Raw genomic sequence first — 144,179 nt, forward strand, 5'->3', positions numbered from 1 at the left:
GGTCACACGTCGCTACTTTTGCAGCGCTGCAGTACAAAAAACTGCGCAACTCTTGTACTGCGACGTGTGAACAATGGTGCAACCCAAAAATTAGCGGCTGCCGAACCTGCTGCCCGCTACTTTTCCATGCTGCGCGCAGCTTAAAAGTAGCGATGTGTGAACAGGGTTCTCAGGGTTGCAGCCGCAGCATTTTTGATATCGGTTTTGTTGAAACTTTTGCTGCGGTTGCAACCAGTGTTACCACCCATATGTGCCAATGATACTTTTATTGTTTGGATATATTTTAATGTTAAATGTGATGAAAATAAATTATTTGTAACAGTTATTAAATACACAACACAGTCTGAGCATAATTGCTGAGGATATAATTCATTTTTTAAATTTTCCGTAGCGTAGTTCCAAACAGGAGGGTTGCCAACATTGATTACGTGTATATACTGTTGGTGATCATTTAAGTATATAGGCGTTTTTAAAAGCTTTATAGTAAAAATAATGTAAATTTCTGAATACTAGATACGACAGAAAAGCAAATAATAGATAAGGAAGCTTTCGCATGAGTTTCTTAATAATGCGAACATAACCACAAAATGTATATTGAGAAGTCAACACGGAGATGGAAACCTGCAGCATGACTGCGGCTGCAAAAGTAGTGCCTTGTGTGTGAACAGACTCGCAACCTCCAGTTGCAACTTTTGCAGCACTCGGGTTGCGCAGCACGAAAAGTAGCGTGCAGCACGCTACTTTTGGCTTACGTGTGAACACGACACACAACTTTTGCAGCTGCAGTACAGAAGTTGCACTGCAAAAGTAGCGATGTGTGACCGTACCTTAAGGCACTAGGCTGGACAACGCTATAGTATAATGTGATCCAGCGTTTGAGGTGAAGCGATACCAACCTTATTTCAAATAATGTGCGCATTCCAGTTTTTCTTTGCTAAAGTCCGGAAAAAATATGTGCATAGTATTTGCCTATACAAGGCCTGTCTAAAAAGATCCGACCTTTAGCCAGAAAAAATATTTCAAATACCTGCCGGGGTTGGGACCCTAATCCCCTTCAAAGTAGGCTCCTTGTGCTTGCACACACTTAGCCCACCGATCCTTCCACTGCTGGAAACACCTCTGGAAGTCTTCTTTTGGAATGGTGTTCAGCTCCGTCGTCGCATTCCGCATTATCTCTTCTCTACTCTCAAAACGGGATCCTTTCAGTGGTGTCTTCAATTTTGGAAACAACCAGAAGTCGCAAGGAACCAGGTCTGGAGAGTAGGGAGGTTGGCGAACGGTTGTAATTCCATGTTTGGCCAAGAAAGTGTGGATCAATTGGGATGAATGTGCGGGGGCGTTGTCGTGATGCAAGTGCCAGTTGTTCGCCGTCCACATGTCTGGTCTTTTGCGCCGAACTGCATCACGGAGTCGCCGGAGAACATCGTGATAGTACTCCTTTGTCACTGTTTGTCCTTCCGGTGCGTATTCGTGATGCACAATTCCACGGACATCAAAGAAAACAGTCAGTATCACCTTGATTTTGCTTCGCACCTGCCGCGCTTTCTTCGGCCTTGGAGACTCGGGATGCTTCCGTTGCGACGACTGTCTTTTTGTTTCTGGGTCGTACCCGTACACCCATGACTCATCTCCAGTTATCACGGTGTTCAGAAACCCACGATCAGTGTTGGCGGTGTCCAGAAGGTCCTGTGCAACGTCACGACGGAGGTCTTTTTGTTCCAGGGACAACAACTTGGGCACGAATTTCGCAGCCACTCGGTTCATGTTCAAATCATCACGCAAAATTGCATGTGCAGAATCTTTACTCACTCCAACCTCTTCGGCAATCTCCTGCATGGTCAAACGACGATCTGCCATCACCAAATTTCGCACCCTCTCAACAACAGCTGCACTCCAAGCAGTTTGGGGCCTGTCACAATGCTGCTCACTCTCCGCTGATGTGCGGCCATCTTTGAATCGGTTGAACCACTCCTTAATTTGTGTTACACCCATCGCATCTTCCCCAAACACCTGCTGAATCTTACGAATTGTTTGACTTTGAGAATCACCAAGCTTTTGACAAAATTTGATGCAGTATCTTTGCTCAATTCGTTCAGTCATCTTGCGAGGAAACTAAATCCGACAAACATTTAGAACAGCACCTTACTTGGCGACCACCAGCCAGTGACTGGCACAAGTGAATGCGGTGAAAAAATTCAAGCATGCGCATTACGGTTTCTCCTTCCACCGTGCACAGCCTTAGAATCACTACTTTGCGCGGGAAAATTTAAGGTCGGATACATTTTAGACAGGCCTCGTATATTGCATTACTGATTCATTCCAAGAAAACTTATTTCTTTTAATGTTTTGTTCACTACTTCTGTTTGGAAAACTGTGACTCTGGTGTGATATATAACATTTTCCTTTTATTTTTTTTAGGTTGGCAGCTGGAAGACCTCCACTAATGCCACTTTACACTTCTTGGACTGATTGTTGGTCAAATTTGTCCCATGCAGGCCAGATTAAGCGTGGTTCAAGCTTGTTGTTTCGTTACTACACAGGACCTCAAGTTATTATTCAAGGTCGACCCGTTGTTGTTTCTGAGAATGGCTTCTATCATAGTTCCAATTAGATGAATTCTGGTAATGGAGAAGGGTGTATGTATGAAATCATGTATTTTTAATATTGGGATTATACTGTGTGTCTTGTAGTATGAAGACATGTATAGATTTCTTTCACATATACCAGGAAAGTATTCTAATGTTAGCGTAGATATAGTAGTTTGGTATAAATTGTTTACTTATGCAAATATTGTCCAGATGCATCTCAGCATATTCTTGGATATGGATTCAGCTGTGTTGGATGTGTTGTTTCAGGTTGTTCAGTTGTGGCATTGTGGGCAGACACGCAGCATACTTGATAAATTCCCATAAAAAGAAATCTTAGAGTGTTAAATCTGGTGATCATGGAGGTCAGGACTCCATTGGCAAATCCTCATTTCCAGCATAGCTGATTCATTGTCCTGGTATGGTGTCATTCAGTTTTGTGCAAACATCCTGATGGAAATCTGGAGGAGCACCAAACTGTTGAAAGATCATATCAGGAAGATCTTCTTTCAGCTGAGGCATAAGCCACACATTTTGTATCTGCTCATTGTGTAAAATACATTCGCTTTGTTTAGTTACTTGTATGCTGCACAATGATTTGCAGGTTTTCCATACCTCAGATTCTGACATTGTGACTGACTTTTCTGCTGAAATGGAAGGCGGTCTGTTAGCAAATCCATCCCCTTCTGACCAGTCATGCATTGCAGTGAAAAGTCATGGGATTTTGGTTTGTCATCATGTTTTAATGTGTTCTTGCAGAACAGACTTTTTCATACGATATGGCATACCGTGGGTTGTGCCACTTGAAATTCTACCCTAGCCCCTGTCAAAATTCTTGGACTCATTTCGTATATGGTTCAGATCTCTCCCCTTGAAGTCTGTGGCCAGCCTGGACTTTTCCCAATGCATATTGAAGCACTGGTTACGAGGAAATGACAGCCCCAGTTTCTTCAACCTTTGTTAAAATGCACCTAACATAGCGTTAATTAACTGTAAGTTAAAAGTATGAATTGCTGTTAAAAATATTGCGTTTCTTCAACTTTACATTTCACATTTTGGTTAAATGGTTAAATGGCATTTAAAAGAAAACCTACAAATTAAACCAAACCCTTTAACTCTATTAAATATAGAATATAATCTAAATTTAACAGAAGAAATACTAAAATCAGAAGTAAACACTGAAATACTAAAACAATTGTCTTTAGAGACAATTAATATTAGGTACCCTCCACAAAACTGGCTTCATTTATACACTGACGGAGCCTTGATCTCCAGAGAACAAGGTGCCGGTGCAGGTGTTACGTGCTGTCTCTTCTCACTTTATAGATCTCTTGGATATGGAACAACAAGTTTTGATGGAGAAATCATTGCAATAAGTGGAAGTCTCAGGAATCTTCTATGCCACATCAATAAATTAAAAAATGCAGTTATATTGTCAGACTCCAAAGCAGCTATTCTATCAATAGTCTCTAAACACACACTTTCATCTCAAACAGCACAAATAACTAAAATGCTCTCTCAATTAATATCACTCAATAAAAGAATTGTATTCCAATGGATACCATCCCATTGTGGAATCCTGAGAAACGAGAATGCGGATGCTTTAGCAAAAAATGGCAGCACTGCTACTTACAGACCTGTTACTAAATCTACGTATTACTCTGTGAAAAGATTTATTAAACCTACATACTTAGACTTCAACAAACAAAATTTGATAACACAATCCCAAGGGAAAAAATGGAACTCTCTGCATCACAATCCACAGTTAATTCCTGATTTACCACGAAAATCGTCTGTAGCTGCATTTAGATTGGCAACAGGCCATGATTGTTTGGCCAAACACCTGCATAGAATTGGAATATATCAGTCCCCTAACTGCCCATTGTGCAACTCAAACCAAGAAATGGATTCGGAACACCTCAAAATCTGTGCTTCAGTGGCTAGCTATGATAATATCTTTGAAAAATATTGGAGTGCAAGAGGTCAAATGACTTTATTGTCAAACGCCTGGCATTAGAAAACAAAAACAATATTTCACATTTTAACATTCTGTTTGTTAACTCTCTGTTAGGACCAGAGATTCTAGAGTTTAACCATAACATATAACCAACTATAGGCTCACTTCTGTTTTCTGAACTCTGACAATTGCGATTCTCGCTTGTTTCCGTTGTTTGATTCAGAGAGGATAGAAGTCTTTCTATTCTCTCAGGTTTGATTTCTGCTTCTTTCCTCGTCTGTATCACAATAGCGTGGAGTGCCGTATTGGTATTGCTGTTATGAAATGGAAAACACTGGAACAAATAGAAATCATGGGACTAATGTCTCTTTGTTCTAGAGAAGTCTTCTGCTAGAAATTATTTCGCAGTATAAACCAATTAATGAGAATAAACAAACGAACGGATCTAAGTTGAAAGCGAAAAGTGAGGCTTGGCAGAAAATAGCCTATACTTTTGTATGAACTTCTGGTCTGTCAAATCACAGAAATCATCCCCTCTGTTTATGTATTCATGGATATCATTTTCTAAATAACGCAGATATATAAGTTCAGCATCTAACGCATCAGCCATATTGGATACTTCTATGCTAACAGAGAGTTAAATGATTTAACTGCATGAAATTGGGCAGTTAAATTAACATAGGTTTTAACAGCCTATTACTGCTAACAGTAGTTGAAGAAATGCTTCAATTGTTAAGTTTACAGTTAAAATTGAATAACACACGGTTATAATTTAACAAAGGTTGAAGAAACCGGGCCATAGACTAAAATAACTAGTACCCTAGATCATATATGTAACAGATATGTCGGGCTTTGAGGTTAACAGCTTTTGTCAGGTTTACTACGCTGCCATCTAGTTGTTACATAAGGAGTCACGTCATAATTCCCATTTGAATTGCATTGGCGACTGTGCTGCCATCTCGTGTTCGTTTATGGCAGACGGGTGGCGATCCTGGCGGTTTTTCTCTTCAAAGTGCTGCCGATTTTAACGTAACGAGGAGCTATCTGTTACATATATGATCTAGGCTAGTACTAACATATATGTTATATACCAAGCATTATAATCATTTAATTAGACATATAATTATTATTTACAATACATTTCATTATAATATTTTCTAAATATTATAATGGTGAGGCACAAATATTTGTCTGTTGGGTTGAACCCGAACCACACTGAAACTCGGCATTGAAAATTTCTTCTTCTTCATTATTCCCCATAATGAAATAATTGGCAAACCATGCCTTTTTGCCATATGTGATAGTTTTATTTGAAGATGAACTTCGACATCCTGTATTATTTTCATTTTCCATCCAATAGTTAATTTCTTTCACTTGTCGCTATTGTACGATTAATAATGCATAAACAGCATAAACTAGCAAAATAAACCTGGAAACAGGATCCACACAACTCAAGAGAACAAAGCAACCACTCTGTGAAAGCAGTGCTAAGCAAGACCATAAAGAATAATGCCACTGCTTAACACTGCATTACTGTAGACTGAAATGCACTATCGAATATGTCAGTACTATTGATTATTGAACGTCTATTCGATATTTCGGGCTTCATTGTCACAAAATCTACTTGAAAAGTATTCCTTAAAAGCAGGATTTTTCTTAAACCGATTTGCTCAAAAGCAAGACTTAAATACATTATCCTTATGGTAATTTGAGACTCGACAGATTATTCCTTAAAAACAGAGAACATTAAAATGGGGTTTTACTGTACTTTACAACATGCAATGCAATTTATACACAGTTCACACTATGTTCAAAACCAAGCTCTCAGACTCATTACTGGTGGAATCAATACAACGCCAATAGATTCTATGAGATTCCTCACTAATATTAACAGCATCAAAATGACAATAGAAGAAAAAGCACTGATTCAATATGAAAAACTTATCCGATTACCAGGTAACAATTGGCATTCATACAGTCCTCTTTGTAGATTGAAAACTCAAAAAAGTTTCATATCCATGGTTCAAGAATTAAAACAGAAAATCAATATCCCGAATTTAAAAGAAAACTTACAAATTAAACCAAACCCTTTAACTCTATTAAATATAGAATATAATCTAAATTTAACAGAAGAAATACTGAAATCAGAAGTAAACACTGAAATACTGAAACAATTGTCTTTAGAGACAATTAATATTAGGTACCCTCCACAAAACTGGCTTCATTTATACACCGATGGATCCTTGATCTCCAGAGAACAAGGTGCTGGTGCAGGTGTTACGTGCTGTCTCTTCTCACTTTATAGATCACTTGGATATGGAACAACAAGTTTTGATGGTGAAATCATTGCAATAAGTGAAAGTCTCAGGAATCTTCTATGCCACATCAATAAATTTAGGAATCCAGTTATATTGTCAGACTCCAAAGCAGCTATTCTATCAATCGTCTCTAAACACACACCTTCATCTCAAACAGCAGAAATAACTGAGATGCTCTCTCAATTATTATCACTCAATAAAAGAATTGTATTCTAATGGATACCATACCATTGTGGAATCCTGGGAAACGAGAATGCGGATGCTTTAGCAAAGAAGGGCAGCACTGCTACTTACAGACCTGTTACTAAATCTACGTATTACTCTGTGAAGAGATTTATTAAATCTACATACTTAGACTTCAACAAACAAAATTTGATAACTCAATCCCAAGGGAAAAAATGGAACTCTCTGCATCAAAATCCACAGTTAATTCCCGATTTACCACGCAAATCGTCTGTAGCTGCATTTAGATTGGCAACAGGCCATGATTGTTTGGCCAAACACCTGCATAGAATTGGAATATGTCAGTCCCCTAACTGCCCATTGTGCAACTCAAACCAAGAAATGGATTCGGAACACCTCAAAATCTGTGCTTCAGTGGCTAGCTATGATAATATCTTTGAAAAATATTGGAGTGCAAGAGGTCAAATGACTTTATTGTCAAATGCCTGGCATTAGAAAACAACAACAACATATAGTTCACACTTGGACAAATTTGAACTGAAATTTTCACTCCTGTTTACGCAAAATATTTTTTTCTGCTTCAATATTGCCATCTTACACACACAGGTTACTAGGGAAGCTGAGGCTGATTGAAGATAATTTTTACAATATTAAATACATATTGTATTTTGAAGTTTATTTCTCCTTTAACCTTATGCTTATGTTAAACACGTACAAGCTAATATAATTATGCATTATGCATTTACATTGTGAAGGAACTATTTTTTTTTACTTAAATATAATTATTATAATTAATCTTACCTTGAAGTTTATTTACGAATCTTAAGACAGATTAATGAAAATAATGTATTGTTCTCCATACCATACACTGCCTTTCCACTACTTAAAATGTAAACTGTGTTCACTACTAAAGTATTTATAGAAAAAAAAAGAGAATCCAAACTGCATTCCCTATTCATGTCCCTCTCTGTACTGTCCTATGAAAAATGTCACTAAAAGTACAGTTCTGTGACTACTACATGTAAACCGGTGAGAGACAAGTGCTTACTTCAGAGCATATAATGGTAAGTTAAGGAGTTAGGTACAGCTTACAGCAGTGAAATTTTGGAAATATTCAACATTTTTTTCCCTCCTTTACTGTATCTTGTACAATAATGAAAATTAATATGTGTAAAACACTGCCCTTCTGCTATATGGAAAAATATTTTTACGATTTAAAATATTTATTTTTCAAAATTCAAAATGGTGGCAGTTCACTGTGAAGTGATGAAGCGTTTTCCTCATAACTCAAAAACTATCCAACATTCTGTGATGAAATTTTTTGTGGTTATTTATGCATGTCATATCTACAATATGATGCAAAATTACTTCTCTACGTTTTGTAGATTACCTAATAAAAAATAAATTTATTTAAGAAATGGTCAAATATCAGAATTTTTTTTCTAACACAAAATAAAAAAAAAATTATTATTTATTAAGGAATATAGTTGAAAGAGCATGATATTGTAAACGTGAGTTTCAGCAATAAAATAAAAGAGAGAACATGTGAAGTTAAAAAGTTTATGAGTTACGAGCCAAACACTTCATCACTGCACAGTGAACTGCCACCATTTTGAATTTAAAAAAAAAAAAAAAAATACTTACTTACAAATGGCTTTTAAGGAACCCGGAGGTTCATTGCTGCCCTCACATAAGCCCGCCATCGGTCCCTATCCTGTGCAAGATTAATCCAATCTCTATCATCATATCCCACCTCCCTCAAATCCATTTTAATATTATCCTCCCATCTACGTCTCGGCCTCCCTGAAGGTCTTTTTCCCTCTGGTCTCCCAACTAACACTCTATATGCATTTCTGGATTCGCCCATACGTGCTACATGCCCTGCCCATCGCAAACGTCTGGATTTAATGTTCCTAATTATGTCAGGTGAAGAATACAATGCGTGCAGTTCTGCATTGTGTAACTTTCTCCATTTTCCTGTAACTTCATCCCGCTTAGCCCCAAATATTTTCCTAAGCACCTTATTCTCAACCACCCTTAACATATGTTCCTCTCTCAGAGTGAGAGTCCAAGTTTCACAACCATACAGAAGAACCGGTAATGTAACTGTTTTATAAATTCTAACTTTCAGATTTTTGGGCAGCAGACTGGATGATAAGAGCTTCTCAACCGAATAATAACACGCATTTCCCATATTTATTCTGCGTTTAATTTCCTCCCGAGTGTCATTTATATTTGTTACTGTTGCTCCAAGATATTTTAATTTTTCCACCTCTTCGAAGGATAAATCTCCAATTTTTATATTTCCATTTCGTACAATATTCTGGTCACGAGACATAATTCCGTGTTTTCCCTAATCGTTTGTGTATTTTCTCCTAACATATTCACGTCATCTGCATAGACAAGAAGCTGATGTAACCCGTTCAATTCCAAACCCTGTCTGTTATCCTGAACTTTCCTTATGGCATATTCTAGAGCGAAGTTAAAAAGTAAAGGTGATAGTGCATCTCCCTGCTTTAGCCCGCAGTGAATTGGAAAAGCATCAGATAGAAACTGACCTATACGGACTCTGCTGTATGTTTCACTCAGACACATTTTAATTAATCGAACTAGTTTCTTGGGAATACCAAATTCAATAAGAATATCATATGCCTTTTTGTAATCTATGAATAACTGATGTACTGTACCCTTATACTCCCATTTTTTCTCCGTTATCTGTCGAATACAAGAAGTCTGGTCAATAGTCGATCTATTATGCCGAAAACCGCACTGATGATCCCCAATAATTTCATCTACGTACGGAGTTAATCTTCTCAAAAGAATATTGGACAAAATTTTGTATGACGTCAACAAAAGTGATATTCCTCGAAAGTTACCACAGTTGGTTTTGTCCCCCTTTTTAAAAATAGGTACAATTATGGACTCCTTCCATTGTTCTGGTACAATTTCCTTTTCCCAAATAGCAAGTACAAGTTTATAAATTTCGCTATATAATGCACTTCCACCCTCTTGTATTAATTCTGCTGGAATTTGATCGATACCTGGAGACTTGTACTTTTTCAGATTTTCTATCGCAATTTCGACTTCTGAGAGCGTGGGTTCGGGTATAAATGGCTCAGCAGTTTGTATTTCAATTTCGTCCCGATCATTTCTATTTGGCCTATGTACATTTAGTAGTTACGCAAAATAGTTTTTCCGTCTGTTTAGGATTGATGGAGAGTCTGCAAGCAAGTCACCATTCTCATCCTTGATCACGTTTATCCTTGGCTGATATCCGTTCTTAAATTCCTTTATACCCTTATATAAATCTCTAATAAAAAAATATATATATATTTTTTATCGTAAAAATATTTTTTTCATATAGCAGAAGGACAGTGTTTTACACCTAACAATTTTCATTATTGTACAAGACACAGTAATGAAGGAAAAAAATGTTGAATATTTCCAAAAATGTTACTACTGTAAGCTGTACTTAACCCTTTAAGTAATATGATATATAAAGGTTTTAGATGTTGCAAGAAAGAGAAGAAAAAAACAGACATTAATTATGCAGGTAACAGGACAGCGTCAACATAGAGTGACAGAGTGTGGTGCCCCTCTCAGTTACAAGTAACACAAGTTCTGAGCAGAAATGAAAATGGTAAACAGTAAGTAATATGACGCAGATTCACCTACAGAATAGAAAGCATGAGAAATTAGGAACTTCCTTAATTCGGCCCTAAATAATCTTGTGTTTTGAGTTTCATCTTTTATATCCATAGGGAGGCTATTAAAAATTGTTACTGCCATATACCGCACTCCTTTTTGATAGCACAACAGACTTAGCGATGGAGTATGAAAGTCATTTTTTGACGTGTATTTATGCTATGAACTGTTGAATTAGTTACAAAGTTTTCACGAATACATACGAGGGAGATTATTAATGAAAAAATGTACTGACAAGTCATGGACATTATTCGTAGTTTTTTTTAAATAGTCTTGCACGATTCCCTAGATTTGGCACCTATTATTATTCTAATTATTCTTTTTTGTAGTAGGAACATACTATTGCTATCTGTAGAATTTCCCTAGAATATTATTCCAAAACTCATTACCGAGTGGAAATATGCAAAGTATATTGTTTACTAAATAATTTCGAGGGAAAAATTGTTCCAGGGCCTGGTATCGAACCCGGGACCTTTGATTAAACTTACAAATGCTCCACCAACTGAGCTACCCAGGAACTCTACCAGACACCAATCCAGTTTTTCCGTCTATATCCACAGACCTCAAAGTGGGCTGACAACCATCAAGCAACCAACATTGAGTGCACACAAACTCTGTGTGACTTAAATTGTGGTTTTCTGTCAACAAACAGTGACGTGTATTATGCATATCGAGTTTTCAGGTATAACTCCCTGTAAAGTTGATTTGAGGTCTGTGGATATAGAGGGAAAAATTGGATTGATGTCTGGTAGAGTCCCTGGATAGCTCAGTTGGTGGAGTGTTGGTATGTTTAACCAAAGGTCCCGGATTCGATACCCAGCCCTAGAACAATTTTTCCTTCGAAATCATTCAAACCAACTTTACAGGGAGTTATATCTGAAAGCTAAATTTGTATATTGGTTACTATCTCTTGCATAGACCTAATAACAAAAAATGCTGAATTTAGTTTGGGGATAATTTCTTTAATATGATTTTTCCAATTTAACAATGTCATATTGCAGCCAGACCTATAGAGAAAGATGAATGATACAGGGCCGTATTCATATACATTCTTAGCGTGGACTTCCGGTGGATGATTAGCGAACTAACGTTTTTCATATTCATAAACCAGTGTTAGCAATATGATATGATATGAATCCTGTACAAGTAATCAGTCGATAGCTGGGGCTAGTTTAGGACGCTCTTAGCGCGGACTAGCGAAATGTCCATGAATAGCACCCTAAGTGTTTAAATCCTATCAGAAATAAATCAACTTCCAAAGAGAGTAAAGAATGAAGGTAACTTACTGTATAATACCTATACTTGTTTTTATGAAAGATGGGACATGACAGTTAAGCGGCCGAGCTTGGAACTGCAGTACCATGTTGCCAAAATGGATTACTAGCTGCCAGCTGATGGAAGCTAGCAATTTTCGTTAAGATGGCTGATGTTAAAACATTCATTGACAATTGACGCGAAGGTAAGAAAACAATACAAAAATCGACAGAGAATCAAAGACGAAACGTACCAATGCTAACATTGTGTGCACAATAAATGTTTCCAAGAGAGCTATTAAGCACTCGCCATGTGGGACCTGTAAGTTTGGCAACTCAATTGTTGTTACCATAGCAACAGGCCTACCACGCTATGTGATATTCAGTTGTTTTTCCAATCGCAACGCTCCTGTCATGTCCCATCTTTAAAAAAAACAAGTATAATACATACTGTAGTATTATCATTCAATACAACCTGATAGGAGAAACCAGGCGGCGTTAATGACGACCTTGAACATAGGTTGGACAGAGTCTTGAAAAAATGAGTAAGGAATTTTAAAAATAATTTTATAGAAATGAGCAAAAATAGTATTTTTCCAATTTGTTTGAAATCCTGGGACAGATATAACTCAATCCAGGATACAGTACACACCATTAAAATCCAGAATAATTCTGGGAAATCCAGGACATCTGGCAACCCTGGTTGACCATTGTTTCGTGTATGATTTATGGTCCTATTGACACCACATGGATTGTATGCACTCATATTGCAGATCATGTCTTTGCAAGGTATCGTCGTCATGGTTGTGTGTTGTAGGTATTACCAACCGCACCACAGCTATTGTCCAATCAACCAATCTGACCCTTTTGATGCTGTGATGATCACTGGCAAGGTTAAAATTTAAGTATGCTCCCACAACATCAACAGACACTAAGCATTTGTCACAGCAGACCACATTATTTTTTTTTTGTGCTGGAAGGTAACATTTTTCCTATTTTGTTACACATTTCCAACAAAACATTCGCTGCTGCATTGAAATAGGTAAAGTTGCCTCGTTTAATTATTGGGCAGCGGCTTTAAGGTTTGTAGGTCTTTATTGCATGCACTGATAATAAAATGAAAATGCGACGTTGTCACGTCTTGTTTGTTGCTGCTATATATTAATATAACATGGATATGGGCTAGGCTTAATTGCTCAAAGCATGAGTTAATTTGAAGATTATTTATATTATTTATTTTAAATTAATTATTTAAAGAAATAATTAAATGTTTCTCCATAAGGAAAACCGGAAAGTTTGACTTTTTGTAATAATTCTTTTATTGTTAAGGATTGGCCCTTATTGTAAGAACTATATATTTCACGGCGAATGTAATCACACGTAAAACCATCTACTTTATTAAATTTTGTGACTTTGTGTCCACGCTTTTTAGGTGTCTTAGGTCCCTTTTTTACAATTTTACTTACAGTATTTCTGTTTAATTTAAGAATTTTAGATGTCTCCGAAATTTTTCCTTGACCTAAATTGTTTTTCAGAACATACATGTGAGCATTGCACACAAACGTTTGACACTCTTACATAATTTTGGTCTAGCTTTTGAATTTGAATTGTTATTTAACTCTGATATATTATTATTATTATTATTATTATTATTATTATTATTATTACTACCATCGTCGTTATTGACGTTCATGGGTATCGGTTCCGACACTTCACTCGCTTCCCACGGCCTCCACATTTTTATTATACACTGAACTGTAATATAATTAATTTTCACTGTAAACTAGAACAAGACACACTGCTAAAATTTGCAACTCTGGTTTATACACTCCGCGTAGAGTATTGGAGCGGCCTTCAAAAGACTTTACGACGACAATGGAGCGGCCTTCAAAAGACTTGACAACGACAATGGACAGCAACATAATTAAAATTATTGAAACTACAAAGCTTCCGTCCTCTTTGACACCGCTAGCCTACTAATTGAACGTGGCTACTTTAAGTCCAGGATTCTTGTGAAAAATTTTTCTAGTTTCTCACGCACTTTTTCTCCAACTGGTTCGGATAGTGAGCTGAAAGGTTAAATTGCTCATAAACTAGTCTCCCTGCAATTTCCAGAGGACTAATCACAGCAGTCAAGAATGTAAAACGTGATCTGAATGTAGACCACCTTAAGAAGATTATTAACACAGGAGATGCGAGTTGCCGCATCTTCCAAAGAGGAAATAATGTCTGCCATTTCATCAAGACGAAGCAAGTTGATTTTCATAGTTATAAAGAAAGCAGAAAAAAATTGTATTACAATACCACTATCTTAAAATAAAATACGCTGAAATAAATCTTAACATTCATTTAGACATTTTTAGGCTCTATAAAATTACATCTATTACTTATAATAATCTATGAAATGTGTTAATACAACTTAATATGAGTTCAGGGTTTTTTTTATACCTAAAATTCTATATCTACGAGTTGTCATAAATTTTTTAGAGCATTTTAGTGTCCAATTACAAATACTGCTGAAATAATGTGGAACATAGCATCTCATAATAAGCTCACAATAATCAGGGGGGCTCTTTACAACTCATGCGAGCCCCCTCCCCTTGTTTTTTTCTTTTTAACATTTACATTTGTGTCCACACCTGTGGAGTAACGGTGAGCACGTCTGGCTGCGAAACCAGGTGGCCCGGGTTCGAATCCCGGTCGGGCCAAGTTACCTGGTTGATGTTTTTTCCGGGGTTTTCCCTCAACCCAATACGAGCAAATGCTGGGTAACTTTCGGTGCTGGACCCTGGACTCATTTCACCGGCATTATCACCATTTCATTCAGACGCTAAATAACCTAGATGTTGATACAGCGTCGTAAAATAACTCAAAATATAAAAATAAATTTACATGAGCCCTATGATAAAATAGCTTGCAACGAAAATGAATTAAACACATTTTCTTATTTAACCATTTATTCTACATTCTGCTAAAGCAATCGAGTGAAGAAAACTGAATTTAGAGAGCTGCTTGTTGGAGACGTTCTACAGCCTAATAATGATTTCCGAAATTTTGTGAAGGATAATAGGAAAGAACAATGTCTTTTTTGTCTTTAACTGTAGTCGAATTGCATCACCATTAGCAACATAGAAGCTGAAAGAGGCTTTAATGTAATGAATGATATTGCCACTTGTGAAAGAAATAAGCTTAAATTCTGCTACTTGTACAATTTAATGACTAGCTATTAAATATATTGTCGGTAAACCAACGAAAGTATGGGACGAGGTCCCATTTGTGCTGTCCTGGTTGAGAAATCATCGCCTCACTACTGACATTCGAGTTACTCTGCAGCTGAACCCATCTGTGAACGAAATAACAGTTTGGAACCTATTTTAAGGGTAAGAAATTATTATTATAATGAAATCATTGTTTCCCCTTTACCCTGTTCTGTATCTCTCCTCTGGCCTTTTTTTTTTTTTTTTTTTGGCGAATCCATTGTTAAATTATTACCACTCTGACCATAATATTTAAATCCTTAATTTTATCGGAACACACTCGCTAGACAAGGTAATATAGTAGAAACCTGCCAATCCAAACCGAAATTCCGAAATGAAAGAAGTTCTCAAATTTATGAACTTAAGGGAAGTAAAGAAGGAAATATTCAATATTTGGCAATGAAAAAATGGTTTTACCACAGTCTAGTATATATAGTCGCGAAGCTCAATACGTAGTAAATATACAAACATTAGATAGTTGCTCACCACTAGGATCGCTAATATCGCCTCATTACAGGCAATGCAAAATAGAACTGTCATAGTCTAGTGTTTCTAGTACCCTCAAAACTCAAGCTTCGTGACTGTATATAGTAGACTGTGGTTTTACTATGTTTAAGGGATCAAATCCCAATACTGTTTTTTAAAAAATGACATTACAGTAGTCGACAAAAACATATTTGTCTTTTGACCTTGCATTGCAAATGCTTTGCGGGGGTGGGGGGAAACAACTTTACTACTACAGTGGCTTAGTGCTAGATCATTGGGGATATCTTTTAATGGTATTCACCCCCCCCCCAAAATATTGTAGTAATTTTGTATTGTAACTGGCGTACTACGGACGACGACAGTCTGAGGAGGGATAGTGTGTTTTCGGAATGGAGAGTGGAAGGGCACTCTAGTGGGACTCATCAGAACCTTAAGCTATATGGCTGAATCGACAGATGGCACCATATAGCTGAGTCAATGTATTTACAGAAGCGTGGCCGTTCGGACTTAAAAAAAACAATTAACTTCAGAGAAGCGCTCAGTAAGTTAATGTTGTATGATCGAAATGTCTACGCAACTAAACCAAAGTTCAGGGTTCCCTCAAAAGCAGGAGGACACATATTAAAAAGGACCTAAATTATCAACATTTCTTCATTTTAATTTTTTATATTGCAGTCAGTTATAAGATCAAATCTGGATTTTTTTTGGGGGGGGGGGGGTTAATCTTACTCATGCTGCAATTTGTAAGTCATCCGTATATCCCCTCGCCCGAAACGAAAATCTTCACGCGAAACATTTCAGTTAACTTCTTGTGCTGAAATTATTTTTTGAAACGACTGTACTTATGTGTGTGCAGAACAACTGCGGTTGGCGTAAATAAATAAATATTAAGAGAACACATCATTTAATACTTTCGGCTGAATAGTTAAATTTTGCATGAAGATTTTATTTCATATTGCATTGTCAATTTAAATCGAGCGCAATATTACAATGTTCATTTGTTTAAATTATTTTGTTTTGTGGGTTAGGTGAATGCTTTGCATCATGGGACACTGGATTTGCAACGCCATTAAGTTTAGAGAGGTGTTACATGTTTGAGAGATAATAGTTACCTATCTGTCATTATTATAAAATAAAATATTGCAATATGTGTTTAGTGGAATTATTGAATCTTTGAAAGTGTTATGTGCAGTATTCTGTGTATAGGCAAAGCAATACAGTAGAAGAAAACACCAGACGTTACCACTATTAGGCCTACAGTAACAAGGAGCGAAAAGGTACAATACTCTGGTTTTTAGCAATGTTTTCCTTCGAATATTCACAGGTTTGTTTTCTGGGCAAAGCTGATTCACATTTTCTGTGTATTAATATAATATTATTATGCCGCACTGCAGAGTGGAAATGTGATCTTTTTTTATTATGTTAGGGCCTAGAAACTTTCTGAACTTCTTTGTGTGACATTTTGAACGTTTTATACATTTTTAATCGTATAATTGTTTTTCTTCGATGTGTTTACATAACATCGAAGATAACTGTTATTAACGTGGCTGTTTTTATTTCGGATGATAGGTGTGGTTATTTTTAGTGTGACTCCCTACTATGTTGGTAAATGGAGCACCCTAAATGAGTGCGCTTAAAGACCCAGATGCTGATAGCGGTCTTAAATGTAGGAAATTTACTTTAGAAGGAGTTCATTGTCACAAAATCAGTTTTACTGCATGCAATATATTATATAAAATTACTGTAAGTGTAAGAAAAGCTTTCAATTTAGTCTAGTAATTATTTTGTAAATTTAATTCTTGACTTTCATCTGATCCACAAACTGGTTTGAACTGTTAATTAGAATTGAATTTATTAACACTTCATTGGTAAATATCTTCCCTATAATTTTTGTTAATTCATCTTTCATAGGAACAGAAATTTTGGTTTTAGAGGCAATGTTTACATGCTATTCACAAGATTATCTACAAATTTTGTATGAATTAGGCACGTGGGCTCGTGTTATTTGATATTATTTACTTCATAATGAAACTACAGACCTAATTAGGTTAATGTACAGGTTACAAAATTACATAGACGCTTACTTTTCGTTAATTTGAACTGACTGCATGATCTATTTAACTTCAAATTACGGATGTGACCAACTTTTTATCCTACGACAATAGTAGGCCTATTTATTTTCTTATTATCAGACAAATGTTTACGCTTTTAGCTTCGTTGTACGTGAAATAGCATTAGTACAAGTAGGTAAGTTAAGTCAGCGCTAACCTTATCTCTAACCCTATATTGCATAACCTAAACTGGAGTGCGTCATATTGCATGCGTTGTTTAATATGAACGACTTATTAAGAACTTCGTTAGCGAAAGAAAAGCATAAGATTTAGTATTATTATTACAGTATAAGATCTGTTTTGGATTTTGGTGAAAAGATCAGTTTTCGGCATCATAATTTAAAGAACGTAGGATAATTCGGTAGAAAATATTGGTCACTATGACGGACCCTGAGGATCGGGGACAGGTTAGGTTTGGTTTGTTTAGGTTTATGGTGTGCCTTGCATATTACATGTTTTTCGTAGGCATACCATAAACCAGAACAAATCAAACTTAACCTGTTACTGATCTTCGATGATGTCCGCCATATTAACAAACGTTTTCTACCGCATAACCGAAAAAAGCTTAATACGCCGTGTGAATGTCCGCCCATAGGCTGCGTCTAAACTTTTTTCTTTTAAACTACTTGACGATTGAATTTAGTTAACATTCATTGAGGCAATCGTATTCCTACAGTGTAAGAGTTTTTATTTTAACGAAGTTCTTGAGATTTTCGTATATAAGTATAGTGATGTTCACGTAAAGTTAATTCCTAAAAGCTAATGTAGCTGTCTTTTCAATTTTACCAACTGTTACCAGATATCACTAAAGCAGATAAAATTACAATGCTATATACTGAAAAAAACAATAATAAATCTTATTCATTTATGATTGATGTAATATTAAAATGCATTTTCATGAACTTATAACATTTAGGAAGATGTAGAACCCTAGAAAAAGAACCTCAAAAATACTGAAGTGCAAGAGGGCTAATGGCCTTGTTGCCAAACGTCTAGACATTTTAACTACAACATACGAGGGGCTTAGAACAAAAAACAGGTAAGTGACATTATTAAAAAAATGAGGTAAGTGCGTGTTGTGATAGCCCAAAAGGATGTTTCTTTGGGATAAAATCAGGTAAATGATCGCACTGTGCAGTGCTGCTATATGGGCATCATTTCACCAAACTAGTTTATAATATTTCATTGCATGTAGAACTTTAACTGTAATTTCCTCAAAACTAGGTTTATGTCACTTACCTGCTTTTTGTTCTAAGCCCCTCATACGTGATGAATTTTTCTGGCAGCATGAAATTCATTGGTTTGACTACATGAGACCTAACATGAAAATTTATTTTGTTTGACATCAACTGATCAGTACGAAATCCGAAAACAGAATATCATTTTAAAATGTGTATTGTTTACTTATTTAGCTTTAAAAATATTTTAAATTAATAATAATAATAATAATAATAATAATAACAATAATAAAAGCCGTAAATCCCCAGTGGGGCAAGGCCTCCTGCTTGGGCAGGGGTGGCTCAAGTCTTGACCATCAGAAGAGCCGACCTGATGGTCTATTTACATTCCTAGTTCTTTGTCCACAATTTCGCTAGCACTGGTTGTTGTTGCTCCCACTCAAAGTTGGTTGACTGCGTCCTTCCACCGTGTTCTTTGGCGTCCTATTCTGGTCCACAGTCCTCCTAGCTGCAACTTGAACTCGTCCTCCCATCTGGTCCTCGGTCGTCCACGGTTTCTCCAGCCAATTCTTGGATCCCACAGTGTCGCCGTGTGTGCCCATCTGGTAGGTTGCATTCTTATCACGTGTCCTCCCCAGCGCCATTTCATCCTTTTAGTGAGTGTCACCACGTCCTCTACGCCGCTTCGTCGCTGTACTTCTTCGTTTCTGATTCTGTCTTTCAGGCTTATTCCGAGTATTTTCCTTTCCATTCTTCTTTGGCATCTTCCTAATTTTAATGCCTGTTTCTTGGTGAGTGACCAGGATTGCACCCCATATAGAAGTACAGGTGCAATGCAGCTGTTGAAGATCTGCCTCTTGTTCTGCAATTTCTGGCTCTTGTCCATTAGGATGAAGGACAGACTCCAAAACTTTCTCCATGCCGATGCTATTCGTCTATCAATTTCTTTGTCCATGCTGTTCTGAAATGATATAGTCTGGCCAAGGTAAATGTATTGTGTGACAAATTCGATGTTCGCATTGTTGACTATCATCTGCCCTTCTGCGTCATTTGTCAGTACTTTGGTTTTGCTGGTGTTGATTTTTAGGCCTACTGCCATCCTTTCTTCGCACAATTCGTTCAGCATCTCTTCCAATCGTTTCCTGGATCTGGCAAACAGAACCACATCATCGGCGAAGTGTAGATTGGTCAGTTTTCTTCTGTCGATAGATATGCCGTGCTTGCGACCCCAAGGTAACTTGCGAAAGACCTCCTCCAATACACAATTAAAGTTCTTCGGTGACAAGGGATCTCCTTGTCTTACCCCTCGCTGTATGTTGAATGGTGTTCCTTCTGTATCCAGTTTCACTTTTGTTGTGTTTCTTTGGTACAGCACGCCAAGCAGTCTATTATATTTGATTGGAACACCCTGATTCTTAAGTGCTTTCAAAACACTAATATGTTCTATCGAATCGAAAGCTTTTGCATAATCCACAAAGGCTATATACAATTTTAAATTGTGTTCCTCGACTTTTTCCATGATCTGCGTCAATGTCTGAATGTGGTCCGCTGTTGAAAATCCGGAACAAAATCCAGCTTGCTCCAGAGGTTGATTTTCTTCCAGCGTTCTTGTGATCCTGCGCAGTTAATTAATTACGAGGGTTGAAATATAAGTCATGGCAATTATTTTTTTTTTTATTTTTTATTTTTTTTGGTGAGAATTCGAGCATGGGTGGAAAATGTGAAATGTACAGATGAAAGGATAAGGAATGGACGAAATGTATGGACATTTAACAACACGCCAACATTTTGCTCCTCGTATTTATTATGGTCGTTGCCATAACATTACAGGATTCCTGTACCCTTTCTAAAGGATTCAAATTAGTCACCTGCAACGTTCACAACACACTGCCAACGATATGGGAGGCGTCAAATACCATCTGCTTCACCATTTTCCTCACTATGTGTGAATCTGGTCATCTGTTGTTGTACAGCATTGGCAATCTCCATTCGTGTCCCAAACTGTCTACCACGTAATGGTTTCCTTACCCTCCGTATGAGGTCAAAATCACATGGAGAAAAGTCCGGAGAGTATTGTGGAGTCCACACCTGTAGAGTAACGGTCAGCGCGTCTGGCGGCGAAACCAGGTGGCCCAGGTTCGAATCCCGGTCGGGGCAAGTTACCTGGTTGAGGTTTTTTCCGGGGTTTTCCCTCAACCCAATACGAGCAAATGCTGGGTAACTCTCGGTTCTGGACCCCGGACTCATTTCACCGGCATTATCACCTTCATATCATTCAAATGCTAAATAACCCAATAAAATAAAAATAAAGAGTATTGTGGATGCTCCAATTCTTTCCATCTCCAGCACTACAGGAGCCAATCTACAAACTATTTTTTATGTGTCATATCGGTCCACACACTCACTTGTCCTGCCTGTTGCCGATCGCTGGTTGCTTTACGTCCTCACTGAAACGCTGCTACCCACCTTGCGACTGTCCGATATGGAAGCGCATTATTCCCGACAGCTTCCACCAATTTTCTGCGGCATTCCTCCCACAGAGAATGGCTGTTTTGATATACGAGCATTGTTCAACAAAGGTTACATCCATCCTGCATAACGCTACACTGACAACTGATTTAACATTACTCTCTGTTTTACAGTGCGTCTAGAGATAGAGTGAACAGTATCTGGCAGTCGCGTCTGGCCGCGAAACCAGGTGGCTCGGGTTCGAATCCCGGTTGGGGCAAGTTACCTGGTTGAAGTTTTTTCCACGGTTTTCCCTCAACCCAATACAAGCAAATGCTGGGTAACTTTCGGTGCTGGACCCCGGACTCATTTCACCGGCATTATCACCTTCATATCATTCAGACGCTAAATAACCTAGATGTTGATACAGCTACACTGACAACTGATTTAACATTACTCTCTGTTTTACAGTGCATCTAGAGATAGAGTGAACAGTATCTGGCAGTCGCGTCTGGCCGCGAAACCAGGTGGCTCGGGTTCGAACCCCGGTCGGGGCAAGTTACCTGGTTGAGGTTTTTTCCACAGTTTTCCCTCAACCCAATACAAGCAAATGCTGGGTAACTTTCGGTGCTGGACCCCGGACTCATGTCACTGGTATTATCACCATTTCATTCAGACGCTAAATAACCTAGATGTTGAAACAGTGTCGTAAAATAACCCAATAAAAAAAATTAATCTGGCAGTAGATACGGCAACTCTCGCCCAGTCCAAGGCTGCCGCTGCAGTCCACTCTATCTCTAGATGCACTGTATTATAGATAAGCACAGAGCCATCTTGTGTTGTGTACACACACTATGACTGCACGGATTTCGTGCGACATGTGACTTTTGTGATACCAACCCTTATCTTTGAAAAAAAAAAATACTTCCCATGACTTATGCCCCAACCCTTATATTTAGTAATTAATAGTCATATTCAAATTTCAAATAAAAGTCGCAAGTAACTTTCGTTTTACGAATGTTGGCATCCTGAAAGGCAAACGATGCTGTCAACATAACAGAAAGTAACTTACAGTTGTAGAGTTGGCGTCCACGCCTGTGGAGTAATGGTTAGCACGTCTAGCCGCGAAACCAGGTGGCCCGGGTTCGATTCCCGGTTGGGGCAAGTTACCTGGTTGAGGTTTTTTTCTGGGGTTTTCCCTCAACCCAATATGAGTAAATGCTGGATAACTTTCGGTGTTGGACCCCGGACTCATTTCACCGGCATTATCACCTTCATCTCATTCAGACGCTAAATAACCAAAGCTGTTGATAAAGCGTCGTAAAATAACCTACTAAAATAAATAAAATAGGGTTGGCAAAAGAAAATCCAACCTGACAACTAGAAAATCAGTGTAATTCACTAGCGTAATTATTATGTAGTACGGTAATAGGGAGAAAATGGTTAGGTTTTACCCTTGGAGTATAAAGTAAGAAAACCCAGGCTCTAGAGTTAAATAGGTCTACTATTCTTATGCAAGCAGTTTTGAATGATCATCTTTGTTCTTAATATTATATTTTGTGTGTCTTAAGACATGTAGCCTGTTACTTGTGTGATCCTAAACTCAATCTTTTATTGGGCATTTCTCCAGAAAAGCTACACCCAAAAAGACACAGTTTTCTTTCACTTCACTGGCTGCTGTGAGATGGAAATTGTTCCGGGACTGGGTATCAATCCCGGAACCATTGGCTGAATGCACCAACACTCTACCGACTGAGCTACCCAGGAACTTCATCCGACACTGTCTCAGTTTTTCCCCTTTATGTCCACATAACTCGAGTGGGTTGACAAAATGCCAGAAACCCACATCGAGTGCACACAAACTCTTTGTGTCTTGAAATTGTGGTTTTCTGTTAACATACTGTATCTACAGTGACATATTATGCAAATCTAGCTTTCAGGTAAAGCTCTCTGTGAAGCAGACTTGAATAATTTCAAGGGAAAAATTGTTCCGGGGTTAAATATCGATCCCGGGACCTTTGGCTGAACAATTTTTGTGTTGAAAGTATTTGTGGCTGTACACTAAAACCACGTGTATACATTACTGTATACATCTCACAGAAGCCAGTGAAGCTAAAGAAAATTGTGCCTTCTTCGGTGTAGCTTTTCTGGAGAATTACCTTCTTTTCTTATAGATACTGTTATCTAGATCCCAGCCAAGAACAATACTAATGTATCACTATGCACGTGATAAACAGAAAAGATCAAGTACACATTAATGTATAGGTACATATTTATTTGTATATTTTGGCGTATTTGTTGTTTCAACATCTAATACCTATGAAATGATCTTGATGTGTCATCTGTTTGTCCGTGTATGTGTGTACGTTTCTGGCCATCAGTCATTGTTCTCCAAACTACAAAATTTGTATTCTGTATATACGAATAACTGGCCACCTTACCCCATGGCTTAGTTGCCGCATGAGTGAAGCATTATTGATGTCACTTGAACAGCAACAATTTATATTCAAAAGGAAATAATTATTGAAATCTTCAGTCAAGTTATGTTTTATTCAAACGATGATACTGCAGTTTAAGATTGTCCTAATGCAGTATTTTTACATGTCTGTACTAATCAGAAGTTAAAATTTGTAAACCCTTTTCTTTCCCCATTGCCCTTCTCACGTCCCTGTTCCTCACCCTCGACGTAAGAGGAAATTTTAAGTAACTTCCATGGACTTTTTACATGCTTGCGTGCAGAAAGCTTAACAATACAGTAGAACCTCTATTATCCGTGGTAATGAATGGGGTGGGCTGAACGGTTACTAGAAAAAATCGGATAATCTTTACCATAAATTTTTTTCGCAAATTTAGTGAATAATACTTACACTTCGGTAATTTCCTCTATGGCCTTTGTATTTAACAAGCTAGTATAGTCCGACCATTGGATCTGTGCCCCCGTAAGATATGCGAACTGAACCTTAATTCCTTTTCAGCCTTGGCAATTCATTTCTCTCCCTGTATTCCTATTTCTCTCTTTTCTATCCCTCTCTCTTTCTCTCCCCCACTACTCACAATTTTGAGCCTTCTTGCTGGACAGTTTACTTACACTTGCAGTCCAGTGTTGTCAACTCAACATGAATACTGTAGTACGGAGTGGTGAAAGAAATATTATTAAGCAAGTAATAGCATTTTGCATAAGTCAATCAGAGCCATTAGACCTACTTAAATTAAATTATGGATAAGTAATAATTAACCTTACAGTATTATAAGCAATATTCAAGAGACATGATACTGTTTGACAGAAGTTTGGCAATATCCCTATTCAGCAAGGTTCGTGGCCTGCTGTTTGACGTAGTGGGAGAGAAACTGGTGGAATGGGGTGAGTAGAGGCGTTAACTTTTCCAAGAACGACGACAGCGGTGAAGGGGCATAGATTCGATGGTCCGACAGTAGTGGAGTCCACACCTGTGGAGTAATGGTCAGCGCGTCTGGCTGCGAAACCAGGTGACCCGGGTTCGAATCCCGGTCGGGACAAGTTACCTGGTTGAGGTTTTTTCCGGGGTTTTCCCTCAGCTCAAAACGAGCAAATTCTGGGTAACTTTCGGTGCTGGACCCCGGACTCATTTCAACGGCATTATCACCTTCATTTCATTCAGACGCTAAATAACCTAGATATTGATACAGCGTCGTAAAATGACCCAATAAAATAAAAAAAATAAACAATAGTGGATCACAAGTTCACTAATTTCAATCTCATTGTTAACGACGGGTTTTTAAGGGGTAAAGAAAATCTTTGTAATGGCTGACTGTGGAAAGATATAGTAGAGGTCTCGTGTTGTAGATTTACATACTTTATAGACTCCAAACTCATATCCTGTTGCGAGATGAGCCACAGTTCCTCTTCCCCCCAAATCACTCAGTTATTTACACTTTTTTTTTTCCGATACTTGGCACAACAAGATTTCTTTTGACATCTGTAGAAGACATATTATGTAGAAGTTATACAGTACCCAATTCGATCAGTAGACCATACTGTGTAAAGAAAAAGGCTTGTAATAACACTCTCAAGGAAAAAAAAAATAATATGCTAATACAATATACAGTAGGCTACTTCATATATTTGTGTAGCAAAAAAAAAAAAAAAAGCGACAGAAAAAGAGACAGATAATCCACCAATCGGTTAATAGGATGACGGATAATCAGGGTTCTGCTGTAGTAGTAGAGTGCATTGAACTATTTCCAAGTAAAATATACCTTCGTCACTTTCTTTTTAGCGTACTGGATCACTGTGATCGAGTGAAGGTCAGTTTCCTTAACATAGTAAAATATTAAGCAGAGGAAAAGCAGCAACTATGGTTTGTCTATAAGATTACTGGAAACAAAACAAAACAAAATTTTTTTAAATCCTGTAGAAACCAATATGAGTCAGTGGAAATGATTTTTAGTACACCGCTCCTCCTCCCCCCCCCAGAGACCTGTTAGATAAAATGCGAAAAAAAAAAAAAAAAGCAGGCTAACAAAGAAAATTGCATATTTTGTTTCATTACTTACTTACTGGCTTTTAAGGAACCCGGAGGTTCATTGCCGCCCTCACATAAGCCTGCCATTGGTCCCTATCCTGAGCAAGGTTAATCCAGTCTCTACCATCATATCCCACCTCCCTCAAATCCATTTTAATATTATCTTCCCACCTATGTCTCGGCCTCCCCAAAGGTCTTTTTCCCTCCGGCCTCCCAAATAACACTCTATATGCATTTCTGGATTCGCCCATACGTGCTACATGTCCTGCCCTTCTCAAACGTCTGGATTTTATGGTCCTAATTATGTCAGGTGAAGAATACAATGCGTGCAGTTCTGCATTGTGTAACTTTCACCATTCTCCTGTAACTTCATCCCTCTTAGCCCCAAATATTTTCCTGAGAAGCTTATTCTCAAACACCCTTAATCTCTGTTCCTCTCTCAAAGTGAGAGTCCAAGTTTCACAACCATACAGAACAACTGGTAATATAACTGTTTTATAAATTCTAACTTTCAGATTTTTTGACAGAAGACTAGATGACAGAAGCTTCTCAACCGACTAATAACACACATTTCCCATATTTATTCTGCGTTTAATTTCCTCCCGAGTGTCATTTATATTTGTTACTGTTGCTCCAAGATATTTGAATTTTTCCACCTCTTCGAAAGATAAATCTCCAATTTTTATATTTCCATTTCGTACAATATTCTGGTCATGAGACATAATCATATACTTAGTCTTTTCGGGATTTACTTCCAAACCGATCGCTTTCCTTGCTTCAACTAGAATTTCCGCGTTTTCCCTAATCGTTTGTGGATTTTCTCCTAGCATATGTTTTGTTCATTATGTCATAAAATTAAGTACCGTGTTAAAGGACATCGTTTTGAAGAAAAATGACATTTCATCAACATCCGCCCTCTAGTAATGACTATAGTTGAAGAAGACTAATCGAAGTTGTACTGTATATGAATGAAGTATTCATTAGCCACAATTTGCAGAAATTCCAGCCAAGTTAACTAACTGATGCTAACTAAGGTATAATAGGCTGATACTGCATGACTCAGTCAAGAAGCATATGATTCAGTGCAATATTTTATCGCCTTGTTATTACTCTCATGGTAGCATTATATACAGGGTGAACCATAAGTAATGTCATTAATTTCAGGGGGTTATTCTTTGAGATATTTCAAACAAAAACTTTTCGATAATCCATTTTGAATCTTGCATACACTATTTTTAACACTTGAATATAAGTAATTGATTAACTAGCGGACTTGTGTTAATTATGTAAGTCTGTGCTGCTTACAGCTGTTTCGGTGCTTCATCACACCATCCTCAGAGCCTACCAGATCTCGGCGTCATCTCGAACTTCTCTGCCTGTTGTGTGGGTGCGTTTGATTGTTGAAAAGTGGAGTCAAATAGTGTGTGTGTACTGAAATTGATCTGTGTGTTGAGAATTTGATTGGGGTGTGTTTTAGTGTGTTTCATGGTCTAGTGGTCAGAGCTTCTGGCTATAGTTCTTGAGGTCCCGGCTTCGATTCCCGGTTAGAGCACAGGAATTTTTCCTTAAAGGGGATTATTCCTGTGTTCGTCCATGGTCTGGAATTTAGGTTAAGTTTAGATTTAAGACCTCTCCTGGCACCACATTATCATAATCATCCTATCACATCATCGGGGTAATGTAACTCCGCCTTCCAGGCGCCCCAACCTCAGAAGTGGGTTACAACTAAGCCACGGCCAGGAGAGAAGACCAGAAATGTCGAAAAGACAACCTGGTGGCATTGGATTAAAAAAAAAAAAAAACATATTATTTTTAAAGACGTTCAATATAGTAATAATTATAAATTGGAAACTTACCAGTGCAATTTCACCTAAATTGCACTGTTAATTATTGTTTTTAAATATTTGCAAAAATTAAGTAAACTCTACAACCCCACTAAAGTTACTGCATTCGTAATGCAAGTAACATTAAGGAAGCCGTGAAAAAAATCAACAAGATTCCAGACTCATCATAGACTGGGGGAAAAAAAAAAGACAGACGTATATCATGGCCTGCTGGAGTATAGTAAACACAGAAAACATTTTATAGCAACAATGTTGAAGATAGATGTATTTGTTTTCCAAAGTTGCCATCATTGAACAGAAACCAAGATGGAGATTTCGTTGCAACTAATTAGAAATTCGTCTTTCAGGTATGTAATAAACGATCTTCACATAAAATAATGTACGATACACGAGCGGTATGTTTGTTTTCATGTTCTCGGAAATTAAAAAAGCTCAACTACGTTTCGCTTTTTCAATCTTTTCCTCGAACATGAAAACTTCAACATACCGCTCTTGTAACGCATATTACTATTGTAAGTATGAAACATTTCATAGCGTGTTTTAGGAAAGCCATTGATTTAGTTTCCATTATGCTCACAATATGTCAGTCAATATAAGATAGTAGTGTATTATGATTTTTTTAATTGAATTGAATTTAATGGAGGGGGGCACTATGGCCCAGCACTGCGACCTGTTAAGATCTATTGCGCTGATCCTCTGGCGACGCATTCCCAAACCCACACTGGCCAACCACACTAAGGTTCTCTGTGTACCCAGGTTTCGAGCAGGCAACCCTACTTGTCCCTAGGTCAACACCCTCCAGGCATCGCCAGCCAGTGTTCGGGGAATGCTACGGAATGATAACGAAATGAAGAAATGGTGATGGAATGATGTAAATGCCTAATTTGGGGAAAAACGGGAGAATCCTGAGAAAAACCCCAACTGCGACCTTGTCCGCCACAAGTGTCACTATGATTTTTTCAATGGAAAAAAATCCCAGACCTGACCGGGAATCGAACCCGGGCCATCAGCGTGACAGTCTGAAGGTCTGGCCATTCAGCCACTGCAGAGGGTGGTGTATTATGATAATAGATAATTGAAAGAAATTTTAGTTTTGTCCTTTAAATATGCAAAACTTGAATAAATGTAACATTTTAAAATTCCTTTAAGAATGAAAAGTTACATTTCTTCCGATCAAATTTTTGCACATTTAAAGGACATTTAAAGTTCTTACAATCTTTAAATTAACACGATACACTGTTCTCCTAAATTGACTGAGCATATTGGGAATTAAATCATTTGCTTTCCCAAAACACGCTATGAAATGTTTGATATAAAACAATTTTTATCTCGAAAAAGAAGCAAAAATGAGCAAAATGATATTAAACTTTTTTGTTTGAAATATCTCAAAGAATAATCCCCTCAAATGAATGACATTACGTACGGTTCACTCAGTATATTCCATTATACAGGATGTTTCAGAAATACTTTGACAAACCTTGGGGACATGTTCCTCACACCAAAACAAGAAACAAGTTCCTATAAACATATGTCCGAAAATCCTTAGTTTTTTAGTTATTAATGAAAGATGTTAAATGTTATGTTTTATTTAACGACGCTCGCAACTGCAGAGGTTATATCAGCGTCGCCGGATGTGCCGGAATTTTGTCCCGCAGGAGTTCTTTTACATGCCAGTAAATCTACTGACATGAGCCTGTCGCATTTAAGCACACTTAAATGCCATCAACCTGGCCCGGGATCGAACCCGCAACCTTGGGCATAGAAGGCCAGCGCTATACCAACTCGCCAACCAGGTCGACTTAATGAAAGAACAATGAAACAATTGATAAAGCATATCAACAATTCCATGGCCTGCACGTTCCCCCGACCTTTATCCTGTGGATTTTTATCTGTGGGGCCATCTAAAACAATTGGTTTATGTAGCAGGCATTACTAATGCAGAGACACTTCATCAATGTGTCATGGAACCTGCGGAACCGTGCGAGACCGTGTGGGAATATTTGAAAGGATGCGACAGTCTATGATTCGACGACTGCATGCATGTGTGGAAGCAAGAGGAGAGCATTTTGAACATTTGTTATGAGTTTCTGAATTGATTAAAGTTGCAACACTTGCTACCAAGCTGACAATATCTAACATGTTTCATTATGTTCTTTCAGTAATAACTAAAAAACTAAGGATTTTCAGACATATGTTTATATGAACTTTTTCCTTGTTTTGATGTGAGGAACATACCCCCAAGGTTTGTCAAAGTATTTCTGAAACATCCTGTATAGTCGCCCTCGATAGCGTAGTTGGTATAGCGCTGGCCTTCTATGCTCGAGATTGCGGATTTGATCTGGCCAAGGTCGATGGCATTTAAGTGTGTTTAAATGCGACAGGCTCATGTCAGTAGATTTACAGGCATGTAAAAGAACTCCTGCGGGACAAAATTTCGGCACAGCGGCGACACTGATATAACCTCTGCAGTTGCGAGCGTCGTGAAATAATAATAATAATCCATTATATAGAAACTGTAGCACAATATTGGAATTTATGTTTTCTTAAATATTGATAGATGGAAAAAAAAAAAAAAGCAAGATGGCTACTTGAAAATATCTGTAATTGGCTAATTCACATTGCTATCTCGAAAATACTATTATTTTTTATAGTGCCGTATTTATCCGAATATAAGACGAGAATTTTGTTTTTCCAATCTTGCATTTGAAAAATGGGAGTTGATTTTAGATTTGCGTATTAAGGGTATATGCAGGTGAACAACCACAAATATCAGAAAATGCAGGCTCTAAATTTCTAAAATTTTATAGGAAAATGAACTCACAATTAGACAAAAATTACACGGTACCACAACAAAACTTACTAGAATTTAAATATCTTATAAAGGTATAAAAAAGTTTGCTATTAATATTTTTCAAACCAGTTTTATCAAGGTATGAAAAAAAAAATCTACAGTTACATCGTTTGGTAACCATAACATTGTTATAGTCTCTCTGACATCTTTAATATTTTTCCTGCATGTAATAAACACTTATTTCTGAAAAGTAGACTGCACTCAGACATGTAGAGTTGTTTATTTTAATACAATTAATTTTTCTGTTTTCAAAGAAATGGTCATTTTTGTAGTCTACCTTTTTCATAAATGCATGTTAAATCAGTGTGCAATATTTCATAATTCTATCTCTAATGTCTGTGGAGTTATGAAATAATGTTTGTGAAAATTTTCAAATTTTGGAAAATTTAATTTAAAGTAAAAAGTGAATTCTAAAAGATATTATTAGTAATTTTTTTTTATACTTCTATCAGATATTTAAGTTCTAATAAGTCTTGTTGTGGTACCTTGTAATTTTTGTCCAATTGTGTGGTCTTTTCCTTACAAAATTTTATAAATTTAAAGCCTGCATTTTCTGATAATATTTGTGGTTGTTCATGTACATATAGCCTTAAGAAAAATACACCTACTTACCCTCTTGCTATTCTACCTTGTAAGTGTAGAGGTTTTTGGAGGAAACACCACTGTATTCTATCCAAAGGTAACTTTCTCGCTTGTCCCCAGTTCATCCCATGTTACTCTTCTTCCTTGAGGTCCTTGAAATTACACAAGCTGCTTATTTTTTATGTTGTACAGTACAATAAATAATGCCACAGGCGCAGTTTCTCCTGTGGCCTGTTTGTTTAAAATATTATTCATTTGCGTGATTTATGAGAAAAAACTTTTCCACATGTTTACCATACTTCAGTTTTAATCCTATAAAGCCATTTAGCTAGTTCGTGTACAAGTGTTTTGAGGAACTTGAAATTGGATTACTCCTGCACTAGAGTTCTCTAATTGTTTTTCTGTGAATTTGTATTGTATGATTTCAGATATCAGTAGACCTATTACAACACAATCAGGATGTTTTGGAAATTTAATCATGGTCCATCACCTCACATTGAGACACTTCTTAACAAGGAGGTAAGTAGTCTGTAATTAATTTCAGTTTTTATTATATGACATAAATTCTGTAGTGCTAGAAACGAAAATATCTCTTTGTAGTAACTTTGGACAACTGAATTCATGTAATTCTCTTTGAAGCCCAATGTTTCTCATAGGGTAGCTTATGATTGTTAATACATTTTGCTAATGTTTTATTTATTTTATATGTGTGAATAAAACATAATTCTAATGTCGTCACTTTTATTGATCAGCCATTCTAAAAAGTTTGTCATATATTGTGTGTAACTGGATTGTGGTGGACCCCAAAAAATATATTTTACAGTTATGCTACCATTTACGTGACACTTGGGAGAAGTGTTTGATATACAAGACATAAACATTTGGAAGTGTTATTTAAATACCATTTTCAGTTTAACCGCAAATTACCCTAACTTATTTCGGAACAACTGGATAATATGCATGGTAGAGCAATGTAGATAGTCGAATTACTTGCCACTAGTCACCGGGCCGTACCGAGTTGTGTCAGACAAAAGACAATTGAAATGGTGGTAGTAAAATTCGCTACTATATTCTTCAATAAATCACTCTTATTAGTCAAGTGCAAGGTTTATGCAGTACAACGACGATGTTTTGAATGCACTAAAAGAAAATGCATATGTAGTAAGATGTTAAAGTAGGTTATGACAACGAAATAAAGGGGGAAAAAAAAGGTGTGTTTCATGGAATATCATTTAAATCATGGAAAGTAAATTTCTGGTTAATGTTCGCAAAGCGTTTACGTAATTATGACTGCTTTGCAATTTTATTTGTGACCTAGAGAAAATACCTAATCTTTTACGAAAAAAAACTTTTAGGGGCCATGAAATTATTCACCGCTTTAATTATATTATTGTTTATCAATATTACGAAACAAAAACTGTCATAAAGGCCATGACCGACTGGAAACATTGATACCGAAAAGATAAACCCATTTGGCCATGATGAAACAAAAGAACATGCAAGAGAGATTTTAGTTCAAGATAAAATGGACACACAATTTTGATGACCATACTGTTAGTAATTGGAGATCTCATGTAAAATCTGTCTTAATCTTCTATGTAGAAATGTCGTCCAAACAAATTGGTGGTCCAGGGAAAAAATCATTGAAATAGATGAGAGTAACAGTGGTGCTATCTCTCAGTAATGTTCAGAACGAAGGAGGTAGAGAGAAAAAGAAACAAATTTCTTCTTCTAACGACACCACAGACCAAAGTCATGTTCTTATGTTGGCAACATTGTGTATTTAGTTAAATTTGGTCGTAACCATAACAACACAGTTCAAAGCTACCATGCTAATTCTCCATTTTAGCGCTTATTTCACATGAAACACTCTGTAAATTCTTACATATTTTTGCTCCTCTCTAAATTCTGAATCCAAAGATGTATAACATGCCCAGATTTGAAGTGATAGTCTTTTGTTTAATTCAACAAACTGCAATAGTTGTTGCGAGAAATGTAGACATTCTCAGACAAAGTGAGAGGGGAGTAGGAGAAGAGACAAGCTTGCTTCCATAGGGTATTTCAGCAAAGGTCATAGCTATTCTTCTCTGCTGATGGAAGTCACTAGACCAAGGCCATTTGTCAACAGAACATGCATCATTTTTTTTTTTGTATGCTCTTGAATGCATTTAAAAGTAATTGACTATATAACCCTAGCACCCAAACAACTAAACGTGATTGATCACCGTATTTGTGATTTGATTAATAGAAATGGATCTCTAGGCTGACGAGACAAATGACTGTAGACTTCACTCATATTATCTGAGAAGTTTTACATACAGAAGAAAAGGCCTTGAATAATGCTGCAGCCCAAAAATTGTTTCCAACAATTTTCTCGTGAAATATATTTCAAATTGTAAATTAAAGGGATAAGAAGGATAAAGTCCTAAGCCACAAAGACAAAATTTTACGTTGTCTATGTGGATGACGTGACTATGTTATGAGAAAATCCATTAACTATTAGGGAAAACACGGGAATTTTATTTGAAGCAAGTAAAGAGATAGGTTTGGAAGTAAATCCCGAAAAGACAAAGTATATGATTATGTCTTGTGAATAGAACATTGTACGAAATGGAAATATATAAATTGGAAATTTATCCTTTGAAGAGGTGGAAAAATTCAAATATCTTGGATCGACAGTAACAAATATAAATTACACTCAGTAGGAAATTAAACTCTGCCTGCTGTTATTTGGTTGAGAAGCTTTTGTTATCCAATGTACTCTCAAAAAAGCTGAAAGTTAAAATTTATAAAACAATTATATTACCGGTTGTTCTGTATGGTTGTGAAGCTTGGACTCTCACTTCGAGAGAGAAACAGAGGTTAAGGGTGTTTGAGAATAAGGTGCTTAGGAAAATATTTGGGGCAAAGAGGGATGAAGTTACAGGAGAATGGAGAAAGTTACACAATGCAGAACTGCATGCATTGCTTTTTTCACCCGACATAATTAGGAACATTAAATCGAGATGTTTGAGATGGGCAGGGCATGTAGCACGTATGGGTGAATCCAAGAATGCATATAGTGTGTTAGTTGGGAGACCTAAGGGAAAAAGACCTTTTGGGAGGTCGAGACGTAGATGGGAGGATAATATTAAAATGGATTTGAAGGAGGTGGGATATGATGGTAGGAACTGGATTAATTTTGCTCAGGATAGAGACCAAGGGCGGGCTTATGTGAGGGCGGCAATGAACTTTCGGGTTTCTTAAGAACCACTTGTAAGTAAGTAAGTTAGAAAGGTTTATATTTTCTGTTCTGTAAATTAGGTTTCTTATTCATGTGACATCCCAGTGGAAACAAATTCCTGTTCATAGTTAGGCCTTTTTTTTTTTATTATTATCACATTGTTTCTGCACTTTTCAAGTTACAGGAAATACTCCTTGTGTTAATACAGTATTGTATTTGAGATTCATCTGTAGGTGTTACACAAATAATATTACAATTAGAAAATTTACTTTGTTTTAGGATGTTACACTCCATGAGATTATGGATGAGGAAGATGTTCTACAAGAGTGTAAAGTACAAAACAAGAAGTTAATAGAATAGTGAGTATTCAGTGAAACAAGGGAACATAAAAAGTATTCGTATAATCTCTCATTACTTGACAATAATCGCTCTTCCTTTTTCCGTAATTGAAGCAGTTGTTGGACATGCTATTTCACAATTATTACCGAGTAATTCTTTTGTGAACTTTCTAGTTTATAATGGGCTTATTGGAAAAAGTAACTTCAAACATTTTATTGTATGAGTGTTCATTTTGAGCTGTCTTAGTAGGGATTAGCTGCTAATACCTCCCTTGGGAAGTAAATATCATCAGTAATATTAAATCCTGGGTAAACACCTCAATCGTCTTGGCATCCTTCCATCAGCATCCTGCATTTTGTGCCATCAGCAGGAAGACATGGATAGACAACATCTTGCAAAATGCCCTGCTCTGAAATCCTCCACAGAAGTCGACCGCTACTGGGAAGCCAGAGCCCGAATGTTTTTAATTACTTAATCCGTAGTTTTGTTCACCACTTTCTTGTTTTTCCCTCAGTCAGTGATAGTAAATATCATGTACTAGCCATTAGACAAATACATAAATATTAAATCCAAAATCAGAAACCATCATATCATCATAATGTTAAGGTTCACGTTATCTGCTTTTGAATAGCCACTTCACTTGTTACAGTAATGCAAGGATCTCGATTATTTCCGGGAGAAATACAATATTAATCACATTTCAATTACAGGTCTCCTCTTTTGTGCTAGAGGTGCCATAATAAAATTTTTCTTTCAATTGTAAGGAAAACATAAACTTGAGAAATCTCTTGAGGCAAAGATAGTGTAATCAAGTATTCTGTGGTGATAGTAAGAAATCTTTTGTATGATACACAGCATTTAATTTTAAGGAATTTAATTATATTTTCTGTTCAATGTTCATCTTTTACTTTTCTTTTTTAACCTCATCAAACCATTGTATGAATTTCGATGATGTTTGGGTAAAGTGAGATAAGTCGTAAAAATGAGATCTGAGATAAATTAAAATTAAACTTCGACACCTTATTGCAAATATCTTTGTACACAAACAAAACACATCAAATGATAGTATTATTTTGTTTTTAGCACATTCACATGTAGAGTTAAAATTGTGTATCCATCTGGAGAACAAAACTCCAGTAGCACAAAAAATTACTTAACCCCCTTTACCCGAACATCAATCAAATTGTAGTTTTTATTATTTTGTGTCTAAGAGCAAAACCAATTGGGGTCGGATGTATAAAATAATGTTCCTTAAAGGTTAATGGCTGGTTTCTCCAAGTATTGTTACAACACTTAACGACTGTTAAACTCTCAACAGTTTGTTAAATACAGTTTTTTTCATGTCTTCAGCACTAGTTTGGCTTAACAGATTGTTAACTGTTTGTTAACTTTAAATGTAGGATTTCAGGCAGTTAACTCATTTAACAAACAGTTAAACCAGTTAAACATGGCCGATGACACCACAGCTGTTGAGACAAAAGTTGTGAAAATAATATGTTATATCTCTTTTAAAGGAATGTTTAGAGTAAGACTGGTAATATATCATTTAAAAGGTATTTTGGAATATTAATATAGGGAAGATAATATGGGCCATATTCATAGACATTTTTAGCGTGGGCTTTCGGTGGATTATCAGCGTTTTTTGTATTCATAAACCAGTGTTAGTGATAGGATATGATTTGAATTCTGTACTAGTAACCAGTGGATAGCCGGGGCTAGCTTAGAACGCTCGTAGCGCGTGCTGCGAAATGTCTATGAATACGGCCCTATAAGTCAACTGATTATTTATTATATTGATGCTTATTTCAATGCTGGGCTGTTATCCATTTAATATTTAGAAAATGTGCGATCTCAACGTGGCAAGAAAGTGAAGTCAGATTTCAATATTCTACAAACAGAAATAGGCCACTTGCTTCAATTCACCAGCTACTATTAATTCTAGATTCTATGCTACTGGCTCTTTTCTACTGTAGCCGATGTCAATAGTGCTTCAAAATACACAGTGAATAAATAAAATGGTTCAGCAGTAATTGCTTCTTTAAGACGAAATTACATGTAATTTCTACATGGACCTGCAGCAGAGAGAATGATTAGAGAATTTTATATGATACGGAATTCTCCTCATTTTGTGTACAGTTGACTACACACATTCCTGTAATTATTGTCACCCGGTAGTCATAATGCTGAGATTTTTCTAAACAGAAATTCATATTTAGCATTACAACTATAACCTTACTTATAATAGTTATTATTCGATAGTAGTCAATACAACTTTCATTTATGAACTCTGTACTACATGGATCATGGCCTACTATAACAGATTATGATTTTATACATGTTTCATGACTTGCTGTACAGTACAGAATTTAAAAAATAATTTCAGCCAATAAGAAATTGCCTTAGGCCCATAACACACTTGCAGAGTTTTTGCGCGAGTTCTCGCTATCACAGATCACACCTCGCTTTGATCATCTATGTACTGCCTTCATGCAGAAAGCATTTTTCTGATTATAGTAATGACTCGTTGGGGGAAATATTATAGGTTATGTATTTACGTATATTGTCGTACTTAAATATATAACCTGTAAGTATATTGTCGTACTTTACAAATTATGTACGAACGTTATGTTGAATCTGAGTATTCAGATGATGAGGAAATGGAGTTATATGAACATATTTTATTAATGAAAAGAAAAAGTAGGCCTAAAATTAAAGCCAGAAATATCTGAAAATCACATTGTATCTTACGAAAATAAGGGCGAGTTTTGGACGCTGGTTTCGATTTGAATGATAATACGTTTAGGCATTATTTCAGGTTCAATGGACCTCAGTTTTTTGCCATTCATGATATGATAGAGGATTCTTTGCTATGTGCTGATTAAAATTATGTAAATTGTTAAGACATATACATAGATACATTATTTCAAATGTTTAATTAATACTATTAAATCTCATAAAAATAAAACATAGCTCTATTTATTTTCAGATAATCTGATATTTGTCTCCAGATTTCTTCTTGAAGTTTCGTGTTTTTATAGTTTTCATCCCGTGTAACATATAAACAGGCCTACAGATGGCATTGTACAAGTTCGATAAGTTTCTGACTGCAATTATCAGCCATCTTTCCTCATTTTCAAATAAAAACAATACAAGTCATTGCCACCTGTGCTATCTTTTTCTACATTCAATCGTCATAAAGAGTATAAATGTCAAACATCTTTGATAAATGTGTCAAGAAAATTCACTGAGCTACTGATTCCAGTGAGAAACTCGCGCGAGGTTTTTGCCTTGAGCGAGAATCTCTTCCAGTGTGTGGACGTCTATTTGAATCCATGTTATCGAAACTCTGCAAGTGTGTTACGGGCCTTACATATGTAAAATCATTACCAACTGCTGTGGAGTAGTTAGAATAGTATTAATGACAGTTAAAGTTAAGTGTTGTTTATTTTAAATGAAATTATGTTGAAGACATGGAAAACATATTAACAAAACGTTAAAAATAAACTACCTGTTAATTTAACATTTGGTAAGGCAAATTAAACATTACTTGGAGAAACTGGCCATGAGACTCTTAATATAGTCGTGAAAATATTAAATGAGCATGTACATTAAACTTTTTTTTCCTCTATGAATAGTTCAGAAGTGAATAGTGGGTCGATGCAAGGTCTGCATATCTGAAATTCATTATGAATAAAATGAGTATCAAATGGATCCAAAAATGTTTGTTTTTTGTTGTAGTTTGGTGCGACCTGATGTGATGGAAGAACTAGTTACATTAACAACAGTTGAGCCATCTGGAGAAGTGGATGAGAGGGCGCGTTACAAATATCCTAATATCGCATGTGAACTGCTGACCTGCGATGTTCCGGCTCTGAATGAACGCCTGGCCGGTGACGAAGCACTGCTGGGAAAGTTGTATGCTTTCCTGGAGTCAGATAAACCACTCAACCCTCTCCTGGCATCGTTCTTTAGCAAAACAATTGGGGTTCTTGTCGCACGCAAGAGTGAGCAGGTTAGTTGGAAAGAACTACTGCATTGTAGTCTTTTCATAGCTTAGAGTGTCGTTTGTTAACCTGTATTGTTGCCATAGTAGTTTCGTTAGGTGTTTGTTTTGTTGTCTTATTGGAAGTGTTGTGGAGGCTTGGCTACGAGATTGTAAATTAACTAACTAATAATAATAATAATAATATTGTAAATTAACTAATAATAATAATAATAATAATAATAATAATAATAATAATGATGATGATGATGATGATGATGATAACAATGATAATAATGAGTGCTGTAGTTGGAAACAAATTTTAGGGGGTACTGTTGAAATCTCCTTGTTCAGACTAGGCTCTGTATGGACTTGTACTGCACTTCTTTCCCATCTTCATCATGAAGATCTCCTTCCAGATCGCAGCCACAATTGCACATAAGGCAAGAAATGAAATGCTGACACTGGTGGCCCAATACTTTTTAGGAACAAAAGTCTAGGAACTCTTTTACTGGAAGAGTATTCCTTTTCTTAGTGCAGATATCGTTCATTACAGTAATGCCCATTCACATTCTTTAGTTGAAATTGGAATAGAATCTATAATATGTAACTGGACTCTAGATTAATGAATGCACGAAAAGTAACAATAGTTCCCTCCTCTAGCAAACTGCTAACATTACATCTGTGCGAGTTTTAAAATTAGAGAATCATTGCAGCAGAATTCTTGAGGCGCCACATAATAAAATTAGTGTTATGCAAAGGCATCTACACAAGTTTTGAAATTAGCGAATCAGTGTAGCAGATTTCTTGAGGCTCCATGCCATAAAGTTAGTGTTAATTACTTATAGAAATATAGAAATACATGGTAGCATGCAAGCTTGCAATTAACAAATCACGACTAAAGATTATTATTTTTTTGGTCCTACAGAATATATCTGTTATGGTAACAATTAATATTAGAGGAGAAAAATTCACTCCGGCACCGGGGATCGAACCCGGATCTTGATTCTACGTACCAAGCACTCTCACCATTGAGATACGCTGAAGTCCAATCCACAGCACTGGATCGAACTCCCCTCCTCCAGTGTTTTTCCCTTTGTGGCCTGACTCCAAGTTGGGCATGTATGTTGACATTTTATTAAGTCAACTGCCATTATACAAGGAACACTCAGGTGAGTGACTTGGTGACCAGGATTCCACAGTAATGTGCACAGTAATCTGTACAGAAATATGCACTGTTGCTAGAAGAATTTACTGAAGATTATTTTTCTCCTCTAATATTAATTATTACCATAACAGATATATTCTGTAGGACCAAAAAAAAATCTTTAGTAAATTCTTCTAGTAACAGTGCATATTTCTGTACAGATTATTGTGCACATTACTATGGAATCCCGGCCACCAAGTCACTCACCTGAGTGCACTCCTTGTATAATGGCAGTTGACTTAATATAAAAATATCAATATACATTCCCAACTTGGAATCAGGCCACAAAGGGAAAAACACTGGAGGAGGGGAGTTTGATCCGGTGCTTTGGATTGGACTTCAGTATAGCTCAATGGTGAGAGTGCTTGTTGGTATGTAGAACCAAGAACCTGGGTTTGATCTCCAGCATCGGAGCGAATTTTTCTCCTCTAATATTAATTAAATCACAACTAGCCTACTCGTGACGTGCCAGACCATGGTTTTCGATAAAACGAGTGGACAAGCATTTAAGCAAAGGATATGAGATCCCAGCTGCTACTTTTATTCAGATATCAAAATCAAAATGTTTTTGAAATAGCTAATATCCTCCATTTCAAAGTATATTAAAGACTATTTAAACATAGTTAATATATTTTAGAGTCTATATTTTTTTCCGGTATGGTAACAGCGAGTTTTTATTTTAGACGGTTCAACGTACTGCCCTGTACCAGCCCAACTACAGCACTAGATAGTAATAATTAGAGATTGGAATTTTTTTTGTAGAGTTCATGACTGTGATCATGAAACTTCTACGGAAGTGACATCATGAATGATGCCAACACCAGAAATAGAAATATATCACATGACATTACTCATTTCAGTGGAAATAATATATTCTGGAAACTTTTTGAACCGTGTATGTATATAATCTATCGATGGCCCAGAACCAGACTGTTCCAAGTCCATTTTACTATTTTTTTTTTTTTTTTCAGAAGAGCTATTTTAAGCTCATGACATTCTAAGCTTCATGAAACAATTTGGAATAGCTTCATAGTAACCTTACCGAGAGGAATATTTATAACTTTGTTCGATTCATGTATGCAGACAAGAACTGGAACACGATGAAACACAGATTTCTTTCTTATAAAAAGTTGGATTTAGAACAGTCTGGTTCTCAGCCATCGCTATGTATGCTCCTCAGTAGAAGAAATGTGTGGTGTTGTGTATTGAAGGCTCACTAACAATAAAACCTTAGAAATTTAAGTGTGTAATGCATTTGAAATGTAATTCAACAAATATAATGTACAGTGTCTTAAATATTGACTATGCTGGTATTTCTGCTTTGTTCCATCCAGAAGTTGCAACGAAAACTGCATAAGTTGTTTAATTTAGTAATTAAATAATCACTATTTGTATTATACTTGCTTATGTCTAAGAACCAAATGGTCCAGGCTTCGATTCTCAATAAAAGAAATAAAAATAATCTCCTTTATATAGGGAATAGAGGTGTCTTGTCTTGTGCAGTTACGAACATTGGTATTGGAACATATTGGCTTCATTGTCAAAATGTCCTGCATTGTGTGAATGACTTGTTTATGCACGATATTTCCAAGACATTGAGATTTAATGATCGGTATATTGAAGGCAGATCATTGTGATAATTGTGTATGCAACTTCTATCACCCTAGTCGTCGAAAATTTCTTAAACATTTTATATAATAAATTATTAAAAATAAAGAAGCTAATATCATAAAATATTGAATAGAATATGACGATTATCTCTAGTCATAATTTTTTTATCACATTCACGTACATATTTAAAATAATTTTTTTGCCGTTTCTGTAAAAGGTATGTGTATTTATGAAGCCTTGACTAAAAGTGAGAGAGAGTTGTACTCTCGAACAACATAAATTGTGCCAGTACAATGGAGTTCCACAGTCTTTTAGGTGGGACTTCAACATGCAGGGCAAACATGTTTTATGCAGCTGGGTTTCTCTGATATTTCTCCATGCATGTCAAATTCCATGTGTCTTGTGGGAATATGTCTCATAATTGTTAAGATTGCTAGTGTTTATACAGGAAGTGGGAGATGTGTACATAATATATATTTTTTTCCATCTACTTCACATTTGGAAGTAATTTATAGATATCTTTTCGAAGATATGTTATGCATGGTAGTTTTATAATTGTTCATTGGGAAAGCTTATGGTTGTGGAGTTGTTTTGATGTACTCTGATTGAATTCCTCAGTAAAAAAACGTTATTCTTATGTTTTTGTCTATGCAGAGTAACCTAAGGTTACCAGACTCCTGACAGTCCCCAAGTTTTGCTTTCTGTCCCCAGACAAAATACATCCCCAGAATGTCTCCAGATTATTTTTTCCAGATATTTTATTTTATTAATATAGTTTAATGATCTTTGCACATTGGTGTGATAAATTTTGCTAATGCAACTTTGTATATACATTTATTCCACCATCAATCAAGCAACTTTTGGGTAACTTTAGAAGTGGCTCTTATATCACAACAGAATTCTTAGTGTCTCTCGTGAATTTTAAGAAAATGATGTTGAATATCTCACTGCCTGGGTTATTCATTCACAAAATAAGATATCTACGAAATTTATACTGCTGAGCCTTTCTTTACAAAGAGAAAAATTTGAAGAGACAATTATTTTTCTTCTAATTTAGATGGCCTTGACCTGGATGAAAATAATGTATTTGATGAAATTTCTTGTTTGAAGAAATATATGATTTCAGAGAAAATGGCAAAATGGAGAGGAGGGAGGGGAGACAGATAGGGAGGGCAGGGGAGAGAGTGAGTGTGAGTGTGTATGTGTGTGTGAGAGAGAGAGAGAGGGACTGTGTTTGTGTGTGTGTGTTCGAAAGAGAGAGAGAGAGAGAGTGTGTGTGTGCGTGTGCGCGTGTGTCGGCAAACTGGAATGTAGAAAATGCTATTCCTTGCTTAAAATGAGTGGACTGTGCACAACTTCAGAAGTTTATTGAACTATCTCATGTGTCCTGGAAGTAATGCTTCAGTGGAGAGAGAATCATCAATGGACATGATATGAACATCCCAAAAATCCAGAATGAGTTTGGAAATTGTTAATGCCAGGTTTGCTATGTTAACCAACTTTAAATTGTGTAAAAACATCAGTGAATGGCATACTAACAGATATGATAAAGGTATTTTTATACGTCAATACTTGTCTCCAGAAATTATGAAAAAAATCTGGTAACCTTAGAGTAACCACATAGTTCATTGTTGAAATAATTGTTTTTTATACATTGCACTCGAACAGTATAATTATGACTTCTTTTTTTACAATAATCTCATACATAATGACTTTCATACTCCATCGGCAAGTCTATCGTGCTATCAAAAAGGAGTGCGTTATATGGCAGTAAAAATTTTTAATAGCCTCCCTATCGATAGAAAAAATGAAACTCAAAACATAAAATTATTTAGGGCCAAATTGAAGAAGTACCTAATTTCTCACGCCTTCTATTCTGTAGGTGAATTCATGACATTCAATAACGCTTCATGAAATTGATACTAAAACTTTGTGTTGTACTAGTAGACTATATTGTAAATCTCGTCTGTATATATTTCATCTAGACTGTGACTATAAATTAAGATTTTATAATAGTATTAAGTTTTTTGACTTGTTCCATATTCTAGCTGTAAGCATGTATGAATGGAATGTTAATAAATACAGTACAATACAATACACCTAAAGTTAACATTTTTACGTGGGTAATTAAAGAATTTCATTATTTATGAATAGCAGTAATAGCTTTTACGAATTAGAGTGATACTCTTTCTCAAAATGCTATTACTATATTATATGTATAAGATTAGTGTTACCTTATCCTGGTAATCAGCTGCCCACCTTTGGAACTGGAATATCATAATACCATCCCATTCAGGTCGTGTGAGATTTTTGGTGGATGGAGTGGCATATTTTTTACTAGATACTCTGACTTACTTTGCCATTTCGTTAAACCATTGCTTCATTATTGCAGTCATAATGTGATTAAACTCTTGAACAGTTCCTGAATTAAGGGAATTTTAAAATAAGTAACTACAGAGGTGTGAAAATTATTAGAATAATCTTAATTTTAAAGGTTTTTTAATAGTTCCTTCACAAATATTCATTGCATTGATGAATATTGGTGTATATTACTATACTGATGTAGGATATATTTACTACTAACAATGCCGGAAAGGATTGTTGTACATTGGTATTTTTCTTATTTTACAATTGTTATGGGAATTCAGAAATTATTATATTATGTTGGCGGAATTGGAAACATAAAAAATTAATTAAGAAATGCTTTAAACAAATTGTTCTTTGCGTTTACATTGTTGTGAAGTTCAAATGAACGTATACATCTGTTTTGTGCATATAATTTTTTATGTTTCCAATTCCGCCAACATAATATAATAATTTCCGAATTCCCATAACAATTGTAAAATAAGAAAAATACCAATGTACAACAGTGCTTTCCGGCATTGTTAGTAGTAAATATATCCTACATCAGTATAGTAATATATACCAATATTCATCAATTCAATTAATATTTGTGAAGGAACTATTAAAAAACCTTTAAAATTAAGATTATTCTAATAATTTTCACACCTCTGTACTTTACCTATTTTTTTTTAATATATTTCGTCTCTTCCCACTCTTCTCTCAGTTGCTCTCTGTTTTCTACTGTCTTCTCATTTTAACCTTTATCATTTTTTCTTTCTATATTCCCTTTCTCTCCCACCCATTTCTGTTCCTTTCTCCTTTTTCCTTCTCATCACTTTCCCTACATTTTCCTTTTTTCTCTCCTTTCTTCGCACGCCCCTCCTCTCCTTTCCTATTCTATCCTCTCTTCTCCTCTCCTCTCTGAATGTGATACAAAACATGCGTTTGCTTTGTTGCACAGAAGCATTAAAGGGTAGATGTCAATCAAAATGGTAAAAAATCGCAAAGAAATGTTATTGCTTCATTTAATAGTAAATATGTAGTTGCAAGAATCTTACCAAAAAAAAAAATTTGATGGCCAAATTTGGCCCTGATTATGGATATGTACAATTTGAAGGCATGTGAGGAACTTTAAGGTACTGAAAACACATTTTTCATTACTTATGCACCATTTTCTCATGAACCATTTGAGGAAATTTTATTAAACTTTGCATCCTAGATTTTATTGAATAGATTCATTTTATCTTGCAAAAGAATTGTGAAATATGTTCTCTTTTATTTTCTACTTTATAAAGAAGACTGATTTGTAATCCAAATTCATTTTATCAAAATTTAAAATTTAATAAAATAAATAAAAGGAGAGGAATATGGAAAAGTCTCTGCATAAAATGTTATATTTGTGTTCTCTTATTAAGCAGAAAAAAGTCAGATTGTTTAATTAGCCAATTCGCGTAAAAAAAGTATATGTTTATAGTAATGCGAATTTTTTTAATCAATCTTCTTAATGTATCCAGCTGTTTGCTGACAACATGAAGTCCACTGTAGTCTATTCAGTTTCCCTCGTGGGTACTTACCTTGTCGTGGTGAGGGGGCTTAAACTTGTTGTTTAAGCTATCAAGTAACAAAGAGGTACCCACAGAAGCTGCATTAACACCAATGCAGTCCCACTATATTTTTCACTGCGAATTTTTTTTTAAATTAAAAAAAATAATAAAAACTTTATTCATAAAAAATATGAAGAAAAAAAAAAGAGAAGATATTAATGTTTTGCTGATACTTGGCATTTTGACTTATGTCCCCCATTAAAAGCACGGGTACAGGATTTTGTTTAGTATCATGCCGACTTTTTACTAAGTTTTTTTTCGGGCAACCATTGTTCTAGTTCAAGAACTTTTTTTCCAAGGTATGTGGAGTGAAGTAGTATGACATTTTACGCCCATAATTAAATTTTCCACACTTGTTAATTCAGGATTTTATACAGGAAGTTTAAATTTATTGACGTCTTTATTAAATGTTTGTTTTAACGCCTATATTATAAATTTAAAAGCTTGTGGTAAAAAACTGACATAATTTATAAAGCAAAATGTTGTGAAATAGTATGGTAACATTTCACTCCTTTTCCACTTCCTTGAAGGATGATCATCCTTGTTGGTCGAGTGGTTGCCAGGCTTGTTACCGGATGCAGGGTGATGGCTTTTAAGAGGCGGTTATGTTCCTTAGCATGGTTTCGTTTGGAAGTGAAGAAATACCAAAAATCTCATTATTCTCGGCTACAGACTCCTGCATATAACCTTAAAAGGCTTTACAGGGCTGCAGTGAATTACAGACTTGCAGTGTTGCCTAGTAGCCATGCTTCATGCTAAAAAGATGAACAATCGGCTCTTCTTTTCTCCCTCCCTTTTCCCCTATCTCTCTTGTAGGAAAAAATGATTTGGCTACATTACAGTGCTCAACGGCTTTCATCGTGTACAGGAGATTTGTAGCAAATTAAGAAATCTTGAATCAGGAATGGAATGAAAAATGGGTTGGGAATGCAAAAGGTTCCTTTGCACTTCAGATACAGTCACACATCCCTACTTTTGCTGTGCAACGTTTCTGCTTCAGATGTAAACATTGTGCGTAACATTCACAGGAGCCGTCCACGCCTGTGGAGTAATGGTTAGCGCATCTAGCCGCGAAACCAGGTGGCCCGGGTTCGATTCCCGGTTGGGACAAGTTACCTGGTTGAGGTTTTTTTCCGGGGTTTTCCCTCAACCCAATATGAGCAAATGCTGGGTAACTTTCGGTGTTGGGTCCCGGACTCATTTCACCGCATTATCACCTTCATCTCATTTAGATGCTAAATAACCTGAGATGTTGATAAAGCGTCGTGAAATAACCTACTAAAATAAAATTCACAGGAGCCAGAAGTAGCATGCAGTGTGCTGCTTTTTGTGCTGCATAACCCAAGAGCTGCAGAAGTTGCGATAGGAGTTTCGTTTCTGTTCACACACAACACACTGTTTTTTGAGCTGCATCATTGCATCTCTGTGTTGATTCTTCAGTGTATTTTGTGATAACCAATAACTAGAAACTGTTTTTTGGTAATAGTAATACACACGAAATTTTCCACAATTACTTTCTATGTTGCATTTACCGTTCTACATACCAAAAATGCTATATTTAAGCAAAACAAACTTACAGTGTGGTAGATAATCATGTGAAGTTTCATTTCTGTGAGTGAAATTGTTTCTGAGCTATTAACAAAAATTTGCATATTTCAAAATGAAATGTAGCTCACTTCTTCGGTATAATGTTTGAAATTTTTTTTGCAAGACCAGTGGCATATTTAGAAAAACATAACGCATTAGTTTTCCTATATCTTTACTACAAAAGGGGGAAACATGTTTATTATCATTGCATACTAAAAATAGAAATTTTCCATTGCCACTATAAATATTTCATTTTTTATTTATAAAAGTATTCATTTATGGTAATCATAAAAACCCATGCACTGTTTTGTTAACCACAGTATATATCACATGCAGTAAAAATTTAATGTTCCTATCATCAAAATTGTAAGCCCCTTTACACTTCGAATCTGACGAAATGTGCTGGAAAACAAAGTGTGAGAAAACAGTTTGTAAAATTTGCATGGAATTGAAGTTCAAGGGTGTAGCCATTTATAGTGTAATTTTTATGCTTTCGAGCATTGCAATGTACTGAAACTTGTCCAACATATAAATAAGAGATTACCAATTCATTTTGTACAAGAAAACGAAAATTCGATTTTTGATTGAAAATTACTAAAATTTCACCTATCACCCCCTTTACTACTATAGCAAAATGGTAATATCTTTTCGATCCTTTTTATGCAAGCAAATTTGGACAGTCAACTTCTTTCCCGTAACTTGGCAACCGTTTAAATTACAATTTGTTTTAGATCTTAACTTACAAAATTGGTTATCCCAAATACGTAATATTTTTTTGTGAGATGTAAGTATTAATCCATTTTTAACAAAGCTTAAGATTTTATGTAATCATAGTTTTGCTGAGGAAACAAGTGTGAGTTACATATTCTTATTAAACTGTGCAACTTTCTCATCTCGAAAACTTTCAGTAGATTGGTGGCAGATTTTGAAAATTAATGCAGTAATATAATTATGTGTAGTTTTTGGTTGTGATTTCTCTGACATTAACAAAAAGCATTGCATGGCTTAAATAAATGCTGCATTAATGTTTACTGTTAGTTCTGTTTCTCTCTGTTTTCTTGCAGAAAATGGTACTGTGGTGTATTTCTTGATGGATGGTTATTTTTATTTTCTGTTGACATTTCGTTTCATGGCAATACAGAGAAGCCCAGATGTGGAATATATTCTAGATATTATTATTAATAAGGAACTGTATCACATTTGGAACAGATGTTATATAAAATATTTTTTCTCTCTCTCTCTCTCTTCCTTCTCCCTCTATCCCCAGAACTGGTATTCCTATCAGTTCACTTGTTTGCAGGTTTTGGAGTTTTTAAAATCTAAGGAAAACTGTATCAGTTTATTGCTGAAGCACTTGGGTACTTCTGCCATAATGGATTTAATGCTGAAGCTCATCACACATGTTGAAGGCGTGGAAATGAAGCAGAATATTCTGAACGTAAGTACAGGTAGTATATAGAAAGAAGTTTCACGATGTTTCAGTTTAATTTATTATTTATTTTATTTATTTAACCTGGTAGAGATAAGGCCATCAGGCCTTCTCTTCCCCTCTACAAGGGGATTACAACTACAAGTATGTGATTTATTGCAAAGTATGAGTTTTGTGAACAAAAAAATTTTTTTAGTACCAAAAGTAAACATTTCATTCATGTTGTTGTTGTTGTTGTTATCTAATGCCGGGCTTTGGCAATGAAGCCATTAGCGTTCTTGCTCTCCAATATTTCTCTGTGGTGGATCCATCAGGTAGAACTTCACAGGTTATGAGATGATCTTCAGTCATTTCTTCTTTGTTGCATAGAGGGCAAGTTGGATTTGTGTAAATTCCTATTTTATTCAAGTGTTTGGCCAAATAATCGTGTTCTGTAAGCAGTCTGAATTTTGCTACTGCAGATTTACGTGGGATTTCTGGAATAATTTCTGTTTTTTTTTATTAAAATGCTCCATTTTTTATCTTTGGCTTTGGTACATAGTGCTTGGTTTTGCTTGATTTTATATTTATTTTTAATTAGTCTTTTGATGGATGTAAAAGGTAGGCTTGTATTTGTATTCTGAATTAAATTGGATCCTTTTTTTGGCAAGAAAGTCAGCAGTTTCATTTCCAGCAATTCCGCAATGTGCAGGTATCCATTGCAATTGAATTCTTTTCTGTAGTTTTTGAAGTTGTTGGATCATTGTTGCAAGGGACAGTGAAGTGCATTCCATAACCTCTCCTATCCAAAACCCAACCTCAACCTGCTCGTGGTGCAACTTGCTTTTACAGATGAAGCTCTGGGGACCGAGTATTGGCGGTATAACCACACCATCAGAAATAGAGGAAATGCTATTTCATCTCTTACGCGGGCCTACCACGGCCTAGAAATGTTCCACAAGTGGTGCTTGTGAGAAAGGTCTGTGGACTCCAAAACTCCTCCCGGCCAGGTCCAATGGACCCATTAACCTACGACAGGTGTGGCCCTCCAGTCATACTGGGGGTTTACGTGAGTGAGTGATGTAACCACCATTACAAACAAAAAATTGGTGCCCACTTAAAAAACGGTTACACTTATGCTAATTAACCTAATGGCAACATTTCATTCATTGATATATGTTTTCTAACACAAAACCAGATTGTATTTGTTACTATCAATCAAGTATAGTGTGTTCTCTATCATCTGGTGAGTAATAACATATTTTAATTTCCATGATTTATTAGAATCTCTAGTTTTGGGAGCCATATCTGTTTAAATGTGCAACCTCTTGTACCTTTGAACACAAAAATCATCTTGTACCATGGAACATGTTCTAAGGTACACGATACTAGCGGTTTTTGTTTTTGTTTTATTTTAAGATCATGTCACCTATATCACAGACACACTCATTGCTAAAACTCCATGGAAATGGGTGATTCCAGAACATAGCATACAAATTCCAGGAAATCATCCCAAAAATGATCCTCCATACATTCTTAAGTTAGATGCCATGGAACTACTCTGCAGCACATATAAGGATCATCTTCAGATTTATACAGATGAGTCTCTAAATCCTAATAATGGGACATCAGGAGCAGGGTATTATATTCCAAAATATCAAGAAAGTTATTTCATACCATGTTCATCCTCCTCCAGTCTTGACATTGAATTGCTAGCTATTGATGCTGCTCTTCGGTGTGTTACTCAAATTTCTGAAAAATCTATTTGCATACTTACTGATTCCAAGGGGGCTATATTTAATATGTATAGTTAAATATGTACCAAATCTATACGCACATAGAATTATTCCAATTCAGAAACAACTAAGTAAACTAAAAAAATTCCAAAAAGAAATAACATTTCAATGGGTACCTAGTCATTGTGGTATACCTGGAAATGAGAAAGTCGATAATATTGCAAAACATACAACATATTTGCAACCAAGACCTCTTCAAGTGATATCTCTATCCAGTGCTTTTGCTTCAGTAAAGTCTCATTTTACAAACCTATGGATCAACAATTGGCTCTCTTCTGACAAAGGAAAAATTTTACAGTCTGTACAAAAGAAACCAAATGACCTGAAAATGTACAAAAACTTGCCCAGACATGTTCAAACATTTTTAACAAGGGCCAGAACAGGTCACATTGTCACACACAATTGTACCTACACCCATTTCACATTTCTGACAATCCTACTTGTATGTGGTATAATAATCAGGATGAAGATCTGGAACACATTCTTCTATACTGTCCATCCATAAACCACAAAAGAAGTAAATTAAAATCATCAGTAACAGTTGCAGAAGATACAGCCCTGCAGTATATATTGACTACATCCCAACTCTGGCTACTAGCGACAGGCATCTATAATGAACACCAATCAAAATACACCTCATTTCTCGTGAAAAACAACAACTGAATAGACTACAGTGGACTGTAGTGGACATTATGTTGTCAGCAAACAGCTGGATACATTAAGAAGATTGATTGATAAGATCATGTCACAAAGTAAATCTAGAGTTAAGAGTCCCCCAATTGATCCGGGTGCATTAAAGAAAGCTGTTGAAGCAGCTATTGCTCCCCCAGGAAATCAAATCTCAATCAGAGAAGCCTGCTCTGATTTATGATGGCAAATACATTTTAAATACGATTGTCAGTTTTTACAGCTATATTCCCACCTATATTCCATGTGTTCCAACTTACAAGAGGGTATGTTCCAAGGTACATGAACCTGTTGTACCTTTGAACATATTACATATCGTCTTCATTTTATTTTTTCCATCCTTAATAGATATGTAAAACACGAAAATATATGCAGGAAGTTGTAAAGGAATATTCAATAATTATTTCAAGCATTTTTTTTTTCATTAAAAACGATTCATTTTCCAAAATTAAAAACAATAAAATGTGAAAAATGTTTAAAAGTGCAACAGTCTCCCCTGAGTATTAAACATATAAAAGAAGTTTTATTGTATATACAAATTTGTAGGAATAACTGGAAAGATCAGAATGGATCAGGAAAGAATAAAAAAAATTAATCTTGCACTGTACTTCAAGAGAACTCTGAAATTTAGGAAGAAGGCTTACGAAAATATGGGTGGCGACTGTAACAGACTAGAGAGACCTAATACTTGAACGTTATTGGTAATGGTTTTAAGTATGTGGCAGTGTAAGTGATAATTGGACGTCATCCAAGTGATAATAAATGCAAATTAATTTGTTTTGCAGTGGCTGGACAGTCAGAGAGTGGTTCAGTGTCTCGTTGCATTGCTGGATCCTGCTGTCGACCCTGAACGTCACTGTAATGCAGCTCAGCTTCTATGCGACGTTATTAAAATGTCGAGGGAAAATCAGCATACGTCTGCAGAACGAACAGATCCGGATCCAATACTCAACACACTCGAGTCGTAAGTGCAGAAATTTCTTAATGGAAGTCTGCATAATTTAGTAATTTTATGTAAGTAGATTGTGATAGCAAATATGTAACTAAATTTTTGTTTCTTTTGTTGTGGCAGACCTGAAACTGTGAAACAACTTTTGGATCACATATTGGGAAAAGAGAAGAGCGAGTCATCAATAGTTGGCGGAATTTCTGTGTTGTTAACTCTGCTCGACTTCAGTAAACCAAGGTAAATTTACACTTCCAAGCAAATATTCTTCCTTTTATCTGTCACTAATTGTAATGATTCCATAGTAAAGTATACTTAGAACGGGGAGGAAGTATTGAGACATTACTTACTTACAAATGGCTTTTAAGGAACCCGAAGGTTCATTGCCGCCCTCACATAAGCCCGCCATCGGTCCCTATCCTGTGCAAGATTAATCCAGTCTCTATCATCATATCCCACCTCCCTCAAATCCATTTTAATATTATCCTCCCATCTACGTCTCGGCCTCCCTAAAGGTCTTTTTCCCTCCGGTCTCCCAACTAACACTCTATATGCATTTCTGGATTCGCCCATACGTGCTACATGCCCTGCCCATCTCAAACGTCTGGATTTAATGTTCCTAATTATGTCAGGTGAAGAATACAATGCGTGCAGTTCTGTGTTGTGTAACTTTCTCCATTCTCCTATAACTTCATCCCTCTTAGCCCCAAATATTTTCCTAAGCACCTTATTCTCAAACACCCTTAACCTATGTTCCTCTCTCAGAGTGAGAGTCCAAGTTTCACAACCATACAGAAGAATCGGTAATATAACTTTTATAAATTCTAACTTTCAGATTTTTTGACAGCAGACTGGATGATAAAAGCTTCTCAACCGAATATTGAGTCATTATTTTTTTTAATATATTATTATAAATGAAGTTCTCCAAAAACCCTTTTAGTGACAACTATCTTTATATATGATGAAGGATGGGTGGAGTGGAGAAAAATTTTCTCTAGCACTGGGACTTGAACCCGGTTTTCAGCTCTATGTGCTGCTGATGCTTTATCCACTAAGTCACACCAGATTCCAGTTCAGATGCTGGATTGAATCCTCTCAATTTAAGTTCCACGTCTTAGTTTCCCTTTAGTGGCCAACCCTCATGCACTGTGTCACAGATGTATGACAGTGGCACAGTGTCTAACACACTTTGTGCAGAAGTGCACTCATTACGAGCAACTAAGTGGCTGGGATCCGATGGATTCCAGTTCAGATGCCGGATTGAATCCTCTCAGTTTAAGTTCCATCTCTTACTTTCCCTTTAGTGGCCAACCCTCATGCAATGTGTCACAGATGTGTGACAGTGGCACAACGTCCAACACACTATGTGCAGAGGTGCACTCATTACGAGTGACTAAGTGGCCGGGATCCGACAGAGTGAACGCCATCCTAAATCACGAAGTGATTATTTACATATATTATTGTAATGTACCGAAGTACGTATGATATTTCTGTGCAGGAGTTCTGTGGATGATTTAAGACACCTCTTTCTTAGAAATAATATTTTTTATTTTATGTGTTTTGCTTGTAAACTGACGATATGTACTCATTGTAATCCTTCCTTCACTTCCTTTTGACAACAAGACTAATGTCATGACTGTTACATTTGCATGCATGATAGGTTTGTTCATTTTGTTAATGGATAAGAAATGGATTGAATTCCCATATTTGCATTTCTAAGTGGACTTGCCCAACTGTGTGATGTAATTAGTCATCAATAAGCAGTAGTGTGATGGAACTGATTACCGATGCTAAGTGATTTCAGAATAGTGTGACATAACGTGTTGCTATTGCTATGCAACTTTCGTCAGAAGTTGAAACTTCCGCAACATTTTATCCAGTTAGCCTTGGAGTATAAATTTTTTATGTTAAAACTAGCCGTACCCATGCGCTCCGCTGCACCCGTTAGAAATAAATATAAAGTAATTATATAATTAAAATAGGACGTTTGATTCAGGGAACATTCGTGTTTGATAGAAGGATAAATCATTTAATATGTTACTTAATTTAAATTGTATCCAAATAATTAAAATGCGATCATTTTGGTCCAGAGACACTCATTTGGTGCAATGACAATTCCTTTAACATGTTTCTTAATTTTTATTACATGCAACCATAGTTTAATGAACATTGACATCATTTAGATTTAATGTGTATATTTTATTTTACTTGTTATAGGTTTCCATTGAATTATGGTAATAACTTAATTTTAACCCTTGTTTTCTACGTATTCAGTAAATGGCGCTTGGCCCACTATGGTTGTGAATCCTTCAAATAACTTATATTATATTATATTATATTATATTATATTATATTATATTATATTATATTATATTATATTATATTATATTATATTATATCAGAAGTTACTGTAATAACATTATAACATTATGTCCATCTAGAGATACTACACTTTCCAATGGTGAAATAATAATTAATTATACAAATCGGTTAATTTAGCTTCTGATATTACTTCATACAAACACAGAAAAATTCTCTGTAGGCTATCTTTCATAGCTTTCGATTGTTGCTGTCCAAGGCCCCTTATAGACGAAGTCATTTGTTTTTTATTTCATTATACGGCCTTAGATGGCAGTTATTTTAATTTTAAAACTCATTTATCTCATTAAATATCAGTCCTATCAAAATTTTTCAAGGAATTAAACTTATCGCAAATTATTTTTAAAGAAACTTTTGTTATGTAACATTTTTCACAAAAATCAATAATAAGCGAGATATTTCGATTTATTTAATTCAGTCCCCCTTATAACCCCCCTTTCAAATAATGTATTTTGAATGCCATATAGCCTATAATCTAAGTTACAACGAACTTAATTTATATTCCAATTTTCATCGAAATCCGTTCAGCCATTATCGCGTGAAAAGGTAACAAACATACAGACAGACAGACATACAAACAAAAATTTCAAAAAAGCGATTTTCGGTTTCAGGATGGTTAATTGTATATGTTAGGACCAATTATTTTTGGAAAATCAAAAATTACCAGAAAAATTTCGGCTACAGATTTATTATTAGTATAGATGATGAACTCGGGAGGGGATTACTGTTTTCAGTCCCTGAAGCTTTGTATGGATTTCACTAAACTATTAGGTTTTCTGTTGGTATGTAAAAAACTTGAGGAATGCATCACTTCTGTTTTAAGTTCATTGTTTATTTGTCTTCTATATCTGTTTTTCCTTTTAAAACAGTGTTCCGAGCGCTGATTCCAGTAACATATATGGAGGAGGAGGTGTTGGTGTTGGCGGTGGCGGTGGTGGTGGTCAGGGTGAGGAAATAGCAGGAAGTGCAGAAAATGAGCAGCCCTCAAAAGTGGTTTTAAGTACAGCATCAGCCGTCTTGCCTCGTCTTAAGGATTTCCACAATCTGTTACTAGATCCTCCTCATGTAAGTGCCTTGATCTCAGATATAAAGAGGGCCCCATACACGCAAATATTTATCTGATAAACTTACCTCCAGGAGGTACGTCTAAATTGGATGATTATCCGTCCAGACATGGTCAGACTAAACTTCTAGACTTTCAGTTCACAAAGAAATCTTAAGAGGTCATTGAAGCCAATTGTTTCCGTATGAAGAAATGCAATCACTCGAAAAATACTTTTTCTTCATGGCCTTTACACTTTGAACTGTAGGATAAGTGCTGAAAAAAATGTGTGAGAAAACTGTGTTTAAAGTTAGCATGCAATTCAAATAGTGAAATTTAAGGAGCGCAGTCAATTAAATATGACGTAAATTTTTAAGAGCTGCAGAGCACTAAAACTCGATCAATGTATGAATAAGAGATTGCTGATTAATTTTAAAAAATGCTATTTCTTAATCAAAAATGGCCAAAATTTTACACATCTCATCTTTTAACGATCAATTTGGTTGATTTAATATTTTGAGGAATAAAATTTATTCTTCCTCTTTCCCCTTTTCTTTCTCTCTCTCTCTCTCTCTCTCTCTCTCTCTCTCTCTCTCTCTCTCTCTCTCTCTCTCTGTGCATCTCTTTCTTTCTCACTTTTTTTTTTTTCCTTTTTCTTAGTTTAATTTAATTTTTATATTTCTGTCTCCATATGCTCTTACAGTAAACAGATTTGTAACAATACCATTTTAAGTTTAAAGGTGAATTTAATGTATTACAATTAAGAACTTAGTTGTAAATAAGACAGGCATTCCTTTCTTAACTTTCATTATTTATAATACCCGATTCATTTTTTTTTTTTTTTCAGAAACCACCCGTGAAGACAACAGCTGGGACATTAGATCCACCATTTGGTAACACGAGACTACAAGTAGCAAAACTGTTTGCAGCATTAGTTGCTACAAACAATGCAGAAATAAATAGAGAATTAGCCAATTTAGGCACAATTGAAGTTTTATTGGTAAATTTTCCATAAATAATCGTAATAACGAACAATGCATTTTTTTCCTTCTGAGAGTAAATAAATATACAATTGCAATAGTTAACTGATGGTACAGTTCATTTATTTACTTTATTTTCCTTGTTGCAGGACTTGTTTTTTAAATATACATGGAACAACTTCCTACATTCGCAAGTGGAGCAATGTATAGCATTTGCTCTAAATTCGGAATTAAGTCTCTGTGTGGCCAGTGAAACAAGTGAAAGAGTACTGTTAAAAAATGTAAGTATTTTTTTTCTGATGGAAATTTTATTCATTCTCGTGGGATAATTATTGATGAGATTTGTATCTTTTCATTTCAGATTTTTCTAAAGTGCAAATTAATACAGAGGGTATTAGATGCATGGGATGATAACGAAGTTCAACAGTAAGTAATTGTATCTTGTCATGAAAGTGCGAAGATATATGAATTTCAGTGAATTTTATATTTTAAGTTTTGTTTCGTTACTTATTGGTTGTTTGGTGGTGATCTATGTTGCAAATGTGAAAGTATGGTTCTCAATTAGACCACCTGAGAAGAAGCAATGACCTAGTTATCAAATGCTTGGTATTAGAATCCAGCTAATCACTTTATTTTTTTAACCAATGCCACCAGGTTGTCATTCGACATTTCTGGTGTTCTCTCCTGGCAATGACTTATTTGTAACCCACTTCTGAATTTGGGATGCCTGGAAGGTGGAGTTATGCTGCCCCGATGATATTATGATAGGATGATTATGAATATGAAGTCAAGAGAGGTCTTAAATCTAAACCTAACCTTATTTCCAGACCATGAACACAAAAACAATTCCCTTTAAGGAAAAGTTTCTGTGTTCTAATCGGAAATCGAACCTGAGACGTCATGAACTGTAGTCAGAAGCTCTGACCACCAGACCATAAGGCTGGTCACTAATTACTTTATTCTTAGGGGTAAATTTATCTTTTTTTTTTTTTTCGATATATGATATCTATATATATAATTTGAACTGGTAATGGAAATTACGGGAAAACGGCTGAATGGATTTTTAATAAATGACCCCTCATTTTGAAGCTTGGAACTCAAAGTTTTTCAGAAAAATAGTAGTTTTCAGTGAAATGTGAATTTTTCAACATAATTTTCCTATTTTCCAAAATCCATCTGTCGTCAGTTTTGAGAACTAGCTAATTGCATTTCAGAATAAAACAAAACACACACTACAGTAAACAATATTACACGAAGGCCATGATCTGCAAGAATGCTGACATATTTAGAGCTCAAATTAAATTGGTTATTAAAACTTAACTTACTAAAAATGATTTACAGGTTCGATTTTGTGGTGTGTAATTTTCTGGGTACAGCTGTGTATTGAATATTAAAAACTACAAAACTTGAGGTGGTGTGATGACATTATTACCATTAGAAATGAAATATTATTGTAGTTAATGCCGTGATTTGACTATTTTTCATTAATTATACATATTAATACTATATTGATGATATGAAAGTGAAACGTTTTGGGGTTATATAAGTAGATGTAGAGAATATCTTAAATTAGATTTTGATTTCTATATTTTACTGAGTGGCGGCTATATAGTATATATAGTATATGTTACTGAAAGCTATAAAACTTGCGTAAGATAATATTATTAAAAATCAAATATTTTTATAGTTATTACTTATTAATCAAGTGCGGTTGGGTCTTTCTCATATATTTAATTGCGGTGTGGTGTAGAAATATTTTATATGCGTGGTTCTCTTCAGTATTGACTCGAGAGAGAAAGTATCTTTCATTATTATGGAAGCAAATAACTTTCAGAATGTCTGGGATTCTTCATTGAAAATAAATCTGAAAAATGTTTATTTGAACGTCTGATGAACTTAGTTTGCAGCATTTGCTGTACAAGCCACTAGTATTAATATAAACTTCTGTGTTGTTTTTAATAGAGCTAAAACTGGCGGCCTCCGGAAAGGTTACATGGGTCATCTAATAAAGATAGCAAACCATATAGCACAACAGGCAGAGAAAGGTCCTCTCGGATCTTTTATCAAGGAGCATGTGGCAGCAGATACTGTGGCTGCATGGGAAGCATTTGTAGCTAACACACTAGCAGAGACAAATAAAACGCATCAGATATGTTTGGTAAGTTGTGTATGCTTGTGCATAATGTTTAGAAAACTAATTGTGAAATAATACAAAAGTCATTAGCATGCATTGGGTAGTAAGAATAAAGCGTAAGTACTTTCTCAAGGTTTATACTTATGAGTATGAGCACTTCCTGTGATTATATACTCGTAACCACTAGAACATACTCATATTCGTAAGAATAAAGACATTCTACCTGATGCGAATATATATTCATCTCTACAGCCTTCTTGATTGTTTAAAAGTTAGTATGTACTCGTGTTACCTATCCTCTTTGACCACATTGTGTCGTGATGCTCAGTTTTTTTTTTATAGACTTTCATACTATCCGCATGCTGTAGTGGTTTGTTTTTTGGTTTTTATAAAGAAACAAGTAAATAAATAAATATGTAAATAAATAAATAAACAAATAAGTAAATAAATACACAAATTAATTAAATAAATAAATTAAATAAACAAATAAATGAATGAATAAATAAATAAATAAACATGAAAGAGAGAGAGAATAAGATAAGTGACGTTAATAAACAGGAAACAAGAAAATAGTACTGGGAAATCGCCATTACGGGATGTTGGATAGAGATTACAATCCATTTCTAGAATTCCAGTTATGCTATTCTATTTTTTATTATGGAGAGTTATATATATATATAATTTAAAGTTACAAGTAATTGCATTTTGCAATTGAAATTTTACAAAATAAACTGTAATTGTTAATTATGTTTAACAATACAGTCTAACCTTATAATTTGATAGCCATTCATACTTTTATAGGTTATGTTTTTTTATGAATAACAAATACGTGTTTAACCTTTTTCACATTCACTTTTGTGAAGCGTTAAAGGCTTCTGAAGTTGTCTTTTTGTATATTTTTCCGTGAGGTACTACATCGTTCATAAATTCTGCCATTTTTTTTTTTTTTTATTTAACTTTAAACAGAACGCAAATCAACAAATACTCATAATTGAGCCTGCTACAAACCATACTCAGAATAACATGAGAACGAACTTATAAATATGAGAATATACTAGCTTTTATTCTTATCAAGCATGAGTATATATTGTGTACAAGATGGACACTTGAGTATATTCTACTATGCTTCCATGTTATGAGTATGTAATCAAAAATGAGTAGGAACTCAAATGTTTTTATTCTTACTAACAAGAGTATATACTAAAAAAAGTCCAATATATACTATACACTCATGTTTATTCTTACCACGGATTATCTCGTATAAAGCATGCACTGTCGGATGTAACTGTATAACACGTAATTTTGTTGTAGGGTGGTGCACATCCTGTTCACTCCAGTTCCGAGGATGATGATGCGGAATATAGAGACATTCCATTCTCTCAGGACCCAGCGTTACAGCAGGTAGTATGTATTGCAGTTTTATGGAGTGGATCCTTATCCTTGCTTGAAGATCCCTGTTGGTGTGTAGCTGTTTTAATTTTGAATGTAGTTTAGTTTTGCCGTACTAATAATACAGCTGGCTCTCGATTTTTTTGCTGCTATTATTATTATTAAATTTATTTCATCATTCCAATAGCATGGTCATGGCAGATTAGATGTAGTTCAGTTCATAATCTGCCGTTACCATCTATAGAATGATCATAAATTACAGAGAATATGACAACACTTAAGTACCTATTTAAAATGCTTTGAGTTTCAAATAAATGCTATTAATTCTTTATTTATCATTATGTTAACCATTATTTTCCTATTTGCTCTATATGTCACAGTGATGGAGGATTTTATGCGTACCCATATAACTAGGGGGTGGATGTTGATGGAAAGTCATCTTCGTATTTTTCACATTAGGATGATGTCTATTAATATAGAAATCCTTTCTGTGTTAATATCAACATAAAAAAGTAATTTCTTATATTGCATTTTTTTGACGTTTTTGAACTAATAGGTCATTTTTATATTTTTTTTCGGTATTTTTTGTTCGTTTTTAATACTCTGAAGAATTTTTAGATTATTTGGAATGCATTTTACTTTACCAAATAGGTCAGTAGTAATTACGTACTGAATAAGTGAATAACAGCGAAGTTTGAGTTTTATAGTTTGGAACAAACTCTTAAAGTCCATCCCTCATTCCACTGAAGGCTTCACTTCACACAACAGAAATAATATAAAATGCTTGACAGCAGCATAGTTTAAGTGACGACTTTGACCGCTACTATTCTTTTGTCGGTATGAGGTTGTCTTTAGAATTTATGTTTAGAAGGGAAGATACTTTCACCATGTCCTGAACAGGACATTGTGTCCTCAACATGATTCGGAAGAGATGTCTACTGTGGTAGACAGTATTTTTAACACAAAGATTGCAAGAATGCATGCTTCGCGCACAATTTGTTTTGTCATTTACACTCCCCATCTGGAAGATCTGGTAACAAAAGTGGAGCACGGAAGGAGGAGACAGAATGAAGGCACTGACATGGACCACCCCTTATTGAAACACATTGTACACCCTCATTAAAATCTATAGTTTCCCCTTAAAACTTTCTTTTTGTTGTATGTTCTTTTCCTTTATCTTAGCTAAATTCCAGGAAGTTGCCTCCTCTCTCTCCGAGATTTGCAGGGCAGTCATTGAAACAAGGTGATTAATTTTTAAGAAGTTGTGGTGCGAGTACGGTGAATAATATTTAAATGTTGTTTTCTTTTAATTTTATGTCATTTTTCCATTAGTTTAAGGGCATTTTAATGATCATTTTAAGTAGATTTTAGGTCATCAACATCCGCCCCCTACATATAACCTTCCATCACTACATAATAAAAGCGTGAAGACAAAAAAAATTAGTAATTTATAGTGTAAGATAGGAAAATTAGATTTAATGCGTCTTGGGTGATAATTTCCACAAACACATAAAATCTGTTTACTCTCGTGTTCCGTACAATATTTCGACAGTTCAGAACAGGCGTCTCAAGGCCAACGCATAAAAGTTGTCACAGAGAGCGAGTGTAAATAACGTAATCAGCTGAAGAGATAAGCGCAGTACCCGAAGATAGCCGATCGCTGATTAATGTTACAAGCATGAGCGAGCTAAGTTGTAACTGTCGCGGAAGAAATGCCACAAAGCTGCACTGTCACAATAGACGGTTGTTTTCGGAAGGAATTTCTTAAGTAGTTTGCAATAATAATAATAATAATACATTTATTTTCTAATTATATACTATCAATGAGTAAAAAGAAGACATCTGAAGCACGAAGAACCATACATGTTACGTAATTATTTAAGCACAAGGAACTGGCCACCTTACTCCATTATCTCCTGGCCTAGTTGACTCATAAGTGGTGCCTTGTTGGTATCACTTGTGAGGTTCAGACCTGTCTTCAGACAGTTGACCAAACAATAACAATATTTCATTTCTAGTAAAGGTTCTTGGTATCGCTCTTTTTTTAAGTTTATACTATATTTAATAAAATAAAATTCAATTAAATAATAATAATAAAATTACAATTAAACTTGTTGGTTGTTAAAGTAAGTATTCTTACGTTACGCTAATATTAATATATTAATTACAATAATAGTTAAATAATATATTTCGTAATGTTTTCAATAATTAAAAATAACCTAAACATCTTAGAAATTCACAAGCAATTATTTTAAATTAGAACTATTCAAATCTTAAATCTGGTCTGAAATTCTTTTCTCAAGTCCTTCAGTATTTCATTATATTTGTTACACTGGTCTTGATTCAAATCAGGTAACAATTTTGGATTAATAAAGTGGTACCCACTGAAACTTGCGTCTCCCACAATTTCGCTTTCCTTATGAAATCTTTTATTTCTTCATACATTTGCGGTAATAAGAACATTCTTTCCTCGTAGATGGACACAATGACTGACTGTTACATCGTAGCGGTTGCAGATGTCTATTCAAACGTCGCGGTCAATGACGTCATCCGGAGATACACGAACTGCTCCTACATCTTGTTTCACTCTTACATTGAAAAAGAGAAAGAGGAGGAAATGCTCTGAGAAGGCCCTATTGAGACGTCTGGTTTAGAACAACACTATCCTAACTATCATCCCAGATCACGTAACAGACTGATCAGCTAATGAACTTTCAATTTAACCATGCTGCCATCTAGCAACTGCAAAAGAAGTCATGTTATTACTCTTAACAGAATTGCTTTGAGCAACTGCACTTTCATCTAGCAGTCATTGCCGAAAAATGCCTTTTCAATGGTGGAGGCTCCAGTGGTTGTTCTGATTTTGTGTTATCAGATGAAATATTCTTCATATCCGTAAAAACAATATTGATTACAATTATATTTTCACTAATAATTATTGCTATGCAAATCAAGCTTTCAGGTATAACTCCCTGTAAAGTTGGTTTGAATAATTTTTCCCTTGAAATTATTCAAATGAACTTTGCAGGGAGTTATACCTGAAAGATTGATTTGCATAATACAAGTCGCTATTCGTTAACAGAAAACCACAACTGAATTCACACAGAGTTAGTATGCACTCAGTGTTGGTTGCTTGACAGTTGTCAGCTCACTTTGAGGTCTATGGATAAAGAGGAAAAAAATTGGATCGGTGTCTGGTAGAGTTCCCAGGTAGCTCAGTTGGTAGAGCTTTGGTATGTTTAACCAAAGGTCCCAGGTTCGATGCCTGGCCCCGGAACAATTTTTCCCTCGAAATAATTCAAATCAACTTTACAGTGAGTTATACCTGAAAACTTGATTTGCATAATACACGTTATTGTTCATTAACAGAAAACCACAACTTAAGTCACACAGAGTTAGTGTGCACTCAATGTTGGTTGCTTGACGGTTGTCAGCCCACTTTGAGGTCTGTGGATATAGAGGGAAAAAATTGGATCGGTGTCGGGTAGAGTTCCCGGGTAGCTCAGTTGATAGAGCTTTGGTACATTTAACCAAAAGTTCTGGGTTTGATGCCTGGCCCCGGAACAATTTTACCCTCGAAATTATTCAATTATTGCCATTTCATAACATGGGAATGGCCAATCTGATATATCGTCGCTTTGGTAGTGAATGGTTCTATTCCACAGTGAGCAAGTTTCGAGATAAGCGATTTGAAATTTTTGTGCAATCAGAAAAACTACATTATTTAACATTGTGAGAGTATATTCGAAATTGAAATGGATTTTATGTTCTCATACAATTAAGAAGAATGCTATACCATGTTTCATTTAATTAAAATATATTAATATCAAATTTATATTTTATAATGTGGCTTAGAACCTTTCACCATATTTATTAATGAGGAATTATCTAACTTAAAATGATGAAAGGACATAACCCAAATCTGATAATATGAAACAAAAGTATTGTAGATGATGCTAAAGACATGTATTTTATTTAAAATATTATCAATTACAGAAAAATCAGTGTATTAATCCTTTCTGGCATCAATTTTTATTTGCAGCACAAGACAAAAAACTATTCTAAGTAATTATTCAAGGTATCCTCAACCTCATTTAAGGCCCAAAAATAAATTAATCTCAAATATCTTCAGGTAGTATAGAAATGTTTCCAAATTAAGTATTTACACTTAAACTATAGGCCTAGATACTATATTTTTTAAATTCAGACAAACTTCTTTTGAAAAAGTGATGTACACAGGCGTGAAAGGATTAATACTACATTGAACAAATGATACAAAGCATTAATTATGTTTAAGTCATCTTCTTCTGATGACGTTACTGTATCTGAGTAGAGCATGCTGTTATCAGTAGTAAGAAAATCTGTTTCTCTTCGTTTAGGTATCTTTTGTCACTGTGATGGTTCGAAATTCTAGGTTACTCAATCTTTCTTGAAAAATATGCGGGTTGAATTTCCTTTTCTGTATTGAAACTATTTTACCTTCAACCAGTTTAGTGTCCCTGCATCCTCATACTTGTTCTTATTAGTTATCAGTCGAGCAGAAAAGCTCTTAAAATCAAAGAAATCAGCGAAGTCCATTTCAACTACCCTATAGAAAGGGTTTTGCATTTTGGCTGTTTGGCCAATAGTATACCATCTATCTGGGGTAAAAATATCAATCTTGTCTCCTCTACCTTTAATGGCAGAATAGATACTATCACATTCCATTTCAGAATGACCAAAGTCCATAAATTTTTGGTTAATCACGTTGATAGGTAACATCGTTACAGCACGCAGGAACATAGCCACATTTATATGGTTACGGTTTTGTTCTGATGCTGTATCCGAATAGATAGTTGCTTCTTGTACTGCTGGATGAAGATTTCTTAAAATTTCCCAAAGACACGTTGCTATTTCTGAGGATCTTCGTGCCACATAAAATTTACAGCCTCAGAGTTACCCAAATTATATGTAGTCAAATTAAAAGTTGTCAATTTCTGTATGTAATATAGTTTTCCAATGTTCAACGCTGGTGTGACAAGAATTTTTTACACATACATTGTGAAACAGGAAAATGAATTTTTAGATTTAGCTCTTCTTTTATTAGCTATTTTATATTCACTTGCTTCCTGTTTTCTAGTCACATCCAGATCCATATTTTTCTTGAAGTTCTTGTTATCCTGCCTCATCTTTGTTATTAAAAGCACATAGAAATCACATTGATCCTTTTTCGGCTTGTGGAAACCATAATTAAATTCAGTGGTGTTTTTTTTATAATAACTGGCCTTCTCAGGAGTTATGCCCAGTTCTGCACACTATTCTTTACAGTCACTGTATAGCCTGTTTTCGGATAAGCCAGAAGCAAGGTACTTCATTTTAGTAGAACTTCGACAGTAATGTGAATATTACTGGTAATGGCTATATTATGGGACCTTATTATGTTTTTCGCACTCTCTGTTTTCTTGTGTGGTAGGGGTTTCTTGCTCCTTTATCTATCTCTACTGTACCGGTATTTGTAGTTTATTTTCCATTTTGTCGGATTTCGTTTCCTTTTCTTAGTTAAATTGCTGTCCTCTCTTATATCTTCATTCCTCTCGCTTATCTGATTTTTCTCAACTTGTTCTGTTATCTTCTGTCCATCAGTGTGTGCTGGTGATTCTAAATTATCTTCAGGAGTTGTCTCTTCATCATCCCCTTCTGGATCATAGTCACTTATATCCCCAAATAATTCATCACTACTGTTTTCGAAGTCTGGATTTATGCCAGTTTTACTAGAAGTTGATTTTGATGGCTCAGTACACAAAAAATAATGAAACAATGATGCCACAAATCTAAATTCCTAAGCTTCCAGAAATTAAAAATAAGGTAATTTAAGCGTTTTATGTGGTTTATGTCTCTTTACAATTCACAACCTTTCGAGAATTCCTGTTCAAATGAAATTGTGAATGGATGTAAGACACTTGCAGGTGGATTAAGACCCTTCACAACCGTACAAAAGTTCCAGAATTTTTCCTTCCAATGCAACTGTGAATGGATGTAAGACACTTAAATCTATTCACAACTCATTAATTGTGGTATAGGGCTTTTCACAAAATTCAAATATCTCTTTATTTTTTAAACTAATCGCATATTACCTTTAACGAATGTAAAATTTAGATTTCTTAGACTCCATAAATGGTTTTAAGTCAAAAATCAAAATTTTGTGGGTTAGGCCCCTTCACCACCAAAGCGACGATATACCTATGTGATCAGGGCTACCATTATTGGTGCTGTTAGTTATGATAGTATTTTATCCATTATTGGTATTCTAAATTTAATTTTAAATTGTAGGTCTTTTCTTTGTAATGTGTTGTTTGTGAAGAAATAAAAAATTAATGAATGCATGGATTTAATTTTTGCTAATGCATTGATTGTCATAGAGAGAGTGATTTAAAAATTTTAATTCACTGCTGTGAATTCAAAACTTTAGGTTCACTGCTGTGAATAAAGCCATTGTTTAGGTTGCTAAGGATGGTGAGAGAAAAACCAGTTTAGATACCAGTTATGGTACAAATGCAACATTGTAAAATTTCTTTGGATAACTGAAAGTTGCATTTCTTCGGATCAAATTTCTGCACATTTAAAGGAGGACACTAAATCTAAATTCTTTCAATCATTTATTATCATAACACCCTGCTCTCTTAAATAGACTGAGCATATTGGGAGTTAAATCAATGGCTCTCTAAAAACACGCTATGAAATGTTTCATACAAAAACAATTTTTATCTCGAAAAGGAAGCAAAAATGAGCAAAATTGTATCAAACTGTTTTGTTTGAAATATCTCAAAGAATAACCCTCTGAAATTAAGGATATTACCACAGTCTACTATATACAGTCGCGAAGCTCAATATGTAGTAAAAATGCAAACATGGGTATTTGCCCACTTCTAGGATCGCGATTATCGCCTCATCATCACAGATGTCTCCTAGCAGATGACAGAATATGTTACACTTTCGTTGTCGTGTTCTTTTGGAAAAATTAACACCTTCCTTCCATTATTGAAATATTAAATGGATAAAGTTCATTTATTATTTTAATGAAGTATATTAAATTCCACCATAAACTCGAAGATACCTGCAAGAAATAGGTTAATATTATTTTTGTTTGTGCAAAACGAACTGAAATTTACTATAATCGCTTCACTCATTCAAGATTATAACGATAATGAACTATGAAACCAATAAATATTAATTCGCATTTCCCTTTACAACAATATAATAACAATAATAATGGAAATATGAATTAATGGGAGTAACTTACGTGTACCGGTACTTGTAGTGTAGGCTTACGTAGTTAACAAGGTGGGTTGAGGTTAAGCAATAATAATCACACCAGAATTTGAAATAAAACGTGATCAATAAATTTTATTGTAACAGCCTTACTTTTTCTACGTCTCTAGTAAAGTAACAAATAAAAATAACAACAAAATTAACAGCTATAATTAAAAACATATCCTTTGAAAAAAGAAGTAGGCCTAAGTTGTCTGAAAATGTACAATTATTCAAGGAATCAGCTGATACAGACGTAGAATTAGTGCAAAGCTTTTGTTTCTCAGCTGCAGGTAATAACAGAACAGGTTTATTTGAAACATCAAATAAAGTTGGAACTGCATTCCAGATTAATTTATTTTTGTTTTCATTCATAAATTGTGTGTTTTCGAAATGAAGAGAGCAAAACTTTATATTATTATAAATATATGCTTCATTCTTTGTCTTTAGATCTTCCCCCGTGCTGTTTATTAACCACTTTTTGCATCTAGAAGTAAAATAAGAAATAGATGTCAGGATTTTTCTTCACAAGCATCAATGCGAAATACGCAACGACCTAGCACTCGATGGAAATACGACTCACTCCACTCTAAATCCAAAGTCGACCGTGGACAGTCTATTGTTTCTGGTTGCTAACCGCTTGGAGCGCTTTATCACGAGATATGCAAAAAATCACCTCAAGCTTCGCGACTGTATATAGTAGACTGTGATATTACTTTCGGTTCACCCTGTATATCATAAGCAAAGTCTTTTGTGTTGACTCGATGGTTTTAGTGTAGATTTTTTTAAACATCTCCAGTGGTGACAGCACCATGAGAATGGTGTTAATTACAGTGGTCTTTTAAATGTCTGAACCTTCTTATTAAAACAATATCAGTTTTGTGAGGTACTGAAAGAACGTTGTGGTAACTTGTCTCTGAAGTTAGAGTTGCAGTCTTAACAGGCAATGGGGCAGAATAGAAATTATAAAAATATTTCCATTGAGAACCCAGTCTGCCTTATTTTTATAATTCTGTCCTCATTTTGATGTAATATATATATTTTTTTTTTTCATTGCTTCATAGGTGTTCTCTGACTACCAGATGCAGCAGATGGCTCCACAGTTCATTGAAAATTATGGCTTCCATGATGATGAGTTTACAGATGGTGAAGATACATTGCAGTACGTACATTCTATTTATTTTGACTTGCTTTTTTTTTTATTTACGTGTATATACGTTATTGAACAGAGGAAAATATAGCTCCTATAATAATAAGCTCATTGATTGAATAAGTAAACAGTTTCAATTTGTAATGCAAAGTGATGGAAGTGCAGAATCTTCTATTAGCCATGCTGAGATTACGAACGGATTTGTCATTTTTAATCTACAAATTTTAGTCGTTCAGGAAGTACTCCATTTAATATATGTTAGCAAATAACAAACCTAAGCAGTTCATTATACGTATGGTACAAATTTCCTGTTAGGTGGCCTGGGTTCGATTCCTGGTCAGGGCAAGTTACCTGGTTGAGGTTTTTCTGGGGTTTTCCCTCAACCCAATATGAGCAAATGCTGGGTAACTTTCAGTGCTGGACCCTGGAGTTCACGGCATTGTCACTATCTCATTCAGATGCTAAGTAACCTAATATGTTGATAAAGTGTTGTAAATTAACCTACTAAAAGAAAACAGAGAATGGATATTGGGGAAAGTGACTTTTAACCCACCTTGTATTTTCCACAATCATGTTAATGCACTTTCAAAGCATCATTCAGTTAGGAAATGAGTCCATAAATTAATAGTATTCGGTAATTGTGTTCAGGGACTGTTTAAGTATAAACATATAAAAATGAAAAACTGACGATTTGAAGGAGCAGTTGGTTTAAAATTTCGTCTGTCAGATGGAAGTACTGTTCAGGACTGGTGTCTTTAGAACTTTCAGGATGAAGAAGTGAGGTGAGATGATAAACTGACACAGTGCTAGCTATTAGATTGTCTTTTATATCTGCAGTAAAACTTCTTTTATACATTTCGCATTTATTTTTTTTTATTTTTTTTTTATTTTTTTTTTTTTTATTTCACATTTATGCGGGTTTTTCTGAAGACCTGGCAACATTCCTATATGTAATATGTTAATTTTATTTCGGTTATAATGTTTTTTTAATTCGCTTTTTACACATATGTTCAGACTCAGTTTTATTCAAAATTAAATTTGCTGTAAAAATGTAAGAACTTGAAAATACAGTATGTATTCATTGTTAAGATGTGGTCCACTTAGAAATTCGTAGAAATTCGAAGCTGCCAATGTCTACCTTCACCATTCTAATGTCCTTGAATGAGACTATTACTGCTTTAGAAACAGTGAAACATTTTGTGATACACTATGATGTACAAATTATGAAACAGTTTTGTCACAGTTTGAAAACTTGATTTATTCTTTAGAAGTAAGTAGTCCAAAATAATTGACTTTTTGTAAAATAGTCACATTTTACTAAATGAAGATCACACTGAAAGAAAAGGTAAGTCATTGTAAAATTTTTTGGATTGGAGTTTGAAATAATGTAATATACCAGCCAGCTTTTGTACTAATCATATAAGATTTCCTAGAAATGATAATCTCCTATTCTTCTAGAATATGTGTTATAAATTTGAGTGCTGTGTTATAGATCAAGGATGACGTACCTATAAAGTTCTAAATTTCTCTTACGAAATTCACTTAACTCGTTGTTGCCACATAGTCTTTAAATGCTCTTCCAGATATTATTATTCCCTCTGTCCCATAATAATTGTCCGGTACGTTTTTATTTCTTGTCCCATAATAATTGTCCGATGTCCATAATTTTACACTGGCGTTTACATAGGAGCAAAATGAAACACATGAATGAGTAATACAACTGTATTACTCCAGAATCAGTACAAAATTGTCACTCAATTAGCAAAAGAAAAAATTATTAGTCCGGAATCTGTATAAATTGGCCAGTCATTCAGCCAAAAAAAAGAACATGAATACTACTTGTACAATTTTATGACTCCAGGATCAGTAAAAATTGGCTAGTCATTGAGCTGAAAATAAATACTTCTAGGAGTGCAACTTTATTAACTCCAGGAGTAGTACAAATTGACCAAGAAGTGAAACAAAGAAAAACAATCTCCTACGAGTAAAGACGATAAAACTGCCTGTTAGACCGGGAAGGTTGTCATTCTAACGGTTTGCCTAGAACCACAGACCTATTGCTGCAGTGCTACTGTAGCCTCGTTGTAAATGTTCCGAGGACACTCTAAGCAAGATGGCAGGATGTTGAGGTGGTCCAGGTGCCCCTTTTGCATATGGGGAATCTTGTTGTTGTTCCCGTCATTGACTTTCATTATTTCAATGAGATTGGACTGCAAAGTATTGAAGACATTGTTGTGCTTGTCGCGTGTGAGCTGAGAGAAAGCTGTTTCAATGACGGTGATCAACTCATCAATAGTTTGTGGAGCTGCCTGATGCTGGAGAGACTGAATTGCCCGGAAGTAACCCAGATCTAAAACATTCATATCCAGATAGTTCAGCGGTTGGCACACGAGTTCCAAAGTGATTCCACTGGCTGCTGCAGCGTCCATCCAGGTGCGGTCATTGGGAGCGATATGCGGACGCGCATTGTCCTGCTTAACTGACACCTGAATTCTCCCTGTGCGCAGTCCAGGAGGCCATTTTGCATTTATTGCTGGGATTAATTTGGTGATGAGCATGGATCCACTTTCCAAAGATTGCCGCCCTCTTTGCCAAATGCAGCGTGCTGTTCTTTTACTGGCATAGCATTTCTCGCCCGCACCTGTTATGGCACCTTTCTTCACTACGTCAGCTGTAGTGTTTTTCAACAAAAACTTCTATACCACCTGCCGTTCACTGTCTGTAAGGTTCTTGCTACCCCTGTCACTCACTACCACCAGTTGTGTTCCCAGGATGTCCATGTCTGTTCAAACGTACGTACTCACTGCAGGAGTATGCTCTACTAACGATTTCCAGCTTGCTTTGCTACTCTGGTTTGTATATAATGTCATACCGGTGAGTTGAAAACCAATACCCACTTTCGGTAATCTTCTGGGTGGTGTGTGTTGCTTGTCTCAATAAGATCACGTTATTGTCCTGCATAACCTTGTGCACTGATCTACAGCGCTTCTCCTCATACGTGCACTTCTCATTTGCCCCGTCGTCTGTAATTACTGTAATAACATTTCGGCGTACCGGACAATTATTATGGGACAGAGGGAGTAAGTGTTATTTCAGTTAAACGTTTTTCTTACGCGTTTTTTCCTTCAGATCCCCATAAAAATGTATAAGTGAAGTTTTACTGTAATTTATTGTTTCCATTTAGAAACATTTTCAGTGATGATTTTGAGTGTAGTAAGCATCAGTGGAGAGAGAGCAATATGTGCATTGTCGTCATTATTATTATTATTATAATAATAATTATTATTATTATTATTATTATTATTATTATTATTATTATTTGTATTTATTTATTTTGATTTTTATTTTTAATTTAATTATTGATATTGTGTATGGTGTGTCACTTTAGCTCTGTGGTTAGCATACATACTTACCATCCAAGTAGTCCGTGGTTCGATTCCCGGTGTGGACAGTGGAAGGAATTTATCTTCCATCCATGGGATCCTGGTGCTGTCTCAGCTGTGGCCATGTGCCGTGCTGATAGATTGGAAGGCCGCGGTGTGTGCCTGCCTAATGTTGGTTCAAAAATATGCACCCCTCACACCACATTGATTGTAAGTCACTATTAAAGGAAGAGGTAAAACGAGATAGAAAAAGAAAATATTGTATATGTGTGCATGTGCGAACTCTTAACCTATCCCCTCCAAAAATCGTAGTGATACATTGAGAAGCTTTGGAAATTGTAGTCAGCATTGTTAAGTATGACGAGGATCCTATGTTACACACAAAGCTGATAGTATGGCTTCGTGCTGAAAGATGAGGAAAAATCAGCTGAACAATATTACAGGATCAATCAAACCAGAAGAAAATGTTAGAAGATTGATACGATTTTGAAATGCCATGGTTACCGTGTTCTTCATATCTCCCTATTGCTCGAAATATGTGTGATTTAAACCCAATGGGACTTCCTTGGACAGAAGTAAAAGGAATTATAAGTACTTATATGCACAGAACTATTCGAGGAATGCATTGAGTTTTGAGCTTTTTCCATTGAAGTATGGAAGCCTACCAGATATAATGGAAATAATTGTTACTAGAGATGGCAACATTGTGATTATTGTAGTACAGGAATATTATGTGTACAAGATAAGTTTGTCTTCAGATGAATGAACATTAATAGACCAAGAGTGTATGGAAATCGGTTTGAGGAACATATTGCCTGAATAAAATTGCAGCCACGGATTTGGTAATAAGAATATAAGACAGCTTATCATGTATTACGCAGAAGAGTTATCCTTTGAGGCTACTGACCAAGTACTAATAGTTATTTGGATTTTATGTAACTTTTATTTTGTGAATAATATTGTGTTAATGTCTAGATTTCCCAATTAGTATCATGCATGACTAATTCCAGTTACCTGAATATAGTAGCATTATGTCCTCATTCGTTAAATCCTTTATCAGTTAACAAAACTTTCAAGAAACCAAGTAGTAAAATTATGGAATTAGTAACTTAAGGATTGGTAACTAATGAGTCATTATCTCATGTTTTAAGAAACTCGGTATTAATGGGCTAGTGGGTAAGGAATTACGAATGAGTTTGTAATTAAGCAGTAAATGAAATGCACTGTAGTAGTGTGACAAAAATTCAAGTAATGTGTTTGGGAATAGACAGCAGTGTGAAAGAACAGGAATGTGCTAGTGATGGACAACTACACAGAAGAAAATGAAGATTCAGTCGTATCAAGTCAGTCATTTAAAACTGCTGTCGAGGCAGATTATTGTAAATCTTCACCAAGAATAATTTTCAGAAAGACAGATTTAATTGAAACAAAAAGTAAAAGACCTGAAGCACTAAAACACTGTTAGAGCTGTTTTTACAGTTTCATTTATTATTGTTTTGGATAAAGTTCATTAAACAGTTAAAGAAAAAGTTGTTTTGTAATTATTTTCTTGTAAACTATTACATGGACAAGGACTGCAGCACATGGGAGTCCATAATACAGAGTGTTCTAGCGATAAGTACCAGTTTATTCTTTGACCGCTGGGCAGCATGGTGCTTGAGTGACCACCAGTAACCAGGCCCTTAAACTCTCGGCACTTTACTGAATTAAAACTCATATGCATACGTACTAACTATAACATGTTGTATTTAACATTAATTATTATATGTTATATTAATTACAGAATTTTGTACTCACCCTCATGACAGTAGCTCCTGGAAGTGTTGACTATTTTGTGCTATACAGAGTTCACATCACCATAAAAAACCATCATTCACATTCATGAGCTCCACTGTACTGATTTGTTTGTGTCACGAATGTTATCTTTCAATTCAATTGTACGAGGATTATTTGCATACTCTGTTTTTTAGTGTTCCTGTAAATAAAAATCTAATGGTGTTAGATCTGGGGAACGAGCTGGCCATAACCCCCTACTGATAATTCTTCGCTCAAAGATACAGCTAAGCTCTATCATAGATGCATTGGTAGTAAGAGCTGTCGCATTATCCTGTTGAAAATACCCCGTTAACCATTCATGAATTTATAAATTTTATTCTCTTTAATCACCACACACCCAACGACAATGTGACTTTCATTCTTAATGATTCACCTGACAACAATGGGTATTTCACTCAACACAGCAACACAATTGTCGTTATTGCACTCCACATGACGACAGTGACAATACACGACGTGTATTATTGAGAAGAACAACAATGTACTCCTAATTTCAATTAATGTTCACAAAGCAGTATGTGCAGAACAAAACTGTCAGTTCACAATTCGCTTGCCTTGGTTAGTTCTTCTAGCTCACTGTCCGAGTTCACTGCACATCGAACTCCGGTCTTCAGATGCGGTTCCACTGCACGTCGAACCCTGATCTTCCGGACTGCGTCGCACTCGCCTGGTGGACACTGCCACAGTTATGGACTCACTCAAGTTCACTGCACGTCGAACCCAAGTCTTCCAGATGCAGTTCCACTGCACGTCGAACTCCAGTTCTCCAGATGCTCTCGAAGGCTGGCTTCCTTGCTTGCTCACTTGAAAACTCCAGACTGATTCACTCGGCCACTTGCGCTTTTATTTATTAAACCACATGTTCATGAATCTTTGATTCACGTGGCTTTCAGAATCTTCGAGAGAGATCCGCTTCTCAATGTTTCTCGTGGTCTCTCCGCCCCGCGCCGTCACCGTAGCTTTCTCCTGTTGCTCCATACCGCACTACAACTCCTACTGAAGCTGGAGTTTGCATTTCCCCGCGCCTTCCTTCTCGCTAGATGCGCGCCCAACTCCCTGACGCGACCAGAACATTCCAGATGGATGCCACAATATGTCGGTTCTTCACAAAATTGTCCCAAAATAACGCGTATGTAACTTTCACTGTTTGTCACTTCGTAGAATTCTGTATAGTGCAAAATGGTCAACACTTCCAGCAGCTACTGTCATGAGGGTGAGTACAAAATTCTGTAACTGATTGACACATAATAATTATAGTTAGTAAGCATGCATGTAAGTTTTAATTTGGCGAAGTGCTGTGAGTTTAAGGGCCCGGTTGCTGGAGGTCGCTCAAGCACTGTGCCGCCCAGCGGTTGAAGAATAAACCGGTGCTTATTGCTGGAATGCTCTGTATTGTGCTAGTTAAGACTTTATGATTAACAACGCTTCATTAACCGTCTTGAGGCACCCTTCAATAAAATAGTTTAGTCTGTGCTACAGGTAGAAATAAAAATTCTCACTGACTCTTGTCCACATTCATTTCAAGTTTGAAGGTACCAGTCCTACGCAGTACTCCATTATTTCTTTTCTTTTTTTTCTTTTTCTTTTTTACTTGCAAAGAGACTATAGAAAATTATTTTGTTGGTCTGAGTTTTATTTCCAAGGAGAACTATTTGACCAGAGGTTTCTTTTTGTGTTATATGTCTTCGAAATTAACAGTGAACAAATATATAACAAAAAGATACACATTGAAGTCTGAAGAAAGAGTTTTGATTGCAGTGCGTCTGTGGATCGACTTACAAGTATGACCTTCAGCCTAAGTGAAGATGACCTTGATAGGCAGGCTGAATTATTCAAGCAAGTGTGTGCCCAGAAATTACATACATTGAATGATGGAGAAGAGGACATTTGGGATGATCGGGAACAAGAGCTCACCTTTCAAACTGTCATAGATACAAGAAACAGGTAATATTTTGATTACAGTCGGCTTTTATGATGAAAGTGCCTATATAAGACTATCACACTCAGCTAAACGTATGCATATTGCAGTTACCTAAATATATATTGTATCTAAAAATAACACTTTCAGCCTGGAACTATTTAAATGTGCTTACATCACTTTGTGCTGGAGGGTTTCAGTGGGTTAGTGGGGAGAAGGGGAGGAATATCTTTTTTTAGTTTTGGAAGTCCTAAATACTGTACCAGAATTTACAGTGTTGCCAGAAAGTTTAGGGACACCTTATAATTCTTATAAATTGTTGCCCTTGCCTTAAAGTATTAGAGAAACTAAGAGTGTTTTTAACTGTTGATTAATAATAGAATACTAATTTTTTAGTGCAGTTTCGGTATTTATATAATGACTGTTAAGTCCTTACAGAGAATTTAGGGGTGCTATTCATAGACATTTCGCAGCACGCGCTACGAGCGTACTAAGCTAGCTCCGGCTATCCACTGGTTACTTGTACAGAATTCAGATCATATCCTATCGCTAACACTGGTTTATGAATACGAAAAACGCTGATCATCCACCGGAAACCCGCGCTAAAAATGTCTATGAATACGGCCCTATAAGTTTATCAAACAGAATAAAAAATCTTACATTTTCAGTGTTAAAGTTGAAAATAAATGAATGAGTAACTAATTGGTGCACGATTCTCAACTGTTGCTGGATGATGTAGGATATATTACTCAAATATTTGTAAAAGAATTTCTTGGTAAATGTCCTGGCAGTTTCTAAGGTTTGAAGTTTGAAAAATGGGGAAATTTTGTTATTGATCGGTGTATCTGTAACTGTTGAATGGAGGCAGTTATAGTTATGAAGTTTGCACAGTTGCGTCCCCTCTACCACGGTGATCCCAAGGAATGCAGCTCCATTTAACAATTACAGATGAACCGACCAATAACAAAATTTCCCCATTTTCTTTAATCTTCAAAACTTAGAAACTGCTAGGACATTCACAAAGAACATTTTTTTACAATTATTTGATCTTTTCTAATTTAAAGAGTAACGTCTCCTACATTATCCAGGAACAGTTGAGAACCATTCACGAATTATAGTCCCGTCGCTCTAATTTCCGGCAAGCAATCACGTTGCAGGTCGGCTACATTTAAACGTGTGCGTCTTGTGATTTGCTCATGAAGACGTTGTTCATTTCTTAAGGCTCGATAAATACTTAATATAATCGCCCGCCATTATGGCTCTTTCGTTGGTGTTCGCAGAAAGCACACGAAGACGTTATTTGCCGCACAATTATTTGCTGAATTACAGTGCATTTGATTTATTATCATAGGAGCTACGACATGATAATGTTTAACGGTGTGGCAAATAGATTCCTCTTATGGTAGCTCAGCAACGAAAGAACAAAAATGGCGAACGATATTATCTACCTAGACTTTATAGAGCCTTCACTTCCTAAGACGTAAGCAAAGATGAGGAGTCACACCAGGAATAGTTACTTATTAATTTTCAACTTTAATACAGAAAATGTAAGATTTTTTTATTCTGTTTGAAAAACTTATAAATTCTCTGTAAAGACTAACAGTCATCATATTAATATCGAAATTGCATTAAAAATTGTCTTTCCTATTGTTAATCAACAGTTAAAAACATTGTCTAATCATTTTAGACCAGAGCAGCATTTTATAAGAATTATAAGGTGTCCTTAAACTTTCTGGCAACACTGTATTTATAAATATCCTGTTGTTTAAATAAAAAATTTGATGCATTGTTTTCAGTTTTATATGCTGAAGTACAGTGGCATGTAATACTCCCAGTAGGTTACTATTATAAATTACACAGCTCAAGCAATCCTATATGAACTATCTGTAGCTTGTTCACACATACACCCTACATGTACGTTGAATCTTTTATATAATGCACTGTTCATGTATTTACAATGCACACATTTCACATTATCAGTAGACTTGCAGATATTAATTTTGCTTCAACACAGCTATTGTGACAAGTAATTTGAAATATCCAATGGTGGAGCAGGGGTAAGGAAGTAAGATTTACCTCCCTAAAGAATTGAGAGTCGTAAATAGTATAGTTTTCATCTTCCTAAAATATTAAAGAGATGTATGGTATAGTTTTTACCCTTTTTTGTGGCCAAAATTTCAAGTTTATAATTTATCATTTATTTTAATGGGAAGAAAGAACTTCAAAGTTATTTTATTATAATAACAAAAATAGCAAAATTCGAACCTTTACGACAGTGACATGAAACAGATTTTTTTTGTGGTTCAAAACATCACAACAGTGGCTTCAAAAGCAATTTCAACATTATCGAAGTCACGCACTCAACGAGGTGCTGTGTTCGGTGTTTTAGGTATTTATTCGTCAATTTATTTGTTTAGTGTTAATTTGATTTTTTTATAGTGCAAAGTTTTGTTTGTTTTTTGTTTTGTTGATTTAATTTTGTTTAAAATGCCTGGCAGGACACTTGTGGCATTTAGATACCCAGCTACCAGGGAAAGAGTTAAAGCTAGTAAACATAGATTTGCTCCAGCAGATAGTAACTCTGTCAAACCCTAGTCACATGTTTTGATTTCTGCTCATTTTTGGTCTATTGTTTTCAAAATCAGTTGAATTTAGATTTGATTTTATGCTTCTAAGTGTAGTGACAGATGATTCCTTAAGGTTTAAAATTGCCTTTGCTTTTGTTTGTAAGGGAATGGCACGGAGAAGATGCAGCAGGTAACAGTAGTTCAGATGAGGAGGAGAGAGCTGGTCCAGAAGGAAGAGAAGAAGTGCACATGGAAGTGGATTCCACAGATCGTGAGTATTGTACGTTTTTACCTACTGTATATTCACCTGTTCAGTTGCCCAATCTATACTAATAATAAATCTGTAGCCGAAATGTTTCTGGTAATTTTCGATTTTCCAAAAATAATTGGTCCTAACATATATAATTAACCACCCTGAAACCGAAAATCGCTTTCTTGAAACTTTTGTCTGTCTGTCTGTCTGTCTGTCTGTCTGTATGTATGTATGTATGTATGTATGTTTGTTACCTTTTCACGCGATAATGGCTGAATGGATTTCGATGAAAATTGGAATATAAATTAAGTTCGTTGTAACTTAGATTTTAGGCTATATGGCATTCAAAATACATTATTTAAAAGGGGGGTTATAAGGGGGCCTGAATTAAATAAATCGAAATATCTCGCTTATTATTGATTTTTGTGAAAAATGTTACATAACAAAAGTTTTTTAAAAAATAATATGCGATAAGTTTTATTCCTTGAAAAATTTTGATAGGACTGATATTTAATGAGATAAATGAGTTTTAAAATTGAAATAACTGCCATCTAAGGCCGTGTAATGAATTAAAAAACAAATGACTTCGTCTATAAGGGGCCTTGGAGAGCAACAATCTAAAGCTATGAAAGATAGCCTATAGAGAATGTTTCTGTGTTTGTATGAAGTAATATCGGAAGCTGAATTAACCGATTTGTATAATTAATTATTATTTCACCATTGGAAAGTGTAGTATCTCTAGATGGACATAATGCTATAATGTTATTACAGTAACTCCTGATATAATATAATATAATATAATATAATATGATTCCCGGTTAGAGCACAGGAATTTTTCCTTAAAGGGGATTATTTCTGTGTTCGTCCATGGTCTGGAATTTAGGTTAAGTTTAGATTTAAGACCTCTCCTGGCACCACATTATCATAATCATCCTATCACATCATCGGGGTAATGTAATTCCGCCTTCCAGGCGCCCCAACCTCAGAAGTGGGTTACAACTAAGCCACGGCCAGGAGAGAAGACCAGAAATGTCGAAAGACAACGTGGTGGCATTGGATAAAAAATAAAAAATAAAAAAAAAATTATATAATATAAGTTATTTGAAGGGTTCAGAACCATAGTGGGCCAAGCGCCATTTACTGAATACGTAGAAAACAAGGGTTAAAATTAAGTTATTACCATAATTCAATGGAAACCTATAACAAGTAAAATAAAATATACACATTAAATCTAAATGATGTCACTCTTCATTAAACTATGGTTGCATGTAATAAAAATTAAGAAACATGTTAAAGGAATTGTCATTGCACCAAATAAGTGTCTCTGGACCAAAATGATCGCATTTTAATTATTTGGATACAATTTAAATTAAGTAACATATTAAACGATTTATCCTTCTATCAAACACGAATGTTCCCTGGATCAAACGTCCTATTTTAATTATGTAATTACTTTATATTTATTTCTAATGGGTGCAGCGGAGCGCACAGGTACGGCTAGTTTGTTTTATAAATACCTACACAGTGAAAGGTAATCCAGCTGTTTATGATGAGAATTGGCCCAGTTTTGCTGTGTTGTCAATGACTGTTTCATAATTTGCATTTCTCTTTAACTCTTTAAAAGTTTACATTGACAGTTGTAAGCTTGAACTAATGAAAAATATCTGTAGAAGATTGGGAAATGAGTGGATCATTTCTGTTCTGTAAATAGAGAAGAAAAGATGGACCAAACAAGTCTCGGAACTTGTAAGCTGTCCTTTAACAGTCTGGTGTTAAGATCTGAGCTAACAGAGATCCTTGGCAGAAGTGAGAAGAAGGTAGAAATTTTAACTAAGCAGATGACAGATCACCCATCAGTTTTGCTGCCAGTAACATGGCAACCCAGTCTGGAGTTGTGCTCTGGCACGGGTTCGATTCCCGCTTGGGCTGATTACCTGGTTGGGTTTTATTCCGAGGTTTTCCCCTACTGTAAGATAAATATATCAAATCTATGGTGAATCCCCAGCCTCATCTCGTCAAATATCATATCGTTATCACCAATCCGTCCTGTGCCGTGGCGTCGCGGTATAAGGCATCCCGCCTAGGACTCGCATTACGGAATGTGCGCTGGTTCGAGTCCTCATGGGGGAAGAAATTTTCTCATGAAATTTCGGCCAGTGTATGGGACCGGTGCCCACCCAGCATCGTGATGCACTTGGGGAGCTACGATAGGTAGCGAAATCCGGTTGTGAATACCAGCTATAACGGCTGAGGGGATCATCGTGCTAACCACACGATATCTCCATTCTGGTTGGATGATCGTCCACCTCTGCTTCGGCATGTGGGCGTGAGGCCAGCGGTCGGCTGGTCGGTCTAGGCTCTTCACGGGCTGTAGCGCCACGGATTATTATTATCGCCAATCCCTTTGATATTACGTAACCTCGTAGTTGATACAGCGTCGTTAAATAACCAAGTAAAAACACGGCAACCTTTGAGCTCTGTGTAGTTTGATTTTGCTGTACTTTGAGGGCACCATCCCACAATTAATTGTTAACACTCAAAAGATTTGGAATCCATGGCATCATTCCTAAAATAATCACTTCAATCATTGAAAGATCTGTGACAGAAAAACCATTTATACTGAATATTATAGTTCCCCCCTCCCTTTTTTTTTCCGTTAGTGTGTGATGTAATAAATATATATAATTTATATTATTTCTAAAATTTATGTTCTATGTTCACGTAAATTTGACATATCTACTTACTGTAATCAGTTATTATTCTTGTATGCATAATGTTATTCTGTGTTCTTGACAACCCAGGATGCCTGGGCAGACGATTTTTTTTAAATAAATTATATAATAGTGGAGAAGTGATTACAGTAAGACAGGGAGAACAGTGAGACATTTTTTATTAGATGGTAAATTTTGATGTTGAGATGTTGGTAACAGTGGAGTTGTATGTTGCATGAGTAAAATAACAGTATTTTCATACTCGAATTGATTTTAGTTATAAAGGTGAGTGATGAGAAAATAATTCGTAAGTTTTCACTCTACAAGTAAAATTTTGACTTGTGTTTAATGAAGGTTATATTTGATATACACATGAAATAGAAATATGAATGTTTTGTTACCTAATACTATGATATTTGGGATTATGTTTGGCAAAGTTTCGTCTTTCTTGTTTTAATTTTTAAGTGATGGTGTCATTTTTAAATGAACTATGCGTAAAGGGAACAGTGAGACATGCCACTGAAGGGTACACTGACGTCTCACTGTTCCCCTGTATCAATGATTTGCAAAAACAAACTCTAATTATATTACATTTACCGGTAACTAACATTAAAAATGAACATACTAGTAACTAATTTAGGAACTATAGCTTAAAATAATGGATACATTACATTTTAATGGTTTCATAAATAAAAAATTATTCACAAAATTTAAGAAAACGTTAAAAAATAATAAAGAATTAAATTAAATTCTTATAATTATAAGCTTTGTTGTCACCAAAACTTCATTTCATTTTTTTCGCAAAAGTTTGAAATGTCATGGAAAATTCACTTTTCCAAATGTTCCAGATGTTTCAATGGTTTCAAAGTCTGACATCAAAATGATTCTAAATAAGCCTACAGAACATGTCAAGATAAAGAGACAGCAAGCTTTCCTTTCTTTTGAAATAAATGTAAATCATTTCAATGTCCGTTAATAGACACTGTGGTGTCTCACTGTACCCTCCTTAATGGGAACCGTGAGACATTTGCATTTTTTTTTGACAAACACGTATTTTATATTATGTCTTTTATCTATTAACATTTTTGTTTATGTATTATTGTACTCCATGTTTTAATGTCTATTTCTATTGCACTTGATTTTAAAAATACTTGAATTATCACTTGCATACATGTCTTAATATTTTATGTCTCACTGTACCCACTACTCCCCTATATCATAACTTCGGTCTTAAGGTACGGTTTGTTTATGGCGATCATCGTCGGACGCACATCGCCGGCGATTATAAACGCTGGCGATGATCGCCGAGAAGTGGTTTCTTTATTGACGCACATCGCTGTAGATTCTCATTTGTTTATTCCTTCATCTACTACATATGGTCAAGTAAATTAATGTAGGCCACGGACATAACCTAAAAATGATAATGAATAAATCCAAGATAATGAAGTTGCTATTTATTCTAGAAGAGGGAGATGATGATATCAAAATCTCGCATGCGTATTATAAAAGGAACAAGCTACAGACTAATGAAATATTCAGGAATAGGTTTACAGAATTCTGTTTTAACACATTGATAATGAGACATCTTTATAAAAACGCTACAAAATTTAAGGAATATTTCAGACTCTCACCTGACCAGTTTGATTATGTTTTGAGTTTAATTGAAAATGACAATGTCAAATTACCTACAAATTTTGTCAAGACCCCTGTAACTCCAGTTGAAAGATTGGCAGTAACTCAGGTTATGAACTGATTATTATTATTATTATTATTATTATTATTATTATTATTATTATGATACTGTATTACATTACATGGTGTATTCCAAACAATAATTAAAAAAAAAATTGGCTAAACCAGCGCTGAGGTAGTTCCCTTCGTAATTCGCTTATACACTTTACATGTACGAACATGTGATAGGTTAGGTTTGGTTCGTGTGGGCTTTTATTATGCCTTGTATATACAATCAACTACATCTCTACAAAAAAAAAAAACCGCTATATTTCAGAATACCGCGTAAGTACTTAGGTAGGCCTAGTCACAGAAAACTTATAGAAGAGAGAATTTCCCCCTTACCCAACACTGAACGAAATTCTCTGGGGCTTGGGCGTGATAAAAATGTAATATGTAATGTAAGGGTTTATTGTTTAATTTGTTTATTAATTCACAAGCTCATATTAAAAAGAGCATTATATTGTGACACATATTCAATAATAATTTCGTCTTCAGACCGCGAAAAATTACAAAAGTCTTGATTTGTTTTGCAGCCAAAACGTAGACGTGGTTAACGTGTACAGATTAGATATTCGATATTACAACATGACCTTGTCTAAATATCGATTATTGAACACGAATGCGGCGATGTGCGTCCTGAATTTGCTTCAGAAGCAACCTCCAGCGATCTGCGTTGCGTCCAACGAACTGCGCTGGCGGTCTTCGCTGTAAAGAAACCGTGCCCATTCATTTCAACTGCTAGCAACTCTGGCGACAATCGCTGGCGATGTGCGCCCAGCGATGATCGCCGTAAACAAACCGTAGCCTTAAACAGAAGTGTTAAAATCAGTGATTCTGTAAGGTATCTTCTGCTTCTCACCAATATGTGAGTGAACTAAATACGTAAAAATATGAGGAGTAACATATGATTTTATCTTTACAGCTTGGGCAGCAGCCGATCTTTCAAGTGAAGGTGCAGTAGCCCCTATAGCAGTAGATGCAAGTAATCCATGGGGCAACAACAGCGAGCCTACCCCAGCATTAGGACCCACAGCGCCTGATGAGGGAGGATGGGCAGACTTTGATTCAGCTGGGTTTGCTGATTTTGAAGCAAACTTTGGAGCAGCTGGTGTTACAGACATTTCTAGCAACATTAGTACAAGCAATTGCAAGAGTAGTCACCAAGAAACAGAAAAGACAGAAAGCAACGTAACAAACTCTACATCACTGGCAGAATGTAAGTTTGAAAGCCTGTTTGTACTAGATTAGGAATTTTAGTAACTGTATAATTTATTGCTGGTTTCCAGAAAAGAAAAAAAATCTTGAAAGATAATCACGTGTTTTTCTACAGAATTTAAAGTCACACTCCAACTAAGTTTTCTGTTCAATTTCTTTACAAAGTGATGCCTTTCATCTGCAATTTAATTACGTTATCTTTTGGTGAATATGTATTGTCTCTGTTTTCTAAATACGTTTAATTTCTGTACTTACGAATGGCTTTTAAAGAACATGAGGTTCATTGCCATCCTCACATAAGCCTGTCATCGGTCCCTATCATAAGCAAGATTAATTCAGTTCTCCCATCTATGTCTCGGCCTCCTCAAAGGTCTTTTTCCCTCAGGTCTTCCAACTAACACTCTATATGCATTTCTGGATTCACCTGTATGTGCTACATGCCCTGCCCATCTCAAATATCTGGATTTAATGTTTCTAATTATGTCAAGTGAAGAATACAATGTTTGCAGTTTCGTGTTGTGTAACTTCATTCTCCTGTAACTTCATCCCTCTTATACCTGCTTTGGTTTATCTTGTCTCAGTAGCAATAAAACCAAGTCCCTTCAAATGAGGGTGGAGATTATAGGAGGGTTGTAAATTTTCAGGATTCCTTTCAAAACCTTGTTATTGTACAGGCTGCCGGAATTCAGTTTCTTGAAAGACAAGCTCAGTGATGGAACTACACAGTACGAAGAGAGATATTTTGTTATTTTATTTTGCACTACAGAATGTATCAACTAGTCCTTTCCGCCACTGGATGTATGGACGGCATCACTTCCACTCCCCCATCGCCATAACAATACAGACGAAGTAAGACATATCTCCTTTCTCTCTCTTTCCACAGTGAGACAAGATTCATCACACAGGCTTTAGCACCAAATATTTTCCTAAGCACCTTATTCTCGAACACTCTTAACCTCTGTTCCTCTCTCAAAGTGAGAGTCAAAGTTTCACATCCATACAGAACAACTGGTAATATAACTGTTTTATAAATTCTAACTTTCAGTTTTTTTTTTTTTTTTAAGCAGACTGGATGACAAAAGTTTACTAACTGAATCATAGCAAGCATTTCCCATATTTATTCTGCATTTAATTTCCTCTTGAGTGTCATTTATATATGTTACTGTTGCTCCAAGATATTTGAATTCTGCTGCAGTATTATTATTATTATTATTATTATTATTATTATTATTATTATTATTATTATTATTATTGGCGGCCGGGTAGCTCAGTTGGTAGAGCAGCTGGCTACGGACTGAAAGGTCCGGGGTTCGATCCCAGGTGGTGACAGGATTTTTTCTCGTTGCCAAACTTTCAGAACGGCTCCGAGGTTCACTCAGCCTCCTATGAAATTGAGTACCGGGTCTTTCCCCGGGGATAAAAGGCGGTCAGAGCGTGGTACCAACCACACCATCTCATTCTAGTACCGAGGCCATGGAAAGCATGAAGCTCTACCTCCATGCTCCCCAAATGTCTTCATGGCATGTTACGGGGATACCTTTACCTTTTTACCTTTTACCTTTTTATTATTATTATTATTATTATTATTATTATTATTATTATTATTTGTTGGAGTGCAAATGATTAATGACAAACATCTTTATCATGTGGTGTGTGGATAAGCTTCAGGGCTTCTACCGCGTTGTCTTGGTGTTGGTGGCTGACGTTTCGACCGCTGTGTTGTGGTCATCTTCAGAGCAGTTGTTGGATAAGGAAATAGTCTGCGAGCTGGTATATATATAGTAGTCTCGATGGGGGGAGTACTTGCGGTGATAGGTCATAGGACAACACCAAGACAACGTGGTAGAAGCCCTGAAGCTTATCCACACACCATGTACACCAGCCACGGAAGCCTAATCAAACATCTTTATCATGTATTGGTATCAATAGTATGTTGAGAATTGAACTCACTTTATTACAGATATCAAGTATGGCAGATTTCTAAATTGGATTTAGTAGGTGGACAAGAGTTTTCAGAACTATCCCACTGTTACTATCGCTGCTACTGTATGGAAATGAATGAAGAGGAAAATTTTAAGTTTATTCCAATATGTGAAAAATAAAAATGTAGCTTTATTGCAAACTTCCCTTGATTATTCCTACTTGATGTTGTATTCACAAATTCCTACTATAAGTGAGTACAGCAGCTATCTGCTTCACTGTGTTGCAGCTTCTAGCAAGACAGTAGTTCCTGAAACAGGTAGCAGTACTGAGACGGGGTCTGCTGGCGGGCCCCCTGACCAGGACTCCAAGCTTACCTCAGAGATTAAAACTCAAGAAAAGAATATGCCTGAAAAGGGGTTAGTTAGTTTCTCCTGAAATTTTACTTGCTTAAGAAAGTGCTCTCTCTTTTCTTCTCCTTTTCATGGTGCACTCCAAATATGGGCCAGGGAATTACGTGGGAAAATAGATATTGACAGCTTGAAATTTCCTTGTTAGTCACTCATGGTAAATAATATTTCTCTCTCTCCTCGTCATAAAGAATATTTCAGTTTAACCTTGCTTTTGCTTCAAAATAAAAACAAAAATAATTGAGTCCACTGCAAGAATGATGGATGTCACTTTCTTGTCGAAAATGAACCAAGACTGTCAATGCATAGCTTAAGACATATAGAATGTACATAGAGAGTTACATGGCATTAACACTGATAGTCATTGTGCAGTAATGATCGGAAAATCACAGTTAAGCTTTGAGCACTAAGCATTTCAAACTTTCAATCGCTTCTCCTGCAAAATGTATTCCAAATGACATCCATCATTCTTGCAGTGGACTCTTCAATTTTTAATTAAAGTTTTCGTACAAAGAGGTTCTAAGATTTTGTACAGTATATAACTTAATAATGCTATTTGGATGGCACCACATTATTCTTCATGAAAATGAGAAGAAGGAAGCAATTAATAACTTAAAATAATCTTTGATATAATGGTAATGAGAAAAGAGAGTAGTCAGTGGAAATCAGTTGTTTATAATGGAAAGATTCTTTATTTTCACTTGTTTATGTTCTTGAGTGTTTTTGTTTATTGTGATGCGATTGCACCAAACAATATGAAGCATACAGCAGTACAGCATAGCCCATTACTCAAGTCCTGTGAAAGTAGTTTTATTTTTAAGGAAAATGCGTTTTAAAATTCCAAGTGTTCCGTTCTCGAATGGGATACTGCAAGGAAGTGTCTTATCACCTATCCTTTTTAATATTGTTATGAACCAGATACTGAATAAAGTATTAGGAGAAAATTATATAGTCAATACAAAAACACTGTTCTATGCTGATGTTGTAATGATTTGGGGAGGAAATGAACAAGAATTAGAAATGAGATCGATAAATTGAAATAGTGTAATAAATGAATATGGATTAAAAATAAACGAAGAAAAACTGTAACAATGGAAATAGCAAGAATATCAAAATCAAAGTCAGAATTAAATTAAGTTGAAAATATTTAGAGAAATAGTAAGAAATTTCATCTATTTGCGAAATGAAATGAATAATGATGGTAAGATACAACATGAAATTACTAGAAGAATGCAGTATAGTGGTAAATGCTAACCCAATCGTGTGTGTGTGTGTGTGTGCGTGCATGCGTGCGTGCGCGCGCGCGACCAGGATATGGATTAAACTTCAAGAAATTCTCTTTGCGATGGCGTAAACCAAATGTATGTATAGTAAATAACTATCTGATACTAAGTAGGCCTATCTAAGTAATAGCAATTGATTTTAACAGTTAATTTTTCAACTTACAGGCCTGATCTGGGATCAGATGATAATGCAAACCCTAGTGCTTCTATAGGAGAGGATCATCAACAGCTGCTTATAGATAATTATAGGTAATAAACATTGCGTTTCAATTTAATTCTACAATGATTTTTACTGCTGCTTTACTCATGTAATTTCTTCTGCCGTGTAATTTTTGTCCTAAAATATTTGTATGAAAATTAACTTATTATTATTATTATTATTATTATTATTATTATTATTATTATTATTATTATTATTATTATTATTAAAAAACACGTTTATTGAACAAACAGCTGCTTAAATCGTTGTAAGTTGCCACATGACAAAGCCTACATTTTCAATCCTGAGTGGATAAATGTGCAAGTAATAAAAACAAACAATTAATAATGCATGTATTTGGTAAATATTTTTATAAATATGATAGTGAATGATGCCTACGAATTTTCGTAAATATGAAAATAAGTGATACCTGTTCAAATTGGAACCTGAAAAATCCAGAATGCCATCTGTTTCGGAATAATTTATTGGTCCCAGCGAAATTCGTATGTATTAAGTGTAATTTTTCCTGCATAAAATAGAAAGTGTCCAACACGGAAACAGAAACTGTCTGATACTGTTCAAAATGGAAATAATATTTTGGACAAACTGCTTTAATGTAAACTATATTTTGAAACAGTATGTGCTTTCAAGAAATGTACGAAATATGTAGGTTGCTAAGATAAGACAAGTTTTCTTTTGCAAAATTTTAGAGGGTACGAGGGTATTTTGGCCTGGTGATCAAATTTTATTACCCTGTTGACAACCCTGACAAGTTCCTTCAAAGATGTTCAATGCTTCACACCTGTATACTGTCGTAGCTGGGCAGAACCAATTTCTGGACATATTCTGCAAAGCAAACTCTTGAACTGACAAAGAAATTTGATAAGATAGAATTCAATAGAATAGAATGGAGGCTCCTAGTTGAATTAAATTAATAATGTGCAGTGATATACAGTATAGTATTATAGTATAGTGTTGATTTTGTGTGGTTAGTAAACTTTAATAGTGTTTAATGAGTTACAATAAAATTTGTACAGAAAATGACATTTTCATCAAGATGATTCACCAATGTAATAAGCGGTAAAATCGTAATACAGCAAACGCTAAGCTCTGCCCACGACCCCTTTCCACTTTTACCCTACTAGCTCACCAGACACTCTACGTGATAGGCGAGTGTTGTGTCGAATGCACATTTCATGTGGATGGGGATAACTTCCCCTACTGGCGTTCGCTATATTGCGATTTATCCCAATAAGCAACAGAAAACTGATTTAATGTCTGTAGTGTTAAACAGAATATTTTGTACTTCCTGCAATTTGCGGCATGCCATTTTGTTTTTCATTTATACAAATAAAAATATTAGGACCATGTCACTTCCGTCTTGAACAGGTTTTACTGTATAAGATTTCATTGCGCAAATTTACGAAAATTATAAGTGAAATAAAAGCCTTACTTTTGGAATTATGAAGAATTTTCGGAACAACTGGATAATACCCACGGCAGAGCAATGTCGATAGTCGACGTTACTCGCTGGCCACTAGTCACCAGGCCGTACCGAGCCGTGCCAAACAAAACACAATCGAAATGGTGGTAGTAAAATTCGCGACTATATTCTTAAATAATTCACTGCATTAGTCAAGTGCAAGACTTCTGGCTTCTGTTGCATTCAAACAATTATAAAATACGATAATTTGGTCCAGGGAGCATCCCTTTTTGATGTAAAGATAATTTGTTTGGCTTGTTTCTTAAATAAAATTACGAAATGGCGTTCCTGTGCTTAACATTTAATAAAAAAAGAAATATAGCAAAACTATTTTGTCTCGAGACTCTCATCTAAGTCATATAATAGGTCACGTAATCTACTTCAATATATTTGCGCAAATATATCTTGTAGCTAACAGTGGTGCTATCTCTCAGTAATGTTCAGAACGAAGGAGGTAGAGAGAGAAAAGAAACAAATTTCTCCCTCCAACGATGCCACACACCAACGTCGTGTTCTTATGTTGGCAAGATTGTGTATTTACTTAAATTTGGTGCTAAACGTAACGGCACGGTACAAAGATATCGTGGGAATTCTCCAGTTTAGCGGAATTTTCTTTGTGTATAATCCAGAAAACGAAAATTACTCTTCTTGTTTGAGTGTATAGTGAATGATTTTATTTACTCATGAAAACTGAATGGTCATTAAATGTATGTATTACCTTTGCATCCCTTTTTTTTTTTTTTTTAATTGTTTTCAGGGATTACAATACCCATCTCCACAGTCCCACATGTTTGTGAATCACAGCTTTATCTTGTATACAGGTTCTTATCAGCACAGGGTTTGATGGCAAGTAGCAGTGGTCAAGGTGAAGTACTGTCATCATCACAGCAGCGTGAGACTGAGCCGGTGTCAAAAGAGAATGGTCCAGTACAAGAAGCAGCCAAGAGCACAACTGAACCTGTAGATAACAGTCAGTCAGCATCTATGTAAGTGAAGTGGATAGACATTGGATACACACAGTTAATCTATGCATGTTTGTCCAGATATTCAAGTTTGCTGTATAGAATTGTTGAAAATTGCTTTTCTAGTGTTACACTGATGTGATTTCAGATCCAAGCAGAGTGAAGCAAGTTCAAGTCAGTCTTGTCTAGGCGCAACTCCCAATGGTCCTGTTTGAATTCTTATGTCAGTATTGACAATTTAAATCTGTGTTCAGGTAAGCCTTGACTCTGACAGGACAGTAAAGGGCCTATACAACAAAGTGAACAGCATTATCACATGATTTGAACCATATCAGACTCTCCATGTAAGATGCGAGTATCGTGATCTGTGTACCACGGCTGTATTTGAGTGCTCGAAGAGTACAAGAGTGCCTCTCATGTTTTCCCAGCGTTCCTCTTGAGGTGCTCCATGCATTCTATAGTATTGTGTCTGGGCAGATTCATCAAATGGGACGAATATAGTGGTGCATTGATGTTGTAAATTTATTATAAAACATATGGTCTAAATCCTTTCAAGGTACCACAAGAGTTTTTGCTGTTGATCAAATGATTATGGCCGTTAAATACAAAGGTAGTCCCTTGGTGGAACAGCGAGCAGTTCAGCATGATGTGATAGGTAACTACATGACACCTGTTTTAATTTGAATTCTTTTATGCTTAGTTTTTGTAAAGTATAAATTATTGTAAAGCCTTTATTACAGTGCATAACTTTTATAATAATTTAGATTACTTAAGCTCCAGAATGTATTTGTATAATCGTCCTTTTTTTCTGAAAGTGAATTGTTGATATTAACTGTGTAATGAAAATCCTGTTTTAAGGCATTTCTAAATCTTTCATATCTAGCGTTGGAAGGGAACATTCATTCTGGTATAGTTTTCAAAAGCATAAATTGCCTGCATCAAATTTCTAATGACTTGAAAAATGTTATAAGATATTGCCCTTCGCATTCTACCAGTATTTTATGAATTCGAACAGTTTTATCTAAAAAGATTATAGTTTGCTGTTGAAATTAAGATGCTAATGCATTTTTTTAAGTCATGAAGTGTTTGGGCTGATTCTCCGTAGCACTGTTTATAATAATCCCTGAATTATATCATCCCTGACCCCCATTCTGTGATGTGGCTTCCAGTTTGCTCGCCATAAATTAGTTTTGCACAATTAAATGCTGTTTTGTGTATATGATGTTTGAAACAGTCACTGTGCAACATTAATATATAAAAAAATGTTAGGAAATGTTCGGTGAAATTCACTAGTTTCTATGAAATATAGCAGAACTAAGGGCCGATTTTCTGCTGAGAAGTGCTTTTACTTATGTAGCCCCCTTCCCCAGAATAACATGTTGCAGTTTGAAGTAAGCTTGGTACATTCTTACGAGAACAGTTTTGGCCTTCTATTGTTGTGTTTGTATTAACATTGGCTCAGTTATTGGATATCTGTACGAAGTAAACCATGTCTAAAGTACCAGTTAAATAGACCTGGAAGTCAGTTGAGTACACAGGGATTCAGTGGTTTATGTCAATTTTATTACATTCTTTTAAAGGCAAATGGAAATTATTTTTGTGCAATGTAGAAAATTTTAAATGAAAATTGTCAGATATGTATGTATGTATATATATATACTGTATATGTATGTTAAGTACACCACAGTAATTTAAGAGTAAAGTTTTGACATGAAAATCTTGTATACTTACGAGATTGTTTTTGTGCACAATTTACAGTTACAGGCCTCAACAAATTTGGTCCAGAGTTTGAAGCCATCCCTAAATTTTTAAGTGTTAGTATGGATAATTATTTTGGAAGTCAGTGTACTTTATGGATACAACATTGCTCAAAAATTAGGTGCCACAAGATAATTTTTAAGGTGCAGTAACAATCTGGCATCCAATATTTGTGGAGCCCTGTGTAATGCCACTATCTCTTTATACTGTGCTCCACAGTGCCCATGATTTTGGTTCATCGTGCTAAGTTTGCAATATAAATGCACCAAACGAATACAGATTAAATGATCCCAAATGATGGGCAGCATATATTATATCCAGGTGGAAATTCATGAGAATGGAATGTGCTTTTGTATTTGGATATATCCTTGCAGGATATTCAATTCAAAGATATATGAAGAGAAAGATTATAAATATATATAAAATAGTAAATATGTTTTATGATTAAGCACATAGTTCTTATAATGTATTAATTGTTGCAACAGAAGCAATATAATTATTAGCATTGTTGATAATCTACATTTTATGCTTCCATAAAACAGTCCACTATTACAGTTTTTTAAAAATACTTTCCTACATGGATGTGTAAATCTGTAAAACGAAGTGCACCCCTCCATCAACCTACGTGGAACATTTTAGTTAGTGTCAAGTCAGAGATTCTCGTATAATTGCAATATTATAGTTTGACGTTGCATTCCAGTCAGACAAGCACATAACCATAAAAATGAACTTCTGCTTGTTGCGCAAAATGTGTTTGAAGTATTACAGTTAAGCTCCACTATAGTGAGACCTCGTATTATTCAGGAAAACCTCGTTATATCGAGTATTAGTAACAGAGGTGCCAACCTTTGAAGTGGGTTATCCGTATCCGTAAACCCCTCCCCCTTGCTTTTCGAAAAAGTCAGATCTGAACCATATTGTATATAATTACACACTACCTGTCAGTTCTTCAGCCATAAAACATTCTTTATTGCTTTTTTTTTTTTTACATCTAAGAGCTGTTTTTCTGCAAAACTCTTCTTGAAACATACTTCTGATATCGTGATTTTCTGGTCCAGAAGTGATTCTAGTATTGATGTGCTTAACACAGGCCTGAATTCTGTTTTATTCTTTAATTTTACATAATGTTTCATATTGTACTTGTCCACATTCATTTCTAAGATCAGCAGTTTTGCCACAATTTATATCTATTTATGTCCATTTGCAATGTTTTCAGGAAAAATTATCACATTAGTAATTTACAAATTCTTTGTCAAGCTTGTCTTGTTCACTTCCTTTCAGCAAATCTTTATATCTTTGAATAAAATATTCACGATATGAATATAATTCATCTTTGTCATCCGAGGCTTCTGTTGAGACTTGAAAGCAATGTGAAAATGACGCTCAATGGGTTGCTAGCCCAGAGAGGTACAATTGCATTTCCTCTGCATGGTGGTGAAGTGTGGACTGTGAAGAATAAAGATGTCAGTAGAATAACAGCAAGTGAGATGAGGTTCATGAGAGCAACAGCTGGATATACTCGCTGGGATCATAAAAAAATGAGGACATAATGCAAGAACTTCAAATAGAACCCATTATGCAGTTCATCAGCAAATATCAACTTCAGTGGAAGGGTCATCTCGAAAGAATGGATCGATGCAGAATTCCAAAAGCACTGTTTCATTACCATCCGCATGGCAAAAGATCTCTAGGCCGTCCGAAGAAGAGATGGACTGAAAATTCTAGTTTGAGACCGTAACAGGCCACTCGGCCTAATACTTGTTAGGAAGACGACAATACGAATATGAAACATTTTTTGTGTGTGAAATATCCAAACTTTTGAATGCTTAAGAAATTCATCCTCTTGATTATTAACAAAGAATGAAGAAATGCGCTTGTTTTCCAATTTCACTTGTCCATATATTTCACGCTTCTTTGAATCAATGTGACTTCTATAATCGTTTCTGCCATCATGGGCTATAGAAAAATCACAGGAGCACACGCTACAAAACACGTGGTTTTGACTAACACATGAAGCATGACACCTTACCAATGCTACCCAATATACTCCAGGGACATAACGGATTTTTTTTTGTCTGTGTTTTAACGCGTGAACAATGTAAAGAGTAAACACGATACGTGGCATGTGCGATCCATGAAAACCACTCACATCTTTGTCTGACTCTTCCCTTTCGCATGAATGACTATTTTTTTTTTCTTTGGCCTAGCCGAAAGTGCTGTTGTTTTGGTATTGCCAGTTATTTGGGTGCCAGATAAGAAGCATTTTATTATATATGATTTTTTCCCATAATATTATTTTTCTATAACAATTTTCCCTGATGAACTGTTAAGTCGTTTGAAGAAATAAATAACGTCTTCACAGCATTAACGTTATAAATTTTGATGTTATGTTACCTGATTGACTAGTTTCGATGTAGTTTGCGTCATCCTCTGAATCCTAGTGAGTTCCAACATTATTTTTTCGGTTTTTTTTTTTTTTTTTTTTTTTTTTCAAGTGGGTTATTTTCGATGCTTTATCAACATCTTAGGTTATTTAGAGTCTGAATGAAATGAAGATGATAATGCCAGTGAAATGATTCTGGGGTCCAGCACCGAAAGTTACCCAGCATTTGCTCATATTGGGTTGAGGGAAGATCCCGGAAAAAACCTCAATCAGGTAACTTGCCCTGACCGGGAATCGAACCCGGGCCACCTGGTTTCTCGGCCAGATGCGCTAACCATTACTTGACAGGTGTGGACGGTTTCTTGTTGTGGTGGGGTGTGTTGACCACTCAGTTAATCAGTGATTATATAAGTGTTAAAAAAGTGTATTGAAGAATGAAAATGATTTTCCCTTTGACCGTAATTCTGTAATGAGGGAGGGGAATCCATAATAATTACGGACAACCCATAATAGTTGGCACCTCTGTAACATATAACTGTAAAAGGAAAATTTAGCAGCAGTCTTGATGTTTGTGTTTGGTACCGTCCTCTTGTAGTTTAGCACAATGGCTCAGTTTGTATGGGTTATTTGTTTTTGAGAGTGGACAACAACGTGGATGATGTTAAATAATATATCCTGCCAATTTCACTAACTCACAAAGAAGTATTATTTGGAATTTGGTGTTCAAATCTATGTTCTTCCTTTTTGATGTCATAATTGCAAGTATATGTGCACGAGTAAGTCTGAACATTGGAATACGTCCAATTTTTAAACACACATCACTTCCGGATACAATGAGAACTGCAGAAGCAGGAGGTGAAAGGTAGGTCATCCTGTTTTAGGCAGTATTTATAGCATTTGACACTATGACACCAGACTCTTATTTCACGAAGGTACAAATTACAAATTACAGGAGAAAAAAAAGTTACAAATCACTGTATTTACAAATGTTTGCATTTCACGAAAATGCTGTTGTAAATTTGTAAGTGAAGTAGAGAATAACAGGTTCCAGGCCTGATGCTACAAATTCAATTGTCATTTGTTTTCAATTTTACAAATTCTATGTTACAAATTTACAAATTTTGTACAAATTCTTACCGTACTCAAGTATAAAAATACATATACAGGCATATAAAAAGATCAATTTACATTTCATATTACTACACTGATAAATTTGAAGACAATAGGAGATGTATAAATGACAAAAAAATCTATACTTACTTACAAATGGCTTTTAAGTAACCTACAGGTTCATTGCCACCCTCACATAAGCCCGCCATTGGTCCCTATACTGAGCAAGATTAATCCAGTCTCTGTCATCATATCCCACCTCCCTCAAATCCATTTTAATATCCTTCCATCTATGTCTGCCTCCCCAAAGGTCTTTCTCTCTCCGGCCTCCCAACTAACACTTTATATGCATTTCTGTATTCGCCCATACGTGCTACATGCCCTTCCCATCTCAAATGTTTGGATTTAATGTTCCTAATTATGTCAGGTGAAGAATACAATGCGTGCAGTTCTGCGTTGTGTAACTTTCTCCATTCTCCTGTAACTTCATCCCTCTTAGCCCCAAATATTTTCCTAAGAACCTTAATCTCTGTTCCTCTCTCGAAGTTAGAGTCCAAGTTTCACAACCATACAGAACAACCGGTAATATAACTGTTTTATGAATTCTAACTTTCAGATTTTTTTACAGCAGACTAGATGACAAAAGCTTCTCAACCGAATAATAACACGCATTTCCCATATTTATTCTGTGTTTAATTTCCTCCCAAGTGTCATTTATATTTGTTACTGTTGCTCTAAGATATCTGAATTTTTCCACCTCTTCAGAAGATAAATCTCCAATTTTTATATTTCCATTACGTAGAATATTTTGGTCATGAGACATAATAAAATACTTCGTCTTTTCGAGGTTTACTTCCAAACCTATCGCCTTACTTGCTCCAATAAAATTTCCGTGTTTTCCTTAATTGTTTGTGGATTTTCTCCTTACGTAGTCACGTCATCTTCATATACAAGAAGCTGATGTAACCCATTCAATTCTAAACCCTGTCTGTTATCCTAAACTTTCCTAGTGGCATATTCTAGAGCTAAGTTAAAAAGTAAAGGTGATAGTGCATCTCCTTGTTTTAGGCCACAGTGAATTGGAAAAGCATCAGACAGAAACTGGCCTATGCGGATTCTGCTGTTAGTTTTACTGAGACACATTTTAATTGATCTAACTAATTTCTTGGGAATACCAAATTCATTAATAATGTTATATAAAACTTCTCTCTTAACCGAGTCATATGCCTTTTCGAAATCTATGAATAACTGAGGTACTGTACCCTTATACTCCCATCAAACAATTCTTATTAATAGGTACATCATTTATTTAGTTGTAGTGTTCTAGTGACATGCTCTTCTGTTTCACATTCATTTGTTACTGATATTAAGTTCAACAATGACTTTTAGAAAATGCATGACCTACATTATATAAACAAAAGCCTGTTATGTAAATCACTCATGGCCTACATTTTATACAATTTAATCACTATTACAATTACAGGAATATTTTCGAAAGTTTTGTGAAAAATGTTTTACTGTAATTTGTATCTATAGCATCTACTTCCTGTAAATTTGTAATTTGTGCTTTAGTGAAATAGGGCTCAGGAACAGTCTAGAATGTCACTCTAACAATACTGCTGTAAGGATTTTGTGAATACACCAAAAATTTAAGAACATAGTTACCTGAAAGTTACTCCTTATGACGAGGGTTAAAAAATTATACTTCCTTTTTTTACTAAACATTTACGTTTTTCTCGTACTAAAACAGTATTCGTTTTGTTGGATTGTAGTGATGGAATTGTAATTGTTTTGATTGGAGGAGTGTGCTAGTATTGTGCAAGCAGTCAACACGTTGTGGTATTAACATGTTTTGCACATTCACAACTTTTTTTATATATATATTATTTATTAGCTAAATACATTTGTACCATTTTATTTCGAAATTGGAACATGAAGAGAATGAACGAGGCCAAAATATCCTTAATAGAAAACAAATACCTAACAAAGAAGGGAATCCTTTTAGAAACTCGATTCATGTTACTTGTATTGAATCCAGTTTCTACATATACCTCAAAAAATTGTGAAATATTTTGATTAATCAAGGGGACTTTGAATAGTTTTAGTACAAATATAATTGAATTGTTTAATTAGTCATACACTTCTGAAGTTGATCAAGTGTCAGCATTCTCCTACAGAACTTTGTAAATAAAACCTACTGGAAAAACTACAGTACATAATGACCAAGCTTCAAACTTTATAGATCCTAGGTAAAATAAATATTGTTACAATTTGTTGGCTCTTGGTTTTGAATTGCATTGCATGATGTTAACTTTATTTCTTCAGTTTCCCATGAATCCGTAATCCATTGCATGACAATAAGAGACAAAAATAAAGGAACAGAGATGAGATTTAGAACAGTTATGTACTTAATCATAGTGTTGTTACTAACTCTTCTGATTTATGGGTTTGTAAATCTTTACTTTCAACGAGAAATGGGGAAAGAATTTTGGTATAGCAAAAAATTAGGATTTCAACACAGATAAACATTCTAACATCTCCTTGGCAACTGCTTCTGTCAGTCTACTTAACTATGTACTGCAGCCCTTATAATCTGTTGGACGAATTTTGTTTGTATTCATATGTACAAATTAATTTTTTCACTAATAACGCACAAGAAATGTCACCATTTAATAACTCTAATTCGTCTCTGATGATTACTTTATACTTTCTACAATATACCTTTGCATTATCCAGTTATCATCCATCTTTCTCTCCCTTTTGTTAAGTTAGGGAGTGAGATTTCTTGAAATAGCATGGACTGAAATGTTTACATGTTTCAAACACAAGATGCAATACAAATTGCTCATATTTTCGCTAATATTGTTGTTGTTTTCTAATGCCAGGCATTGACAATAAAGTCATTTGACCTCTTGCACTCCAATATTTTTCAAAGATATTATCATGACCAGCCACTGAAGCACAGATTTTGAGGTGTTCCGAATCCATTTCTTGGTTTGAGTTGCACAATGGACAGTTATGGGACTGATATATTCCAGTTCTATGCAGGTGGTCTTACAAATCCATATACTGTCTAAGAATAGTTATTTATGGTACTTGTGAGGTAAGTGCATCTTTATTGCGCGAGTGGAAAGATTTAAGCATGAGGCATCAGCCGAGTGTTTAAATTACACGAGCGCAATAAAGATCACGCTCACAAGTACCATACGTAATTTTATCCATGATCATAACGAAAAATTATGTTTTATAAAAGAAAATATGTTCAAAATAAGTCCTCATATAATCACCTATCATGGCATGGATTTTAGAATCGATATGTGTACTAGGTAGGTCATGATGTAGGAGGCCATGATTAGTGAAGAATGGTATCTAAGGCGTTGGATAAATAACAAATCATAATTAATTATATAATTGTAATATATATTTTTTTATTTTAAACATGTATTTTCGTCTTTTTGAAGTTTCAGGGATTATTTAGAAGTGTTCATGGGACTAATGTGATTAAAATAATTTCACATTTTACTTCTGTAAACTTAAGAGGAATATTAAAAAGTAGTTAATTATCGTGTCTAGCTCAGTTGACTAACGCGTGTTGTTATAAAATCCTAAATCCTATAAACCCAACTTCACAGGTTCAAGTCTCCTCACCTTCCAAAAGGTAAATTATTACAACTTAAAAAAAAAAAAAAAATACATATTAAACAAGGATGCAATGCACAAATTACGATGTAGTAGATAGAGAAAAGAGAAGGAGATTGAGTGTATGTATATTTAAGAAATGGTAATAAAGAAGTAGAGGCAGTGACATCTAGTAACTAATATATTAACTTCTTGAGTAACAGTTGAATGGAAAAGTATACGTGTGTGCCCGGGTACTAATGAACTGTGAGATGAAGTTCAAACTGTGAGGTAAAGTCTTTATCTCACTAGTGGAATAAAGTAATGTTGAATAAAAGCCTACTTTACAAACACAAAAGTATTTAGTAAAGGCATGCTTTTCGTTATGGTCATGGATAAATTCATTTTTTAATATAAATATTCTGTTGTCATAGTAACGGCTTTGTTTAAAAATGATTGTATTTAATATGAATTAATCCTATTGGAATGGTATTTTATTAATTTATATTATACACATAGCTAGGGACAGGAATTGGTATAAACAAATATGCTCTTCCAACTTGGAGGCACAGTCAGATCTTCTGAAAATGTGGTACTGCCAAAAACACTTCGATATCATGCCAAGTTGAGTAAATCATACATAAGATATGTATAAATAATCAAGAACAGAAAACAGGTTTATTATTGTGATTTCTTTTCGTAATAGGTATACTACAATACAGGGTTGGGAAATGCTTTTTACAAAATCGAGGAAAAGTTTCAGAAACGAGCAGAACGACTTTTGCGATTTTTTCAATTTCCGAGATTTTGTAATGCACTTCACAATAGTAATATGCGTTACAAGAATGGTATGTTGAAGTTTTCATGTTCGAGGAAAAGTTTGAAAAAGGGAAACGTAGTTGAGCTTTTTTAATTTCCGAGAATAGAAAGAAAACATACCACTCGTGTATCGTACATTATTTTGTGCGAAGATCGTTTATTACATACCTGAAAGAGGAATTTCTAATTAGTTGCAATGAAATCTCCATCTTGGTTTCTGTTCAGTGACGGCAAATTTGCAAAACAAAAATATCTATCTTCAACATTGTTGCTTTAAAATGTTTTCTGTGTTTACTATAGTCCAGCAGGCCGTGTTATACGTCTGTCTTTTTTTTTTTTCCCCCAGTCTATGATGAGTCTGGAATCTTGTTGATTTTTTCACGGCTTCCTTAATGTTACTTGCATCACGAATGCAGTAACTTTAGTGAAGTTGTAGAGTTTACTTAATTTTTGCAAATATTTAAAAACAATAATTAACAGTGCAATTTAGGTGAAATTTTAGTGGTAAGTTTCCAATTTATAATTATTACTATATTGAACGTCTCTAAAAATAATATGTTAAAAGCCTAAAGCAGTAAAATCAATATGTCACTTAAGCAGTAAGAAGAGGGAAATTGTTATGTGTGTTAGGTTGGGAATACTGAATGTGGAATTTTAGACTTTCCGCGGATTGGTTTTGTGCAGAAAGCAAGCAAATGTGCACGATCTCGCACAAAAGTGTATTGTACAACATTTTTTTTTTGCACGATCGTGATTTTTTTTTTACACAGCTATTGTTGTTAGGCCTTGAAGGTTAGAATTCCCACTCAGAACCATGTTGTTAAGGAAACCATTCTTCATAACATAAAACTATACTGAAATAGACACATTACAGTGCATTTATTGTTACTTAGTTACCATTACAATGCAGTTTTGCAAATGCTTTGGAATGATATTGCTCTAAATTTTCAATGCAAAATATATTGTGTTTGCAATTTTAAAAATATGATGGTGCAAAAAATTATTGTACAATAGAAATTTGTGAAGTGCATTACAAAATCTCGGAAATTGAAAAACTCCCTCTGCTTGTCTTTCAGACTTTTCCTCGATTTTGTAAAATGCACTTTTCAACCTTGTATCATAATATACAATTGGACGACCATATTTTTAAAATTGCAAATACAATATATTTTGCATTGAAAATTTAGAACAATATTATTCCAAAGCCTTCGCAAAACTATACTGTAATGGTAACTAAGTAACAATAAGTGCACTGTAATGGATCTATTTCAGTATAGTTTTATGCTATGGAGAATGGTTACCCTAGCAACGAATTTCTGTGTGGGAATTCTAACTTTCGAGGCTGTAAATAAAAAAAAAAACACGATTGTACAAAAAATTTATTACAGTGTATGGCTATACTATATTCGCAGATTTTCGATAGAATGACTTCTTAGATTGTTGTTGAAACAGGATGTGTACCAAGAAGAGCTTATTTCTACATCACATGAAGTGACAGGTACAGACTTGAAAAAATATTACTATGTGCATGGCCAGTGCTTTGTATTCCATTTCCAGCATTTTTGCTAGCTTACCTCATTATGAACATTACTTCCAGATCTGTTGTGTGACATCATGATGGCCTCAGTTAAACTCAGTTGTTTTTAAACACTTAATAGTAAGAGAACTCAATGTTTACATTTTAAAAAATCGTATTTCTTTTAAATACTGTGGAAATCAAAGTTCTGGACGAATTTAACGTGGGAAATCAGTTTTTATCAGATATTCTCTCCCCTATTCATTTTAGGGGTAAATATTTATGTATATTTTTTTAAGAATTAAAAATTGAGTCAGAATACAGCAATAACATTTATTTTTGATATGCTTACAAATGGCTTTTAGAGAACTTGGGGGTTCATTGCCGTCTTCACATAAGTCCGCCTTCGGTCCCTACCCTGATTAATCCAGTCCCTACCATCATATCACACCTCTCTCAAAACCACCTACGTCTTGGCTTCCCCACAGGTCATTTTCCTCAGGTCTTCCAACTAACACTCTATATGCATTTCGTCCACACCTGTGAAGTAATGGTCAGCGCGTCTGGCCGCGAAACCAGGTGGCCCGGGTTCGATTCCCGGTCGGGGCAAGTTACCTGGTTGAGGTTTTTTTCCGGGGTTTTCCCTCAACCCAAGAAGAGCAAATGCTGGGTAACTTTCGGTGCTGGACCCCGGACTCATTTCACTGGCATTATCACCTTCACCTCATTCAGACGCTAAATAACCTAAGCTGTTGATAAAGCGTCATAAAATACCCTACTAAAATAAAAAATATATGCATTTCTGGATTTGGCCATACATGCTATGTGCCCTGCCCATCTCAAACGTCTGGATTTAATATTCCTAATTATGTCAGGTGAAGAATACAGTGTGTGCAGTTCTGCATTGTATAAAATTTCTCCATCCTCCTGTAACTTCATCCCTCTTAGCCCCAAATATTTTCGCAAGCACCTTATTCTCAAACACCCTTAACCTCTGTTCCTCTTTCAAAGTGACAGTTCAAGTTTCACAACCATACAGAACAACTTTCAGTTTTCTGAGATCGAAGTACTTCCATTGTTCTGATACAGTTTCCTTTTCCCTAATAGCAAGTACAAGCTTATAAATTTCGCTAGATAATGCGCTTCCACTTTCTTGTATTAATTCTACTAAAATTTGATTGATACCTGGAGACTTGTACCTATTCAGTTTTTCTATCGCAATTTCGATTTCAGAAAGTGTGATTTCGGGTATAAATGGCTCAGCAGTTTGTATTTGAATTTCGTCCTGATCATTTCTATTTGGCCTGTGTATAGTTGGTAGTTGTGGAAAATAGTTTTTCCATCTGTTCAGGATTAGAGTCTACAAGCAAGTCACCATTCTTATCCTTGATCACGTTTACTCTTGCCTGATATCCTTTCTTAAATTCCTTTTTGCCCTTGTATAATTTTTTATTTAGTGCTAGAGAAAATGAGTAATGTTACTGCTTTTATTAATTTTTATATTAAGTAATTCTAGAGCACAGGAATTTTTCCTTAAGGGGATTATTCCTGTGTTCGTCCATGGTCTGGAATTTAGGTTAAGTTTAGATTTAAGGCCTCTCCTGGCACTACATTATCATAATCATCCTATCACATCATCGGGGTAATGTAACTCCGCCTTCAGGCGCCCCAACCTCAGAAGTGGGTTACAATTAAGCCACGGCCGGGAGAGAAGACCAGAAATGTCGAAAGACAACCTGGTGGCATTGGATAAAAAAAAAAAAAATATTAAGTAATTCTGTTAATGTGGGCCATGATTCATAACAATATTACAACATTAAATGAGGGCCACGAGATGGAAAAAAGGCATTTGGTGTTTAGAAAATATTCTCTTTTATAGTGCCGTATATAATTTCCACCATGATATCATTTCACAAACAATACCTTTTTCTACACATTGTAATACTTAATTTCAGGTTTAGTATTAATCAAAGGCGTTAATAGCAGAAAACTCCCATAACCTTTCTTTTTTATCTCATGGCCCATATCAAACAGAATTACTTGCTATTTTTCTCTAACAATAAATAAAAAATAAATTTGTAGTTTTGTTCTGATTAATTTCTTCATCCTTAAAAATAATATACAGTTTTCTCCTATGGTAAACAGAGGAGAGAGAGTTTGAGAAAAACGAATTTCCTATGTTCAATATTTATGTCAATACTTCGATTTCTTCATTGTATAAAGAGCGTGTGTGCTTAAAAATTATAGAACATATGAGTAATTAAAAACCTTATTTCCTTATTTTTTGAAGATATATTTTACAGTATTTGTTCACTGTTTTGGAATATTTTATTTCTATTCTAATTTCATTAAAAAACAACAAAAGAGAACTCATTACAAGAAACAGATGAATATAACAAAATTTTTCCAAGAAATTGTGTATTGTAGTGTATTAGTATTTCAATAACATACGATTTTTGTACTGCTTCGTTGTTTACTAATAATTGTATATAACAATCCAGTTCCGAAACATAATTTCAAATATAGTTATCAATTTGAAAATTTCCATTATTCTGTTACTTCTAGTTTCATTTAGCCAGGATAATCAAGACTACTATAATAATAAATGGTTTCCAGTGGCATTGGGCTTACAGTTCTAAACTACTTACTTTCTTGTATCCCAATTTAAAACTGTCAGATCTTTTTCATCTCTTGTTAAAACCTTGTATCATATTAGGCGATATCTGTTTACAATTGGACTATCTTTCTTGTAAAAGATGCATGTTGCACTGAATGCAAAATTCGATGTTGAAGAAGACACATCCCATTTTGGTCTTAATGTTTTAAAAAAATATGTCTTCATAAACAACTAAATCAGAAGTTTAGTGTGCAAAATGATCTACTGCCACGGGTGTAGCTCATGTGCTAGTGTGTTTGCTTGCCTGTGATTGAGGACTGCACTTCGGCATGGGTTAGATACCTCCTTGGACTGATCACCCAGTTGGATATTATTCAGAGGTTTTTCCCCAACAATAAGACGAATGTCAGGTAATGTTATAGCAAATCTCAGCCTCATCTTGCCAAATACCATCTCACTATCACCAATTCCATCAATGCCAAATAGCCTTGTAATTGATACAGCATCATTAAATAACAGACTTAAAAAGAAAAGTGACAGTACTTAGTTGTACATTCCTCACAAAATATCAGAGTTTCATAATTACTTTAGAGTATAGTGAGAAACTACTAGGTTTGTCCATAAAGTATCTAGCCAGTGACCTATGCAGAATTTTTTCAAGAGTGGAGGTCGTTATTGTTTACACTACTACAAAAGAAAACTGACAATTTCCCCCCCCCCCACTCCCATAACTGTCTCAGTAAATTTCAATGTTGGCACCCTTGGTGGCACGACAAACATCCAGATGATATTCGACCTCATTCCAGATTGACTGCAGCATGTTTGGTGTTACCATAGCCATGGCATTCCTTATGCGGGCTTTTAGGTGCTTAAGGTCTTTGATCTTGACCTGATAGACTATGTTCTTTACATAATCCCACAGGAAAAAATCCACTGGAGTTATATCTGGCAACAAAGGAGGCCAAGGAATAGGCCCACCTCTGCCAATCCATCTCTCAGTAATTTCGCTATCTAGGTAATCTCTAACGATGCTGCTGAAGTGTGGCGCATCATCATGTTGGAGAATAGTTTGAGGTGGTAACTGGGATAACGCAAATACTTTCAGCATGTCCAGGTACGAGTCTGTGGTTACAGTCTCTCCCGAAAAGAAGAAAGGCCCGATCAACTTATCGGACATCAAGCCAGCCCATACATTCACTTCAGCATTCTCTCTCCAGTTCACATGTGACATGAGGAGTTTCATTACCCCAAATTCTGCAGTTATGCCTGTCCACAACTCCGTTGACATGGAACGTCGCTTCATCCGAGAAGCACACATGGCGGAGGAATTCGGGTGTAGCGTCAATTTTTTTCTATCATGCTTGCAGCGAAGCTCGTGCGTGCGACTTGGTCATCTGTTTCTATTGCATGAAGCATTTGAATCTTACACGTCCTCAGATGGAGCCATTTGTGTACCACCTCGTGTACTGTTGAACATGGAATTTGCAGTTGCAAGCTAACAGCACGAATTGATTTGCGCGGATTTCGCCCAAAGACGTTATAGAAACACGTAAAAAATGATGGGACAATAACCGGAATTTTTAACAACAAAAAAGAAGATATATATATATATATATATATATATCACAATTTTTAGTATATAAGCTTACTTCTATTTTGTAGTAAGCCTAATGTGTTTATAACAATAGTTTTGCTTTACAATAATATCAGTATGCGGAGAATTTTCCAAAATTATTACAATTTGGAGAAATTCCGATGCTCATTTGAGGAAATTTTATATCAATTTTTTACTGGCGACCCTGGTTACTGTAAACGCGTCACTTCCTGCAACTTCCGGTCACTTGTGTTGCGTGTGTTAATGGTTAATTTTGTGCTTTGACTAAAACGTGACAATTAAACGCCAAAACGTATTCTTAAAACATGGTAAGAAGTGATTTAATACTCTAAAGTTTATTCCTAGTGCTGCATATTAGCGTGCATACTTTCTGAGTGTTCAGTGATAAAACTTGATTTGGGGTAACCATATTGTAAGAAACGATCGTATTCTAAGTCGAATTATTTTTATATTTAAATTAAATAAATAAATTAGATAAATTCACAGAATAAATGTTGAGGGGTGTCTGGCTTCGATTTGCTCCTAAGTGCTTGTTGTACACTAAAAACAAACCTAACCTGATAACATTATTAATAGGAATGAATGAAATCAAACTTATACGGAAATATAGCTATTATGGAAACAAATAGTAATTATTATTCTGGAGCAGGGCGGAAGGAGAATAAAAGGAGTAAGATTTTTCCTTTTTTCAATGGGCAGAGTTCAGTGCAATAATGTCAAAAGTGACGATTAGTCCGATCTTTCTGACTTGCATAAATAATAGCACAAGCGGAAAAGATTGATAATTCTTCATCTTGTTCATCGTTTCAAGTAGCCTACATATCTAACATTAACAGAGAGAAAAGTATTGTAGTCTGTGTGGTGAGAAAGCGAGAATTTAATACAAAATGTGGTAGGGATATATTGGTGCTGCTTGTGACATGGCGGTTTATGTTGCCAAAAATGTAACTTTCGGTCTACGTTTTCTTTGCATATGCACGTATTATTTACTTTATCGATAGGCTATTTCTCCAATACGTCCTGTGTGACTTCCATCCAGTTTTGCTTCTGACTGACTCTCTGGAAGTTAGGTTAGAAGCGGCCATGTTATGTTACAAGTTAAATAACGCCAGATCACAAACACAGTGCACTATATGAATGGTGCAACATTTGCATTCGACAGCTTCTTCTTCTTCTCGTGGTACTACAGCCGTTTGCCAGCCTTGACCGCCCCAACAATTGTCCTCCATCTCATCCTATCACTTGCTGCTCTCCTCCATGCCCCCACACCACTCCTCAACAGGTCATCCTCTACAGATTGCAACCACCTCACTGGAGGTCTTCCAACTCTTCGGCTGCCATAAATAGTATTGAAGGTCAACATTCTAGCTGGGTATTGTTCCTCTGTTCTATATAAATGGCCCAACCACTGTATTCTTCTTGCTTTAATTTCTCTCACTATGTCAGGGTCGTTAAATGTTTTATATAGTTCAGAATTGTATCTTATTCTCCACTTTCCCATTTCGCACACAGGGCCGTATATTCTTCTCAGGATCTTTCTTTCAAATGCTGCTTGCTTATTTTCATCGTCTTTATTTATAGCCCAGGTCTCGGCTCCATACATTAGTACAGGTCTAATTGTAATAAGGGTCTTATATAATTTTATTTTGGTTTTCCTGTGTATATATCTGGATCTCATTTGTCTATTTAATCCGTAATAACTTCCGTTAGCTAAAGTTAGTCTATGCTTAATTTCTTGCTCTATTTTTCCATCATCAGTCACTTTCACCCCTAGGTATTTAAATTCTTTTACTCTTTGAAACCTATGATGTCCAGCATCTAAATGGTCATTATTTGACTGATTTTTTGTTATTTCCGTGTATTTAGTTTTCTCTTCGTTTATCTGTAATCCTATCTTTTTTGCAGCTGTTTCCAATTTAATGAAAGATCCCTTGTTGATCTGCTCACTATGTCCAGATCATCGGCATATCCTAATATTTGTGTTGATTTAGTATAGATGGTTCTTCTTGTATCAATGTTTGAGTCCCTGATGACTTTTTCTAAGGCTATATTAAAGAGAAGACAGGCCAGATTCGACAGCTACCGTATCGATAAAGTAAATAATTACCATAAAACCTAAGTAATAACTCAAAGTGATTATGTTGGATAATACCTTTAATTGCTTTCTTTGGACCATAAAATCCATTGAGACTGAGGTAGAGTAAAACTATAGTAGTTTGTGAAGATGTTCTTTATGTAAACCCCGTTATAACTGAATAATATTGTATTTGCAGAAACCTTTGATGCTCCATGGACATGAGCGTTCTATAACGCAGATAAAATATAATAGAGAAGGAGATTTGTTGTTTTCCTCATCGAAGGATCACACCCCCAATGTATGGTACTCCCTAAATGGAGAGCGACTTGGGTCATTCGACGGACATCAAGGCGCTGTGTGGGCTATTGATGTGAACTGGGATACCACACGTTTTATGTCAGGGGCGGCTGATCAGTGTCTTCGTATTTGGGATTGTGCAACAGGTATGGTTATAAAACGGATATTTCTCAATGTAGTGTTCACATTAGAAATGTGTTTTGATACATTGTGGCATTGGATTAAGATACACGTGTTTTGATACATTGTGGCATTGGATTAAGAAACACAGGCACACAACATGGCTAAACTAGCGGAGAGAGACTCGTTCACAATGAAAATTAAACATAACGTAAGCGTTAACTTAAGAATACAAACGTTGCGGCAAAATCAAGAAGTCATACCATCATTCATGATGGGAACATAAACATGTTGTTGTTGTTGTTATCTAATGCTGGGCTTTGGCAACGAAGCCATTAGCGTTCTTGCTCTCCAATATTTCTCTTTGGTGGATCCATCAGGTAGAACTTCACAGGTTATGAGATGATCTTCAGTCATTTCTTCTTTGTTGCATAGACGGCAATTTGGATTTGTGTAAATTCCTATTTTATTCAAGTGTTTGGCCAAATAATCGTGTTCTGTAAGCAGTCTGAATTTTGCTACTGCAGATTTACGTGGGATTTCTGGAATAATTTCTGTTTTTTTTTTTTTATTAAAATGCTCCATTTTTTATCTTTGGAACATAAACATAACAGCAAACATAATTGGTAACCATGGAAACATAACAACGACGCCATTTCCTCATATTCTGGTGTATACTTCAGTGCTCCACGATTGTGTTCTGTTTGCAAATCGCGTAAGCATAAGCATGAAAGTTTGGAGTTTGCAAACTTTCATGTTAACGTCTTACGGTAATGTTTATGTCAAAGCTTATGTGAATCATTGTGAATGATCCCATTTGGTAGCCTGGGCACAAACTTATATGTTTATGTTACGGTTATGTTTAATTTTCATTGTGAATAGTTCACTTCATATTCCGTGTATACACTTTCAAGTGTTTAAAGCTCTTTTCTCAGTCATACCAACATAACTTTGGTGACAATAAGAGTTTCTCGCTATGCCTTTCATATACGAATTTGTGATGGGACAGGTTAGTTTAGACTTTTGTTATGCCTTACACGTACGAATCTGGAGGATTTTCAAGCTCTGGGGAAAGACTGGTGATTTTTTTTGTTTTGTGATGTCAGTACTGGTCACTTCCCAAATCACTAGAACTAGTTTTACCGTTGAGACTGTTAAAAATGAGCATATTAATTAATAAAGAATTTGCTGTGAATGCCAAACCTTAATCTTCATTCCATACAAAAAGACTCTGTATGTCAATAAATGCACATGTCTGAATCCCTTCCTATTGGCTGCAGGACAGAGAATCTCTTTATGAAATCTAGGACACAGTGTTAATTAGTTTCCTGTCCGAAAGCAGAACCTGTTTTATTATATTTTCGAAGTATTAGTGGGAAATTTGTTGGTTTTCTAAACACGAAAAAGAACGGTAATTATGGAGTTTGACTACTACAGGTTTTTTTAAATAAGCATTTTTTTTAATGTCTTTTTTGTTTTTGTGAATTTTTAAGTTACTCATACTTGCAAAAATTGGGAGTTTTCAGATTTTTTTTTTCCTTGAACTTTTTTCGAGAATTTAATGCTTTCCGCTCATTTTTTCTAAGTGTTTTAATTTTTGGGGCAAAAATCGGGGTTTTTTTGTTTTTTTTTTTTTCTCGAAAGAACAGAACCAGTACTTAGAGAGATTTACCAAACTCCATAATTACCGAAGGAAATGCAATATGTAAAGCAGTTGGGGTGTATTTCTGTATTATTGCATTATCGTGCTAAGATATGAATGTATTTGCATACTTGGCTTCTAATCATTATTATTGATGGGAGTGAAAACAAAAGAAAGACAGAGCGACGATGCCAGTTTTGCACTGAAAGAAAGTGGAAAGTTGCTGTGAAAGTGGTAGCCAGTGAGAGGCAAGGGTCCTTGCATGTAAGCTTTTTGAAAGGTACATAGATAGAAAGTGAGTTTTTGTAATGTTGAGTATCAGTGAAGGTTAGGTTTGGTTACTTCAAGATTTGGTATATCTTGGTCTGTAGGTGTGTGAGGATGGATATCCACCTTCCTTTGGCAACACATTTGTATACCATACCGGTAACAGTTAAGTTGTGTAATTTATTTATGGTTGTTTCACCACTCAAAACCCTAACCTAAACATAGAAATAGAAATGGTGGTTGGTCATATTAGTTTCTGTTTGCTCCTTGTACTGTATTAGAATATGGTATCAGTGCTGTGCTGTAATAAATTGTTATTGTATCAGCAACATTGACGACGAAATTATCTTGAAATCTTTTGACTATTCTGAAAAAGATCAAAACTACCGACACATACTAAAAGAATACGTTAGCAACAAGTGAAAACGAATATTGATAATATGCTTCACAAAATTCACATTCATAACATGACGTGAAATGTGGAAGATCTTTGTAAATACCGGTACGGTACATGAAAGATGTTAATCCAGTTTTAAAACTGAAAAACTTTCAGAGGGCTGTCACAGTATACACTATCCTGGGAACAGTTTGTTGTAGACTATTGAGCTAACTCTTGAAATGGCTTCATTGTGTACAAGACCATAAAAAAGACAGTATGCGCAGCTTTACATTCCTTTCTTTTTTTTGAACTGATAGTTTTCTGTAAGAGTTCAGTGATTGCAGTATGAATACCGGAAATGATTATATTTTAAGCAAAATAGAAGCTTGTCTTCTGTGATATTTGCTAGATAGTATCTGATCTGGTATTCATTATTTAATTGAATTTAGATGCAATAGAGGGAAAGGAACTGGCCACCCTACCCCATTATCTCCTGGCCTAATTGCCTCTTAAGTGGTGTCTACTTGGCATCACTTGTGAGGTTCAGACCTATCTTCAGACAGTTGACCTACAACAACAATAATCCTGGGTAACTTTCGGTGCTGGATCCGAGACTCATTTCACCGGTATTAATACCTTCATCTCATTCAGATGCTAAATAACCTAAGATGTTGATAAAGCGTCGTAAAATAACAAAATAACAACAACAACATAGAAGGGAATCACATATCACTGATTTAACTAGTGATCATGAATGTTTCAGTTGGTAACAATAGACGTACATAGATACATAAATATATAGATGCATAGTGATCTGCCCAAGGGCAGGTTTTCCGCTGCAAACTGGACATTTTCGTAAATATACTTAATTCATCAAAGAATCTTCTAGATTACACAGGATGCATTTTGATGAACCAGAAATTCCAATTTTAAACAGATGTGCTGCTAAACAATTATGGCCAGTTAGGCCGGGTGCATACAGAATCAGATGCGATGCAACATTTTGCCGTATAACTCCTCGAGACAGCTCAACATTGTCTGCTTGCGACAATTGATTTGCTGACTGTGTGGGTTGGAAAACTGGCTAGAAAATGGGGCCAATGAAAGAGACTGTTTATGTGAGAAATTTTATTGTATTTGGTTATTATTTCCTAAGGATGCGTAATACGCCTAAAAGTCTATAAGATTGAAAGAGTCTTAAAATTAAATACTACTAATGTAGTGCACAAACGCCATTTTGTATGTTTATGATTACTTTACGACTCACAATAAAGAAAAATAATACAGTGAAACTTGTGTAATTCGAATCTGAAGGGCATAAGAAAAAATTCGAATTATGGAAAAATTCGAATTAAAAAAATGGTACTGCAGAAGGCAAACTACAGGTGTACTGTATGTACTATGTATTACTATAACATTTCAAGACAACAGGGTATTATAATACAAGAAAATATAGTGCTGTATAATGATAGGCCTATTACATAAATACAGTACGGTACAGTAATTAGTAAACATTTATGCACAATACATACAGTAGTTAAAAATACATACCTTACTAGGCCTTTGTTAAGTAGGATGTGATTTTAGTCTGCTTCTTTTTATTGATTTGCTGGGTTACTGTAAAGTCCTCCAGTTTATTTAATGCATCAAACAGAGAACCATGCACATTTTGGTGTCCCTCAATGAATCTTCTTAGCTCTCGGAAGTGAAAGATCGGGGTTTCGGAGTTTGTGAAAAGCAATGCACAGTGACCGTTTTAAACTGAGTACGGTAACTGTACTTTCGAGGTGAATGACACTCCAAGGGTTGTCAACCCGCACTGGGACCACTTTCTCCGAAAAGGAGATACAATGCATTCCCGGTTCCAGCCTCCAACCCCTATGGTCAGGTCAATTTTGTTACAGTACTGGCTCGTTCCGCCTTTGCCACATTTCACTGTAAAACTCATGTCCATTCTGGATTTTTTTTCTTTGAATTAAACAAAATTATGTTCGAATAAAAGACGATATTTATGCACTGTTTCCATAGGAAATTCAAGGGGACAAAGGAAAACTTCGAAATAAAGAATAATTCGAATTAAAAACGTTCGAATTACACAAGTTTCACTGTATATTAAATCAATAATAAGTGATAGTATAGAGCAGAGAAGTAGGCCTAGTACAAATTATTATTATTATTATTATTATTATTATTATTATTATTATTATTATTATTATTATTCACCACCTGGTGCTTTCATGTCATTTACAATTTCTCACATATTTTTAGAAACCAAATTATTGTCGTGATATTGTTTCATAGATTATACAGAACATATCTTTCCTGTACTAAAAGAACTAATTTATCCACATTGAGCTCCATTATGAATAATGTGCACTACACAACAATAGTATTTGTAAAGCGTGCAATCATAGCCACTACTAACGCATGCACAGTACCCTGCAGCTATCAGACAGTCTCCTCGCGACGAACTTCAAGCAGTCATTTGATGTTGTCTCTTCGTGTCTGCTCACAACCATCGCGCCGCGTCTGATTCTGTGTGCATCCTATCATAAGAACTCAATGGGAGACAAGTACCATCAGGCAAAATGTCACTTCGCTCCACACCGCGTCTGATTCTGTGTGCATCTGGCCTTAGCATCCGAAATTGTGCTATTGCATCATGTCGAAGAGAATCAGGTTTAATTTCTTTTTCAGTAACAATACTGACCAAGATTTATTATTACAGTTTTCTTGAAATTTCTTTAGAATTTTGATCTGAAATTGTGTTTGTATGAACAATTTGGCACTGTGATAAGATATCTTTTTCAAGGGTACTTGTAATATTTTAGTTCCTTTCTTTGCCAAACAATCTGCAATCTCATTGCCCATAATACCACAATGTGCAGGCATCCAGTAGAGATACAGGTTTTTATTTTGTTTGGCAGTATGTGTATGGATGATTGAATTTCTGCGATTTTGGAATTTGTAGGAATATTGATTGAAGCTATGGCTTAGATTGCAGAAACTGAGCCTCTAAATATAACAACATTTTTGAACATACGGTGAAACCTCTCATTTACGGACATCGAAGGGACATAACAATCTCTCCGCATCTAGGAGGTGTCCTTAATTGGGAGGGAGGCTCCTGAATCTAACAGTAAATTTATATTATGCATTATGTATCCCTTTACACTTTAATGCCCACGTGCATCAACATCGGTTAGTGTAACCATCGGTTAAAATTGTCACCTAATCCCTGATTAAGCATTTTTACGGTGGATCGACCTCGGTTACGACTTAAATAGGAGGTTAACCACAGTAATCTCTAACCGGCCAAATATGAGCGGTTGAAGGAGATAACCAGCGATTAGTAGAGAAGTAAAGCAAAATGGCGGCCAGAACCATAGGTTATTATTTCGAAGACGATTATTATTGTGCAGTACTTGAATTACTTGGCTAGAGCGTGAGCGTGAAGGTTCTTTAGTGGAAAGAGAGAATTCTTACGAGGAATTAGGTGACAGAAAATTTCAGGAGGGATTTCGTTTGTCAAAATCTACAAATGGATCACTTGAAATAACACAAGAACAATCATATTTCTTCTACAGATCGGCTGCTTATATTACGATTCTATGTAACTGTTATTTTCTATATTTTAAGAGGGAATACTCGAATACCGGTATCTCTTTCTCTGTCACTGGCTGAACAAAGAGAGGTTATGGATGGATCTTAAGATAATGCACAATTCCCTGGTGTAAATGGGGTCCAAGATCGTACACACATTCCTACCAATCTTCTGCATCCTTTTCCTTTATGGATATTCCATCTTTTTTATATAATACATTTAAATCTAGTAATTAAGTCTATCGACACTTCAACCTAACATTGGGATATAATCATTTTTGGATTCAATTTTCCATTTTGTACTATTTTAACCTAACAGTACTGAAAAACAAAGAAATGGAAGTCACAAATATAACAGCGCCCAAAGGCAAACAAATGCAATGCGAAAATGTAGGATATGTTCATTTCGATGTAGAACATAGTGAGCGCAGTCGTGTTTAGACATTGACTATTATCTTTGCAGCGGTATGGATGCTTTCCTTTAGTCATTTTGTAGAAACAATGTACCATCATAGACTTTACTCTGGTTAAATGAGGTGTCAGCTAGCCATGTTTTAGTAATCTGTGATTATGAATGGTGCACATAAATTACATTTTAACCACGGCTACTGTTTAACCGTCGTTTCGTAATTTATGATTACTGCATTTTTAATCAATGTTGATGCACTTCGCCATAAATGAAATGTATTACTATAGTTTAATTCTAAATGCAGTCTACTGTACTACATTAAATTCTTTGAAATTTTCAACTACAGTAGATAAGGTCGAAAAAAGAAAATACAGTATTGCGCAAGGCAATTTTATTCTAGGTCTACAGTTATGCAATACTGTAATTTAAAGTTTTCAACTTAACCTTTACGTTCAGGTGCCATGTCTCTCGAAATAGAACAACTGATTGAAGTGAAGAGAATAATCCTACTAACCCTATCATGTGTCGAATCCTACAAGACCGTTATTGTCCTCTTTCATGTTAAAGAATTTCTGTACAGTTCTCAAAACTAAATTTTCCATGTTTGTAACATATAAGGTCTTGAAATCCAAGTTCTGTCCATGGTCAGGAGGTCAAGCAAGCTTTAGGACTGTGAAACAGCTGTCCGTGTCCGTGTCTGAGAGTGTCCGTAAACGAGAGTTAAATTTATCATTATTTCTATATTATTTCAGTTGGGACATAAAAATCTGTCCATATATGAGGAATGTCCGTAAGGAGAGGTTTCACTATATTAATTTGATAAATAAGTTGTGTTAATGTAATACAAAGAAATTGTAAATCTAGCACTACCCTGAAAGAGAGTGATAGCATGCTCAGGGGAGGATTCGATACATAATAAAGTTACATGCATAATTTACAATAAAATAACATCTAAAAATTAATTAATGTTGGAAACTAAAGTGTGATGTTGTATTATGGTGAAGGATTTATGAATTTATTGAATCTTTGTTACTTGTTATAGGATGCCAGATTGGAAAAATAGAAAACAATTCTTCAGTACGATCATGCAACTTCAGTTATAGTGCCAATATGGCTGTTTATTCAACTGATGCACATTTGGGCCATCAGTGTGAGATGTTTATTATAGACGTGAGGAATGCAGATGAATCTATAGGTAAAGTTTATTGTTAGCACTTGTTTTTCTCAATAATCTTGTGTTTACAGGTTCTTTTGAGAACCCTTTTGATCTTGTATAGCTATAGCTATTTTTCATATTTTTTTGTGTGTTAAGTAAATACTCTTGAAATTTATACCAAAGAATAAAGAAAATGTTTCCATTGCTCTATTTTTCTCCCCCATGTTATTAAAAGACTACACCATTTTTTATTTATATCAAAATCTGGTCTCTCGCACTCTGGGAGACTAACCGTGTGGTTCTGAAGCACATGGTAATTCTAGAATGTCAGGTAATTTTTTTCTCCGGCCTTTGTTCGTTTTGAAGATCTTTTCTTACCCAATATTTTGCTTTTTAATTCACGAAGACAAAAACAAGCACAAAGAAAAACTTAGTTTCTTCTTCAAATTGTTGACAGAATGCAAAAGTACAAAGGAAATGTATAAACACAGATTCCACTATATTGTATTATATTGTAAATTTATTTCACTCAACAATAGGATTTTATTCTTCCAACAATAATTCCTTTCTACAATTCACCTTAAACGCTCTTGTCAACAATAGGATTTTCACTCAACACCGTATTCGTTATAGCACTCCACTGACGGCAATGACAATTTACTTGGACTATTACGAACAACAATGAACTGTTAATCTTAACTAATATTTACAAAGCACTATTTACAAATAAGAACTGTCAGTTCTCAGTTCACAGTTCTTCTAGCTCAGTCACTCGAGTTCACAGTATCTCGAACCACAGACCTTCAGAGACAGTCCACTGTACTCGAACTCAGGCCTTCGGATGCTGACACAGTTGCGGACGCACACTCGAGTCGAACTCCGGTACACAAGACTGGCTTGCTCTGTTAACTGGCTTACTGACTGAATTAATCATGAATGACACACACACACTCCTTCGCATCCGTAATTTATAACCACAGCAACGTAACCGAGAAACTTCGAATTCGCGATTTTTCCACTTCGACGGGCTTCTGGAAGAGTCGGGAAGGTCCGTTCCCCCTTCACTCCGTAAGTAGCAGCTGCGTGCGCAGCCTCCCCTCGTGCATAGGCCCTTTCCCCTCTCTTCTCTCTGCCGCGCGCCGTCCCGCAGTGCTTCATGGAGCCCGCGCGATCTGCTCTCTTGCGGGACGCTGGTCGTGAGTTCGAATCTCACGTCGCTGTCACAATATACTCAAAACATATTTGAATAATATCATAAATACTAGTTTTTTTTATATATAATAGAAATAAAGTATAGAATACACAAAATAACATGTTCTGTTTTCCTAAAACCATTATACTAAAATTGTGTTAAAATACTATACAACTGTATGATTTTAAATGTTGATTTGACTACTGTAGTATCCATCATTATATGCTGTTAAAATTCAGTTTTTTTTTAGTTGTATCATTATTAAAATTCTTATTTGGCTATGTTATGGACATAAATAAGTACAAGGCACCGGTGTAGCTTTGTCGGTTAAGGTGCTTGCCTGCCGATCCGGACTTATGCTCGGGTTCGATTCCTACTTGGGCTGATTACCTGTTTGGGTTTTTTCCGAGGTTTTTCCCAACCATAAGGCAAATGTCAGGTAATCTATGGTGAATCCTCCACCTCATCTTGTCAGAAATGTCGCTATAACCAAGTCCATCAGCACTAAATAACCTTGTAGTTGATTCAACGCCATTTAATAACCAAGAAAAAAAAAGTGCAGATGAGTTTGTTGCGAGTATGCCAGTAGAATGCGAATATTAAATCTGTCTGTTAAGCTATTTAAAATTGGAGGTTTTAAAAATGTCGGTGCTAAACAGCTATGCTTTCGTTTGAAAATAAAGTTAACAGATTTTTTTTCATAAACTCTAAAAGTATATATTTTTTTTCGTCAGTTTTGGTCATGTTTGAGGACAAAGTCCCCTCCTTTTTTGTATTTTGTAAGAGAATAGCACATATGCTTTATACTTCAGTTTGAGCATGATTGCCAGAAATGATTAAACTTTAAGCACTGGAGAAGCTCGACTTCTATGAAAATTGCTAGATAGTATCTGATCTGGTAGTCGTGCTTTGTATATTTTAAATATTGTATTATATTAAATCATACAATTCTGCATATATTGCTCCGTCGATATGGAAAAAAACCAATGCTTACCTCTTAGATACAACACATGGATCAAGTCCCCTGCAATCAACAACCCTCATGATTAAATAGAGCAGACGTGGACATTTAAAGAGATGCGCCGTACTACTCTGATTGCTGCAACACGCATCACCTGTTAACGTAATACTCGGCGGTGGATCGCGTGAAGTATTGAAACACGGAAAGTTAAGTAATTAAGCAGGACAAAAAGATACACAGTTTTCTACAAATGTTATTTTTATGAATAATGACAATGAAAGAAAACATATTTTCCAAAACAAATACAAACTATTTTACAAAAAGCTGAAACATAACTTTATTTCTAATTTAAACAATTATTGTAAAAACCTTATAAAATGATATAAAACCATACAATTCCACAACAGTTAAAAAGTAATGCCTTAATCTGAACCTATTTGTTTTGAAAGGGCATCAGTCACTAATTTGCATCCTTTCAAAATAAAATTAAGAAACTAAGGAAAAATAGATTCTTAACAAAATATCAAGCACATTACCAAGAAACAGAAAAGCAACAATTAGGCTATTTTTTAAACTTGTTACTGTAGTTCTTTGTTGTTTTTGTCAATTTACGTCAATTGACTTATGCCCTTAAAAGAAAGGATTCGTTTATTCTTCTTCGTCACGTAAATCAGCAAGTGTTTCAAAATTTGGAGTTATGTCAGACATTGCAATTGTGAGCTGATAGAAAAAATTTTCGTCTGAAATGCGTGATCTTGATTTGGATTTTACAATGGCCAACTGAGAAAGAAACTGTTCACAAATAAAGGTTGAGCCAAACATAGAAGCAATTTTCATAACAAAACTCCGAAGATGTGAATATTTTACTTTGAAAAGTTGTTTAAGCTTATATACATCTAAACCAGCCATATTTGTGCACTTGCACTTGAGGTTTCGCGGCCAGACGTGCTAACCGTTAACTCCACAGGTGTGGACTAATATTACTATAAAAAATAAAATTTAAAAAAATTTGTTCCATTAAAACGAGTCTTTTCATAATGTCGCTGAACGTGCTAATAAAATTTTGTAGCATAATAAGCATCTAACACTTTCCCCTTCTTCGCAACAAAAGAATTAATTTTCCCATTCTTTGTGGAAATAATATTTTTGGACTTTTTTACTTCAGGAGCTTCCTTAGTGAGCGACATTTTTTTTTAATGAAATCCACCGCTGACTGCCAGTATAGTACTTCAACCGGTCGGACAGATACCCCAGCTAGGGGTGTGGAGGGAGGGAGATCACGTCCTTGCGTTCGACTCCGTTCGACATGTACTACTGATGCCCACGTCTGAGATAGAGCATGAAAGTAAAGGAATATTATGAACAGTAAAAATCTATAATACGGGAATGGGTTTTTAAGAGATGTTAACTCATTATAACAAGTGAATCTCATATAACATTAATACAAATAAATTTTATTTCCTATAATCTTTTCGCTGTAAGAAAAATCCTAATGTAAACAATAGCATGTGACTTAAGTGAGGCTTCATTGGCCACTGTTTGGCGCAATAGATTCTCAGTACGTGTTCCCACCTACTTTTGTACATTATGTTTCATGTTAAACATTTCCCGTTACTCGTCAAGTAGGTCTAACCTCACTACTATGCATTCGTTTGTTTAGGAAACATTTATTTTATAATTAATGTAATTAAATTATTTTTAAGTCTTATGTCTTCACAATGGACAATTGAGGATGCAAAAGCCATACTTCAGTACCACGTGCTTACGTGAACAACTACGAGCTCAAGTGATGCCAGCTTGTTACAAGAACAGACTATCTCGGTATTACTGTTGGTATTCATCCGCATTCATAGTACATAACAAAATATAAAAGTAGCTTTTCTGTTACATAGCGTTTTACATATGAGTAAAGTTAAATGTTTCATCGTATTTAACAACTAGAATTCAATGTTTTATTTTCAAATAATACAATATTGTGGTTTCCAAATACGAACTATATTTTCCTGCGTCTTGTGAGTGTTCCGACTGGGAGCCAATCACGGGTATGATAGCAACGTGCTTATGTTTACATTATGATTTTTCTTACAGCGAAAACAGTATAGAATATATCTATCTGTAAAATACAATAACAAATTAAAAAAATAAAAATAAAAAAAATAAGTAAATTAAAATCATTAGTACCAGTTGCAGAAGACACAGCCCTGCAGTATATATTGACTACACCCCAACTCTGGCTACTAGCAACAGGCACCTACAGTATAATGAACACCGATCAAAATACCCCTCATTTCTCGTGAAAAACAACTGAATAGATTACAGTGGACTATAGTGGACTTTATGTTGTCAGCAAACAGCTGGATACATTAAGAAGATTGATTGCTAAAATAACAAATAAATAAAATAAGTAAATATTACTTAAACTCTCTAGCAATATCCTTAATATTTATGCTGTTTTCAAGACTGGAATGAAAACATAGATCAGCTATTAGTTACAGAAGTAATTGTATAAGATTTTCAGATGTATCTTAGATTTCGTGGCCTAAGACTTTTGCCCATTACTTAATTTTAGTCATTATCCAAAATTACTAGAAATTTAGAGTCACTGTTTGTTTGGAAGTTTGATTTATTGAATTTCATTTTATTCAGAGGATGCCGATCCAATTCTTCGTATTCCTATTACTGGATCCAAAGTGACATCGTTGTTATGGGGAACATTGGACGAATTCATTATCACAGGTCATGAAAATGGGGAACTCACTCAGTGGGATTTACGGGTAAGTATGAAGTTTTACTCATATAAGTTGAATATGACTGAGAGAGAACGAAAGTGTAAAATGCTCCTGGAAAACTGTGCGATTATAAGTTTGGGTTCTTCTCTGTCATCAGGCAAGGAGAAGATTATGTAGCCTATACATTGGATCTATTGCAACTAGATATTTTAGTTTACAGGGCAGACTAATTTAACGAATTATATATACTTAATTTGCGGAGTAAGTTCTTTAAATTTCTTTTTTCCTCTCAGACACAAAATATTTACAGAAGTGGCTGAAAGGAAACTCATTTTAAATAAGTGAATGAAATGAATCAGATTTGTTTAGAATAATAAAATTATACAAGGTATTAATAAAGTCTGGACACAAAGGAAAGGCATTTTTTTCTCCTCTTCTTTGTCTATAGTTACTTATCTTTCTCTTTCCATTCTTTTCCTCCTTGTCTTTTCTCTATCACATCACAATGTTCAGAAAACAGCAATTTAAAGTAACTCGCTATAATTTCAAGATAGAAACTTCATTTTTGGCTTTTTTCATTTATTGCAAATCTAGATAGGGAGGAGGAAAAAAATGACACTGCTGTAAGATTGATAGAAATGGGGGCTACATGACTAGGATTTAAGTCATTTTGGCAGTAAACAAACCTCGTATATCTTCACTGCATTAACCCTTGGCAAGCTGGGCGAAGTCCATTTTGTACCTCATACTACATTATTCTTTGGATCTTGAAAACGAATGAAGAAATATGTCTGGTTTCTTTTATAGCTGAATATTTAGATTTTCTTTATTCGATGGTAAAAAATAATTATAATTATACAAATATAAATACAAAATTAAAATTACCTAACTTCCAATGATTGGGTTTGGAGAGAGATATATAATTACATATGTATATGGATTATATACATAAATAAATATATAGTCCGGATCAGCTTACTTAATACCCTAAGGATGAAACCTAACCATTTTTCTCTATTACTAAATATGCTAGTGGATTATAGTGATTTTCTAGCTCTCAGGTTGAATTTTCTTTTACCAACTTCATTTCGAATTTCGGGTATTGGCAAATACTAATACTGGCAGTTATTTTCTAACTGTTATGTTGGCAGCAATGAATTCGGTTTACAGTAAAGCAAACTGATGAAAATGCAAATAAGTAAATACATTTTTAGGTTAGGTCTCATGAATTGTAAACGCTTTACTCAAAGCAATAAATTTCATGTTGCCTGACAAAATAAATTGTAATATTAGATCATGCTAATCCTATTACCACTGTAATATTCGAGAAGTCCAGGACGAAAATTGTATAAGCAAGACATTGTAATTGTTAATAGTATATTATTATTATTATTATTATTATTATTATTATTATTATTATTATTTCAGTACGTACCATTGTGATTTTACCCTCTTTGGTGATATCTGGTATTAGTTGGCAACATTGAAGAGATGGCCAAATTAGACTTTTAGGAATTATTCTTACGTGATCCTCACTATATATATATATATATATATATATATATATATATATATATATATATATATATATATTTATTTATTAAAAAATATATCTCCAACTTTGTCTAAAGGGGCTGTTAGATTAGACTTATGCAATTTAAAAATTCAAAATGGTTTAACAGGATTTGATTAAAAAGTGAAATATAAAATTTTGTACAAAGGCATTCCACAGATGGCGAGTTATATTTGTGTGGACAGAAGATGTGCTGTCATTAGCAGATACAGTCGAAACCAGTTATAACGACTCTGAAGAGACTGCCAGTTTACAGTTATTATAGTCGATAGTCACACAAACCGGGTTCTGCATGCGTATTTCAGGTCAGCTTGCGGAGGGTTAAATGGAGAATTCATTGCACTCATTTTCCCTATGTTGAACCTTATTATTTTCTAGATGGGCAAGATTCTGAACAGTGTTAACGACCATAGCAAATCAATAAATGACATGCAGATGAATAAGGATTGTACCATGTTCATCACTGCATCGAAAGACAACACAGCTAAGTTGTTTGATACAGACAGTCTGATGTGTCTGAAGTCGTACAAGACTGAGCGACCTGTGAACAGTGCAGCCATCTCACCTATCCTGGATCATGTAAGTTTATAAATGGATACTTCTGCTCCTTGTGGGCGTATTAGTAATTTATTTTTCACTGTTTATGGATGAAGAAATTGTTAGCAATCAAGTTTCTGGATTAAGCAAAAAGCAAGTTTGGAATGCTAATGGAGAATTTGCATATATATACAGTAGCGTGCAAATTAATCCGAACACGACATATTTTTACATTTTCTGTCATTGTTGGCCTCACAGCTGCTTATACCACTTTAATTGACATCTGTAGTACGTGTAATTCCATTGTTGAAGGTCTGTCGTTATTATTTTTTTTATAATATGTGACATTTTGCCTGTCTTTTTGTACTTATAAGCATTTCAGTTGTGTTGAAGACTTAATACTGCAATCCTGTGTACATTCTGTCATCTTCACAAATAGATACAACTCCACGAAAACGGTCTAAAATGATAACATTAGCAGAGCATTCTTCTATGACACAGAGGCAAATTGCTGCAGAATGTCACATTGGTTTGGCTACTGTTAATTCGATCATAAAACGATACAGGGAGACTGGATCCATCACACCCCAGAAAAAAGGAAACTGTGGCCGGAAAAGGAAGACTTCACCTGCAGATGATCGTTTAATTGTCAGGAAAAGTAAATTAAATCCTAGACTAACTGCTGTCGACTTAACCCGTGAGTTAAGGGCTACCACTGGGGCGAATATTCACGTCACAACATTGCGGCGTAGGCTTTTGGAAGCTGGACGAAGGGCTCGTAAGCCTATTAAGAAGCAACTGCTAACCCCTGTTATGTGCAAAAAACGCTTAATGTGGGCAAAATTACATCAACACTGGACAGTGAATGACTGGAAGAATGTACTTTTTTCCGATGAGTCTCATGTCGAGGTCCATGGCCACTGTGTTTCTTACGTATGGAAAGGATCCGAAAAAGTAACAGCAGCTCGTCTCCAACAAGCACCCAAATACCCCCCTAAAGTTGAATTTTTTGTAAGTTCATGCATATGTATATACACTTTTTGCTGGTTGAGTGGAAGAGAAGGCCTTACGGCCTTAACTCTGCCAGCTAAAATAAATCATTATTATTATTATTATTATTATTATTATTATTATTATTATTATTATAAAATAATGTTTTGGGGTTGTTTTACACATGAAGGGCCTGGAGCATTAATACCTATCAAGGGAATGCTGAATTCTGACAAATATATTCACTTATTGGAAACCAGAATGGTACCCCAGCTGCAAAAATCATTTCCGGATGGCAGAGGTGTGTTCCAACAAGACCTGGCACCATGCCATACGTCTCGAAAAACTACAGAATTCTTCAACAAGAAGAATATTCAGGTACTCCCCTGGCCAGGCAACTCACCCGACATCAACCCCATTGAGAACTTGTGGTCAATTTGCAAAAGAAGAATGCAAAAAATGGATTGTTCTACAAAGGAGAAGATGATTTCTGCCCTCATTGGTGTATGGTTTCGCGATGAAGAAATGAAGAATATTTGTGGGAAATTAGTGGAATCCATGCCAAATCGTCTCAGAGCTGTTATTAGGAACAAGGGAGGCCACATAGATTACTGAGGTATGTCTTAGATCCTTTTTTTATCCCGTTTGAGTGTTTTTGCATAAGTAATTACGTTGTTCGGATTAATTTGCACGCTACTGTATATATATATATATATATATATATATATATATATATATATATATATATATATATATATATATATGAGAACAATTGACAATTCTGATTAATTTAAATATGACAAACAATTTTTATGAAAAAATTCTACAATTAAATTGTAAATTTATTCAACATTATGAACATAAAATTCTGAAAAAAATCAGATGTATTGGGTAATCAACAGGTTTTGACAAACTAATTTTAATTCTTCTTTTCTGAATCAAAGACAGCGAAATGAGATGTGATTTAGCATTTCCTCATCTACCAACTTGTATGCGGAAGTGGTAAAAGTCTGTGAATGATGATGTAATTATGTTCCAGGTTGTGGTAGGTGGTGGTCAGGACGCTATGGATGTGACGACGACATCAACACGTATTGGAAAGTTCGATTCTCGGTTTTTCCATTTAGTGTTTGAAGAAGAGTTTGGTCGTGTGAAAGGCCATTTCGGACCTATAAACAGTGTAGCATTCCATCCCGATGGAAAGAGTTACAGTAGTGGAGGAGAAGATGGTTATATTCGTATTCATAATTTTGACACAGCCTATTTTGAATTCAACTTTGATTGTCAGTAAGAAGTTACTTGAAACCGTTCTTCAGTCTTTGCAATCTGAGAATTGTGATTCATGTTGTCATGGTATGTGATGTTGGAATGGACGAGTTGGATAAAGAAAATAAGATATTCGCTATTTACAATATTAATAAAACTTATACAAATCACTCTTTTCTTGTCTGTATTTGCTGTTTGTAGTGTCTTTCACTGCAGTCTTTTTGTGAAACTTTTGGTATTGAAGTGAAACTTCTTTAGACAGGGTACAAATTGAATACTGTGAAAGAGAATTCTGTGATGTCTATTTATGTCAGGCTATACCTCCGACAAAACATCTAGTGTTTTTTTTTTTTTTTTTTTTCAATTAATATTATTTCTTTTTATAGCTGTTTATTTACAATCTGGTCCACACCTGTGGAGTAACGTCTAGCTCGTCTGGCCGTGAAACCAGGTGGCCCGGGTTCGATTCCCGGTTGGAGCAAGTTACATGGTAGAGGTTTTTTCTGGGGTTTTCCCTCAACCCAATATGTCCAAATGCTGGGTAACTTTCGGTGCTGGACCCCGGACTCATTTCACTGGCATTATCACCTTCATCTCATTCAGATGCTAAATAATAACGTAAGATGTTGATAAAGCGTCTTAAAATAACCTACTAAAATAAAAAAAAAATTTACGATCTGTTCTTTTAAGAGCATTGAAGCCAATAAATGAGTCGCCAATAAATCTGGGTTATGTACTTCGGAATGGGTATCTTCTTTGAAGATGAATGTAAATGTTGCAGCAGTAAGGGAGGTTCCTGGTAGGTCTTTGGATGGATCCCAGTGCAGATATGGATGCTCGGAGAACGAAACTCTTGCACATGTCCAAGGCCAATGTGATCATGAACTGTTACTGCATAATGCTCGACACCATGAAGTGAGGTCTTCAATTACTACAGCATTAAAGAAGAAATCCTGGGAGGTGGAAGAGGCTTATTGTATAGCAACAAATAGCTCTTTTAGACGCATAGACATATTGGCATATGTAGATTGAAAACTCAAAAAAGTTTCATATCCATTGTTCAAGAATTAAAACAGAAAATCAATATCCCGAATTTAAAAGAAGACTTACAAATTAAACCAAACCCTTTAACTCTATTAAATATAGAATATAATCTAAATTTAACAGAAGAAATACTGAAATCAGAAGTAAACACTGAAATACTGAAACAATTGTCTTTAGAGACAATTAATTTTAGGTACCCTCCACAAAACTGGCTTCATTTATACACTGACGGATCCTTGATCTCCAGAGAACAAGATGCAGGTGTTACGTGCTGTCTCTTCTCACTTTATAGATCTCTTGGATATGGAACAACAAGTTTTGATGGTGAAATCGTTGCAATAATGAATGTCTCAGGAATTTTCTATGCCACATCAATAAATTTAAGAATGCAGTTATATTGTCAGACTCCAAAGCAGCTATTCTATCAATCGTCTCTAAACACACACCTTCATCTCAAACAGCAGAAATAACTAAAATGCTCTCTCAATTAATATCACTCAATAAAAGAATTGTATTCCAATGGATACCATCCCATTGCGGAATCCTGGGAAACGAGAATGCAGATGCTTTAGCAAAGAAGGGCAGCACTGCTACTTACAGACCTGTTACTAAATCTACGTATTACTCTGTGAAGAGATTTATTAAATCTACATACTTAGACTTCAACAAATAAAATTTGATAACTCAATCCCAAGGGAAAAAATGGAACTCTCTGCATCAAAATCCACAGTTAATTCCCGATTTACCACGAAAATCGTCTGTAGCTGCATTTAGATTGGCAACAGACCATGATTGTTTGGCTAAACACCTGCATAGAATTGGAATATATCAGTCCCCTAACTGCCCATTGTGCAACTCAAACCAAGAAATGGATTCGGAACACCTCAAAATCTGTGCTTCAGTGGCTGGTCATGATAATATCTTTGAAAAATATTGGAGTGCAAGAGGTCAAATGACTTCATTGTCAAACGCCTGGCATTAGAAAACAACAACATATTGGCATATTCAAAGACGACCAAACATGGCTTCATAATAGATCCTGCAATTAGATATGAATGGAGCATTGACCAGCCTGAGGAAGTTCACCAAGAAAAGAAAGACATTTATGAAGCAACTACTGAGTACTTCAAAGAAAGATACCATCTTAAACACATAGATGTGATTTGTCTTTTTATCGGGGCCCATGGTGCTATTGCAAAATTCATTAATACGTTTAGGAAACAATTTGTTTTACCTAAATCTTTAATAGATGACATTGTCACAATAGTTTAAAAAAAAAATCATGTAAATAATCATTTACACTCTTGAAATATATTTTAATTAGATTTTAGTATACATATCAATTTCTTTTTTTTTTTTTCCTTCTTCTTCTTCTTCTTCTTGTTCTACTTTGTATTTATATTTGTAAATCATGGCAGTATACTGACACTTAACAGTCTACCTCTATTAGGAGCAGTTTGTAATAAATAAAAAATAATGATGAAATGTATGTAACATGAATCTAAGATCTAAAATATAACTCTTCTACAACTGAAAGCGAAAGAATTTATATTATAACAAGGAAACTCTGAAGTATCATAATCAATGTACAGTACTTATATTTTGCAAAAGCTAAGATCTGTGACTACTGAAATTTATCATGCAAACTTCTGGCATGTAGGTCCACTGAGTTAGCTCTGTGGTAGTGTGTTTGCCTCCAGGCTAACCTGTTCGATTCCTGGCAAGGTCAAACATTTTCATGAAAAATTTCTACTTCGAGACTAGGAGAGATGGTGGTGCACAACTTCTAATCGTTAAATTGTACACCATTATGCCTGGGTTAAATCCCAAATCTCTCCACAGTGCATATGAAGAGAAGGCATGTGTCACTGTTGATAGTAATTTATTCTAATAGCTTAGATATTCCAGCGAATCGGAAATATTGAGAACCCGAAACTTTCCCCTCTCCCTTGATTTTATTATTACAGAAGATTTAAACACACTGGTTTTAAATTGGTCATTCGGTTTTCAAGTTGAAAATTATAAATTATATGCCGATTATTTTACGAGCTCGGATGAGGACGTTAAACCTGGTGGCCTCCTTGGTGCTATTCGACAGGAGTAGACTACGTGCCAGCACCGGGTTTTCCCTTCTCCCTTCCTCACCCATTCCCTACACTACACTTACACATACACTTACCCTAGTACACATAACTCTTCATACGTGGTACAGTCATTAAGTTCTGAGACTGACGCCTGGAGAGTAGGCACCCACTAGAATCTGGATGTCTCACAAGATGCTGCGTAACACGGCATACACATCCTCCCTCAAAATAGTCGCCGTTTGCCTCTATGCACGTCTGTCAATGTTGGTATAGCTGCTGGAAGCACCGCTGAAAGATGTTGGCAGGAAGGTTCCGTACTGCTTCTCAGCAGACATGACCTCTTCAGCCGAATGAAATCTACGCCCACTTAGGATTGCTTTCATGCGGGGAAAGAGAAAAAAATCGCATGATGCAAGGTCAGGTGAGTATGGAGGATGTGGCAAAATGGCGACCTGTTGCCTTGCAAGTTCCTCTTGGACAAGGACAGAGCGATGTGCAGGGGTGTTGTCGTGTAGCAACAGCCAATTCTTCGTACACCAAAGCTCAGGATGCTTAATGGTGAATTGAATCACGTAAATGGCCAAGGATCTCCTTGTAGCGGGTCTTGTTTGCAGTTGCACCTTCTGGAATGAATTCCATGTGAACAATTCCATTTGAATCAAAAAACAGTTCAAGCATCACCTTGCCTTTTGACCTGTCTTGTCGCGGTTTTTTCTGTCGTGGAGGTAATGGCATTTTCCAGGTGGTGGATTGTTGCTTCAGATAGCGGATCGTAAAGGAAACACCATGTTTCGTCTCCAGTTATGATCCGGTTGAGAAACGTCGGATCATCGTCAGCACTACTAATCAGGTCACCACAAATTGTCATGTGATCGTCACGTTGGTCTTGCTTCAGGATGTGTGGCACACTGTGCTGAGTAACATGCGACATGCTCAGGTCATCAGACAGAATTTTGTAGCACGTACCATGGGTGACCTCTACTACTACTGCTGCTGCTGCGAGATCGTTTGTCTACGAATTGGGAGTGGTTGGCACGCACCAACATTGCAATTTCTTCGACCTTGCATTCAGTTCGAATCGTTTGTGGCCAACCAGTACACACATCATCCTCCAAACTGTCCCTCCCTTGCGAAAAACATTGGTGTCATTAGGTGACACCAACACTGGACCTTGGACTCGTTTCACTGGTGTTAACACCTTTATTTCATTGAGACGCTAGATAATCATAGCAGTTGATAAAGCATCGTAAAATAAACCAATTAAAAAAACACCTCTGATTATTTCACCAACTCATCTGAGAGTTGAAAATGTAATTCAGTAAATAGTGAGGGATTCTATAATGTGCAGCAGTTAAAGATAATCATATTGATTTGCTATATTATATTACGTAAAATATTTAAAATATAGATTAATGTTTTAAGATTATTTCCCCATCATATTGCCTTTTTTGTGACTTAATAGATTTCCGGTAGAGTTAATTCGTTGGTTTCCAATGCCGAACACACTACAAGTAAGTCATTGTTCTTCACAATTTATTTTTTTTCATTGCATGGAGGGACGTGTTATATTAGTGCTGTTGATTGATCAAAATATTTAATCGAGTTGAAAAAGTGTTTTAATATACTGTAATACACAATTGTTGAATTTAACCTATGTTTGGTGATAAGCGTAAGTATTAAACGTATATCTGTATATATTGTATCGTTATATTACAAGGCAACTATTTTAATTACTTACTGATATATTTATTATGAGGCTTATAATTTATTGTGTCAATTTCTCCGGAAATTTTTGAGACAAACATAAATAACAAAAAGTATGAAGACACAGTTAATACTGCTTCATCCATGATTTTAAACATGTGAGTGCATTCACATGCTCCGAATTAAATGCCGCTCTATGTTTAGTAACAATGTTTCCTGCAAACACTAAATATGAAAAAACTTTTTGTCTCTCAAGCACTTCTCCATGATCATTCAATTTAAATTCAAACGTTTCACCGAGTTTACCTCTCAAATTCTCATATGACATAATGGAGTTTACACTTTTCACAAATCACAGAACACTGATTTTTTTTCTTTATCAAACTAAACACACAACCTTCATATACAAACTCAGTACAGAAACTGCAACTGCAAAAGTACAGCTGTCGAAACAGAAGACTGGCCCCTATTGTAATCGAATTACAGATTTTAAAAAGAGAAGAAGGTAGTTACGCTCTCACTTGCACACAGTGTAGACATGGCTATTTTATAAGGCATGAGGGAGACGAATCCCAGAAAAGTATGTATTTTATATGCTATGAAGATGAGCTGACAACAAGGTGGAAGTTCTCTTGGAAAACCATAAAACTTAAGACTTTCGCATTGTGTTTCAACTTTCAATAGAGGTAGACTAGGTCACTGTCCTCATATCTCCATCTCTTTCTGAAGTGTTTGTGCAAAGATTATCTCTATGCTACCTGGTTTACAGTTAGAAAATAATAGTACTATTGTGCTTTTAAGTAAGCAATTTCCGAGAGAGGAATATTGTCGAAATTTTTAGTATGAGTTTATATTAACAAAATAATATCATTAATATCAACTACAACCGATTAATTTTAATCGACTCGATTATTCGATTAAATATTTTTGATTGATTAATCTTACAACAGAAATTGATCAATTAAATCTCACAACACTAGTTTATATGGTGTTTTTATCATATTCCTATTTTTAAAAATCATGCAGTTTACAAAAGAAATATTTCTTTGTACAATAACGAGCTTTGAAATGTAATTTATTCAAATAGCTTAGATACTCCAGCCAATCAGAAATATTCGAGAACCCGAAATTTTTCCCTCTCCCTTGATTTTATTATTACGGAAGATTTAAACACACCGGTTTTAAGTTGGTCGTTCGGTTTTCAAGTTGAAAATTATAAATTCCATGCCGATTATTTTACGAGCTCTGAAACCTTTGAGACTCCAATGCAATCAGTTGAAACTAATGTAATCAGATTTGGTTTAAAGTTTGTGGCAAGATGAATTCAAGGTTGGTGATTTCAAACATAACTAGAAAAAACTGACGGCTTCTTGATTTATACCCCATTTCCAGTTGTAACCTCAATTGATGTTTTGTAAAATTCTTGTTCTGTTTGTAGATAAGTTTGAAGGTCGAAGTCATATATCAGCAGTGTGATGAAGTAGACACTGAAAAGGACTTCGGATTGCCGAGAAAACATCGTGTCTTTTGCGTAGTTTTATTGCTCGTGCTGTGTATTATGTGTAACTAAAGATTTGGCTCAACTTAGATAATTACTTTTTGAAATGAAGATCAGAAAATGAGATTTAATTCTTTTAAAGTCGTTTAGGAGTTCAAAAATTCTTGGACTATTAATATTATTACAATATTATTGAAATAAAGTTTTCTAGTGCTAATGATAATATAGTCATGCAGACAATTTTAAATAATTTTGCTAGCTTATTCCGCAATCTAGGCCCATTCGAGTAGAAGGCATTGTTTTTTTTAACCGGTATATTTTCTTTTATCATAACATTAAAGACGATTAAAGGATAAATCTTGGAGTATTGGTAACTCCAAAAGTATACCATGTCCCACTTAGAGGGATAGAGAAATAAGTGATAATTTCAAGTGTAAATAATGATTTAGATTTATTAACAACTTTTTACATAACTTGATGTAAAAACTCTCAGAGTTTCGGAGAATGCTCAATGCAACTCGATGTGTGCACCTTAAGTTGCTCTGCAGACATCTAAACGGTATTCAACCTCCCAACAAGTGTTCTGTAGCATTTGTGGAGTCACTAGCACAGCTGCATCTGTGAAGCGTTGTCTCAGTTCCTCCAAAGTGTTAACTATACTCTTTGGCACACAGCATCCTTCACAAAACCCCAGAAAAAAAAGTATACAGGAGTCAGATCGGGTGACCTGGGTGGCCAGGCAAGGGTCCTCGACTTCCGATCCACCTATCGGGGAATTTTTCATCCAAAAACACACCCATTGATGATAATGGGGTGGAACCCATCCTGTTGAAAACCGATCCTGGGGGAAGTTGATCAGCAAAAGATTTCTGCAACATGTCCAAATACACATTTCCTGTGATTGTAGCCTCTAGGAAGAAAATTGGGCCAATGACAGAGTTCCTCGTCAGTCCACACCAAACATTTACTTTGGGCGTGTCTCATATCGTATAACATGTGGATTGCCTGAACCCCATCTGGTGACGAAGCTGGATCTTGTAAGCATACAAATGTAGATGCTTATGCATGATCCTGTGAATTGTTGGTCTAGGGATTTGAAGACGGCACTAGCTTTTCGTATCGACTTCTGTGGACTCCTAGTGAATGCCATTCGCACAAGTTCGACTGTCTCCTCAGTTACACACTGTTTTGCATGTTTATCAGTCTGCGGTAGCAAAGATCCTGTTTCTGGGAGTGTAGTGTCCCACTTGAGAATTGTTTTATGCCCAGGTGGATCTACATCCCTTGTACGACAAATACGGCTTTGTAATCGCGTAACAGATTTTTCTTCTGCTAACTATAGCACGCACTGAACTTTCTATTGTGGTGTCCACGTGTTTATCATAGCGTATTCTCCTACAAAATGGCGCCAGGCTTGTTTTAGTGCCCTAGCAACAAACAAGCTAAAGTTACGCATGCTGCATAAAGTTGGACAGTTTCTCTATCCTGTCAGATGTAAATCACAACGAAATCTTTATCCGATTTTAAGTGGTAAGCATTTATTTTTCGATCCCTCTAAACGGGACATTGTGTATTTTGCAGAGGAATAGGTTTTTGTTAGCAACATGTAAGAGTAGGGTTAAAAATACTCGCATGGCTTGTACTACTACTACTACTACTACTACTACTACTACTACTACTACTACTACTACTACTACTACTTTTATTATTATCATCATTATTAAAAAGGGTATCTCCTACAAAATTTCCATCTCCTGTATTTCATCTCTCGTAGGTTGGCAAGTCTGATGTTGCATACCCTCTGTAATTGTCAACAATGGCGAAAGAAGTTTAGTATTTCACCGATACGGCTGAGCGTTTTGTCGCAAAATGAATGTTTAATGAACGAGAGATACTCGTATTCTCTTGTCAAATTGTACACAACACTAATTTAGGCGTAACCAACATTTATTGTTGGTGTTTTATTTTCTGTTTTCCTCCAAACTTAATCTCTGACAGACATAATCTTACAAATGGCTGCTTCAGTTAGAACTGAAATGCGGTGAATTTATTATGCATTTTTTTTTAGTTTATTTTAATCAATTTATTCATTCATAGTTTTCTACTCTTCACTGCAAACCCAGCATTCTCCATTTAATCAATAATTTGTTTCGATTTGCGCAATTTGGGGAAGCAGGGGTCTGAGTTTAAGATTTAAAAAAATGATAATTGAGTTGTATCGGTACGACTAAAGAAAGAATGTGAGAACTGTAACTTTAGGTAATCATCATCATCATCATCATCATCATCATCATCCTGTGAAGTACTAGTCCCAAAAGAGCTGTTACGGCCTGAAAAAGCGATTTTCTTGCCATCTCTTCATAGGTCGACCAAGTGACCGTTTCCCATTTGGACGATACTTCATTATTGCCTTAGGGATCCTGGATGAAACCATTCTTGATGACGACTTTAGGTAATATACCTATTAAAATATTATATTTTTATAAACGCTTAAGAAATAAAAGATGAGCTAGATAATGACTTCACACAAATGAAACCCTTTGCTAAATTAGTGGTTATTACGTTAATACCCATTATAAATAAGGGTACTTTTTTAATTGTTAACTGAAATTATAATTTTTTATCTATAAAATCGTGCGTGTTCATTCGTTTGCACTGTCGTCATATTAACATCAAATGCATATAAATTACGTATCGTATGAGAAGGTTAAAGAATTTATGTGGAAACTGGAAATGTAGGCCTACTGTAAAGTAGGATAAATTTGACTATAAAAATTTTGAAACATGAATATATTTTGTAACTTAAAATAATAAAAAAAATACCGACATTCAGAAATGAAGAAAAAAAATAATGCACCTCAAAAATATGTTCAGTATGTCTGTTGTCTTGGTTTAAATCCTTTTTTATGGTCAACTTTACTACAGTTTACACCGTAAACTTTACGGTATGAAAAATAGCTCATTTCAGAGGAACTAGGGTGGGAGTAGGTCACGCGATGTACCCTGTAAGGTCTCCCCTAAGCAGAAACTGAAATCACGCTCCTGATTTGCTTCAATTTATTAAAGATACATCGAGTGTTGTTTCAGAAGTTCATAGCCTGACATAGAAATTAAACTAGGATTATTTTGAAACAGTCTTTTTTTTCCCATCATAATTCCCCCTGAGATTCCTCGACGTCCCTGATTTGTTTTAATTTATTAATATAACATCTGTGACGTACATATCTGTTTAAACAGTAAACGTATATAGATTTGTTGAGAGGATTTTGTTCCATTTTTGCTTGCATTACCATGTACAGGAAATATATTATCGTCAGTAACCTTAAATCACATCGGTGGTCGTAGAATTACACGATCGTTAAGTGGGGAGCCTTGAAGGCACGTGGAAGTCACGGTAATGGGTTCGTATCTCGCCTGTAATATGGATGTTTGTGTATGAGGTGTGATGTCATGGGATTTCCACCGAATGACCTTCAAAGAGTTTGGAAAAAGAAAAAGAATAAAAAAAGGGGCCGAGTAAGTCTTTATTGGTGTTACGGAACACCCGTGGACGTCCCATTTACAGACATAGCATTCTGCGCAGATAATTTCTGTTGACTAAGCAAATTTGTAATGTAAATACATCCATCGTTCCTCAGGAAGTTGCAAGAATCGAAACAGAGCGTAGGTCGTACTTTGTTTACACATTTTTACGAAGGAATACGCCTAAATTACGTAAAACGTGTCCACCCAATGGGTCCCGATGCTTTTTCCGAGATTTGCGATATAAACTCATTCAAACCTAGCTATCTTGAGCAGTGGTGGCTGAAGCCATTTTGTCTGGGTAGTGCCAAAACATTCAAGTCAGAAACGAAAAGTAATGATAAGGTATGGTTTTATATCGTGAATATTTAATAATAATAATAATAATAATAATAATAATAATAATAATAATAATAATAATAATAATAATAATACATTGTAAACTTAATAAATATTCGAAACTATGTACCGAAATTCAAGAGACGTAGCCTCATATCAGCAAAGACAATATTGCTTCGCAAAGACTAGTAGTGAATATAAAAAAGTATGGAATTGAAAATGATTCTGTAACCGCACGAATACAGAAATCAGTGTTGTATTGTGATACTTACATCGTGCTTTTTATGAATCGCTACACTCATTATCAATATTCGAAATTTCTGGCATACTCCACCATTCAGCTTTTAAATCTGTGTGACATAAACTTTTTGGGCCGTATTCATAGACATTTTTAGCGCGGGCTTTCGGTGGATTATCAGCGTTTTTCGTATTCATAAACCAGTGTTAGCGATAGGATATGATTTGAATTCTGTACTAATAACCAGTGGATAGCCGGGGCTAGCTTAGCACGCTCGTAGCGCGTGCTGCGAAATGTCTATGAATAGCACCCTTTAACATTTTTAAGTAGGCGGCCTTCCAGTAGGATTATTTCTCGTTCACTGTCACCTGTCATAAAATTTACATAGTAAGATTCCTCTTTTTTCTACAGAATTAATTTGCTCTGCAACAGAACAGTAAACAAATCGATTAATAGTGCGTATTAACATTTAACAAGGCTAACTAGAGTTTTGTACATGATCGCGGTTCATTGTTGCGTCAAGCATTTTGACCCCAATTTGCACCTGAACGTTTGGTTATTTTACTTTCCACCATTGTGAAGTGAAACAATGTACTATTTTGATATTTTTCCTCAACATACAATTAAAAAACAATGTATATAATATTATTTCAAGAACTTGAACATTTACGCTCGAAAATAACTTTCGTCTTGTACCCACAGGGTCATTAAAAATACGTATGGCATTTCTGACTATTTTATGGGAACTCGTAGGGAAACAAAAGACAGATAATACCTACATACAGAATAAATTAATATTTATTTCAATAAAGGAATAAACTTGTGGATTCCAGTGTTTTATAGTCGAATACAGACCTAAACGTTAATGAAATATTTATATTACTCGTAACCTTTGGAAGTTATTCTCAATATCCAGGCCGCAACAATATATAGGAAATATTGACCACTGCCTCCTTGAATGTCAATATCGTTATGATGAATGGAAATATCATGCGTAATTTTAATGACACTGTGTACATCCGATAATTGACGAAATTCTTTTATGAATTACATGATTCTTGTGCACATATCACAACCTTGAAAACGAATATATATATATATATATATATATTAAAGAAGCACAAAAAAATATTATATACAATTCACCAGGGTTAGTCCATTATATTAGAAAAGAGAGAAAATGTAGCTAAATATGGTGAAAATTCACCAATGTTGGCAGCACTGCAATTGTTAATATTGTGATCAATTCTGACATAAACCACGACGAACAATAATTATAATCTGGTACGAATGTGAAGATTAAATTTCAGTTGAATAAGCGCAATTTAAAATTCCCTCCGTTGCAATTTGCCATTCTGAATTATTAACATCAACTGACTAACGTAGTGCTTCCATCCGCTGGCGCTAGCAGACGATACTGGCGTGTCCAGCAAAGCAGACGACAGTTGCGCAGTACGTCGAAGGCAGGGGGTATAGGAAAATGGTTCTCCAACGCTGTGCTGCCGTCAATGTGTTGGACAGCTGTTTTGTGCACATCAAAGTTCATATTGTGTATTCCATGTGAGTGATTAGCGTGCGTGTGTAATTATCATAGCATAATCAATTGTTATAGTTTTCATATGTGATAACCGGCATGAACTCTCCCAAGCTCGGCGACAAAGTACCGCGAGCTCAGGGGAAAAGAAATAAACAGCAACAACAACCACCCCAACAAATCGAACACAGCGAAGAAGAGGTGGAATTGTCACCGGTGAGTAACAAAATCGTTTATTGTAAATAGATTATCAATTAGTTCGCTTGTGAGAGTACAATAATATGTCTGTCACAATCTACCATACGTTACGGTTGTCAGTCATTCTTGGCAATATGTTAAAACCTGTTTTTATATCACTAGATAACCTCAACGAAGGAGAGAATATATCTTTTCACATGCCATAACTTAAATACGTACACGAAATCCGAGCTTTTGCTTTTACTTTCTTCAGCACATGTGCGTACTGGATTCCGGAGTAATTAGTTGTTTGTTTTTGTACATTATCCATTCATCTCCGTAGGTAATATTACATAGAGTAACTATGTTAATGACTTTGTGAAGACTGAAGGTTTACTGCGTGTATTATGTAACAGGGCAAGGGAAACTTTAATTTCCCATTATTCTTACATCCTGGAGTGCATATTATATTCTTTGCGGGTGGGAAATGACTGAACACGAACTTTGATTAAATTTATTGTTTGTTGACATATTGTTACTGTGATTTAAATGACGCATTAAAAATGTCATCGCGAGATATTTTAAGCTCGGTTCTACTAATATTTTTGGCAAGCGTAACTTAAAATGTCTTTCCGTGCGACAAGATCCAACTCATCTCAAATGCGAAATGGAGTAGAATTAGAATATTATTTGGAAAAGATTTAATATATTAACTGGATAGCTTGTTCAATTAAGTAGAAGCATAACAATACGATTTTCTCGACGATGTTCAATTCATAATCATAATTAGATACGCACTGAAATGAGATAAATACTAAATCAATATTTATTTAGACTCGGAAGAAGTCAAACGTTGAAGTATTTACTTTCCAGTTCCGCTGAAATGTGTTATTTGAGCAAAAGTATTAATTTGTGGCCTGATTAATTAAATCCCTACTTCTCCGAGAAGTTGGCAGAACGGTAATATGCTTTGTTGGTATTCGGATCGATCCCCGGTCGTGGTATGACGGTCTTGACCGAGATTTTTTTGTGTGTGCGGATTTTATCATATGCGGATATGAATATTGGTATAATTGTTCATGTTTTTAACTTAATCTCGTCTCAATTATATGAGTGTTCCCCTTTTCTATAAATTACTTAATACAATTTATTGTTAAATCTCTTGTGATAGCTAGTTAAAAATCTTCTAGACCAGGGTTCGATTCCCGGCAAGAAAATGGACAAGCATCTCGCTACCGTTCGAGTTGAATTGGTCTCCTTTATTTTGGCTTTTTCTGTGTTCATTTTAGCGTTGTCCTTTATGCATAGTGAACTGTTTACTTCAGTAATCAAATGTTTGGAGTCATATGGGGAAAGATCTTATATTTTGAATGAGAATTAGCGACTTTAGTATTATAATTTATTGTTACATAATCCTTTACGTTTATGTTGTGTTTTGGTATTCCACAAATGGAGAAAATACAATTTTGTTGGAGTTTGGCAAAATTCTTCATCATCATCATCATCATCATCATCATCATCATCATCATCATCATGGATTAGGCTGGCTGGCCGGCCTGTCCTGTCCCGTCCCGTCCCGTACTCATTATTCAAGATGCAAATTGATCATTCCAGCGTTTTCTGGGATAGCTGTAATCTTTTTTTTCCATGTGGTCCATATACTTCAGAATAGTCTGAAAGAAAGACTGTTGGGATGCATTCTTGAAACAAGCTATTGCCAGTTCTGTCTTGATAGTGCTCTACTTATTATTGTACTAGCCGTTATGATGTCATAGTCAATAATAATAATAATAATAATAATAATAATAATAATAATAATAATAATAATAAACATACAATACATATGGGAAATGCCTGTTATTATTCGGTTGAGAAGCTTTTATCATCCAGTCTGTTGTCAAACAATCTGAAAGTCAGAATTTATAAAACAGTTATATTACCGGTTGTTCTATATGGTTGTGAAACTTGGACTCTCACTTTGAGAGAGGAACGTAGGTTAAGGGTGTTTGAGAATAAGGTGTTTAGGAAAATATTTGGGGCTAAGAGGGATGAAGTTAGAGGAGAATGCAGAAAGTTACACAACACAGAACTGCACGCATTGTATTCTTCACCTGACATAATTAGGAACATTAAATCCCTACGTTTGAATGGGCAGGACATGTAGCACGTATGGGCGAATCCAGAAATGAATATAGAGTGTTAGTTGGGAGGCCGGAGGGAAAAAGACCTTTGGGGAGACCGAGACGTAGATGGGAAGATAATATTAAAATGGATTTGAGGAAGGGGGATATGATGATAGAGACTGGATTAATCTTGCACAGGATAGGGACCAATGGCGGGCTTATGTGAGGGCGGCAATGAACCTCCGGGTTTCTTAAAAGCCAGTAAGTAATAATAATAATAATAATAATAATAATAATAATAATAATAATAATAATAATAATAAATAATAATAATCCGAGGCACGACAGCCCATGAAGGACCATGACCGACCAGCCGGCTACTGGCCTCACGTCCACATGCCGAAGCAGAGGTGGACGATCATCCAACCAAAATGGAGGTATCGTGTGGTTAGCACGATGGTGCCCCCCCAGCAGTTATAGCTGGCTTTCGCGTGGTATTCTGCTCCGTAAATAACTAATAAATTAGAAGACCATAGAGTAGAATAGATTATTTTTGATTAGGCCTACGAATTTAAAAAAAAAAAATATTGCGCAGACCACTTCCGTATACGTTTAGGTAAACATTTTTTTTTTTTTTTTTTTCCGGTTAGGAAGTTTGTTTACATGTTACAAGGTCATATTCTTCGTAAGACTTGAAGGTAATTGCAGAAATCGTTTGAGACTTCTTTGCTGTATCATAAAATTTAAAAGTAATGTAGAAGTTGTGCTTAAACAAGACTTTAGCATTCGACAACTTGGCAATAAATCAGTGTCGAAGTATATGCTACTAGTTGCGTAGTTTGTCACGCTGTCATGCGCGTTATTTGTGGAATAGGCGTTATAGAAACCGCCTAATCCGTCAGATGTGTCACTTATGAATGGCGTTGAGAAACTTGTCTGGGCCTCAACTTCTCCCAAACACTGCAGAGCACCCTTACACTGAGCTTTCTTATCCTGCAATATACAGAATATACAGAATAAAGAATATAATTACAAACAAACAAGAGAAATAGAAATAAAATAATACAAACAATATAAAACAGGAGATACAGTAGTATTAACAAAATTTGAGACCGAATGAGCAGCGCTCGTGTTCGGTCGCAGTTCAGATATAATATTAATAGGCCTATAAGAGATTAAACGCAGAATAAATATGGGAAATGCGTGTTATTATTCGGTTGAGAAGCTCTTATCATCCAGTCTGCTGTCCAAAAATCTGAAAGTTAGAATTTATAAAACAGTTATGTTACCGGTTGTTCTGTATGGCTGTGAAACTTGGACTCTCACTCTGAGAGAGGAACATAGGTTAAGGGTGTTTGAGAAAAGGTGCTTAGGAAAATATTTGGGGCTAAGCGGGATGAAGTTACAGGAGAATGGAGAAAGTTACACAACACAGAACTGCACGCATTGTATTCTTCACCTGACATAATTAGGAACTTTAAATCCAGACGTTTGAGATGGGCAGGGCATGTAGCACGTATGGTCGAATCCAGAAATGCATATAGAGTGTTAGTTGGGAGACCGGAGGGAAAAAGACCTTTAGGGAGGCCGAGACGTAGATGGGAGGATAATATTAAAATGGATTTGAGGGAGGTGGAATATGATGATAGAGACTGGATTAATCTTGCACAGGATAGGGACCGATGGCGGGCTTACGTGAGGACGGCAATGAACCTCCGGGTTTCTTAAAAGCCATTTGTAAGTAAGTAAGCAAGGCCTATAAGAGAATATAAAATAAAATAGGAAATAGAATTAAAATTACAGTTACAGAAATTATATAACACAATATTAATATAAGAGAAATATAGAAAATAAAAAAATAATAAAATAAATAAGTAAAATAAAATATAAACTAAAATTTAAATTACAGCGGCAATGGAATTATATAATATAATATTAACACTAGAGAAGAATAATATCGCACGTGAAAAGTAGGACTATATACATATTTCAAAATTATAGAATACACATATAATATAGGTTGATTAATTCATTCACATAGGCTATAAATTTATTTAATCAAATTGAAGATATTAACGTTTCTAATTTTCTTGTTATATGTTAGTGGGTTACATGTTAGAAGTTCTGGGTGTAATTTAGTTAAAGCATTGTACAACCGAGGGCCAAAATTAATGCTATGCTATGCTTTAGACCAGGTTCTACTAATGTTGAATTAATATTTCGTCTTGTGTCATAATTATGTGTCTGTAATACAAACTTATTACGATTTTTATGATAAAATTTTAACAGCGTATACTTATAAATTTGTTCAATATTAAATACATTAAATTCAGAATAATGGCACCAGATTCTGGTTTGTGACGCGAAGAATTCGGTGATAGCCATTTCAACTGATTCCAAGTTTTGTAAATTTTTTCCATGCAGGAAGTTGGCCGTGGATCGAAACACGATGGTAATATTAACGCGCAAGATCAGGTCATCTCGGGTGTCGTAGCAGTTCGATTCCTCCAATTCCTGCATTTTTTCCGTGGTTTTTGGGGTCTCGCATTGCTCTGTTGCAAGAGAAATTCTATTTCGATTAACCAATGCCGGGTACTATCCTCTCAAAACTTCATGAACTGGAAACTATAGAAGTCCATACAAGACACATTTTTGAAACGACATTTTATGATTAACATGGCCTTTATTGAATTCATTACGGTGACATCTGATGGAAACAATATAGATTTAATGTTTTACGTGATTATTAAATAAAATAAAAATAAATATATCGGCAATAATTTAGGGAAACAGGATGCCATTAAAAAAAACGGGAACATGCTTTTCTCGGGACAGGGAACAAGAGGCTAAAAAAGGGACAATCCCGTTAAAAACGGGACGTCTGATCACCCTGTACTAATAAGACGCGTCAGTGTGCAACATTTGAAGGTCCTACGCAGCCTTTCAGTGTTGACCGTTCCCTTGTGAGAGATATTTTAATTAATCGAACTATAGAGAATTTCACGTTAAGAAAAAAAAAAAAACATTGAGCATATGGGGCTATTCCATCAAATGACCAGTTGCCATAGAAACGCCTGCCTACCACATAGCTTATACAATGTATTAGGCAAGGCCCATAAAACCAATGCTTTTTTCTGAACGTGGAATTCTCTAGAGGATTCCAAGTTAAGAAAAAAGCATTGATTATATGGGCCTTGCCTAATACATTGTAAAAACTATGTGGGAGGCAGGCGTTTCTATGGCAACTGGTCATTTGATGGAATAGCCCCATATGCTCGATGTTTTTTTTTCTTAACGTGAAATCCTCCTCTAACAGTTTCTTCTCTGGACCTCCGCTCAAACTCCATAATAATCTACACTAATAATAAATCTGTAGCCGAAATTTTTCTGGTAATTTTCGATTTTCCAAAAATAATTGGTCCTAACATATATAATTAACCACCCTGAAACCGAAAATCGCTTTTTTGAAATTTTTGTTTGTATGTCTGTCTGTCTGTCTGTCTGTCTGTTACCTTTTCACGCGATAATGGCTGAACGGATGTCAATGAAAATTGGAATATAAATTAAGTTCGTTGTAACTTAGATTTTAGGCTATATGGCATTCAAAATACATTATTTAAAAGGGTGATTATAAGGGGGCCTGTATTAAATAAATCGAAATATCTCGCTTATTATTGATTTTTGTGAAAAATGTTACATAACAAAAGTTTCTTTAAAAATAATTTGCGATAAGTTTTATTCCTTGAAAAATTTTGATGGAACTGATATTTAATGAGATAAATGAGTTTTAAAATTAAAATAACTGCCATCTAAGGCGGTGTAATGAATTAAAAAACAAATGACTTCGTCTATAATGGATCTTGAACAGGAACAATCGAAAGCTATGAAAGATAGCCTACAGAGAATGTTTCTGTGTTTGTATGAAGTAATATCGGAAGCTAAATTAACCGATTTGTATAATTAATTATTATTTCATCATTGGAAAGTGTAGTTTCTCTAGATGGACATAATGCTATAATGTTATTACAGTAACTTCTGATATAATATAATATAATATAAGTTATTTGAAGGATTCAGAACCATAGTGGGCCAAGCGCCATTTACAGAATACGTAGAAAACAAGGGTTAAAATTAAGTTATTACCATAATTCAATGGAAACCCATAACAAGTTAAAATAAAATATACACATTAAATCTAAATGATGTCAATCTTCATTAAACTATGGTTGCATGTAATAAAAATTAAGAAACAGGTTAAAGGAATTGTCATTGCACCAAATGAGTGTCTCTGGACCAAAATGATCGCATTTTAATTATTTGGATGCAATTTAAATTAAATAACATATTAAACGATGTATCCTTCTATCAAACACGAATGTTCCCTGGATAAAACGTCCTATTTTAATTATGTAATTACTTTATATTTATTTCTAACGGGTGCAGCGGAGCGCACGGGTACGGCTAGTATTAATATAAACCTGCTCTCTTAACCGAGTCATATGCCTTTCTGAAATCTATAAATAACTGATGTAGGTCTACTGTGTCCTTATACTCCCATTTTTTTCTCCAATATCTGTCGAATACAAAACAATCTGATCAATAGATCCCGGAAACACTCGATTATAAACTATAGTTTTAAATTTTGTTTAAATGAGCCCAAATGTATGATTATTATTATTATTATTATTATTATTATTATTATTATTATTATTATTATTATTATGCCTATAAGAAGGGCTCGAAAATAGTGGTATACAAAAATGTAAAGATCCGAAATACAAAAGATCCAAAATAAGAAAAAGTTCAAAGTAAGGGCCAAAAATTTCAGAATGAAAATCACACATCAAGAAGTGGATTTGCACACTTCTTGCAAGCCCTTTCCTTGGTGGCCGCGCCAGAATGGCACGCGAACCATGGAGTGGGCTTCACGTGGCGTTCGAACCGCAGCTGGCTATACAGATAGTGTTGGCCAGGGGCACCAGAAAGACTGTCCACGCCAGATTCGAGTGTCGCCACACGGACGCTCCGTGGCGCGTTGAAACAAAACTCTTTTA

The 144,179-nt window shown here is 35.3% G+C and overlaps 4 protein-coding genes across 15 annotated transcripts in view; all 4 read left to right on the forward strand.

Annotated features, from left to right (window-relative positions):
• LOC138716375 (mitochondrial carrier homolog 2-like) overlaps positions 1-3,163 on the forward strand; it is a 33,334-nt gene extending 30,171 nt beyond the window's left edge. Inside the window, exon 7 of the mRNA XM_069849400.1 lies at positions 2,419-3,163. Coding sequence (XP_069705501.1) covers positions 2,419-2,611 — 193 coding nt within the window. The 3' untranslated portion in view covers positions 2,612-3,163. The remainder of the gene's footprint in view (positions 1-2,418) is intronic.
• A 13,612-nt stretch (positions 3,164-16,775) lies between these two features.
• On the forward strand, positions 16,776-97,762 carry fmt (phosphatase 6 regulatory subunit 1-like protein fmt). Of its 6 annotated transcripts, XM_069849088.1 has the most exons (22): positions 16,776-17,021; positions 27,291-27,370; positions 31,689-31,779; positions 34,763-34,842; positions 38,561-38,834; positions 48,424-48,594; positions 51,833-52,011; positions 52,120-52,233; positions 55,242-55,437; positions 56,262-56,414; positions 56,544-56,675; positions 56,756-56,820; positions 58,357-58,552; positions 59,840-59,932; positions 68,269-68,366; positions 75,332-75,517; positions 78,223-78,338; positions 83,679-83,972; positions 86,181-86,310; positions 87,750-87,833; positions 90,088-90,252; positions 90,377-97,762. In XM_069849088.1, exons 3-22 carry the CDS (start codon positions 31,720-31,722, stop codon positions 90,441-90,443), a joined length of 2,853 nt encoding a protein of 950 aa, XP_069705189.1. In that variant the 5' UTR covers positions 16,776-17,021; positions 27,291-27,370; positions 31,689-31,719; the 3' UTR covers positions 90,444-97,762. The 6 variants fall into 6 exon arrangements, with proteins under 6 accessions (XP_069705189.1, XP_069705188.1, XP_069705190.1 ...); XM_069849087.1 differs by lacking the exon at positions 27,291-27,370; XM_069849089.1 differs by lacking the exon at positions 27,291-27,370 and having other exon boundaries at positions 59,840-59,929.
• An 8,085-nt stretch (positions 97,763-105,847) lies between these two features.
• On the forward strand, positions 105,848-125,032 carry eIF3i (eukaryotic translation initiation factor 3 subunit i). Its single transcript, XM_069849678.1, has 6 exons — positions 105,848-105,972; positions 107,938-108,184; positions 115,501-115,653; positions 120,414-120,541; positions 122,448-122,648; positions 124,636-125,032. Exons 1-6 carry the CDS (start codon positions 105,970-105,972, stop codon positions 124,885-124,887), a joined length of 984 nt encoding a protein of 327 aa, XP_069705779.1. The 5' UTR covers positions 105,848-105,969; the 3' UTR covers positions 124,888-125,032.
• An 11,679-nt stretch (positions 125,033-136,711) lies between these two features.
• ssp6 (short spindle 6) overlaps positions 136,712-144,179 on the forward strand; it is a 321,247-nt gene continuing 313,779 nt past the window's right edge. For 6 of the 7 annotated variants that reach the window (XR_011336609.1, XM_069849099.1, XM_069849100.1 and 3 more), the window contains exon 1: positions 136,712-137,041. Coding sequence is in view for 6 of the 7 variants with exons in the window: in XM_069849099.1 (XP_069705200.1) it covers positions 136,925-137,041 (117 nt within the window). In the remaining variant the exon portion in view is untranslated. The remainder of the gene's footprint in view (positions 137,042-144,179) is intronic. The other variant, XM_069849101.1, reaches the window with a different exon arrangement.

Source organism: Periplaneta americana, chromosome 16 (genome assembly GCF_040183065.1).
Source record: "Periplaneta americana isolate PAMFEO1 chromosome 16, P.americana_PAMFEO1_priV1, whole genome shotgun sequence".
NCBI lineage: Eukaryota > Metazoa > Arthropoda > Insecta > Blattodea > Blattidae > Periplaneta > Periplaneta americana.

Coding starts and splice junctions, on each gene's coding strand:
- fmt (XM_069849088.1), top strand. CDS start 31,720: ATGTTTTGGAAATTTAATCATGGTCCATCACCTCACATTGAGACACTT. Junction 34,843..38,560: donor AACAAGAAGTTAATAGAATA/GTGAGTATTCAG, acceptor TTTTTGTTGTAG/TTTGGTGCGACCTGATGTGA. Junction 59,933..68,268: donor ACCCAGCGTTACAGCAGGTA/GTATGTATTGCA, acceptor ATTGCTTCATAG/GTGTTCTCTGACTACCAGAT.
- eIF3i (XM_069849678.1), top strand. Junction 115,654..120,413: donor GAATGCAGATGAATCTATAG/GTAAAGTTTATT, acceptor CATTTTATTCAG/AGGATGCCGATCCAATTCTT. Junction 122,649..124,635: donor TCTCACCTATCCTGGATCAT/GTAAGTTTATAA, acceptor ATTATGTTCCAG/GTTGTGGTAGGTGGTGGTCA.